General features: G+C 43.2%; 2 protein-coding genes across 2 annotated transcripts; one reads left to right on the top strand and one right to left on the bottom strand.

Moving 5' to 3' along the window:
• Nucleotides 1-9,000: 9,000 nt before the first annotated feature.
• LOC145414700 (thiamine transporter 1-like) lies at nucleotides 9,001-74,830 on the bottom strand. Its single transcript, XM_080284223.1, has 8 exons — nucleotides 74,655-74,830; nucleotides 52,238-52,367; nucleotides 47,516-47,842; nucleotides 46,774-46,989; nucleotides 41,565-41,766; nucleotides 34,079-34,271; nucleotides 31,986-32,121; nucleotides 9,001-10,230 (listed from the first exon to the last, which is right to left on the bottom strand). Exons 2-8 carry the CDS (start codon nucleotides 52,361-52,363, stop codon nucleotides 10,060-10,062), a joined length of 1,371 nt encoding a protein of 456 aa, XP_080140349.1. The 5' UTR covers nucleotides 52,364-52,367; nucleotides 74,655-74,830; the 3' UTR covers nucleotides 9,001-10,059.
• A 721-nt stretch (nucleotides 74,831-75,551) lies between these two features.
• On the top strand, nucleotides 75,552-107,092 carry mRpL4 (mitochondrial ribosomal protein L4). The gene is made up of 8 exons (XM_080284081.1): nucleotides 75,552-75,803; nucleotides 80,972-81,069; nucleotides 83,050-83,212; nucleotides 87,625-87,722; nucleotides 93,317-93,443; nucleotides 98,910-99,019; nucleotides 101,851-101,924; nucleotides 106,583-107,092. Exons 1-8 carry the CDS (start codon nucleotides 75,753-75,755, stop codon nucleotides 106,720-106,722), a joined length of 861 nt encoding a protein of 286 aa, XP_080140207.1. The 5' UTR covers nucleotides 75,552-75,752; the 3' UTR covers nucleotides 106,723-107,092.
• Nucleotides 107,093-128,505: the final 21,413 nt, after the last annotated feature.

The following is a 128,505-nucleotide window of genomic DNA, read 5'->3' as shown; positions in this document are numbered from 1 at the left end:
TGGTGAAATGCTGAAGCATGGGGGAGAAATAGTAGTAGAATGGATGTGGAAGATGTGCAGATTGGCCTGGGAGGAAGGTAGAGTCCCGAAGGATTGGAAGTCAGGTATAATTATTCCCTTGTACAAAGGAAAAGGGGAAAAAGAAGTGTGTGGTAATCATAGGGGCATTTGTCTTTTTAGTGTAACAGGAAAAGTGTATGGTAGGATACTTATTGACAGAGTTAGGGAAATAGCAGAGGAATTAGTTGGAGAAGAACAGGAAGGCTTTAGGAAGGGAAGAGGCTGTGTAGATCAGATATTCATTCTTGGATCTTTAGTGGACAAGTTTCTAGAGAAGGGAAAGAAGTTGTATGCGGCCTTCATGGATTTGGAGAAAGCATATGACAGGGTGAATAGATAAGGATTGTGGAAAGTATTAAGAATATATGGAGAAGATGGGAAGTTGTTGAATGCTGTGAAGAGTATGTATGATGGTGCTAAGGCTGCAGGGCGTGTGGATGGTGAACCGAGTGAATTTTTCTCTCTGAAGGTTGGGTTGAAACAGGGATGTGTAATGTCTCCATGGTTGTTCAATCTGTATATGGATGGGGTAATAAAAGAGATAAAAGGAAGGACAGCGGATGTTGGAGTGGCTGTAGTGAGAGAGGGCAGTGTTTGGAAACTCCCTGTACTGTTGTTTGCAGATGATACTGTGTTGTTAAGTGAAGACGAAGGGGAGCTGCAAGGCTTGGTGGATGAGTTAGGGAGAGTGTGTAAGGAATGGAATCTAAAGGTGAATGTAGGGAAGAGTAAAGTGATGGTCTTTGAGAAAGGTGAAGTCAGTGAAAGTACAGTGAGGTTGGATGGTGAGGAAACGGAAAATGTGAAAACATTTAAGTACTTGGGGAGTGTGATGAGTAAGAATGGAAGTTTGGAGGGTGAAGGGCATGAAAGGGTACAACAGGGAAGAAAGGTTGCTGGTTCTTTGAAAGCAGTGATAAGAAACAGGGAAGTGAGCATGGAAGTGAAAAAGTTACTACATGACAGTATTGTGATACCAACTCTAACGTATGGAAGTGAAGCTTGGACGTTGTTGGAAGGACACAAGTCAAGAGTGAGAACAGTGGAAATGAGTTATTTAAGAGGAGCCTGTGGAGTCACATGGAGAGACAGGCTGACGAATGAGGATATACAGGAGCGTTGTGGTGTGGATGTGGATGTGATAGGAAGCGTTATGAGGAACACATTGAGGTGGTTTGGCCATGTGGAGAGGATGGAGGGTGAAAGACTGACGAAGAGAGTGTATATGAGTGAGGTGGAGGGGGGAAGAGGGAGGGAGAGGCCGAGGATGAGATGGAGGGATGGGGTGGAAAGGTATATGAAAGAGGGGGGTGTGAGTTGGGAGCAGGGCAGTGAAATGGCGGGGGACAGGGTGACTTGGAGGCAATTTGTTTGTGGCCACCCCAAACGGGATTGAGGCGTCTTGCAATAGATAGATAGAGATAGATTTACCATTTTCTCACCATCCAACCACACTGTACATTCAGTGACTTCATTTCTCTTGAAGACCACAACTTTACACTTCCCTACATTCACCTTTAGATTCCGATTCTAACACACTCCTAAATTCATTCACCAAACCTTGCAGCTTCCCTTCTTGTTCACTTAACGATTCAGTATCATCTGCAAACAAAAATACAGGAAGTTTTGAAAAGCTGCCCTCCCTCATTGGGGTCGCTTCAACATCCACTGCTCTACCTTGTACCTCTTTTATAACTCCATCCATATACAGATTGAACAACTGTGGAGACATGACACATCCCTGTTTCAGTCCAATGTTCAGAGAGAAAAATTCACTCAGTTCATTATCCATACACACTGCAGCCTTAGCACCTTCATACATGCTCTTCATGGCATTCAACAACTTCCCATTTACTCCATATATTTGTAGTATTTTCTGCATTCCATGTCTGTCCACTCTCATATGCTTTCTCCAGATCCATGAAGGCCACATATAACTTCTTTCCTTTCTCTACTGTAGAATGTTTCCACTAGAGGCCTAAGGATGAATATCTGACCTACAAAACCTCTTCCCTTCCTAAAACCTCCCTGTTCTACTCCAACTACAGTAATTCCTCTGTTATTTCCCTACCTCTGTCAATACATATGCTACCATATACTGTACTTTGCCTATTACACTAAGAAGACAAATGCCCCTTTCATTAACACACACTTCTTTTTCCCCTTTTCCTTTGTACAGGGGAATAATTATACCTGACTTCCAATACTCCGGGGCTCTACCTTCCTCCCAGGCCAATCCGCACATCTTCTGTATCCATTCTACTACTACAGTATCTCTCCCCCACACTTTATCGTTTCACCACACACTCCATCAATTCCTGGGGCCTTCCTCATTTTGACTTTCTTCAGTGCTTCCACTACTTCTATCCTACTTATCACTTCCTCCCTTCTCATCACCCTCCTCCTCCCAGCCATTCCCCAGCCACTTATACTCGCATTATTTTCATTCTCTGTGTTTAACATTTCCTTAAAGTGTTCTCTCCATCAGCTCACTTTTTTTTCCCTTCACCACTATCAATCTACCATTTTTATCTTTCACTCCCCTACTAACCTCTTTATCACCCTGTCTAACTCGCTTTACCTCCTTCCAGAACATTTTCTTAAACTTCCTCCACTTTACACTCAGATTCCTTCCAAATTCCTCATCCACTCTCCTTTTACTCTAACTAATCTTTTCACCTCTCTCTTCTTGTCTATATATAACTCTCTCTTCCTTCTCTTAACTTCCTCCATGCCTCTGCTTCCCATCCACTCACTATATGCTTTCTTCTTTTGTGTCACAGCTTGCCTCAACTCTTCATTCCGCCATGCCGTTCTTTGCACCCCCTTTTGTGTTCTCTTCACCCAACACACTACCCTACATGCTGCAGAGATTTCTTCTGTGAAAATCTTGCACATACCTTCCACCTACCCCATCTGCTCCAAATCATATTTACCCAATTGCTCCTCCACTTCTTTCTTATATTCTGCCTTCTTTCTATCCTCTTGCAACCTTTCAATCCTCCTTGTATGGACTGCTTCCTCCTGTCCTTCCTTCCGTCTGTCCTCCATTGCACTTGAACCTTGACTTTCACCACCATCAAGTTGTGGTCAGAAAGTCCATTCCCCCAACCCCTGTATGCACTTGCATCCATAACATACCTTCTCATTCTGTCATCCACACACACATAATCAGTCATTGCCTTCTGTTCATTCAGTTCACCACCCACCTTTCTCATCACTCGCCACAAATACCTGTGGATCATTTTGTCCCTAAAGAGGGTATTGGCTAGCACCGACCCCCCTCCCTGCACAAATGTCCACTAGAGCACTGCCATTCTCATCCACTTCTGCAGGCACACCCAGCTTATCAACTACTCCATCCACCTTCACATTCCTTGAAGGTGGATGGAGTAGTCTTCCTCCCAGACTTTTCCATGCACACTTCCACAGTTGCTCAGAAGTCTTCTTTCACTCTGCTTGCACAATCTTGCATTGGCACATACACCCAATCGCCCATGTTTGTATTCCCACTTTTAATCATATCCGCACAATCCTTGAACCAATTGATCCATACTCACTTATATTCTCCTTCCATCTCTTGCACACAATGATACATACATCCTCTTTTGCTCTCTGATTCTCACCTACTTCCATGCATATACCCCATCCATACTCCCACTCTCTCACACTCTCGCCTCTTCATTTAGTCTCATTTAAACCATATATGTCCATTTTTGCACCCACAAGCATGTAAAGATAACTTAGTTTAAAAACCAGTGATTAACAATATTGAGGAAGTAATGGAAGTAGAGATGGAGGTGATAAAGTGAGGAGAGGGAGTAAGGAATGGGAAGAGAATTGTGGAGGGAGATTTGAATGATGGCAGTTAGTGAAAGAAAAATCTGGGGAAGTGTGAGGTGAGAGTGAAAGTATGAGGCATGGTAGAGTGGAAGGCAAGAGACATTGGAAAGGACTAAAGGAAGAGGATAGGATGAGAAAATGGATTAGGGTTAGGGATATGTATGATTGGGGGGACAGAACCATAGAGAAAACGTTATTTGGAAGTAGCCTGTATGAACTACGAATTCTGTCTTTCTACTCTGTCTGTCTGCATTGTCTTCACAAAGACTACTTAAGACACTGGTTGCAGAACATACAATGGTGTTACTTCTGTTACTGACAGTTGAATCTACAGTGGCTTTTAGCTCAGAATGCTGGATGAAATAAATGTTAAACAGTACAATAGTAATTATATTCATGCACATCATACACCCTGCATGATCTAGTGAATATGCTAGTTACTGCAATCCAAGCCTCTGTAGAACTGTAAATGCCAAATGGACAGTAATTTATTTGCATTTGGTATTAGTTAAATACAGTATATTTCACACAGACTCCTCATTTTTCTCTGCATCATAATCCTTATTACAGTATTTCAGCCTGAGGATTAAAGAACCTTCAAGCCTATTGTCCATGTCAGCCAAGACACATATGCAGCTAAGTCCTGCACTGTGCTCAAACTATCACCCAAGTCTATATCTGTGTTCATCTGTTCATTATTCTGACAATGCCATGTAACTGACTTTGACAGACACTTGCCTCGACGATGTAAGGCTGTGAGTGTACTACTGTAATGTGGAAAGATTTAAAGGTACAACTCCTTTGCCAACATGGGGACAACCCTGAAAAGGCAGAGGAGAAATACAGTGTCGGGCAATTATAAAATGAAATATTAAAACAATGAAAGGACACAACAAAGAGTCCTTACATGGTATGATCCCATCAAGAAATGGAAATGAATAGGTAGGTGAATGGGGTATGGTATATATGTGAGTCTGAGGATGGGAAAGGCATGAAAAACCAAGAAAATGGTTGCTCTGTGTGTGTGTGTGTGTGTGTGTGTGTGTGTGTGTGTGTGTGTGTGTGTGTGTGTGTGTGTGTGCACACACGCATGTAAGTGCACATGTGTGTAGACAAGTATTCTGTATTACTGTATATGAGTAACACATTACTTTCCAATTAAATTTGAAGGAAAATAATATACTCACCATCATCATCACTTCTGATGCCTTGCTTAGCCCTGAAATTCCCAACTAGAGGTTGTCATGACACTGTATATGAATCACGTCCAGGCTTTATTTATTTACTGTATTTATTTTTTTTAATCTCCATTGTCAAAAGTTTCTAGAGAAGGGAAAGAAGTTGTATGCGGCCTTCATGGATTTGGAGAAAGCATATGACAGGGTGGATGGACAAGGATTGTGGAAAGTATTAAGAATATATGGGGTAGATGGGAAGTTGTTGAAGGTCATGAAGAGTATGTATAAGGGTGCTAAGGCTGCAGTGCATTTGGATAGTGAACTGAGTGAATTTTTCTATTTGAAGGATGGATTGAAGCAAAGATGTGTCATGTGGTTTTTCAGTCTGTATATGGATGGGTTTATAAAAGAGATACAAGATAGAGCAGTGGATGTTGGAGTGGCCCTAGTGAGAGAGGGCAGTGTTTGGAACTACCTGTACTGTTGTTTGCAGATGATACTGTGTTGTTAAGTGAAGACAAAGGGGAGCTGGAAGGCTTGGCGGATGAGTTTGGGAGAGTGTATGGGAAATAGAATCTACAGGTGAATGTAGGGAAGAGTAAAGCTATGGTCTTTGAGAGAAATGAAGTCAGTGAATGTACAGTGAGGCTGGATGTGGAGGAAATGGAAAACATTTAAGTACTTGGGTAGTGTGATTCGTAAGGATGAAAGTTTAGAGGATGAAGTGCTTGAAAGGGTGCAACAGGGAGAAAGGTTGCTGGTTCCTTGATAGCAGTGATAAGAAACAGGGAAGCGAGCATGGAAGTGAAAAAGCTACTACATGACAGTATTGTGATACCAGCTGTAATGTATGGAAGTGAAGCTTGGAACTTGTTGGAGGGACAGAAGTCAAGAGTGAGAGCAGTGAAAATAAGTAATTTGAGAGGAGCATGTGGAGTCACATGGAGAGACAGACTGACAAATGAGGAAGTGAAGGAGCGTTGTGGTGTGGATGTGGATGAGATAGGAAGTGTTTGGAGAGACACACTGAGGTGGTTTGGATATGTGGAGAGGATGGAGAGTGAGAGACTGATGAGGAGAGTGTATGTGAGTGAGGTGGAGGGAGGGAGAGGGAGGGGGAGGCCAAGGATTAGATGGAAGGATGGAGTGGAGAGGTATATGAGAAAGAGGGGTGTGAGCTGGGAGCAGGGCAATGAAATGGCAAGGGACAGGGTGACATGGAGGCGATTTGTTTGTGGCCACCCCTTACGGGATTAAGGCATCTGGCAATAGATAGATAGATAGTCATTCACTCCTCTTCCCTTCCTTCTCATTCACCACAGTACTGCTTCATTCTTTTTTTCAACATCAGTCATAGTTTAAACTAAGCTGTGAAATAACACTAAGCATTAGAACTTCATGACAGTACAAGTACTTCCAAGAGATCCAAAGCATGGTACCACTGGACACATGACAACCTTCATCATACCCAAGAGAATGAAGTTTCACTTTTATTCTAAACTAATTGTATTCCTTCCTTATTATACACTTACCTTAAGGATAAACATGTATCCTTTGCTTAACTGTATAAAATTTATTGTGACTTTGCTCGATTGTTGTAAGTTTTTTTTACTCCTTTTTCCAGTCAGTTATTTTATTGATGGCCAGGAAAGGCAATGATGCAATACATTTTTTAAGTGGCAAGAAGAGAGAGTGAGTACATGCACACTAAATAGCAGTACAGCGTATTTTTGTAGCTGTCTATCTGTCTATATATAGCCATGTGCCATACTCAAAGAGGGGGTGGCCACAGACAAATTGTCTCCATGTCACCCTGTTCTCTGTAATCAGGCTGCCTGCCATCCACATCACGCTCAGTCATATACATCTCAGCCTCATCCTAGGCCTCCAGTATTAGAGTTGACCATCAACAATACTTGTATGGAGATTCCTTAAGAGGAAACATGGCATCATTTTTAGGTTAGATTAGAATAAATTAGTATAAAATGAATCCATTTGCCTTCTAAGCAATCCCTCTATTAAGGTTGACCACATGTGTACAAGGCATGGGGTCATCCCCCTCCCTCCCCCGGGCAAGGAAAATGTGTCTTTTTCAGGACAGAGGCTGATTTTTCAGGAAAGATCCTTTTGGTGGTGTACTGGTAACTTTAAAAGGAATTATGATTAAAGCTATTTGAATTCTCACATTATTAAGATGATATTCTCCTTAATGTATGAGGTTTAACATTTAATTCTCTTAGGTTTGTTTTGATACATGTTTATTACTCACTATCAGTTTTCTTGTGGATAACTACAAATCCCAAACGTGAGATATTAAACATTTAATTACTCAGTTTTTTTTTCATATACTTACTCATATATTTGTGAACTATTTACATTTAGAGGTACTGTTATTATTTGGAGATCAGGTCAACTTCAAGCATTTTCAAGGCAAACATTCCTTCCCTCCCCTCCCATGAAATATTTATGAAGTTGACCATGATACAGCTAATGTTTTCTGTATAAAGGAAGCTAAACCAAGTGCCAAATCCAGCTAATTCTCATCAGTCACTGGAAAATGTTGGGGAGCACTACATGCACCTCTCAAATTACTCTTGTGTCCCTCCAATAGTGACCAAGCTCCACTTCCACATGTTATAGTGGCACTGTTAGGAGAATAATAAATGAGTACAACTCAGCCTGGTAAGTCTATACAGGGCTCTTGCTGACTGCTGATGGTTGCGAGCCATTTGGCTCCTAAGGTTTCAGATTTATGAGCCAAATAAATTTTTAGTAGCCAAACTGACTATGAGGTAAAATATTTTTCGAGCAATAACTTTATTTATTCATTTACACATTGTGATGATTAGAATCATATAATGAGGTTTTAAACATTCACAATGGTGACAAGGAAAGAATAATCGATCACAACGTCCTTTTTTGTTCATTTAGCATAAGTGAGATTTACTTATTTTGTAGTTTACTGGATCCTGAAGTGGATGTATTTTCTCCTTGCCAATAGACAACTTGCATGTAAAATTTGTTCGTCAGAGGGAAAAAATACTCGCATTTGCAAGCTGTGGCTCACCAAACAAGAGCCCTGCTATACCAACACATTACCTGAAATGCTTGAAAGGATACAGTAGGGAAGGACAGTTGCTGGTTCATTGAAAGCAGTGATATGAAATAGGGAAGTAAGCATGAAAGTAAAAAGGCCACTGCATGACAGTTTTGTGACTGCCATTCTAACATATGGAAGCTAGCCTAGACCTTGTTGGAAGGACACAAGTCAAGAGTGAAAGCAGTGGAAATACAGTAAGTTGTTTGAGAGAAGCAAGTGCAGTTACATGGAGAGAGAATGACAACTGAGGAAGTGAAGAAGCATTGTGGTGTGGATATAAAAAGCATTAGGAGAAGATTGAGGTGGTTAAACCATGTGGAGAGGACAGACAGTGAGAGGCTAACTAGGAGAGCATGTGTGAGTAAGGTGAGAAGGAGGGATGGAGTAGAGAGGTATTTGAGAGAGGAGGGTGTAAGTTGGGAGGAGGGCAGCAAAATGGTAAGGGACAGGGCAACATGGAGGTGATATGCTTGTGGCCACCCTTTACAGGATTATGGTGTGCTATAGACAAGTAGATAGATGTTACTTTAAGTGCTTTACTGTTATTATTATTACAGGTATTATTACTATGGTGTACAGTTGTCAATCATCTACAACACAACTGTTTACAGTGACAGTGTGGTATTTTAGGTAGTCTGGAATTTTACATAATTGGCTTTTTTTGTGTGTGTTAGGTAAAAACAAACCCATGAAGACCAACCTTGGAACCTTCAGCACTTTCCCCATTAAACATTCCCATGTTATAACATTTTTGATTAATCACTTAATGTTGCGATTTTGAGCAATACAGCCCAATCGTTACAAGCAGGATACCTGTAATGCACCCCGTCCATAGGCATGCATGGGCCAGCAGTGGTAAAATATAGTTAGTTGAAGTCAAAATGGCAGTTACATTATGGAACACTTCAGGACTGAGGTAGCTACAGCATCCCTAATTCAAGTTAATATCACAGTATTATTCTTCATTATACTGACATTTATACTGAAAATTACCAACAAGAAAGGTCAGTTTTGAAGTATATATGAAAAATGGTTTAATTTTCTTGTAAAAAGCAGAGTTTGAATGGCACCAGCAAAGACTGCCTGTCCAACCTCTAAATTCCCCAAAACTGCAGAAGCAGTCCCTGCAGAGGTTGAAAAAAGATTTCTAGATTTTAAAATATATTTTTATAAGTAAAGGCTGCTTCAGTTGTCCCCACTACAACACTTACTTACTGTATGTTGTCCTGGACTGCTTCATGTCTCTTGTTTTCATGTTTATACTGTATATACAATGTGAAGTTTGGTCAGGGAATTTTATGCAGCTCCATAAGTATCCCCTGCACTGATGGTTATACTCTGTCTTCACTAACCTTTCATTTTGACAGCATCTTCATGTTTCTTTAACACTGTGCCACTATCAGGTTAACACATGCTAGGCAACCAAGTCTTTTTAATGCTTTCACTATGAGGGGTCTAAGCTGAATGAGAATATAATCATCAGGCAGTAGCATCAATAAGACAGACAAAGACATCATCACACTGTAAAGGTTATTGAATCTAGCCCTTCAGTATAAAAGGCCTTTCTTAAACAGAATAAGTTCACTAAGAGGTGGTCTGAATAAACAGAGAAAAGAAAATGCTGAAAGTTTTAAAGCACTGTATGAGAGCTGTAACTGAATTTAGTGTTACATTCATAATTTGAAAAAACTGACTACCAGTATATACATATCACCTACAGTATAATTCATATCCAGAAAAATAACCCAAAGTCTGAACAATGGTCCGAGTACTTTATAATTTGGGATACTCAGCTCTACTGTTAATGATGCAGAACTGATGACAGTATGAGTGTGATAGATGGCACAGCACAGGTACACAGTACTGTAGTTGTCTTTTTCACACAGCTTCAGTAGTCCCAACAGGAGGTTCTTGAATGGTCCTTTCTGGCTGGGCCTCCCACATCCCCATCTCCTTCATACCTTTACACCCCAGTCGCCCACAGGCATAGGCAGACAGCATGAAAAACCCGAGGGCCAGGAATAGGAAGTAGATTCCATAGATGACAAACTGTTGAAGAAAATTTCATGACATTACAGTACTGACATTTGAAATCCCTGTGCTAAGTCCCCTCACCCTCCCATAATAAGGGCCATTCCCTCCCCCCCAAATGACTGTATTCTTCATTTCCTTTGCACATATACCATACCACTCTTTCCTGTTATTGCATCAAAGAATTAACTCCTCCGCCAATTTATGTACCAGTATCTCAGTATTCACCAGAATATCACACTAAGAGTCATACTCTCTCTCAACAACCATTAATTTACTTTCCTACCATGCTACTCACAAACATTCCCAGAACTCTGAACCAAACTGCAAGGATCCTACTCACTACAAGCAAAGAGAACATCATCTGCATACATCAGATTTAAAATACTCTGCCATTCATCTTTCATTACCAGCCCCATCCCTTCTTTCCACAACTCTTAGTTTTTACCCTCACATAACTTCTAAATATATAACAGGATATTGTGCATATAAAGCAAACAAGGGAACATCACATGCCCTTGCCTCACTCATGCATAGATAATGACTCACTTAGGTATCAGTCTGTTTAAATACATGCCGTGCTTCAGTATCATGATAAAAACTTTACAGAATTCATAATTTTTCTGTCCACACCATACATACCGCAAATAAAACCACCATAATCCATCTTTGTTCACGTGGTCATATGCTTTCTCTAGATCATAAGTGCCATAAATACCATACAGTCCTTCTCACCTGCTTTCTTCACTATTTTAAAGAAGGTACGGTATGTTGCTGTTGTTGCTGCTGTTGTGCTACCCTAGTCTATCTGATTGAGTGGACCCATCAACCGCAGGCAAGCTACTGCCCCTGCAGGGTCATCCCGTGCAATGCATTGATATTCTTATGTGACTGACAGTGCATCGGTGCAGTGAGATACCAGGAGGAATGTGGAAGTTTGGCTCCTGGGTAGATGCCACGTTTGTGTCTCCACCCAGTTAATGGGCACTGTAGTAGGTTCCACCTCACCCTGTTATCTGGCTATATGGTTACCATCCAGCAATGTAAATTGTTTCCCGAGTTACAGAAACTATTTGGCTTGTCATTTGGTGTAGTGCCACCAGAAGTGGAAAGAAGAGCAATAAACAGTGTCAGGAAAGACAGGAGGAATAGGATGAGAGGAGGACAGAAAAATAATGATATACAAGAAGGAAGTAGGGCAGCAATACATAAGGTGATTGGATGATGGGCAATAATAAGTACAGTACAGGTACTGGACGATTGGCAAAAGTAAGTACAGTACAAGTATTGGACGATGGGCAAAAGTAAGTACAGTAAAACCTCGATATAACGGACTTCAATAGACCGGAATTCACTTTTATCGGACTCAAGGAGCTACCGGACTAAATTCCTATATGTCGGAAAAAGTCTGATAAAGCCGGAAGCAGTCCGGACTGCCTGACCACTTCAGCTATGTTCACCACAATAAGGTAAACAAAAGACATGTTTATCAGTGTACAGTACAGTATTATTATGTATATTATACCATTTGATTAAAGTAGTGAAGTTATAATACAGTACAGTACCACAGTGGTGGTCAAAACAGTTTAGAAACTGTTCATGCGATCCGGACTAATGTCTGATGTATCGGAAAAAGTCCGGGTTAGCAGGGGAAGTCCGGATGTCGCATTTATCAGAATTTTGCATTTTTCGGAATGGTTTGGGCCCCAATTAGTTCGTTATAGTGAGGTCTTACTTGGATGATGGGCAAAAGTAAGCACAATTCAAGGACAGTAATACCTCGATATACGATACCCCTAGATGCGATACCCCGGCTTAATGATGGGGGTAGAAATGCCACCATACCCCACCTAACAATGGCCAAAGCCCGGTTTAACAATGGGTTTTGATTTATTTTCACCAATTCTGATCATATTTTAGACTAAAATTGTGTGTTTAGGTTGATTTAAAACTGGGTTAGACTTAGATTAATGTGCTTTAGCCACAGGTGGGGTGAACATTGTCATTTTGGGGTACATTTACTATGCTTGATTTTTTCCAGACTTATATTTAACGATTTTCAGATTTTATCTGTTGGTTTTAGTGAGTTATTTACAGGTGTTAGGCATAGGTTAGCTACTTATACAGCTGTTAGGCCATTTATATTGTCTTTAAACTTGTTTTGGGGCTCATTTGGGTGGGTTTTGGACTTGTTTTGGGGGGAAACCCAAGGCTGGTAAATGTTTCCCATTACTTTACATGTTAAAAGTAGCTACCCCAATATACGATACCCCACCTAACAATGGGGTTTTACCTAACCAATTACATCGTTAAACCAGGGTATGCCTGTGTTGGATGATGGGCAAAATTAAGTACAGTACAAGTACTGTACAGTATGTAATTCATATAAACAGCAGTCCCCTGTTAACATGATGTGGCATTACTCCAATGCCCATCATAATCCAGCAAAGAAAAAATTTTTGGCTGAATTAATGCAATACTGTACTGTATCTGTTTTTAATTTAACTAAGCGACGATGCGCATGGAAACCACTCACTGCACCCCCCAACATCCCCACACGACTGACAGTGCCTGCCAAAACAAAGGCTGCTGTCTGCTCCACCTCAGTCACAGAGAGGATGCCAACTGGTGCAGGTGTGCATTAAGTTCATCATGGAGTTTATAGCTTTTGCTGCTTTACCAGAGCTTTTGCAGAAGCTTATGTTGCTTGCCTTTGTGCTGTGTGCATGCCTGTACTTTTCCTCATTGGAAAATAATAAAATGTTTACACATATTTATGCAGATGGTGCTAGGCTGTCTCCTTTGTTGCATATCTTAGGTAACTAGTTGCCTGTTTTTGGCTTTCCTCATATCCATCTATGCAGCTCTAATTTTGAATAAATAACAAAATACAGTTTTCTTAGTGCCTATAGCTTCTTCTGTTTAAAATAATAAAATGTCATTGTAAATATGTGCACAGACAGTGCTAGGCTGTCTCCTTTGGTATTTAATTTGTGTAGCTAGTCACTTCCATTTGGCTCTACTCATATGCATCTATATATCAGACTCTCATTTTTAACAGTTTTGTTTCATTTCGTTTTTGAAGGCTCCAACACGCTTGCATGCGTTGGCCTTGTTCATCTAAAGGCGGCTTTCCATGCTGCACGATCCATGGCAGCCTCCCTGTTCAGTCCCTTAACCCTGGGGTCACACTCATTGACCTCGTCCCATGTCTTTCTCGGTCTACCCCTTGCGACCCCACCCCCAGTACTAACACTTCTCACATTCTGCAACCATTTATCATCCTCCATCCTCTCCATATGCCCAAACCATCTCAACCTACCTCTCCTCATCACAGTACAGTACCAATACACTCCAGTTCCATCCTATCTCTCAACTCTTCCATCGTAAACCCAGCCCCCCCAGGCTTTGCATGCAGGGACACACTGCACATCCACCTAATCATTGTCATTTCTGTATGTTTGAGCCTGCTAATATCCTCTTCCTTTACTGCCCAGGTCTCACTACCATACAGCATCACACACCTAACACATGCTGCATACAAACACCCCTTAGTATGCAGGGAGAGTCCTCTCAATGTCTGGAGAGGCAACAGCTCCCTGAACTTCTTCCAACCACTTCTCACCCTAGACACAGAGCCAGCTCCAGCCCCAGCTCCAGCACATAACATGTCTCCCAAATAACAAAACTCTTCCACACACTCAAGAGACTCACCAGCAAGTTCAATCCTTTCATGCAGAACAATCTCCACCTGCTCTCCCCAACATGCCACACAAATAAAATCAGCATTATCTCGCAGTCTACCTCTAGTACCACTACATCTCTCGTGCACCCTTTTATCACAAACACTGCACAAGATGAAATTACTTCCCACACCCTTGTGGCAAATTGCACATGGCCACTCTCCCTCTTCTTTGACTGTACCGCCACCAACCCTAGATATCGTCACTTTTGTTTTATCTGCATTTACCCTTGAGCCCTTGTGCCCCATACCATCTCTCCACTTCCTAAATCTTTCCTCCGCCTCCCTTTCATTCTCTGCAACAACAGCTCCCATGGCAGTCCATTTCTGAAGTCACATGAGACGACTTCAAGTACCATGATAAGCAACATGGGACTCAAAATTGACCCCTGATGCACACCAACATTCATGGAAAACTCACCACTCAAATCTCCATTCACTCTTACCTGGATGCGAACACCCACATACGTGGCCCCATTACCACCCTAACCAACCACTCCTCCAAGCCAAGATTTCTCATTGCCCACTTCACCACCTCTCTAGGGACTCTGTCAAAGGCCTTTTCCAAATCAACAAAAACAAAATACAGATCCCCTTTCCAATATATTTTTCCTGAAGCTGTCGAACAATGAATATGGCATCAGTGGTCCCCCTGCCTGGCATAAATCCAAACTGCATCTCATCAATATTCACTCTTTCTCTAATCATACCTTCTAGAACTCTCTCCACTACCTTCATTATCAAATCTAAAAGCTTTTTACCACTATAATTTCCTCTTTCCAGGCCATCATTCTTCCCCTTGTACACAATTACAATTACACTCTTCAACCAATCATCTGGGACAACACACTCATATATAATCATATTTATCAGGTCAGTGACTAACCTCACCCCTGTATCTCCTGAGGTCTTCAACATTTTGGCAGTCAACCCATACACACCTGCTGCCTTCCCCACCTGCATCCTGCCTATTGCCTCACTCACAGTAACTGTGTCAATCAAAGGCCAAGGGTCAAACACTGGATCTGCTGGCTCCAAATGTTCCCTGTCCTAGTCAAACTCCTCTTTCAACAACCGGCTATAATGCTCTCTCCATGCATCTTTAATATCCCCACTGTTCACCACTACCCTTCCTTCATCATTCTTCATATACTGCTCCCCTATAATATCCTGATTATCCCTCTTCATCTGATTTGCCACCTTAAATATCATATTTTTCCTTTCCCCATGATTTAGGTTATCATGGGGAAAGGAAAAATATGCATAACAAAATATTCTCAATGCCTGTAGCTTTATGTGTGGAAATAATAAAATGTTTACGTAAATATGCATACAGACAGTGCCAGGCTGTCTCCTTTGTGTTACAATGAACTCTCTATAATCTGTCGTTGCAATATCCGCCCCAACATAATATCCGGCGCAGCTATCTTGGCTTTATTAAAGCAATATCTGGTGATCTTATGCAGCATCTGGCACTGAAATGGGACTTAACCAGTGGTCCAGTGCAATATCTGGCGTTGAAGGGTCTCAGCTGGATCGAAAGCAGTAGCCAACTGGTGCCAGGGGCAATGCGAAAGCTCTGGAGCCAATGAAAACACCTGCTATGTGCCAGTCAATCAGAATCTGTCATGGGCTTGGCTTATCTGGCGTGCCAAGAATACTGCTGCACTCTCATTCTCACTCGTGGATGTCGTAGAGTCAAGACGTGCCTGTGCGTTCCTGCTCTTCTGACCATGCGGTAGCTAAACCCTGGTGCTTGGCTAACACTGTGGCATCCTATACTCAAGCCCTTTTGTACTTGTACTGTATTGTATTGCAAAGCTAATGGCCTGCTAGTACTCATGTCCTAGTGATCTATTGTGATTGTTAAACTACCCCTTGTGCTGTATTGTGTGCTATGCTGTTTATAAGTGCAAAACCCCCAGTGCTGTTTCTCCCCATCGATGCCAACATTTGGTGATTATCGTTACATACCAGGTACAATAGTACACTACGTACAGCACTGTATTACTGTCCTGTATCATTACTGTATTGTTTTTATATGCTCAGTTTTCATCTCTTACTCATGGTAAAGTTTTCAGGATAAAGGGTCGAGACTGATAGAATCACAATCTCTGGCTCAAAGACGAATGTTGAGCCAGATATGCAATATCCAGCTTTTCACGTTATTCGGCATAAAGCTTGGCTGAATCACAACAAATAATTGAGAGTTTACTATACATAACTTATATAGCTAGGCTAGTTGCCTGTTTTCAGTTCTGCTCATATCCATCTACACATCTCACTCTTGCTCAGTAAATAACAATATATTCTTGGTGCTTGTAGCTCCTCATGTGGAAAGTAATGAAATGTCAAGTACCTATGCACATATTTGGTGCCAGCCTGTCTCCTTTGTGTTACTGAGCTTAAGTAGCTAGCCACCTGCTTTGGCTCTACTCATTTACATCTACACAGCTCACTCACTCTTTTGATAAGTAACAATATTCTTAGTGCCAGTAACTGAACGAGCATTCAATGGGGATGAGAAACTTTTGATGGAATATGTACAGCATGGAATAAAGGAAGCACATTTTTAATCATTAAAATCACATTACCATGACATTAACACAACAGTGGTTATATATGAATGCTATTGTATAATGAATATATAAAGTCAGGCACTGGAAAATTGGTATAGACAGGTTTTGCATATTTACAGATATGTGTAGGATTTTTATAGGTGTTATACCCTTGTAGAGGGGTTGGGGGGTAGATAGGCAATACTGTATTAAAAAAAAAAAAAAAAAAAAAAAAAAAAAAAATGCATTATCTGACAAAGCCTTGGCTGAATCATGACAGATAAACAGTGCATTACAGTACTGTATATCCCTACCACTCCTAACACTACCCAGATCATCACTCACCAAACATTCTGATAGTTGCTTTACTTCCTGTATCATTATTCTTGGATATATCTTTCATACGACACTAAGCAATCTCATATCATAATAATGACTGCATTAGCTTCAGTCATAGTTACTTTATGTGACACATGATGGGGTATTATCTTACTGGTGGGGAAATGTTGGCAACTTACCCGGTACTTTTTTATTCAGCTAAAACAAAGGAATGTTTTTTTTTTTTTTTTTTTTTTTTTCTCCCCTAATATTGAGTGTTCGTTATGGCAAAAGGCTTAGTCTGAAGCCAATTTTGAGTTCATTATATTGCAGACTATTCTACAATATTTATATATCTATCTACTGCCACCCCGTAAGGGGTGGCCACAAACAACTCGCCTCCATGTCGTCCTGTCCCCCATTTCGTTGCCCTGATTCCAGCTCACATCTCTTTCTCTCATATACCTCTCCATTCCATCTCATCCTTGGCCTCCACCTCCCCCTCCTCCCTTCCACCTCACATACACTCCCCTCATTAGTCTCTCACTCTCCATCCTCTACACTTCCCCCCTCTGACTTCCTCATGGCTGACATTAAAATTTCTTCAGCTGATGTAATTTTTGCCATCACTGGCCTTAATACTAACAAGGCATATGGGCCTGATGGAGTCCCTCCTGTTGTCCTCAAGAACTGTGCTTCTGTGCTTACACCCTGCCTAGGTAAACTCTTTCACCTTTGTCTGTCAACTTGTACCTTTCCTTCTTGGTGGAAGTTTGCTGTTATTCAGCCAGTCCCAAAGAAGGGTGACCATTCCCAATCCTCTAACTATCGTCCAACTGCTTTAACAAACTGTGTCTCAAAAGTTTTTGAGTCAATTCTTAAGAGAAAATTTTTAAAGCATCTTTCCTATCACAGCCATCTTTCCGATCGTCAGTATGGGTTCCATCAGGGACGCTCCAATGGAGATCTTCTCACCTACCTTTCAGACTCATAGTCATCCTCCTTTCGGGACTTTGGCAAAAGCTTTGCCATTGCACTTGACATTTCAAAGGCTTTCAATCAAGTCTGGCATAAATCTTTAATTTCCAAACTGCCTTCTTGCGGTTTCTGTCCTTCTATCTGTGCCTTCATCTATAGCTTCCTGGCTGCTGTTGTAGACAGCCATCGTTCTTCTCCTAGATCTATCAACAGTGGTGTTCCTTAGGGCTATGTCCTATCACCAACTCTCTTCCTTTTATTCATCAATGACCTTCTAGGCTGTACATCTAACCCTATCCACTCGTACGCTGATGATTCCACCCTTCACCTTTCCATTCGGTTCCTGCAACGTCCATCTCAGCAGTTACTTCAACAAACAAGGGATGAGGCTATGGCGCACCTAATGTCTGACTTGGCTCGTACCTCTGACTGGGGTAAAAATAATCTTGTTGTTTTTAACCCCTAAACTGCGGGGTTGTTTTGGCTCGGCTTGTGTGCCCCGCTAGGATATTTGCGCTCCAACAGACTTTCTAAAAATATTTGCCAAAAATCAGTTATTAGCCCTAGAATATTAAAATTATATATGCCTATGGCACATACCTTCAGCTTTCTCCTGGGATGTTTGTTGAGCCTTCATCGAGTACCGTAGGACTTTTGGAGACCTCTGAAGTCGGGTAACGAAGTCTTCACTTTACACTTCCCGACAACCCGTAATATGATTACCACAGCCTGATATTATTACTAGAAACACTATTCTATGATTTTCAAATAGTTTGGAATCCATACTCAAAAAAAAAAAAAAAAACACTGTGAAAGCAATGAAAATTATGAGTGCGTATGACCTTCCCACTTGCACTCATTCGCTGCTGGTATTCTGTCATTTATTATTCAAAAAAACACTCACACTTTATATTCCTATTACTATATAACACTTATATATATCTTCAATCTGTATCCATAAGTTTCCTTCAGTAATAGTAGTTTATTGTCACTGTAGGCAGGGGCGCATCCAAGAATTTTTTTAAGGGGAGGGGGGGGTGCCCGTAGTGAGGTGAGGTCAGGTAATCTGATAATTACTGGGAAGTCACATGCAGGTTTAGAGTCAGAGAGCTGCTGGCTCATGTGTTACTCTTTGTTTGTACTTGCCAGTTTTTCATGTTTTGCTGTTATCGAAATAAATATATATAAATTTTTAAAGGACCCAGAGAGCTAAGGGGGGGGCCCGGGCCCGGCCCCCCCCCTGGGTGCGTCCCTGACTGTAGGCATTCAATTTCTCTGTCAGTAAAATACGTAGAGAGTCACGGTTTCACTTTCACTGTCATAACTTCAAGTATTTGTATTCATATTCTTATACAGTCAACCCTTGGCTATCACGAGTAATTGGTACCGTAGGCGACCCGCCATAGCCAAAATCGCGATAGCCATACTTAAGAACTAATGGGAAAAATTCTAATTGGTTCCCCGACCTCCAACTTTACCCCAACCTTACCCTATTTTCACATCTCCTTCACTAAAATACCTGGGATTACAAACCAATGCTGCAAATTAACAACAGTACAGTACATAAAGGTTATAAATAAAACAGAATTAACTGTAATAAGCCATTTTACTTAACATTTTTGGAGAGGATGAGGGGCTTGGGTGGGTTGAAGGGGTTCCGAGGCTGGGGTGGAGTATTACTGGCCACCCCTCCGACGTTCTATCTCGTCTAGGACTTGATCAGCTTCATCAGGAGTCTGGAAGGGACCCTGAGCATAAGGCAGGTTCTTCCTCTTCCTCACTTGCCATCCTGGGTTAGCCGCGTTACGTGCACCAATGATAGGAGGGTTGGATGGGGTATTGGTGGCCATTGTGGTTGAACAATAGGTCTTCACAGCTATAGCTGCTGTCGACTGGTAATGCTGACTCTCTCTGAACCTTGGTGGGAAGGATGGGTAGCTGTAACCATGTCTTGGGCCAATCAGCGCTCAGGTAGCCTGTGACGTCGCGCCAATCACGGCGCGAGTATACGCATGGGCGGAGCCCGCGCGATTTGAATGTTTCTGGCCGACCATCGTCCGCGATAGCAGTATTTGAGGTCGCGATAAAGGTAATTGTGTTGCATTTCACCTGTCCGTGATAGCCATGAAACGCGATAGCAAAACCCGTGATAGCCAAGGGTTGACTGTATTACTAATTATTTAGATTTCTATTTACATTTTCTATTGTATTTTCAATATTTACACTTCTATTTTACTTACACTATGTAATGCACTGTCACTTGCAGTAACTTATAAAACTATATTACACTGTTCCATCATATTTACATCCATTGCTTTCACTTGCTATTTACACATTATTTACATTTTCCACTTGCACTTTCAGAACTGCTTCAGGCTGTGGTAACGCAGAGGGGAACCTGGCACTCAACGCACTGCCAAGAGGTGCGTTTGTGCTCAGGTGTGCGTCGGGTGGTATGTGCACACACCTGGCAACTGCGGATCGCAGCCTTCCTCTTGGTTTTGGCAGGAATTTGCACCAGTCTGTGCCGATCCATGTATGCCCTCTGCTCAAGTCTGTCGGGAAGTCTTACTGCATGGTGCCTTGGAGCGGCTGCTGTCACCTTACCATATCTCTTAAGCAGCTGCTGAACACAAGTCCTGGCGAACAACCTCAGGGAGAAGGACTTGGGTGGCTTTACCTTCATCTTGTACAGGATGAAGGCATTCAGCATCGTCATGTCTATGAGATGCAGAAAAATTCTCCTGTACCACCTAGTGTCCTTCCTGAGGCAGTCGATCTCTCCAGTCATCATGTCGGACTTGTCCACCAGCCACATGTTGATAATAAAGTCTATGACAGCATCAGGTTTCCTCACAGGTTCGCCTGTCCTACGGTCAACCTTCCCACTGTCTTTCATTTCCCCCTTGTGTACGGTGGTGAGCAAGTGCACGACCCTCTTGTCATGCCACTGTATTGCCAGCATCTTCTCAGACTTGCGTAGGTGCACATCTCCTCGCTGCGAGTTTCCTGCCTCTGGGAATTTGGGGAAGTGGGCACGATTGCTCTTCACAGTGCCACAGGAGCCGATGCCGTGCTCTGAACGATATTTAGCAAGTTTTGGTGCTGTATAATAGTTGTCAGTATACAGCACATGATTCCCACCAAAATACCTTTCAAGCAGCACTTTCACTACACAGCCTGAAAAGCCAAGGGGGTGTGTTTTGTCCAGATCGACAGTGCTGGCTGAATGGTTGACAAAGTCAAGGATGTACCACGTCTTACAGTCGCACAGTACAAAGAACTTGATTCCAAAGCGATGGCGTTTACTTGGAATGTACTGTACAAACCTAAGACGTCCTCTGAACAAAACCAAGGATTCGTCTATGACAACCTTCTGAAAGGGGTAGAAGAATGACAAACTTATCCTTCATTCTGCTCAGAATCTCTCGGATCTTCCAGAGTGGGTCGGTTTGGGAAGGTACATCGTTGTTGGCGAAGTGCAGGTTTCCCATGATGTTCCGGAAGTGATCTCTGGCCATGTACTTACTGAAGGAGGGTGAGGGTAGTAAGGGGTCCATGGACCAGTATTCTTCCAAATCAGGCTTCTTTGAGTGGGGCATGAGAAGCATGAGGGCGAAGAACACATACAGCTCCTGCACTCCCAGCACGATCCACTGTTGCATCTTCGCTGCACCTGCACCACTTGCAGCACGTTGTGATTCGTACCTGTTTGTCTCATCACATATGTGCTGCATGACTTCGTCATCGAGGAAGGCCAAAGGAAGTCCACACACTCAGCATCCTCGTCAAGAGTGAAGGCAGGCTGTATCCCTGAGGAACTCTCGTTAAAATGAAGATGTTCAGGGATGAAATCGGAACCTTCCATCCACACGAAGGCGTCCAGGACTCCCTGTCGTGGCGGTGTAGGGTGGGTGAGGGTGGAGGGTGGCAGTGAGGCAGACTGGGCTGTTTCAAGGTCACTCTCACTGACCCTAGGTTGCCGTGTAGCACTAGCAGCCCTTACTCTAGTTGCTACTCTACTTTTACGAGTCAGGGATTTACCTCGTCCCCCACGGCCTGCCTTCACTGTAGGTGCTGGTGGAGGCTCTGACGACGAAAACTCAGGAGAAAATTCCGCTGAAGATGAGGAAGAAATTAGTGAAGTGGGGCTGGGGGAGTGGGGAGGTGAATCACCTTGGGACTCATGGCGGCATGGGTCACGTGAGGCCATTGTTCCGGGGCTAACCCGCCTTTTCACTCCCTTCCCAAATTCCTTCCCTCTTGGCACTAATGGCTCCTTTCCCTTGGAACTAGGGATAACTTGGGACACTGAAGCATTTGTACTAGGAGTTTCTGTAACGATTTCCTCCCCAGGCTCTTCACACGATTCACCCGAAGGATCAAAGTCGCTATCCATCATTATCATAGTTAATTCTGCCAGTTCACGTTCCACTGCTGAGTCACTAAGTCCTTTACTGCTTCCCACACTAGTTTTTCTAGGGGTAGAGGTCACAGGGCCCTTTGCAATGGGCAAAGAAGCGGTGGAAATGGCGGGGAGCGAGTGCAACATGGTTTCACCTCAGAGGACGACAAGGAACTAATTCCTAAGGCGTATATGGGCAGACAAGGGTTGACAATGTCAATAGGGTGACAGCTGCTAATTTACATGCTATGAAATGATTGGTAGGAAAGCTCGACAATACATAAAAAAATAGGTAGTTCCAGGTGAATGTAAATATCAATTAGGCTTCTCCCTTCCTTTCATATATATATTTTTATTACGAGAATAGATTATACGGCATATTTCAAGGGGAAATTACAGGGGGAAATTAGCAAATGAGTGCACATGAGGTGTTGTCAGGTGATAATTAGCCAATTCCAGGTGTATGGCACTATCACTTACCTTATTTCTTTTTTGTATATATTGTATAAGAAAAGGGCATAGGGCTTATTTCAATGGATGAAATCAGTGGAAAATTCCGGGGAAGATTTGCTTAGCGCGGCCGGGCAGGCAAGAGGAGCGGGTAATGGAGGGGAGGTAGGGAGGGGAGTCCAGAACAGGGAAAAATAGCTAAATTGTCAAAAATGGATGGGAGTACAGATGAGATTACGGGTGCTGACTAGTGTTGGACATTGGCAGTACTGATAGATGATACAAGCCACCACTTGTAAGCCCGGGAGAATTCAAATAACACAATCACAAAAGTGACGCTCCGCAGTATGATCCATTGCGCCCGAGTGTCACGAAAGTGACGCCCCGCGGTTAAGGGGTTAACCCCTAAAGACCGCAGTTATTTCAGGCAGGGTACCTCCCACAACCGCAATTTGGGGGAGTTTTGGCAACTTTCGCCAAGGGCAAATTGATTGTGTTCTGGCTAAAGAAGAATTTACACACCTGACAACGCAATCCGCACCCTCATAGGCCAAATGGTTACTGCACAATCGTGCGTCAGAGTTTTAAAAAGTTTGTAATAGGTCTATCTATCTATCTATAGCCCGACGCCCTAATCCCGCAAAGGGTGGCCGCAGACAAAACGCCTCCAAGTCACTCTGTCACCCACCATTTGACTACCCTCCCCCCAACTCACCCCCCCCTCCCTCATATACCTCTCAACTCCATCCCTCCACCTCATCCTCAGTCTACCCCTCCCTCTCCCTCCCTCCACCTCACCTACATACACCCTCTTAGTCAGTCTTTCATTCTCCATTCTCTCCACATGTCCAAACCACCTCAGTGTATTTCTCCTAATCTTTTCAACCACATCCACATCTACCCCACAACGTTCCTTCACTTCTTCATTCGTCAACCTGTCCCTCCACGTCACTCCACATGCTCCTCTCAAGTAACTCATTTCCGCTGCTCTCACTCTTGACTTGTTCCCCTCTTGCAAGGTCCACGCCTCGCTTCCATACGTCAGGGTAGGGATCACAATACCATCATGCAGTGACTTCTTAACTTCCATACTCACCTCCCTATTTCTCATCACTGCTTTCAGTGTACCAACAACCTTTCTTCCCTGCTGTACCCTTTCACGTACTTCATCCCCTAAAGTTCCATCCTTACTCATCACACTACCCAAGTACTTGAATGCACTCACATTCTCCATATCCTCACCATCCAACCTCACTGCACACTCTGTGACTTCATTCCTCTCAAACACCATAACTTTACTTCTGTTTACATTAACTTTCAGATTCCTCCTCCTACACACTGTCCCAAATTCATTCACCAAACCTTGCAACTCCCATTCATCTTCATTCAGCAATACTGTATCATCAGCAAACAGCAACACCGGAAGCTTCCAAATCTCACCCTCATTCATTAGGGCCACCCCCACATCCACTGCCCTACCTTGCACCTCCTTTACAACCCCATCCATATATATATTAAACAGCCATGGAGACATCACACACCCCTGTTTCAGTCCCACACTGAGATCAAAGAACTCACTCAGCTCACCATCCACTCGCACTGTAGCTCCCTCGTACATACTCTTCACAGCACTCAACAATTTCCCCTCCACTCCATATATTCTTAATACCTTCCACATACCTTGCCTATCTATTCTGTCATAAGCTTTCTCCAAGTCCATGAAGGCAGCATACATTTTCCTTCCCTTCTCTAGATACTTCTCCACTAAACATCTTAGAACAAATATCTGATCTACACACCCTTTTCCCTTTATAATAGGTACCCCTTGAAAACACTCTAAAATGTGACAATTTTGATAACTACGTATTTTTCTTATTGAAACAGGTCATTTCAGAGTGTTTTGTCACCTTTGCGGAAGGCGGTGGTTGAATCAGTAGAGAGGCGGCCCGCAGTCCTAATGGACCCAGGATCGAATCCCGGCTGGGGCAGGGAACAGTTTAGGGATTTGAATTTCCTAAAACGCAGACTTTCCTGATCTACCAGATGACCGGCCAACATGTCATAAAAATACCACCGCTAATACCAATAAAACAGTCCTGTGTGAGACAGCCATAGCATGTATTCCATATAGATGGTGGGTGTTAGCACCAAAGTGGTGACATGTGGAGATGCAGGAGGACTACTGGGCCTTGGGACCTTTTAGGTCACTGCCCCCAAGAAATAGGCCCTGAAGCCTTTGCCCAGAGTCGGACAAAAAAAAAAAAAAAAAAAAAAGCCATGAAAACAGGTGTACAGTATGTAGATGTGGGGAGATTACTAGGCTGTGGGGAGATAAAGTAGGCTGTGGGGAGTAGGCCTATAGGTACGGGAGTTGGAAAAATAACCAACTTTTCGCATGAAAAGAAAGCATTTCAGTGTGTTCTGTAACATCTTGGCAGCCTGATAACTCTCAGGGGTCTGTAGGGGGTGGGAGGGTAGTGAGGGACAAGGAGGGAGGGATGGGGTGGGGTTCATGGGGGACACAAGGGTGGGAGGAGGAGTGAGAGTGGGTGGGAAGGGACACAGGTGGTGGTGGGAGGAGAGATGCAGGTGCGTGGAGAGGTGGAAGGATGATGGGGGGACAAGGAGGGAGTGGGGTAGAGGGTGGCATGGAGGCAGCCCAGAAGGGGGGTGCCCCCCCACCGCCCAGGTTGGTCCGATCCCCCCTCACGTGACTCAGGGGTGAGTTTTCATTGGTCTGAAGCCATGTACATCACAACTGGGGCAGAGGAAGCGCTCCGTAGTTTTTTATAGGCTCTGCTCAATTGATGCGATTAGGCATTTTGGCATAAAACTCAAATCACATCAATTGATGTGATTACAACTTTAGGGGTTAATACCTCAAAGCTCAGTTCTTACACCTATCAACCTGACACAATCTTCTACAGGAGTACCCACTAATGTTAAATGATACCCAGCTCAATCCTGCATCATCCTTGAACATGCTTGGGGTTTCATTCACCCGGAACTTCTCTTGGAAAGATCATATTGCATCTCTTGTAAAATCTGCTTCCAAGAGACTGGGTGTGCTAAGCCAACTCCGTACCTTCTTTACCCCTGCACAGTTGTTGACTCTACACACGGTTTTTTTTCGCTTCTGTGTAGAGTGCAACTCTCATGTGTGGGGAGGCTCCCCACATACAGCTCTTCTCAATAGGGTGGAGTCAAAGGCTTTACGTCTCATCAACTTTCCTCCTCTTACTGGCTCTCTTTAACCTCTGTCTCTTCGCCGCACTGGTGCATCTTTATCTCTTTTCTATCACTACTTCAATAGTCATTGCTCCTCTGAACTGTCTGCTTGCATCCCTCCACCTCTATGACAGGTGCATACCACCCGTCTAGCAACAAACTCTCATCCCTTTTCTGTCCAACTCTCTAATGCAAGAGTTAACCATTACTCCCAGTCCTTCATTTATGCAACAGGTCAACCCTGGAACTGTTTCCCTTTGTTTGCATTTCCTACTTCCTATGATCTCATCTTTCAAACGCAGTGTGTCCAGCTATCTCGGAATGAACGGATCTTGAATTTGGCTGTCTTTTGTTTTGTTTTTGTTTTTTTCCTGGAAGGAACGGTTTGTGGGCCCTTGGCCTTTGGTTCCTTCTTTCTTGCATAAAAAAAAAATAAATAAAAAACATGTCCAAACCCCCTCAGTGTATTTCTCCTAATGCTTTCTGTCACATCCACATCACAATGCTCCTTCACTTCCTCATTTCTCAGTCTGCCTCTCTATGTAACTCCACATGCTCCTCTCAAATAACTCGTTTCCCTTGCTTTCACTCTTGACTTGTGTCCGTCTGACAAGGTCCAAGCTTCACTTCCATATATTGTATTAAAGTTGGTATCACAATACTATCATGCAATGACTTTTTTACTTCCATGCTTACTTCCCTATTTCTTACTACTTTCAAAGAATCAGCAACCTCTCTTCCTTGTTGCACCCTTTGAAGCACTTCACCCTCCAAACTTCCATCCTTACCCATCACACTACCCAACTACTTGAATGCATTCACAGTCTCTCTTCCATGTTGTACCTTATCAAGCACTTAATCCTCCAAACTTCTGTCCTTACTCATCACACTACCCAAGTACTTAAATGCACTCACATTTTCCATTTCCTCATCATCCATCCTCACTGTACAATCAGTGGCTTCATTTCTCTTGAAGACCATAACTTTACTCTTCCCTACATTCACCTTTAAATTCTGTTTCTTACACACTCTCCTAAACTCACTGCGGACTGTTGACTGACAAAAAGAAATATGCGAGATGTTTCAAAGACTGAAAATCATAATGGGAAACAAGACTGTTTGACACCTGGACAGACCACTTGGGTAAAACCTGTATACCTCCTCCATACACGGATTCTAAGGGGAACCTTTTGTCCATAAACAGTTAGCTGTTATGTGGTAATGTACAGACCTGTTAGCCTTGTCCTAAGGTGGGGGAATAATGACATATCTGGTGGGATAATAATAGCATCAGTGTAAATAATGGATTTCTGCCAGTGGGAGCTAAATTAAGTGCTCAAGAGTCATTATTACTAATTTGTGTACTTGTTTACATAAGGAGAGGACAGAGTGATATTGACGATGATCCAGCACTAGCTGAATTAACAGAAGTCAGATGAGAAATCATTTGTATCTGCAGCATTTTCTGAGGTCCAAAGCCAAGAAGAATGGATATGAAACCAATAACAGAAGATAAAACATGAAAATCAAAAAGTGAAGACTACGAAGACCAAAGATTTGGAGTTAAAAGTGAGACTAGGATCATGTGCTGACAGTATTCAACTACAGCAAGCACCAGAGGCATATGCACTGCTGAGGAAAGATTCTGAACAAGACCTATGAGGAATATGACAAGTACATGGTGAAATATTATAGAATTACAAAGAAATATAGCAAAGAGGAAGGTCTCTGTACATTTAAAGAGCCAGAGTCAGAAGACCACAACCTCACTGACTAAAACTGTATTGTGAGAAAAGTGAGGGTGTATTCTTTTGTTAAGAGTGGGAAAGTGTTATCTATAAAGCAAGAATGATTTTGGGTCACTGAATATTTGGTGATAATTGGGGTAAAGAAAAAATGCAGTGCTAAGCAATTACAGTAAAAGTCCTCTCACTCGGCATCTGGTCTTACGGTATTTCTGGTCTTTCAGCGGTTTTCATAAATAGTCCCATTACGAAAGATCTCTGCTCTTCTGGCACATGCTGAACCAATCGGCCAATTTGGCGTTGTTGACACTAGATCTACTGCTTTTCATAATAATTTAGTGCCAATAATACTGTATTAGATTTTCTTCTGTATCTAGCGCATTTTGAAATCCAATTTAGTGCGAAAGATTGAACAGTTCACCTATATTAGCTTTGCGCATTTTAAAGTTGAGTTTAGCGCTTTTGAAGATTTCTGCTTGCTAACCCTGCATGCGTCATCGGCCATCATGATGCATGAGTGTCTGGCTTTGTAAGCGGGACTTTTCGAAAGTTTGGAAACTTTGTCATGCCATTTTACAGTCATCCTCTTAGTCTCATGTTGTGCTATGGCCTCAACTTGTGGAAAGCCTACTGGTGTTGTGAATAAATGCACTCATAAGGCACTGACTATCACCAAGATTGAATTATTGAAAAAATTGGAGGTGGGTGTTCCTAAGATGAAGATAATGGAAGATTTTGGTGTAAGCTCTTCCGGTATATATGACCTTAAGAAACAGAAAGCCGATTTAGTGCTTAGGGTTGACCAGTAATACTTAGTAGACACTGTTATTGCACTGGGGTGAGCGACCATGACTCCTAGAAATTTTTTGGCAGGTTTTCCCAGTCATCCAGCAGTTTGCAGTGCGCTTTTGGCACCTGCTTGGTCCTGTAGATCTCGAATGAGAGGACTTTTACTGTACCTGTACTGCCAATTCATGTGCTGATGATGGTTAAGGAAAGTGTTTAATTGTTAAGGAAAAGGATGATATAAAATACTGAAGCTGTGAAGTGTTTGACCAGTGTATTTCTTTCTGTATTTACAAATCAATGGAAAGTAATTTATGGTGCAGTACTACAAGACTTACCAATATAGTCTGTTTTCCCTGCTTAAAGACCAGTTGCACCCATTGTTTTTCCCTATTCATGCATAAATGAAAGGCCTCCTGAAGTTTGTTAAATGATCTGGGACAAGTTTCTTTTGCTTTTTTTTTTTTTTTTTTTTTTTTTTTTTTTCAAGTTTAGGGCATAATTTACTTCAAAGATAACATATATCAATTACATTTACATGTTTTGCTAGAATATCTATGAAGATTTTGCATAATAATCACATTATAATGCTGCTGTGCCCCATTTTATGAATTTAAAAAAACAGCATGCTGATATTTCATTCATGGGCCTAAGCCTGCCCCCAGATGTAAACCAAAGTGTTAGTCTGTCTATGAAAAACTGAAAATCCTTGAAAAGCTAGACACAGGGACATCTCAAGCCCAAATTGAATATGGGATTTTGAAATTGTCTCTGATATAAATTTCCAAATGCCTGAGTAGTACATGCAAGTTTAGTGGTAGAAGTAAACAATCAACAGTGAAGTGTTCTGGAAAACTGAATTATGAAAATCTGGATGAAGCTGTTTATAAATGGTACCTTCAGGAATGTTCAGTAGGTGTTGGAGTTTGAGGCACTGAAATTCAAGCAGCTGATGAATGTCTGGCACACATATGAAACTTATATCTCATGGCTAGTGCTGGGTGGCTGTTTAGATGCAGAACAAGACGTAACTCTATGAATTAAAATTTAGGATGAACAAAATGCTTTTTACCACAGTTCAAAATTCATTTGCTATAACTTGCACAACCTCATAACTTGGACAGCCTTCTCCCTCCCTGTAATCTGAGTTAAAGGGGTTCTGCTGTGCATTTTACTATCTCTACATATACTTCTTCAACACCTGATGCATGCCCACTCTTCGGCCTGTTCACAGCAGTTTATTTCTAACACAGTCATTTTTCTTTGTGCAACATCGAACCCAATCGTGTTTGCTGCTGCTCTGCTTTTGACATTCCAGTTCATCAGTTTTAATGTAGTCTTGGCATGTACTCCATATTTCTCTTTCATTTGCTGTATTTTTCCACTTATCCCTCACACTTCAACACTTTTCCTTTTGAAACTAATCCCAACATTTTGCATCTCTTTTGAAAACAGTGCCAAAGTAGTATACATTTATTTTTATTCCAAAATTATCATCTGCCTCTTATTCATTCTCTTTACCAATCTCTTCACACATTTCTTACTATCAATGTATTCTCTGCTTCTTTCATCTGAATATCTTACTTGTATCCATCCCAGCCATTTTTTGTTTTGCCACTGTTCCTTCAGCCTCCACATCCCACCCATAAAGAGAACTTTTGATTTTCAGATGATAATTATCAAGCGATCTACAGTGTATCCAAACATCATAATCCCAGATGGGATGTCAATAAATAAATTATCTCCATGTTCCCCCTGTCCTTTGCCATCAAGTGACCATCTCTCCATTCCAAACCACACTCACATATATACTGTACCGATCCTCTCTGCCCCTCCTCCTCATCTTCAGTCTCCTTCTCTCCCTTCAGCTCATTAACATAAACTCTCCTAGTCAGTCTCACTCTCCACTTTATTCACACTGCCAAACCATCTCAAGGTACTTCTAACCCTTTTCAGAACATCTACTTCAACACCAGTGTTTGTAAACTTCCTTTTTTGACTGTTCATTTCTCCACAAAACTCCAAATGCATCTCTGATACCTGATGTATAACTCATTTCCACTCCATGTCCACGCCAGTTTTTCTATACAGCGTGGTGTTCTTTCTGACTTTTTCCTGCCGGCTTCGGCTGGAGGGTTTGGAGGGCGGGGGAGAGCCTTCTTCTTTGCTATCCTTATCTCATTCTAGTATTTCAGTTACTCTTCTAGGAGCTGCCTAGCATGGGCCAACCGGCCTACTTCAGTTATCCTCTCTTCTTATGTTCTTATGTTCTCTTAATCTTCACTTGTGTTGGAGAAAGAAACTGATGTGGGACTTAGTGTGTATTAACGTTTCACCTCAAGGCTTCCTCAGAATACAGTTGCTGAACATATATCACATTTCTTGTATATACAGGGTACAGCAATAGGCAATGGGGGTGTAAGGGGGGGGGTGAGGTATTGGCTAGGGGTGGTAAGGGGAGCAGGTAGGCTAAGGAAGGTGAGGTCCAGGGGAAAGGGATTGCAGATCATGGCACAAGGACAGAGAGGAGGGACAGATGAAGTGGGAAGTCCTTAAGGAGAGGGAAGGAATGTTGGGTAAGGAAACAGAGGTCACAAGGGTAAAGGGATGGCCGATCCCAGCACACTGTGTGTGTGTGTGTGTGTGTGTGTGTGTGTGTGTGTGTGTGTGTGTGTGTGTGTGTGTGTGTGTGTGTGAGGGAGAGAGAGAGAGAGAGAGAGAGAGAGAGTGAGTGAGTGAGTGATCTGTAATCCATTTCCCCTGGACCTCACCTTCCTTACCTTACCTGCCCCTCTACCACCCCTAGTCAATACCTTACACCCCCCCACAGCCCCACTGCTTTCTGCTATATATACAGGAAATGTGGTGCATATTCAGCAATTGCATTCTGAGGAAGCCATAGAGGGAAACGTCAATACACACTAAGTCCCACGTCAGTGTTTCTTTCTCCAATTTGTCGACGAAAAGTGATTCACTTGCGTTCTTCCAGCAAAGTCTATGCTTCATTTCTGTAAGTAAGTGTGTAGTTTATTGTCATACAGTGATTTATTTCCTTCCATGCTCACCTTCCTGCTCCCTGTCACCACCTTCAATGTACCTGCAACCCTTCTTCTCTGCTGTACACTTCCTTGCACTTCATTCTCAAAAATTCCTATCCTTGCTTGTCACACTACAGTACCTAGATAAATGAAGGCACTCACATTCTTCATATCCTAGCCATTCAGTCTCACTGTGAACTCTGCAACTTTATTCTTCCAAAAAGAAAAAAAGTACTAGTAGCTACTCTTTGCTACATTCACTCTCAAACTGTGTTTCTTCCACAAATATCCAAGCTCATTCACCAGGCCTTGCACTTACCACTCATCTTCAATTAACAGAACACTAACATCAGCAAACAAAAATACAGGCAGTTTCCATACCTTGTATTCTCTTAGAAGGGGCACCATTTCACTAACCCAACTGATTCTGAAGACTATAAAGTTTAGAATTCATAAGGCTGTAAATTCATTTAGATGAACTTAAGATGAGAGCATCCCTGAAATATTTTTGTAAGGACAGCTTACCTGCATCTGTGGATCAATTTCCAGTATCTGCACCACCACCAGAGTGAGGAGTGACTGGAGGAGGAGTGACACAAACATATTGATGCCAAACACTAAACCATAGCTGTCAGCTTGAAGTTGCTTGGCCACCTGGTAGCTGAGAACATAATACTGATATTGTAAAAGTTATTTATCAGTAGCATTCCTGATCATCCATTAATAAAATGATACTTTAGAAAGTAAGGAACATTTTTGTGATTCATGATCTGTACCAAAGTGATACTGTATACAGTACTTATATAAATCAACTAGTAAACCTGCTGTATTTGGCTTGCTGCTTTTAGCTTTACCATAGGAATGAATGAACACAGACATTATCAGGATACTACGTTTCTCTTCCAAGCTCTGACCTGTAAATATTGCATGTACTATCTACCAACTGCCAAACAACCAGTTCCAGAAATAAAATCCTGGATGGCTGAGACTGACAGGCTTCATAGTCTCTCTCTGTAGTCTTGCAACTCATATCTACTCTATTGCCTCATTATAAGCCACCCTTCTTCAGGTGCTCCACAACTCCACCTTTCCATGTATTCTGAACCTTTCACTTACCATTCTCTCATCAGCTCCACACAGATATGCCTTATTTATCAATTTCTGTCAGTGTATTCATTATGTCTAAAATACCTTGATACCTCCTCTTACCCACACTTATCCACCTCCACTCCATTCTTTCTAAACACTTGATCATGTGGCCACTTATCTCTCTGGTTCCATATGCATTCCTGAGGCAACTCTTTTCTACCGCCTTTAATCTAACTTTTGTCCTTCAGTGTTTATGCCTCACTCTAATGAATCCATGCTATCATCAAAATATTATTAAGCATGAATTACTTCCATGCTCACATGCCTACTACCTTTTGCCCATGCCAAGAATCCCTGACACTTCCATATAGTGCTGGGCCCTCTACCCTTTTTTTTTTTTCAACCATCCTGCTCTCCTTATTAAATGCATCTCACAGATACTTAAATTCTCTAATACATCCCATCACTGCATAATTCAGTATCACAAATACACTGAAGTACATTTTCTACAAAAATTAAACTCAACATTATTTTTAGCATGATTCCGTCTTGAGTTTTGGCCAAAAACCTTGATAAGCAAGCCCACAAAGTCAGACTAAAGTAAAGTTAATGAAGTTAAAGCAATTTTTTTATTTAGAAGTTAACTTATCCCCAGAAGTGTTGTTTCATTTGACTCATGTTTCATTTGACTCATGTTTCATTTGACTCACCTGACTATTGATCTTTGCTTTCAATATGTAAACAAACCTCATGTCATTTTGTCTCTGTTTCACATTTTTTGACCTGTGTGACTTGCAGGCATCAAAGCAGTACACACTGGTTTTCATCATTTTAGCAAAACACACGAATGTTCAAGTGCAACCCTAGCCAAGTGAATGTTGAGGTGAATATGAGCAATAATTTTCATAAAAATACAACACTAGTATCAAAGTCCATCTGAAATGTACCTTATTCAGTCTCAGGTTATATCATGCATTCATTCCAGATTCAGTAAGCTACCTGAGTTTCATGTCCCCATGTAGAAGAGTATCATTCTTAATTAGGAGAATAGCTTGTTCCAACTCACTTCCCTCCAACTTTGTCAGCCTCCCCTTCCCTTCCCTCTCTCTGCCTGCTGCCTTCGTCTTCATCCCCCTAATTACTTTCAACATACAGTACTGTACATACTGAAAAGTAAAAGGAGAAATTACTCATCTCCATTCCATACCCATCCTCAGATCCAAACCCTCACTTGCAAAAGCTGGGAATAAAATACTGTATCCTTAAACCACCTTCTTAATAACAAGTAAATCATGCTGATAATCAAAATACAAACTAAAAAAAAAAAAAAAAAAAAAAATCCAACAAAAACTATTGTACTGTACCTTACTGTATACTGTATACTGTACCATACTGCAGTAGGATTCAGAAAGTAGAGCATTATCAGGTATGTATATACAGTATTTCACCAATCAACTATGCTGATCCTGCACACCCCAACATTGAAAGTAAGCATGAACATGAAGTATAAGATATATATCTGTACACACCTGGCTAAAGTGATAAGGATTTGGTACGAAACTCGGAACAGAACATAGTTAATGTATCCAACTGAAATGTACGAGGTGAGGCCCATGAAGAGCAGGAGCAGACCATCAGCCAGGGAGACGACAGCAAGAGTTCCTTCACCAAACAGTTCCCAGTTAAGGTGGAGGTATCCAACTGAAAATGCAGCTAGTGCACCTGAAAATGGGAAGGGAGAGAGAGTCAGACTCATTCATGAAGAGTAAGTTGTAAAATATTGTATGATCACAATGCTGCCAATATATACCGGTAGCATGACTGGCAAAAAATATCATTTACCTCTGCCAGGAGGTATGTGTTTTACCCTGCATTTGTTTGTTTGTTTGTTTGTTTGTCTATCTGTCTGTCTGTTTGTTTGCAGCATTACTCAAAAAGTTAAGAACAGATTTTCATGAAATTTTTTGGAGGGGTAGGGTATGGCCTAATGTGCAATTGAATAGACTTTGGTTGTGATCCAGAATTCTCTGTTTGTTGAGTAACACCATATCTCCAAAAAGTTCTCAATGAATTTCAATAAAATTTTGTGGAAGGGTGGGCCACAGGCCAAGAAAGAATCAACTAAACTTGGGGGCAGATCCGGGTCCGGCATTGGCAGAGGTATGCCCTCTCTGAGTGCTGCTCTATTTACTTATATACCAGTTTCTATGCAGCATAGATACACCATCACAAAAAAAGGACCTGGGCGCAATGAATGTGAAAATAAGCAAAATGAAGCGTGTCATCTTGGAATGGTTAGTACAGGTGATTTTGGAGTGATACGTTTTGATGCCTCTACACTTGTGTATGATTCAGTGGTGTATGGTATAGTAACCATTACTGAAAAAGGCACATGGGGAGAGCTATTTTCAGTCTTAAGTCTTATATTTCAAAATGCATGGTGCTTTCAGCATTCAGATACTTTGTGGTAAGTGTACTTAGAATTTGTAATCTACCTTGGACTATAATTCAGGGTGTTCGTATCTAACTATCTGTAAACAGGGTGTTCATATCTAATCATCTGTAATTTACCATGGATACTAATTCAAGGTGTTCATATCTAACCAGGGGTGTAGGAGAGGAGGGGGGAACTTGAGGCCCAAACCTCCCCACATTTTATCAAGGGGGGGCCCTAGGTATGTTGGGCTCCCTCCACTCTTTGATACTACAATGTATCGGGTCAGAGTGCATTTCTGGAGAAAACATGAAATTTCAATATTTCCATAATATCTAGAATGACACAGTACATATTTTTACAACAGTTATATAATGATAATACGAAATTTCTTTCGTGGTGGTGGTTGGTGCACCAGTATCATAACTGTACCATACTGTAATGCTGCAATGAATACTTGAACCAAAATATGTTTTGCAAATGGCATCGGTGCAGTACTACAATTAGCTACTGACTGCTGCAATTACCTACTCATTGTATGTACCCATTAAAATCATAATGCATATCCAATCAGTGTAGGTGGGGGCGCTCACCATCCACTCACTCGATGTAGTGCTGCTCTCGCGTGTCTGCCCTTTCCTCTCCATCCTTCTTTCCTTCCATTCTCTTCTGTCTTTCTTTCCTTCATTCTTTCCATGTCCTTCTGCCTACGGGTGACTTTATACTCCCTCTTCTGTCTTGCTTTCCTTCATTCTTTCCACTTCCTTCAGCCTGTGGGTGTCTCTACACTGAGTGACAAGCCAAATGGTTTCCTGTGCACCAGGAAACTATTTACTACACTGGGTGGTAACCATATAACCAAATTTTGGCACCTGGTGGTTTAGTGGGTAATTATTGTGCTCCAATCGGACTAAGCCGGTGAAGGTTTATATCTAAGGGGTGGTTGGGGTTGATTGCTCATGTAATGCCACTCAGGGATGAGCGAGGCTGGTCACTCTCATCTTAAATGTCGGGACCAACTGCCTAGCCCCGGGCTCCTACGCTCTTCACGGGGCAATGTAGGATTGGATGATGGATGGATGGATGGATCAGTAATACATAATTACAGAAGTATGTAATGCATGTAACTTTCCTATTCAGGTTACATGCAAAAAAGAAAACCGGAGGAGTGTGGCATCAAAACTGTTTAACTTTGGTATGACATGACAAAAGCAGGATGGATCCACCAGTGAAGGCATTTTTGTTTACCTTTTTTCTAACTTTTGATTGTTTTGAAATAGTCAAAAAAATAAAACCCCAAATCAGACACAAGGCTGGTAAACCATTAAATTTTCTAGATTACTTGCTTTTTTACTAGAAAATGTCTTTTGAGATGACTAATCTATCATGATAACCTTTGAAACCAATAAAATATAGTACAGTATGTAAAAATTTGTACCTGGTGATCGAAACTGATTCTGTCACTGCAGTGCAGATCAACTGAAGAGACTTGGAATAAGGGAAGATGCTGATTATTGAAAGTTTCTCTAATTGGAAAAAGGCATTGGGAAAATTTGAATCCCATGAGAAGACAAAATGTCACAGGGAGGCTATGGAAAAACACCTTGCAGGTAAGCAGTGCCCTGTTAATGCCCAACTGAATATTCAGTTACAACAGGACCAGAAGATCAGGTGAACTGGTTTGATTATGTTGCTATCATCCCAAAAGTATGTGTTGAGGCAGAGACTGGCCATCCATGGACACATTGAAAAGAAAGGAAGCCTGTATCAACTTATCATGGTGAGGAGTGAAGAGGTGGGCATTTAGCTTTAAAAAAAAACAGGTACACATCACCAGAAATCCAAAATGAACTCATATCACTTTCGTTGATAGAATACTGGAAAAGATTACTTCTAATATCAGAAATGCAAACTTTTATGCAGTCTTCGGTGATGAAACTTGTGATATCACAAACAAAGAGCAGTTCAATGTTACCATCCGCTGGGTGGACAACTATTTTTTTGGTCAGGAGGATGCTCTTGGCTTCATAAAGGTACCTGACATAAGAGGTGAAACTCTGTACCTTGCTCTTAAAGAGTTCCTTGGTCAATTGAATTTGCCCCTGAGTGATTGTTGATAGCAAGCATACAGTGGAGCACAGAACATGCAAGGACAGACAAAAGGTGTGGGGTCATGGATTTCTGTAGAATATCCTTTGGCAACTGTTGTGCATTGCTTGGTAAACTGCCCCAATTTATGTCTGCTAAAAATTGCCCACAACTCTACGCCAATACAAGATGCCATGGACTTGGTGTTTGAAATAATGCAACTAATCTGGGTGTTCTCCAAAGCGTCACCATTTGTTTCACACACTGAAGCAAGAAGAAACCCCTGATGCTCCAGGTCTTCATCTGCTGTGTCCAACTCGGTGGACTATGTGTACAAAATCAGTGGACAGTGTACTTCAAAATTAAATTACTTTGTTGCATGTGTCGGATGAAATTAGTGGCACAGCATATGATGAGTATGCACAAAGAGCAGCTGGGAAACATGCAATTATGGAGAAGTTCTCTACGTTCTTCAGTCTGAAACTATCCCACCTTGTTTTTGGAGCATCAGAGTAGCTGTCACATGTACTAGAGTCAAAACAAACCACTGCTCAGGATGCATATAAGGCAGCACAACTAACAAATGAATTTTATAAAAGACAGTGAACAGATGAGGCCTTTGAAGCATTTTATTCTCATGTTTTGAGTGAAGATGGGGGAAGGCATGATGAGATAGAAGAGCCTGTGCTTCCAGGAATGAAGGTCCCAAAACGACTGGATGATGGTGCTACTGCTCATGTGTTTCAATCTCCACAGGATTACTACAAAAGGTTCTACTTTGAGGGGCTTGACAATATTATGGCAGCTCTAGATCAATTATTCAACCAGCCATCATTTCATCTTGTCAAGAAGATTTAAGGTCTGCTTTTAGATGCAGCAAATAGAAAGGAAATCACCATCCCTGAAGAAATTATGCACATGTATGGAAGTGACACTGACATGGCTCGATTAGTGCTTCAACTCAAAATGATTCCTGACTTGTATCATGGCAAGAAGCAAGTCACTTCAATCAGTACAATATATGATGCACTGGCAGAAAGCCAGTCAATTGATGTTTTGAAATCATTGTTCAGTGAAGTCCACAAAATGCTACATATATAGCTCACAATTCCGGTCACATCCAGCACCTCTGAGCAGAGTTTTTCTGCACTCCATCTTCTGAAGAAATACCTACGGAATTCAATGACTGAGGAAAGATTGAATGGGGTAATGTTGTCCTGTGTGCATAAGGATCGACTGGATTAAGTTATTTTGAAGAATACTGCAAGTGAATTTGCTGAAAGGAATGAGTTAAGGAAAAACTACTTTGGATCTTTCTGATTAAAGTTTTGTACACATTCTGTGGTGAGAGATGTACAGTAACACGTAACTGATTTCTGTGTGATTCCTCACGATTCTAAATGATTATTTTTGAGTGTAGTGAAGTTTATTAGAAAAATAGATAACTGTGTTAAGAAAAGTTGATTTGAAAAAACACCACCTTTTTATACTTTAATCACTGGTAGGGATTTGTGCAATGTGTTAAGGCAATTTTTGTTTACATGATTTGCCCAGAAAAATGTTATTCCCTGCCATAAGTATGTGTATATTCAGTATATGCAGGCCTACTCATGGGATTGTTTTTATTAAAATGTTATATTTTTTATTTTTTGAAGAAGTTGTGGAAGCAATGAAGAAAGTCAAATTAGGGGAAGCCCCAGGAATTGATGAAGTGTGTGGTGAAATGCTGAAGCATGGGGGAGAGATAGTAGTAGAATGGATGTGGAAGATGTGCAGATTGGCCTGGGAGGAAGGTAAAGTCCCAGAGGATTGGAAGTCAGGTATAATTATTCCCTTGTACAAAGGCAAAGGGGAAAAAGAAGTGTGTGGTAATCATAGGGGCATTTGTCTTCTTTGTATAATAGGAAAAGTGTATGGTAGGATACTTGTTGAAAGAGTTAGAGAAAGAACAGAGAAATTAGTTGGAGAAAAACAGGGAGGCTTTAGGAAGGGAAGAGGTTGTGTAGATCAGATATTCATTCTTAGATCTTTAGTGGAAACGTTTCTAGAGAAGGGAAAGAAGTTGTATGCGGCTTTCATGGATTTGGAGAAAGCATATGACAGGGTGGATAGACAAGGATTGTAGAAAGTGTTAAAAATATATGGAGTAGATGGGAAGTTGCTGAATGCTGTGAAGAGTATGTACGATGGTGTGAAGGCTGCAGTGCGTGTGGATGGTGAACTAGGTGAATTTTTCTCTTTGAAAGTTGGGTTGAAACAGGGATGTGTCATGTCTCCATGGTTGTTCAATCTGTACATGGATGGGGTAATAAAAGAGGTACAAGGTAGGGTAGTGGATGTTGGAGTAGCCCTGGTGAGAGAGGATAGTGTTTGGAAACTCCCTGTACTGTTTGCAGATGATACTGTGTTGTTGAGTGAAGACGAAGGGGAGCTGCAAGGCTTGGTGGATGAGTTTGGGAGAGTGTGTAAGAAACGGAATCTAAAGGTGAATGTAGGAAAGAGTAAAGTGATGGTCTTTGAGAGAGGTGAAGTCAGTGAATGTACAGCGAGGTTGGATGGTGAGGAAATGGAAAATGTGAGTACTTTTAAGTACTTGGGTAGTGTGATGGGTAAGGATGGAGGTTTGTAGGGTGAAGTGCTTGAAAGGGTACAGCAGGGAAGAAAGGTTGCTGGTTCTTTGAAAGCAGTGATAAGAAACAGGGAAGTGAGCATGGAAGTGAAAAAGTTACTACATGACAGTATTGTGATGCCAACTCTAACGTATGGAAGTGAAGCTTGGACGTTGTTGGAAGGACACAAGTCAAGAGTGAGAGCAGTGGAAATGAGTTATTTAAGAGGAGCCTGTGGAGTCACATGGAGAGACAAGCTGACGAATATGGTGTGGATGTGGATGTGATAGGAAGCGTTATGAGGAACACACTGAGGTGGTTTGGCCATGTGGAGAGGATGGAGGGTGAAAGACTGACGAAGAGAGTGTATGTGAGTGAGGTGGAGGGGGGAAGAGGGAGGGGGAGGCCGAGGATGAGATGGAGGGATGGGGTGGAGAGGTATATGAGAGAGGGGGGTGTGAGTTGGGAGCAGGGCAGTGAAATGGCGGGGGACAGGGCAACTTGGAGGTGATTTGTTTGTGGCCACCCCAAACGGGATTGAGGCGTCTGGCAATAGATAGATAGAATAGACAAAACAAAATTATAAAAGTAATAAAAGATGTGTTTTATTACTGAATAAAATTAATCCCCTGTCTAGGAACCTATGACGAACCCTAAATATTTTTTTTAGCAACTGACTGGGCTCAGCCTAGCACGAGTCAGACATCTTTACATCTCAATGCTGCATTTCATTGTCTTCAAATTTAGATAAAATTTTCTATGATCCCTGTTTTTTACTCTGTCTTCACATTGCTGGGCCCCCCCTCACTTTTTTTTTTTTTTTCCCTGCTACGCCCCTGCTAACTATCTGTAATCTACCATGGACCCTAACTCAAGGCATTTATACGTATCTGTATTATAATACAGTACAGTACCCTCGCGTCCAGTACATGTTTGTCCAGTACTATTTTCGTCCAGTACAGTCGGCAAAAAAATAAAATAATTTATTACTGTAGCACGGATTTGTTGGGCTAGTACAGATCGGCCGTGCAAAGTGGGCCAAATCCGAGGAGTTCTTCTCTAGTACTGTCATGTTGTGTCCAGTACTATTACCCACCCGGGCGCAGGAAGATGGCCAACACCAAGGAACGTTCCCCTAGTACTGCCACACAGTCCAGTACGCCTTCCTCGTGACTCGTGACGTGTGCCAGTCAAATTGCAGTACAGGTATTGCACTTCTCCCTGGTGACGAAAACCATGATGTGTCAGTGTGCGACTATGAGGGATTTATGAGGGAGGTTGAGGCAGAGATGCCTCCTAAGGATCCTGAAGGCCCCTCCTCCAGGGGGTCAGTTGGACCTCCTGCAGCCTCGGAAACCCCTCCCCCTTCCCCCTCAAGCCCATCACCACTCACCTTAAAGGTTGGTAAAATCTCAGTTGTGTCAAAATGTAGTGAAGTTGAATTTGGGAGGGACTTTTTCAAGGCTTGTCTGACATTATTCATTTTTCCCATAAGGTCTATTGTTTGTCCAGTACGGATTTAGTCCAGTACGTCAGTACTATCTGACAAAAATACCATACTGGATGCAAGGGTACTGTACTTTGCTGGGCTATTACATATCTTCACCTAGCTACAGAGTTATGTAATACTTTTCTATTACGTGTCTTCACCTAGCTACCGTTTTAAATAATACACTTTGCTGTGGCTATTACATGTCTTCTCCTAGCTACTGTGCTATCTATCCTGATTTTTTCTGTTTCAAATTTATCTGTACTCTTATACCACCAAAACATTTCCGGAGATTCAGTACCATTCCTGCTATAAGCATTTAATCTTTTATAAAATTTTCTTTTACTGTCTATACTGCCTTTCCCTGCACTCCTATATGCCACTGCATGACTCACTTAGCAAGGTCTGAGCAGCCTCCACAGCCCCATTGTAAAGGTTTTCAGTATCATCCATTGGGGCGATGGTCTCCCACAGTGGCTGAATGTAGTTGCCCACTTGGAAGTTCCCGCATGTAGCAAATGCCCACCATGCTGACCATTTCACCAGGTACCAGTTGCTGTATGCTGCCTTGAAATCTCCCCAGATTAAGCCAGGTGCCTGAATAATGGCAATAGCCATATTAGTTGTAATGACACTGCATTTTTCATGCAGCATGAAAATACAGTAGGTAAACATTAATAGTAGATGTATTATACTGTACTGTATATGGCTATTAACATCATGCTAAATTAGCACTTTCTGTGGTGTATGTCTGTTACATAAAAGTGGGCTGTTATTGGACATGAAACCAGCTGACTGCAGAACCTGGCAACTTTATCTGGGCACTTTCAGAAATCTTTTACTGTATTGCAGTTACTTTGAAGGACTCTCCTTATGAAAGTGCGGTGCATGATACTATACTTGATTTGTTTCCGGCTGACGATCCACTTTCGTGAATGCGGCACCAGTGCACTCCTGCCGCGTGATTGGTTGGAGTGAATGTGTCCGAATTTGCCAGTTAACCATAATAAACATTTTAATAACGGCTTCAGTTTCATACCTGAAGTATCATATTTATGAAAAACAGTTGTACCATATATTCCAATTCTCTTAAATGCTGTTTTGCACTGTCATTGTACTATACAAACAGACGAGAAACAAGCATGTATTTGTGCTTCAACCAAACGGACAATGAATTTGAGGAAGTTGAATTTGAACTGAAATATTTACAGTACTGTTGTAGAAGGAAAAGAGTTGTCACATCTCCCTAAATTTTTTTTTTTTTAATAAATCCATTTGGCTGGGTAAGTGCAAATAAAAGGTATCTTAACAGGCACTAGTTGCATTATGCAACTCTGTACCTTTTACAACAATAAATATTTAAATTCAAATTCCACTTCCTCAAATTCATTGTCCGTTTGGGTGAAGCACAGATACATGCTCATTTCATGTCTGTATAGTACAATGCCAATGCAAAACAGCATTTATGAGAGTTGGAATATAAGGTACAACTGTTTTTTGTAAATACTGTATGATACTTCAGGTATGAAACTGAAGCCATTATTGAAATGTTTATTATGGTTAACCGGCAAATTCGGACACATTCACACCAACCAATCACGTGGCAGGAGTGCGCAGGTGCCACATTCACAAAAGTGGATCATCAGCTGGAAAAAAAATCGAGTACAGTAAATGTGTCCTCGTGTGGAAGGATGCATTACCATGAGGGCATAGTAGATGCAGAAGTTGGTCAGGAGTACTTTGGGTTGGTCGGGGATGTTTTTCCTTATACCCTAGATTGTCTAACCATGCAGACTCATTGCCCACAGGTAAGCAACTGTTGTGCGGCTGTCCTACAAGTTCAATACAATACTGTATATAATACCAAGTAATCATGTAAGGAACTGGTGCCTCCTTGTAGTAGGCAGTACCTCACCTGAGTTGGACCAGGGTCCTTCCCTACTGTGAGGTGCAGTGGAATACGAGAAGGTTTGACTTCTAAGTGCACACTGGTAGTAGGTGTATGTCATCATCATCATCATCATCATCATCAACCAGACCTCTTTTCCTACCCAAGGATGGGGTGAGGAGTACCAGCGTCCAGATAGCCAAAGTCTGCCCAATTCAATGGGCCACACATCCATTCACTGATCATTCAACCCCCTGGAATCCTGGCTCCATCTGATAAGCCAAAAAATTTCAGTGTTCTGTAGCTTCACATATACTTATCTGAAAGAGCCAATCTGAACGCTGTCACGTTAAAAAGGGGTACCAAATCCTTGGTCATGCGCTTCACTGCACAAAATTCATCCAGCCAGCTCGATCTCTTGTCAGTCCCTTAGCCTCACCAGCTTCCATACCTCTCTTCCCCACACACTCATCCACCTTATCCTTCCACCTTCCCCTTGGCCTACCTCGCCTCCTTCCACCATCAAATTCGCTCAGATATACACTTTTCACCACTCTCTTGTCATCCATTCTCTCCATGACCATACCATCTCAGTACACTCTCTTCGATTATGATGTCCACAGATTTCCTCGCTCCACATCATTCATGAATCACATTACTGTATTTTGTATTCTATCCACTCTCTGTACTCCAAATACATTCTTCAACAGTTCCATCTCCACTGCTTTTACTCTTGACTTTTCATTTTCATGCCACACCATAGTCTCACACCCATATGTTAAAGATGGCACCAACACTCCTTCATGTAAGCCTAGCGCAGCTGCAACACTCAAGCCTCTGTTTCTTATCAAGGTCTTCATAGCACCAGCTGCTTTTCTTCCTTGTGTCACTTTACTTTCCACTTCGTTTGCACATTTTCCTCTCTTTTCTATCACTGTACCCAGGTATTTGAACTCACCAGTTCTAGTCTCTGTTCACTATAACATCACACTGGGAGTCACTCTCTCTCTCAATAACCACCACTTTACTCTTTTCTACATTTACTCTCAAGAGATGATGCTCACAGACACCTACAAAACTCTGCAGTGGTTTACCAACCTGTCGTGTATTTGCAAGTAGCACTGCATCATCAATATACATCAAATTTGAGATATTCCATCCACTACCATTCATTGCCAACACCATCCCTCTCTCCATTATTTGTGTCTTTACTTCTCTCATCACCCCATCCATATATATATATATCGAACAACCATGGGGGCATCACACAACCTTGTTGCACAGCCACAATGATCGTGAACCATTCACTCAGATTCCCATTTACCCTTACACATGCCTCACTACCATCATAAAAACTCTTAGCAGCATCTAGCAGCTTACTATCTACACTGTACATGCACAATACTTTCCACCATCCTTCTCTATTTACGGTACTTTGTCATATGCTTTTTCCAGATCCATAAATGCCATAAACACCTTATAGTCATTCTCACAAGCCTTCTTCACTATCTGTCTCACTGCAAATATTTGATTCACACATCCTCTGCTACTCTTAGAGCCATCCTGTTTGTCACTCACTAGGACTTCTGACATCTCTCTTACTTTCTCTATAATAGTTCTTCCATACACCTTCCCTACAATATTGAACAGACATGCCACGATGATTCTTGCACTCATCTCGCTCACCTTTATTTTTGAACAGAGGTATAAGCACAGCCTTTTTCCACTCTGCTGGCACAGTTTCACTCATCCATGTCTTCTTACATATCTCCAACAAGCACTTCATTTTGCTCTGTCCACTACACTTCATCTCTGCATACACCTCATCATCATTTTTCAGCCACTTCACAGCATTCTTCACCTCTCTGAGTGTCACATTTCCTGGCACTGCATTCCTTCTCTATACACCCCAAAACCAATCATGTTTACAGTCTCTCTGCTCTCTCCTTTCCCATTCATCTGACTTTCAAAATATTCTTTCCATTTGGTCCTTACTTCATCCCAATGGGATAGTAATCTACCACTTACATCTTTCACACTTTAACATTGTTTTCCACCATCACTTCTACATTTCTGCATCTCTTTCCAAAATAACTTCCTGTATTCAGGGTAATCTGCATTCATTTTCCTTCCTAGATCATCATTTACCTCCTTTTTCCTCTTCCCAAGTTTCTTTACATGCTTCTTGCTCTCAATATATTCAGTTCTTATTTCAACTAAACCACTGCCCTGTAACCATTCTAACCACCTCTTCCTCTTTTCCTCCACTGCTATCTTAACCTCTTCATCCCACCATGCCGTACCTTTCTTTTTTGTTGTTACTCTTGCCACACCACACACTGCTTTAGTAGTCCTAACTAAGCAATCCCTATATGTACTCCACAAGTTGTCCAGATCCATTTAATTCCCATTCACTGATTTCACTTCCTCCTCTACTTTGGCCCTGTATTCATCTGCCATTTCTTTGATCCTCAACTTATCAACTTTCAGTACCTCTCCATGACTGCTTCTCTCTCTCCTGGTCCACCTCACTCCTCTCAGCTTGATCTTGCACACCACAATCATATGATCCGACAAACCTCTACATCATCCTCTCACTGCCCTCGTATCAGCAACACTTCCCAGCATTGATTTCTCTACAAGCATGTAATCAATCAGGCTCCTTTCAACATGATCTCTATTCCCTCTACACCATGTATATTTATGTGCATCTTTGTGTTTGAAACAAGAATTACAAATGCACAACCTCCTTTCCTGACACGTCCTTCAGTTGCTTCCCATTACCATTCTCTCAGGGTACTCCATTATAACCCATTACATCATTCAAGGGACCAGTGCCTACTCTTCCATTCATATTGCCCATTACAGTCACTTTATAACCCATGGACATTTCTCCAACTACTTCAACCAGCTCATCCCAAAACCTGTCTTTCTCTGTCTCGCACCTATCATTGCAAGGTGCATACGCTACAATCACTACCACTTTCATCCGCTCAAACTTGAACCTGACATACATATATGTCAAGCAGACACATTTGTAATCTCTCATTCCACTCTGCCACACTTCATTCATCAACAAAACAATTCCTTCCTTGCATCTTCCTTGCCCATTCATGATTGGCCTTACATACTTCACACCCTCCCACTCCTCCACTTGACACCTTTTCATCTTTGTTTCACGTAATGCCATCATGGCATATCTTGCACTCTTGAACACATCCACTACTTCCACCTTCTTGCTCTCCTCATTCACACCTCTCACATTCCACTTGGCCATGCAAATCTGCCCATTTGGTTGGGTCACTGGCAGATGTTGGGCACTCCGAGGCTCTCCGAAACATTTGCCATGATTTAGTGATTTTGATAGGGAAGTCTGGGGGACCCTTGCCGGCCAAAAGCCCCAGTTATATGGCTACTGCCCAGCGAAGTAAATGGTTCCCTGGGTACAGGATACCATTTGGCTTGTCACTCAGTGTAGAGACCATAAGGCATCCCTCCATTAAGTGAGTGGATGAGTGCCCCCATCTACTGCACAGTAGATGTATGTATTTCTATGAAAACACAGATTCCACATTACTGCATGAATTGTGGACCAAAATTCATGTGAATGTTGTGACTACATACTATAGTGATACAGTATTATAATATGCTATTACAGTAGTATCAGTACTAAACGTTTTTACCTAATAATCATGATAAAACCAGAAGATTAATACCTTTTTCATCTTAGATGACCAGCTCTCATTCATGGTGCCACTAGTGAGATGTGCAAAGCTATCACCTTCACTGCTGGGCAAGTACTGATTGCGGTGGAAATATATACTGGTTGGCACTGAGGGGAGTATACAGGCAATGATGAAAGCTATAGACACACTCGTTAGTGAAATGTAGTTGAGTGAGTGGTAGTCCATCAGGTTTGTTGAAACTAGGATCTGCAAGGCAAGTTAAGTGATAAGAAACAATGTGAAATGGGTTACGTATAGAAAAGAAATTGCTTAAGTAATCAACCTCTTCAGTCAAATGGCATATTCATTAGCTAATAATTTTTGCTACTTCAGACAATTTTATTAACTCTTGAAGGGCCTTCTTGAACTTGGGGATTAGATACAGAGTCACTGACTCATTCAATACAGAGCTCTCCCATAAGGTGAATGAAATAATTTGGAGGCTGCAAGAAAAACACTTTATTCCTGGGGTTCATGGGTTTTAACTACTGGATAATCAGCTCTCTTCCCTGATACAATATATGGTACATTTGAACTCATACCACATTATGTACTGTTCACTATTATAAACCTTGTCACATTCAATACAATTCAGCAGTCATTAGTTCACCGTCTCCGTGTAACCGTTTTCTGCCCCTCCTATTCAATCTTCCATCGTAAGAAAACAAAGTTAACTCTAATGATTCATCCAGTCAAAGTGAAAACTGATCATCACTACTGTATATATCCTTACCTGAGCCAGTAACCCTGACATGAACCTGCCCGTCAAGATAGCCGTTCGTGTGTAGCTTGTCACACGTTGGTAGAATTTGCCTGCTACTTTGGCATAGATGTATGTATAGTATGCTACTTCTGTTGATGTAGCTATACCATATGTAAACTCCATGAATTGCATTGCCGGCACACCCCTTGCCCACAAGAGGAGACTCCATGTCACAACATAGCCAATTCCTTCAAAGATTATCACAGGCTTGTAGCGAAGCATGTCCGTAAGAAGGAAAACCACTATCAGCAGGGACAAGTAGGAATAAGTCCATACTGGGTACACTTCATAGTACACCTGGTGGGAAAAAATAAATTAAGAATAGCCATGAAAAAGTGTGAAGGACTTAGAAAATTATCTTCTATTGTATCATTAATATAATCCAGTAGGGAGCCAGTCAAATGGTTAATGAAGATTTCTTAGAACAAAGGCACTTTTTTTTTTGGGGGGGGGGCACTTATAAGAGGAGTGGAGAGAGAGAGAGAGAGAGAAGGAGGGGGGGCAGCTTGGCAAGGAAAATGGAGTAGAGGAAGGGAGGGAGGAGGAAAGAAGTAAGGGAGGAAGAAGTCAAGAAGTAATGAGAAGTGTGTAGGACTTAAAAAATTATTTTGTATTGTATCATTAATTCAATACAGGAGGGGGTCAGTCAAAGGGTTAACAAGGTTTTCTTAGAACAAAGGCATTATTATTATTTGTTTTGTCACTAACAAGAGGATAAGGGTAGAGAAAAGGGAGGAAGGAAGAAAAGAAAAAAGACAGTTGATTAGGAGAAAAGAGAGAGAGGGAGGAAGGGAGGGATGGGAGAGCAATCTGAAAGTATGGGTTAGTGTGTAGGTGTAGGGACAGTGCGAAGGTGTGCTAGCAGTATGAAAGTGTGTGTGAGGAGGGAGGGGGAAGGATGGGGAGTGGAATAAGAGGGAAAGTCATGACCTATCCTAATACACCTAAGAGTGATGTGACCAAATGTGAGGGTGTGGGGTTATATGAGAAGCCACCTCTGTTGAGCTTCTGTGAAGGTGTGATGGGGTTAGGAGAGACAGTAGGGAAGAGTGTGAATAAGTATGACAGTAGTGTAGGGAAGGATGCTATGATATGCAGATAGATAATATGCTGAGGCAGGGTGACTGCAGATACAGTGAGTGGATGGCATAGTATGAGGGTGAATGGGGTAGTGTGAGGTTAAGTGGGACTGTGTGAGAGTGGGTCAAGTGTGAGGCAGTGTTAACTTACAAAGGGGTGACTAAGGTAGTATGAGGGTGTGTTCTCTTGGTAATAAGGTAGTGTGAGTGTGTGTTCTCTTGGCAGTAAGGCAGTGTGAGGGTGTGTTCTCTTGGCAGTGAGGTATGGTGATGTTGGCAGTGAGGCAGTGTGAGGGTGGGTTCTCTTGGCAGCAAGGTAGTGTGAGGGTGTTTTCTTGGCAGTGAGGTATTGTAAGGTTGTGTTCTCTTGGCAGTGAGGTAGTGTGAGGGTATGTTCCCTTGGCAGTATGGTGTGAGTGTGTGTGTGTGTGTGTGTGTGTGTGTGTGTGTGTGTGTGTGTGTGTGTGTGTGTGTGTGTGTGTGTGTGTGTGAGGTAGTGTACGGGTGTGTGATACTGAGTGTGTTACGGTAGTGTATGTACCCCCTCCACAATATGTCTACCCCCCTCCACAATATGTCTACCCCCGATGTATATATGTTCCCCCCCAATGCATACATGCCCCCACTAAATTTGCTAGGTCAGCATGCTCTCCCACGCCTGAAGACGGCGTTATTGCATCAGTTCTTAGCAGACAGCCGACACGGGTTGACTGTTTTACTGTGAGCTTGTAATAAACTCCTTATCTAGCTGTTTGTACACAGAGTTTCTATCACCAAAGTATTGCAAGTTACATTTGGTAGCAGCGGTGTTTCGAACCATCACATTCTGACCGCCTCCTTGGATTTTTAGTGATACAACAAGATACACGACGTCTCGCATCTGCCAGCCTCGCCCCTTCCTTCATGCCTCTATACCTTGGCTGTGCTTTTCGAGTGTACCATTTTTCTCGCCAGTGCTCACCTCTCAAACAACCGCACCCATACGCCTTGTTCCTGACCGCAAGTGTCACCGTCGCCGACCTACGCACCTGTTGCACCTGTTCCCAGCACCTGTTCCGGACTCATCATAGCTCCTGCCCCCACGGTGCCACTTATCACCGTCTGCCCGCTGTCTGCCCACCACCATTCTCTGCATTTGCAATTCACCAGCTCTCCGTTCTGTCCTGGAATGGGCTCACTCCACCTTCAGTCTCTCCCCAGTCCTCCCTTATTCCTCCCTTGAATATTATTATCCTGTTCTCGAAGCCACTCTTCTCACTAAATACGTCGTCGTCCATATTCCTCTCCATTCTGCCATAACCTTTAACCTTTTCCACATCATTCCCTTCCCTTTCCGCCTCAACAACTCCTTGTTACAGGTATCTGTTCCTTCAGAATATTTCCTCCTCTCCCATGATCATCTTTCCGTTGCCTTCCTTTCTTCCACAGACCTCCAGCAATGTTCCTCCCTTACTCCGACCTCTTGTCTCTGTGCTGCCCACCTTTTCGCTATCTTCCCTAGCAGTGCTACACCCTGTGAGTCTGCTTTAGTTCGCAACCATTCCATCTACTCGGCCTGTTCTTTTGTCCCAGCTCCTGACCTCCCGGTCCACCATGCTCACCTCAACCATGTCCAGTACTTCTTCTTTGCTGTTCCCATCTCTGTCACAATCATGTGTCCTGGTTCTTCCGTTCGCTCCGTCCCCGCTAGTGGTCTCTACAAAGCACCTGACTATTGTACCGTCAAATCAGAGTCCGTCATCACTTACGCCACTCGCTATCACCAAGCTGTTCGTAAACACTCCTATGACATCTTTTAACCAATCGACATGCCTTCAACCCTACCATCTGCCAACATTACCATCACCTCCCCTCACTTGCACGTGCTCACCTTCCTCAATGACAGTGATTTCATTATGGATCAATTTTCTCTGGCCTTCAGCCGTTCATGGGTTCATCCGACAGTTGTGTTTCCCCCTGTGGTTATCGCTTTCATAGGTTTTCTACTCATCATCTGTGCAGTGCATTGTTGTGTCAGCAAAATGGAATGTCGACTCCAGGAAATCAGAGTCGCTACAGGCATAGTACGCCCTACCCACGACGTAGAAACTCCCCGTACTTAGTGCCCTCGCATTCCGTGACTACCATTGCCATCTAACCATTAACCAAACTATGAACAGCACTCTGCCTACTGGAAAATGATGGTATTTCTTTCATGCATTACTCAGTGACAGTGTGTCCTACAGAAAATCCACAAAAAAAAAAAAAAAAAAAAAAAAAAATGAAGGAAGAACAACAATAGAACTCTCATATCTACTCCTTGTTTATCATGTATCAAACTATTATTGTGTAATTCCCATTATGTTCCTATATCCCTTCGACCCTTACTGGATTTGTACCTATTATTCCTTGTATATCTTATATGTATATATCCTTCTAATTCCCTCCCCTCAACAAGGCCATGTCTCCCCTACTGCCCCTGTATCATACTTATCCCTTGTCCAAACCTCCCCGGTCCTGCCTTACTCCTATATTCACCCACCATTTACCTCCTGGTGTCAGGAGACACCATCTCAGCTACCCGGGGGAGTAGTGTACACCCTCCACAATATATCTAACCCCCTCCACAATATGTCTACCCCCGATGTATATATGTTCCCCCTCAATGCATACATGCCCCCACTAAATTTGCTAGGTCAGCATGCTCTCCCACGCCTGAAGACGGCGTTATTGCATCAGTTCTTAGCAGACAGCTGACACGGGTAGACTGTTTTACTGTGAGCTTGTAATAAACTCCTTATCTAGCTGTTTGTACACGGAGTTTCTATTACCAAAGTATTGCAAGTTACATGTATGTAAGGATATATGATAGTGAAGTAGTGTGATCATAAGAGATAGGCGAGTGTGAGGCTGTATGTAAGGGTGTGTGAAGCACTGTGAGAGTGTGATAAAGGCAGTGGGGGTATGTAAAGTAGGTAATGTGAGGGTGTGTGAGTTAGTAAGTGTGTGAGAGATGGTGTGAGGGTGTGTGTAGTAGTGTGAGATTGTTTGACAATGAGACAGTGTGGTTAGGTGAAGTACTTGATGCAGTGCGATGCTATACCGTATGTTAGGGTGTATGATATGGTGTGCAGGTATAATGTGGGTAAGAGAATTAGTGTGAAGTGTTGTGGTAGTGAAACAGTGTGATCATATAACTGAAGTTATGTAAGACTGTTATGGTGAGGTAGTATGAGGTTGCATGAGGATATTTGTGAGGGTTTGTGGTAGTGTGATAGTTTGAGAATGAGAGGTAGGTCAGCGTGAGTGGCAATGAGGCTGTGTGAATACGTGAAGTAAATGAGGATGTGGGAGGGGTAATGTAAGGATAATGAGTGAACCAGTGTGAAGGTGTGGCAGTGAGGTAGGTGGATATAATGTAAGGTCTTTTGACGGTAGTATGTGGATGTGTGAAGACCGAGAGTGCTTAAGGGCAACAGGATTATGTGAGGGTGTGTAATACAGTGCGAAACTGCGTAAGGGTGACTGAGGTAATGTGAGGGTAAATAAAATTTATCTATTCTTACAAGCTGAACACAGATCCGTTGTCAGATCCACTGTTCTTCCACTCTCCAGCTTGCATTATGAGTCTCACCTGACTTTCTGTGAGGTTTTGCTGTGGTCCGAGTAAGTACTCTGTCAGGAAGGACTCAGACGGCCGGAGCTCCTTGAAGAACCCGTACAGACAGAGTAAGAGGCAGGTTTGTAGCCACTTATCCATCTTGCTGTTGATAACAAAAATTTAGATCATACGAATACTTGAAGATCACAGAATTAAACACACGAATGACAGACTGACAGAAATGTTCATTTTTTAAAATATAAAACGTATATATACGACAAAAGGTGGTAATGGGTCTTGCATATCTACCAATGTGGGGCTAAGTAGGCTAAACTGCATGCTGTAATTATTAACACCACCAGTCTCCATATTCGTTAACTGCAACATCCGCTCTATATTTTTATATATATATATATACATACATACAATTAACATAATCAGTACGATCATCTACACATCAAATATCGTACTCACGGGGAGGAGAGTTAAAGAATACAGAGATCTGACCTCACTCCCCACTCGCTTTACAACTCCATCATCAAATGTTTAGCCTACATATGCTATTACTGGCTGCGGTAACAGATATATTGGCGCAAATATTAGCAATAACCATTATGCCAATGGACTAAATCGACATTAGCCCCTCCATTTTTTATTTATGCAGATACTGCGATAACAATTAGGTTTTAAAACATCACTGCTTGATAGTCAACATCGGTCTTAACCACTGCATTATCTGCATATCTAGCACTCGGCATTTTCGATTACTCGAACTGGCGCCAATTTTTAGTTGCCCTTACACATATATTCACTGCGAGGGGTGTCTTTTCATCTTAATAAAATAAAGAAAAGACGTTGTTAGACTGAGTTAAACCAAATAATAATAATAATAATAACAATAATAATAATAATAATAATACGTAATATGCGCGCCTCCGCCGCCGGACCTCCCATCCCGCTACGATGCCGCAGCCCCACCCCTACCCCAGGAGGACACCAAGGCGGGCCAGGTGAGTGCGGGACTGGCCCAGAGCAGGAGGGGTGCCGGGGCGCCCCTACCTTGTGTCCCTCGTCTCCTCAACCGACCCAACTCCGTCGCAGGAATGCGACACTACTTCTCGGCCAGAGCAGCCCTCACCAGGATTGGGGTGGGACTGCTCCAGATACAGTCCCAGGCAACACCGCGGTAACAGCCACCGTACGTACCAGGGAGGGAACGGCCCCCATACGTCCCTCAGCTACAGCCACATCTGGAGACTGCCTCGGTGTGCTAGCTATTGAGCACACATCGACAGACAAAGGCAGGAGGAGTGGAACCGCGACGACGGCCACCATACGGGTCGGGGAGGGAACGGCCACCATACGTCCCTCATCCACCTCCTCCTCCTCCTACGGAAGTAGCCCCGCGGTAATGGCCACAGTATGTATCGGGGAGGGAATGGCCACTGTACATCCCTTAGCTACTTCCCGTTGGGCAGGCAGACCCACGGCAACGGCCACCGTACGTGCCGGGGAGGGAACGGCCACCTTACCGCCCTCATCTGTCTCTTCCTCCTTCAGGAGCAGCTCCGCGGTAACGGCCACTGTACGTCCAGGGGAAGGAACGGCCACCGTACGTCCTTCTGCTGCTGCCCTTCGAAACTGTGGAACCACAACAACGGCCACCGCACGTGTTGGGGAAGGGACAGCCACTGTACGCCCTTCATCTGCAGCCTCGAGGGTTCTCCCAGAGGGGAAGGCCCCTTGCACGGCTGGCTCACTACCTCTCGGCTGTGCGGGACGCCCTTCTCTCTCTCCCTCCAGGTGTGGTTCCCCGGAGGTGCTGCCATTCCAGGAGTGGTGGCGAGGTCCTGTCCTTGAAGGCTGGGTCCCTGCCCTAGAGCCAGTTCCTGGAAGACGCTGGCCCCTGACGGACGCCCTGCAGAAGAGGTGCCACAGGCAGCCCCTGACGGCACCACACCCTGTAAGTGACTGCGGCACCAAGCCTCCCAGGGCCAGCCTGCGGACCCCAAGGCGGGACCACTCAGGCCACACTCCCCATCGACCCTCAGCCCGGAGTAAGAAGCGGCAGGCCAGACTCCTGATGCTGTTCGGCCCTAGTCCCGAGGGCCACTTATCAGGTCGAGGCCCCCAGACGGAAGGGCCTCCCTGCACCCCAGCCCGGACACGCACCCGGGCGGTGACGCCCCTGAGAGCTGTGCTGTGCCTCCTACTGGAGAGCTTTCCCGAGGGGCCCCCCTCCCACTTCTGGGCGCCACCTCTACTACCCCCAGCCTAGTGACGACACCTTCCACCTCCCGAGTCGTGCCAAAGACTTACCGTAGTAAACATGACAGTTGGTGAATGTGAATGATAAGACAGAAACAATATACTAGAAGTGACGGTCAGTGAATATGAACAGTGAGACAGAAACTGTGCACCAGAAGGTAATAGTCAGTGAATGTGAACAGTGAGACAAAGTAAAATACTAAGCTTCCTACCCTAACTGACCCAAGGTACTGTATCTATACCTACGCCCTACGGAACCAGGGGAATGTATCAGTGGTGGCCCAAGAATAAATAAGAACAATCAATAAAGACAGAACCTGCAGACAGTGTTGCCGTGGCTAAGTGACATTCCCGCGCACCATGACTCGGGAACAAACATTGCGCCTATGTAAGATGTATGGTAGTATTGAATAACCTGGCCCTTCATTTCATCCACATGTGGCGTATCCTGACGGGTGTATTAAACAGTAATGGCGCATTAACTCTAACACCTATATTGTGCCCTAGTGACCTGTCATATCTATGTGTATTGTGTATTACAGAAGGTTGTATATTGACCCCGACATCAATACTGTGCTTATGGACACATTGTACCAATAATGATATCTCTGTCACTTTGTCCTTTTCCATATTTAGTGTATCTTTGTTTGTGTATTGTAAGGAGTTTGGACTAAGACAATAGATGTGTTAAGGTATACTGCCGAGTTTTTATGCCCTGTTCCTTTGTGAGTGTTCTACTTCCTGTCTTGAAAGAGAACCCCGCTCAGTCGCTGGTGTTTTTAGGACAAGAGGTCGGACTAAAAACACCCAGCATAACAAATAATAACAATATAGATTGAGGGGCTTAACAGTAATCATGATGATGATGATGATGATGATGATAATAATAATAATAATAATTACTGAAATACAGCATAGTGTCTCTTGGAACGCCCAACCACCTCCACCAGGAATTCAGCATAGTGCCCCTGTGAACTCCCAGACACCCCTACAAGGACCCCATGGAGTAGCAGCAGCGGCGCACCTAGACTCGGTGCGACAACGGCCCAAGTTAGCCCGGGCCATACGCCTCTATGACTCGGAGCCTGCCCACCGTCGCCATAGAAGGAATCCTGCACTACATTCTGGGCAAGTTTCCACCAACCAACCTTGGGGTGGAGCTGTCTGTCCAGCTCCTGCCAGCGCCCCTAAGAAGTCGGCCTGTAGCCACTCCCGCCCTCTTCAGGAGTCGGCCTGTAGCCACTTCCGCCCTCTTCAGGAGTCGGCCAGTAGCCTCTCTGAAGGTGTCTTCCCTCTTGGGACGGCCAGTAGTCGCCCGCCCCTCACTAAGGAATCAGCCATTAGCCGACCTGAGGGTAACAAGGAGACGGCCTGTAGTCGCTCCTGCCTTCGTCAGAAGGTGTCCTTCTGGAGACGGCCTGTAGTCACTCCTGCCTTCGTCAGAAGGTGTCCTTCTGGAGACGGCCTGTAGTCGCTCCACACCTCCTCCTGAAGGAGTCGGCCTGTAGCCGCTCCCATCTTTGTCAGACGGCCAGTAGCCACTCCGAAGGCGTTGCCCCTGAGTCGGCCTGTAGCCGTTCCACACCCCTCCTGCAGGAGTCAGCCTGTAACCACTCCCACCTTCGTCAGACGGCCGGTAGCCTCTCCGAAGGCGTTGTCCCTGAGTCGGCCTGTGGCCGCTTCTCGTTCCTGCTGAAGCAGTCGGCCTGCCGCCGCTCCCGCCTTCGTCAGACAGCTGGTAGCTGCTCTGAAGGTGTTGTCCTCGAGTCGGCCTGTAGCCGCTCTCCACCCCTCTTGCAGGAGTCGGCCGGTAGCCGCTCTTGCCTTCGTCAGACGGCCGGTAACCGCTCTGAAGGTGTCCCTGGGTTTGCTGGCAGTTACTCACCCTCTCAGGCCACGGCCAGTAGCCGGGGCTCGGTGCCTTGTGGTCGCGCCCCTGGGAGGGCCACAGCCAGTAGCTGTGCCCCACGGCCGGAAGCGGCAGAGAGCAGCCCCGCTGCCCCAGCATGAGACGAGTTCCCTGACCTCCGACACAGAGGACGTAGAGGAGTACTGGAGAGGCCCTATAGCCTCCCCCGGTCTCTTCTCCCTACGACTGGCCCCGGAGAAGACCCATCTGACGGACCCTGACGCAGACCGGTGCCGCAGCCCTCGGGAACCCCAGGCCCTCCTCAGAACGCCCGGGCGGGACCTCCCTACGCCTTGACAGCGGAGGACCTCTACCTCCGGCAGGAACCTGAACGAGAGGTTCAGGCAATTGTTCGGCCTCAGTCCTGAGGGCCACACTCCTGTCCCCAGCCCGGAAAGTACAGGCCCCTTCGCCACCTGCAGCCCTGGACAAGAGAAGACGCCCCTGCACGTGATCCCGTACACTCTTGGCACGGCCTCCCCTGGCGATGCCCCTCCTCCAGCAGAGCTGTAGCCAGCTTGTCTCCCCGCCGCCCACTGACCCATGAGACAGTGACTGCGCCCCTAGTGTAGTATAACAGTGGCGAGGGGATAAAGTGCATTCGTAGTACCAGACCAAGAGTTTTTAGTGAAATTGGAATAATAATGGTCTAACAGTGACAAGGCGGAACAGTGAATAGTCCATATAGGATCAAAGTGATAGTGAATAAGACCAATGCACAACACCTATCATATCACAGCAAGAGATACACCCAAGCCGTGGAGTTCGTATTAATAATTAACCAAAAGTCCCTTGTCCCCAGAAAATAGTAAAGTGAACACGCTACCAATAAACTCCGCCTCATACTGCCATAATCACAATTAGACCCTAGTGCCTTACACCCTCCCCTAGTGAGCCTCGTCTCTAACTCCTCCACGCGCTCAGAGACCTTAGGTTGCATACTCCGCCTCGAGTGTTATTTTAGTGTGTTCTCCCATAGTATCCTGTGAGATACTAATTATCTAGGTGTAAGTGTTTGTGATTAACCAAATATTATGTTTGTAACAGCTGCTGTTGCTCCTTGTTTGACTGAGTAAAACACATGTAAGGTTATTGCCTGGAGTTTTTGTGTCCTGCCTCTCTCTTATTTGTCCTAAGCCCCGGTCTCAAAAGAGAACACCGCTACGTGTTAGGTGTTTTAGGAACGGGAAGTCGAGTCTTAAACACCTAGCATTACAATAATAATAATTTACCACCTACCAGTAGGCTGATTTGCGAGTAATTATTGTTATGAATTATTTCAATTACTGATCAATAATCCTTGTGAACTGTGTCTATAAAAATCCACCACCTTCTTTTGTTGTATATGCACTCTATACCTTTACAACAATACATATTTCAATCAATCAATGCACCCCAACTTGCACTATAGGCTACAGACTATACTCGTCACTGAGCTCTGCTACTCGTGCTTGAAGTGGTTATCTTATGATACGGATATCAACCACTCAGGTCTGTCCTTCTTTCTGATTTAATTTGTAACACTTTTATCAAGTCGTGTGATTTCTTTTCTTTTTTTTTTAGATTAAAGTTTCTAATTACCGATTTTAAGCCATTTTGTGATCACTTAGCACTGTCTAATGTAGGTTTTTCATCCTGTTGACCTTTTTTTTTTTTTTATCTCTTACTTTCCACTTTTACAACTTTTACAGTAGCTTCTCTGTCACAACTTTTTCCTCCGGCGGTCAAAAAGAAAGTGCACAAATTCTTTCAGGCAGTTCAGAGAGCATGCTAAAGCCCGCCACGTTTGTGTTGCATCAGATAACTGGCAGTGTGAGGCCATCTTCACTGCTGATTAACGCATTTATAGGACATCCTTGTCTTCACTATGGGCGACGTTGTCATGTTCTCTTTTTTTAATTTTTCTGTTTCTTTCAGTATTTCGTACAGCTGCTTGTAACTATGTATTTTCTTTCTACCTTTACTAAAAATACGCGCCTCCGCCGCCGGACTCCCCACCCCGCTGCGGAGCCGCAGCCCTACCCCTAGCTCAGGAGGACACCGCGTCCGCGGCGGGCCAGGTCAGTGCGAGATTGTCCCAGAGCGAGAAGGGCGCCGGGGCGCCCCTACCTTGAGTCCCTCTTCCCCTCAACCTGCCCAACGGCGACAACGCAAGAATGAGAGACGTCCTCACGGACGGAGCAGTCCTCACCATGTTCGGGGTGGGACTGCTCCAGTCCCAAGCAACACCGCGGTAACGGCCACAGTACGTACCAGGGAGGGAGCGGCTACCGTACGCGCCTCAGTTGCTTCCCCCTGTAGCGCCGCTGTAATGGCCACCGTATGTACCGAGGAGGGAGTGGCCACCGTATGGCCCTCAGCAACAGCCACATCTGGAGACTGCCTCGGTGCGCTGGCTATTGAGCACACACCGAGTGGCAAAGGCAGGAGGAGTGGAACCGCGACAACGGCCACCGTACGTCCCTCATCCACCTCCTCCTCCTACGGGAGTAGCACCGCGGTAACAGCCACCATACGTACCGGGGAGGGAGCGGCCACCGTACGCCCCTCAGCTACTTCCCGTTGGGCAGGCAGAACCGCAACAATGGCCACCGTACGTGTCGGGGAGGGAATGGCCACCGTACGTCCCTCATCTGCCTCTTCCTCCTTCAGGAGCAGCGCCGCGGTAATGGCCACCTTACGTACCAGGGAAGGCATACCACCATACGTCCTTCTCCTGCTACCCTTAGAGACTGTGGAACTGCCACAATGGCCACCGTACGTGTAGGGGAAGGAACGGCCAACGTATGCCCTTTGTCTGCAGTCTCTAGGGTTCTCCGAGAGTGTAAGGTTCCTTGCGCGGCCGGCTCACTACCTCTCGGCTGCGTGGGACGCCCTTTACTCTCTCCCTCCAGGTGTGGTTCCCCGGAGGCACTGCCGTTCCAGGAGTGGTGGCTAGGTCCTGTTCCTGCCCTGCAGCCAGCCCCTGGACGACGCCGGCCCCTAACGAATGCCCGACAGAAGAGGTGCTGCAGTCTGTTCCCGATGGCGCCCCGCTCTGTAGGCAACCGCAGCACCCGGCCTCCCAGGGCCAGCCAGCGGACCCCAAAGCGGGACCGCTCTGGCCCCCAATCCCCGTCGCCCCTCCACCCGGAGTAACAGGCAGCAGGCCCGCCTCCTGAAGTTGTTTGGCCCCAGCCCCGAGGGCCACCTATCAGGTCGAGGCCCTCAGACGGAAGGGCCTCCCTGCACCCCAGCTGCGAAACAGGCCCGGGCAGTGATGCCCCCGAGAGCTGTGCATTGTCTCCTGCGGGAGAGCTATCCCGAGGGGGCCCCCCTCCCACGCCCGGGCGCCACCTCCACTAACCCCAGGAACAAGTGGCCTAGTGACAACATCCCTCACCTCTCAAGTCGTGTCAGAAACTAAGTGAATGCGACAGTAGTGAAAGTGACAGTAAAATGGGAACAATATAATATAAAGTGGCGATCAGTGCATATAAACACAAGGGCAAAAACCAAGGGTCAGTGAACACGAATAGCGAGGCAAGTGTGACACAACAAAGAACTGTGTCCATACCCCAGGCCCTACGGAACCAGGGAAACATATCAGTGGCGCCCCGAGATAAACTAAGACCAGCCAGTAAAGACAGAACCAGCAAATAGTGTCGCCGCGGCTAAGTGACATTCCCGTGTGCCGCGACTCGGGTACAGCCATCGCGCCCATTAATGTGTATAGTAACACCGACCAATCTGACCCTTCACTCCATTCACGTATACAGTAGTGTATCCTGTCGAGTATATTAAATGACAATTGTGCCTTAACTCCAACACCTACACTGTGCCCTAATGACTTGTAATACCTATGTGTGTTGATATAGTTGTACTTTGCCCCGGACATCATTACTGTGCTTGTGTACACTTTATGCCTGTAATAACAACTCTGTCACCCTGTCCATTCTATATCCAGTGTTCTTGTATTGTAAGGAGTTCGAATTAAGACAATAGATGTGTTAAGGTATACTGCCGAGTTTTTATGCCCTGTTCCTTTGCGAGTGCTTTACTTCCGGTCTAGAAAGAGGACCCCGCTCAGTCGCGGGCGTTTTTAGGACGAAAGATCGGACTAAAAATACCCAGCAAAACATCTACTGACTTCCTGACGTAAGCTATTCGTATTCATAATTATGCCTTTGCCATGTCATGTTCGCATTTTTTCAGTGACCCTTACGATTGTTTCGTGTAAGGAACGCCTACGTCTTTTTTTTTTTTTTTTTTCGGCTACGATGCACAGACGAATAAGGTTAGCTGAGCATTTCCATGGTAATTGCCATCTCAGGGTTCGATCCCCCTTTCTGTTCATGTGCCGGCGTCTTTCTCTCTCTGTCTCTCTAATGGACATCAATGACGAAATGTCTCTCCCTGCCCCTCACTCTTATCCTTCTCGCAATTTCAAGGTCTTGCGTATCAAAAAGGAAAAATATATAAATAAATAAAGCCAACAGAATTTAAAGTAAGAGAGAGAGAGAGAGAGAGAGAGAGAGAGAGAGAGAGAGAAAGAGAGAGACAGACAGACAGACAGACAGGCAGACAGACAGAGAATAATTAAAGAAAAATGTACCTGTATAGCATATAATGAAAGTAAAAATAAGAGCATTTTACATAAGAAGGCAAGGAAGAAAAAAGGCAGAAAAGGAATATAAAAATGGTAGAAAAAGAGGGAAATAATAACGAAAAAAATACTAACGAAAAAAAATGTCAAGATTATATTAAGATGTAACAAAAATGATGATGGAGAGGAAAGTATTAGGAAGGAAGATGATAAATTATTAAAGGTGTAACAACTTTGAACGAAAATAAAGAAAATAGAAAATTAAGAATACAAAACGGATGACAGGAAATAACAATACACAGGTGAGAAATAATACAGGGGAAAGGCAATACTTAAAAGGGGAGGACAGTTATACGGGAGAGGAAGGAAATTGTCTGAACTAACACGGCCTAGCCCCGGGTCCCTACGCTCCTGATGGAGCAAATATAGGATTTTAGCTGGACGGATGGATGATATAGAAGGAAAATAAGTAAGGAGGCCAGGAAATACCTCTGACGTCACATTTCTTCAAACTATGGAAAAAATACTAGTATTGTGTGTGTGTGTGTGTGTGTGTGTGTGTGTGTGTGTGTGTGTGTGTGTGTGTGTGTGTGTGTGTGTGTGTGTGTGTGTGTGTGTGCGCGTGTGTGTTTAACATTTGGGCTGACAGGGTTTATCTTAATCATCAGAAATGTCTACAGCTGGTCCTAACATAATTCCTAGGTGAACAAGTAGTAGCGAAAGGGTTCTGCGTTTTTTTTTTTTTTTTATTTTAATTAACCGACTGCAAGAAAGTTTATACAGTATACAGCATTCATTCTGTAAACCCGATTTGCATATTTCGTCCAGCTACTGGTTAAATTGGAACGAAATTTGACTAGTAGATACGGTTCCCTGGGCGTGTTTATGATCAAGAGGAAGAAAATAGTAGGCTGTATCCCACATACGTCCTCTAACTACTGAGTAGATCTTGACTAAATATGATACATATTTCTATACACTGCTGAATAAATATGAGCAAAATTCGACGCGTACAGATTTCTTTAAAACTACTGATTATATCTGAACTAAACTATATATATATATATATATATATATATATATATATATATATATATATATATATATATATATATATATTTTTTTCTGAGGAGGGGGGAGTTTTTAATCTAGCAAGAGTAGATCGTATTATAAGCTACATACAAGGCTTCATAGCACCTTCCTTAGTTATTTATTTTCATATTAAACCTCAACATTACTTTGTATTGCACCTTAACCTTTTTTGTCGTTTTAAGATCGGCATAATTTTCATTAGATAATAACACACGAGGATACTGAGGTGCTATATGCGGAATAATTCTCTCCCGTAAAGAAAATGTGTTAGGAAATCTCCAGTGTCACTAGAAATACAACGCTAGTAGCCTTGTGCTCTACGGAGACTTCATAATTCTAGCTGTTCTCAATGTATAGTTATGTAGGATAGTGGAAATCACGACGAATTAAGGACGCAACCGCAACTCACCCTGGCACACTTTGCACAATGAATACTGCCATTCCTCGCACTGCCACAAGTCACATTGCCACATCTCACACTACCACACCACACATTGCTACACCTCAGTCACATATATCACCACACCACAGTAACATTTCAGTCGTAGCTCACGCCACCATACTTCACATTTCACGATCACACCCCACACTGCTAGAGCTCACACTACCACATCACACAGTGCTACACCGAACGCCATCACATCACATACTACCACACCACACACTGCAACATCTCATTCCTCACACAGTTACACCTCATACTAACAGGTAGCACACTTCTAAGTCACACACTGCTACACTTCACTTTACTACACCTCACCTCACACTGCCACAACAATACCAAGTACTGACTAGAAAAGGGTGAGAGCGAGGTAGTTGACAGAAAAGGTGGAGAAAGAGCGAGAACAAGGATGTACATGGTCGTGAATTGATATAAGGATGGTGTCATGGGAGGAGGGGTTCTTGCTGAGTAGGGACGAAAAATGCCTGAGAGTTCTTTTGCCAAGGATATCCCCTCACAGGAAATGACGTCAGGAATGGATGGCAAGATGCACTACATACATTAACTTCATCCCGAGAACTTATTTTGTAATCTTGCTTGGGAGAGAGACTTAGGCCTGTATTCTTGTCGGTTATGGAAACTAACACATTTTCCTAAGTGATTTATTTTGCTTATTACGTCTTGCATTCCTATTCTACGTCATATATCCTTCATGCATTGACGTACTCTGCATAAATTACCTGCCATATCCAAAAATAAATCACTTCCATACCAGACATGAATGCCTGCCTTATAACTGGAGGGGTTTCATGCAGCCTTTACTAAACCCTTCAGGAGGAGTGCCCTTTTCCTAAGTTTAATTTAACTGTCTGGAGTTAGCTAGAATAGACAAGAATATGGCGTCATTGGCAAAAAAAAAAAAAAAATGTCAGTTTCTATTAAGAGAAGTTAGAAACAAGTCCATTTTAGTATTAAGAATCTCTGTACTGTTATAAGCTTGCTACATTCAGATGATTTTATTCCCTTTTCCGACGATTTTACTCGCTGTACCGAAGATCTTATTCCCTTTTCTGTCACGCGATTTTATTCTAAGTACCGCCAGACGACTTTCTTCCCTTTTCTGACGATGTTATTTCCCTTACTGACGATTTTGTTCACTTTTCAGTCGGGCGATTTTATTCTAAGTACTTTCCGACGATGTTATTCTTTTTTTCCCTCACACGATTCAATTTCCTTTTCCGTCAGGCGACTTTCTTCCCTTATCCGTCAAGCGATTTTATTCTCAGTTCCGCCAGACGATTTTATTCCCCAGACGATTCTCTTGTTTCCCTACAATCTACATAATTTTTGCTTCTACCACACTTTTTTTTTTTTTTACCACTGACTTTCTTTTCCGCTGCTATCAGACGATTTCACGCAGCGCAAGAGAGATCCGTGGCGGTGAAGGAGTAAGGGTCGTATTCTAAGTGGCTTTGATGACTTCGTAACACAGCTTACGTTGCGATTTATTCTGCCATTACACCTCGTTATTATCTTGCGTGTTACAGGTATAAATTATGTCGATATTTACGACTATATAAACCGGGACCGGAATAAGGTACAGGAGAATGTTAATGTGTAAATTCCTAACGCCTCTTCCTTAGCGACTTGCTCTGCACATTACTTCTCGTTATCCACACGTACCCAGTATGTTAATGATGCACACAACGATGGGAAATAACATACAGGAGAATGTTTAAATAATCTCCTAACGCCTTTTCTTTATCGACTTATTTTGCACATTACTTCTTGTTATCCCCATGCATGTTATGAGAGTCGTAGCGAAGGGGTTACTCGGGCAGTATTCCTAAACTTCTTGAACTTGCGTCTAACACTGCCTGATTGTGCTCCTTTTCCTCACTCACACCGCCGCTGCCAAAACCTTCACAAACAAAACATCGAGGAAAAAAAATAAAAAGTGAATATGGCAATGCACAAGTATTCATGCTATTAACTGCTGTGGAGACTTGTAAATAATAACGTGAATATTGCGACAGAACGAAATTATTCATGATATACGATTGTTATAGAAAGCTGTGATAATAACGTGAATATAAAAAAAATAATCATGGTAACATTTAACTGCTATGATGACTTGGAATAAAAACGTGAATAAAGTAACAAAATATTATTAATGGTAATATTTAACTGTTGTGAAGACTTATAATAATAAAGTGAAAACTAAGACCAAAAATTCATGATACTTTTGAACTTCTGTGGGACCTTGTAATAATAACGTGAATGACTAAAAATTATTCATGATAGTATTTAATTTCCATGGAGACCGGTTCATACGGCAGTAAAAATTGATTAAGAATATATATATATATATATTGACTGGTATGGAATGTATGGCAGACCTAAGAGATGTCATTCAAGGCTAATTTAATGGCCTCGCTAGCATATTTTTTCCCGTATTTTGTTCTTGCTACTTTTACACGATTTCCTTCAGCTTGGGAGAGACTTTTCAGACACAATTCCTTGAGCACGACAGCCCTTCTTTATGCTGGAAAAAAATCGTCTGGCAGTAGCAAGAGTATAATGTTAGACGTCATCGTACTGACAGGGTTAGCCTGGTATGGGTTGAACGTCTGGCAGCCCTAAGTGACGTCAGACCAAAGCCCGTGCCATACGTCCCATACTTTGTGTACACCCCTTACCTCACTGGTATACATGCCATACCTCATCCACATACACCCCGTACCTCACATACATCCATACCTCACTCACATACACCCCCATACCTCACTCACATACATCGCCATGCCCCACTCACATACACCCCCACACCTCACTCACATACACCCCATACCTCCCTCACATACACCCCCATACCTCGCTCACGTACACCCCATACCTTGCTCACATACACTCCATAGCTCTTACATACATCTCACATATACCCCATACCTCGCTCATATACACACCATAAGTCACTCACTCCCCATACCTCACTCATGTACTCTGCCACATCTTATATGCGTACAGGCAGGGGGTGGGGGGCGGATGGAGAGAGGAATTCAGACTATGCTCTCTCTACGTCAGTAGGTTGAGACAAAAAATAAATGAAATGTTAAACCAAACTTGGAACAAAAATCTAAAAAATAAACACGTACCGGAAAAAAAAATAAAAAAAAATGCAATTTTAGCTCAGTTTAGTCCTGCAAACATATTAGCTTCCATTTAGCTTGTGGATTAGAAACATACAGTACATCAAAGTTTCTACCGTTATGTGACAGCGTCGTGCATGCGACATATCTCACAATTTTCATTTTTATCACGGTCGCTCAAAACTATTTTATTCAGGCTAGGAAGGATCTAATGATAAATTTTCAACTAGGGCTATATTTAACCCCTCCGTAAAAAAAAAAAAAAAAAAAAGTCCGATGACGCCCTTTGAAATTAATTCTTGCTACGTTCAGGCATTTTTTTTTTTTTTCGGCTGAGGGAGAGAAATCAGTTTGTGAAGGGGTTACTGGAGAAGTGGAGATCGTTTTTCATTCCCTTACTAGAAATTTTCCCCCAAAATTAACAGTCGTCTGGAGGCAGCAAGAATCAGTTAGAAAATGCCATCGGTTTCAAGGAGTTAAGTGGCTTAAATTATCTAGACAACACAGGATTAGAATAAAGAAGACGTCATCCCAGTCAGTGGCTTAAATCTCCCCCCCTCCCTCCCATTTAGCTTCATAAAATACGGCGTTCACTTAAATACCTACAATAATATCGATATTTCAGAAATAGCCTATTCAGTAAACTATACATGACTAATATTCCTGCCCAACTACCTCCCCACCACCACCACCACGACCAATACTAACTGGACTAAAGTATCAGGTTCCGCATCACCCCCTTCGGAGCGTAGGGGACGAAGGTCACGTTACTGTAGTTCAGAATATTGTAAAGATAAGAGACCAACCTACGTCCCTGTGACATTACATGATCGAAAAACTTTCACTCACACCCCTGCGCGCGGTCAAGGTCACTGGTGCATTCTCAGTTTCCCACTGACACTATGCCCTATCCCCTTTGGCTTCCATCCACCCTCCTGACCTTAGCAAACATGGCTTTCACAAGTTTCGTATAATTAAATTTCATCTCGTGTGGGTATCTCTTGAGGACACTGAATATTACCGAGTTAAAGTGACAGCAAGTAAGTGGAGATCACGTGACGATAAATTCTCCGGTCGAGTGCACGAAGGGCCATTTAAGTACAAAATGACTATTTTGAATGTGATCAAAGAATATCCATCAAAGTGACGTATTCCTTTACATTTTATAGCATATATCTATCAGATGGAGGATTCTGGGGGCTTGAATGATGAGTGAATGGAAGCGTGGCCCATTGGAATAGGCAAACTTAGGCTGTCTAGACGTTGCTACTCCTTACCCTGCCGTAAGGCGGGAAAGGAGGTCCGGATGATGATGATGATAATATATCTGCTATTTGCTAACGGGCGTGTGGCTACTACACCCACGAATTTATAACCAGTGATTGGTGGTAGGTGGTGGCGACCATCATCCACTCACTTGATGTAGTGCTGCCTACTTCTTCCTTAGCCTTTATCATTCTTTTTCTGTGCCTGCCCTCCTCTCTTCCTGTTTCTCCCATCTTTCCTGTCACTTTTTATTGCTTTTCTTTACAGGTGAGTGACAAGCCAAATGGTTTCCTGCAAGCCAAGAAACCATTTACAACGCTGGGTGGTAACCATATAACCAAACCATACGTGTTCCCTACGCGTCAACAAGAGGGTTGGTGGAGGGCTCGTGCCCCTCCCTGTAAAATTAATAACTCAAAGATTGTATATAACTGTATTTGCTGAAAAAGGTATATGGCAAGACCCACCACCTTCTTTTGTTGTAAATGTATTCCCATTCTGTATACCTTAAGGCGCGATTCCACCGGGGCAACACAAGCAACATGCAGCATGCGACTTGCCTGGCTTTCAACATGCATGTTGAATGCGGCATTCAACCAGGAGACATGTTGACTGCGACAAGTCAACATCGTTGTTCACGTAGCATGCTACATGCCAATGTATATGTTGAATGCCACAAAACCTTTTCCACCGATTCAACAAAAACTGAGCCAGTTGTCAACACGATGAAACAGACAGACAGACAGATATGCAGATAGACAGAGCTTAACAAAAAACCATACAAGTAGATACCGTGTAAAAGACACACACACACACACACACACACACACACACACACACACACACTGCCGAATAACATATATAAAGATGTGAATGTATAGAAAGACGGGTGCTGCGTGCCCACCGTCAAGAGGAAGGCACGAATGCAAAAATTTTCTGAAGTATCGTATCTTAGCTTAACAAGAGACAGGATAGAGAGAATAATGTAACAAGAAAGACTTGCTAGTGCTGGCACAGTATTAGGACTGGCGGAGAGAGAGAGAGAGAGAGAATGTGTGTGTGTTCTTGGTAAATCCCCGCAGGGCATCTAGTTTAGCCTGGTTATTCTTGTATTGTTCCAAGCGTATATCCCATAGAACCACAAGTTTTCTATATTCTTCTATATATATATATATATATTTTTTTTCTGGAGACCATTTCATCTTGTTGCTTTCAACATCGAATCCTTCCCGCGACTGGTGGGAAGGCGGGCAACAATAGGCAACAAGCTAAATCTTGCCGCATGCGTCACGTTCTACGGGCAACTTGTTGCCACCTGTTGCATGCCACACAGTCGCATGCTACATGTTGCCTTGTGTTGAACTGCAAGGAACACACTTGGCCTATGCGACAGTGTAGCATGCCACATGTCGCCAAAATGTTGCCTCGGTGGAACTGCGCCTTTACAACAGCAAATATTTCAATATATCAATCAATCAGGGCTTGGGACGTTGGCGCTCTCTCTCTCTCTCTCTCTCTCTCTCTCTCTCAATACACACACGTCGAGCATCGCACAATACCCTCCATCGTTTCGAAAGCACGGGTGTTCATCGGAACCAAGAGTTAGGCTCCCCGCACACGGGTCACTTTTCAGTGGGCGGTGGCTGCCACTTATTCGTGGCGCCACTAAAAAGTGGAGAGAGATGCTATGATATCCCGCACACGGGCCACTTTTTCGTGGCAATCACAGGCAGTTCCATTATGGATGTCGAGGAGGTGGCATGTGTCATCGCTGTGCTCCTCAAAATAAGAAAAGAAAGAGTACAAGAAACTACTGGGTGCATCCAATAATCAGCCATAGGCTTATCAGGGGTCAATTTTATACCCTATTTGAAGACTTAAAAGCGTACCCAGAGAAGTTACAAACTATTTTAGAATGACCTGTGCTTCTTTTGTTGACCTGCTGACTACAATTGGGCTTTCAGTTTCACGTCTGAACACAAACATGAGGAAGTGTGTACCACCAGAATAGAGACTTGCAGTTATCTTAAGGTAAATATAGAAAAGCACATACAGCACACGTCAGAATCAAGGTCCAAGTATAACGGAGAAATAGAAGAACGGAAGTGCGGGAGGAAGGAGTATAGATGTAAGGAGAGTGGAAAGGTTACAAGAGGATGAGAAAAAGGCAAATATGAGAGAGAAGTGGAGGAACGATTGGGTAAATATGAACTGGAGCAGATATGGAACGTGGAAGGTGTGTGCAAGATATTCACAGAAGAAATATGTGCAGCCTGTGAGGTGGTGTATAGGGTGAAGAGAAGACGAAAGGGCGTGCAAGGAGCAGCATGGTGGAATGAAGAGGTGAGACAGGCTGTGGCACAAAAGATTAAAGCATATAATGAATGGATGAAAAATAGGGGCGTGGAAGAAGTTGAGAGACGGAAGAGAGTTATATGGCGAAAGGAAGAGAGGTGAAAAGATTAGTGAGAGAGAATAAGAAGAGAGTGGATGAGGAATTTGGAAGGAATTTGAGTGTCAAGTGGAGGGAACGTAAGAAAATGGTCTGGAAAGAGGTAAAGAGAGTCAGACAGGGTGGCAATGAAGTTAGTGGAGAAGTGAAAGGTAAAAACGAAACGAATTACAAGTTGAAAAAGGGAGAAAAAGTGAGCAGATGGAGAGAACACTTTAATGAACTGTTGAACATAAAGAATGAAAGTAAAGCTAGTATAAGTGGCTGGGTAATGGCTAGGAGAAGGAGGGAGATGAGAAGACATGAGGAAATCAGTAGGATGGAAGTTGTGGAAGCAATGAAGTCAAAATGGGGAAGGCCCCAGGAATTGATGGAGTGTGTGGTGAAATGCTGAAGCATGGGGAAAAGATAGTAGTAGAATGGATGTGGAAGATGTGTAGATTGGCCTGGGAGGAAGGTAGAGTCCCAGAGGATTGGAAGTCAGGTATAATTATTCCCTTGTACAAAGGAAAAATGGAAAGAAAAGTATGTGGTAATCATAGAGGCATTTGTCTTCTTAGTGTAATAAGAAAAGTATACGGTAGGATACTTATGGACAGAGTTAGGGAATTAACAGAGGAAATAGTTGGAGAACAGGGAGGCTTTAAGAAGAGAGGAGGTTGTGTAGATCAGATATTCATTCTTAGATCTTTAGTGGAAAGGTTTCTAGAGAAGAGAAAGAAGTTGTATGCGGCGTTCATGAATTTAGAGAAAGCTTATGACAGGGTGGACAGACAAGGATTGTGGAAAGTATTAAGAATATATGGAATAGATGGGAAGTTGTTGAATGCTGTGAAGAGTATGTATGATGATGCTAAGGCTGCAGTGCGTGTGGATAGTGAACTGAGTGAGTTTTTCTATTTGAAGGGTTGAAACAGGGATGTGTCATGTCTCCATGGCTGTTCAGTCTGTATATAGATGGGGTTATAAAAGAGGTACTATACTCAGTTCCACGGAGTCTGACGCACTGTTTTTCCCCGCCGATGACAGGTGGATCTGGTAACACTGTGCGACGTACTCGGGTGGTGATTGGTGGATTTCCGTTGTGTTTGAATGTGCACCAAATTGACTTTGTATTCCAACCAAGGCCCTCATTGATCTATAGAATACCAGAATATACAGATACAAATTAAAGCAATGATATCTTCAATGATAAATATGTGCCTTTTAAATTACTAGAGATAAACCTGAACGACAATGATAACAAAAAGTAAGTAAAGTCGCGACTGGACGCAAGCGGACAGGTCAGCGACTGATTTAAATTCATTTCATTATGTTTGATTTCGTTTATACTGCTCGCGGTTTTATTACAGCAGCATATTTCAACTATTATTTTCTTATGGAGTTTGCTTTTATCTTACTTTCCTTTCTTCCACCATTAACAAAAATTCGGTTCATTCTATAATGATGTAATCCATTACTTTCCCGGCTCTTTGTCGAGGGGGCAGAGATACATGCTTGAGGATGGACTGTGACCAGGGATAGGGTGTCTGTCTGTATGTCTGTCTCTTATGATACGACAATGTTAGGGAAAATCAAACACCAAACTTATTCATGTAAGAAATAATTCTACTGAATCTGACTATGAATACAAACATTTGCAGATTTTTAAAGCTACTGTTACCTATGAAGGTAATGAAAATGTGTATGTACAGTACACTATATATATTGAGAATAGAATAGCATGTATTGGCCTCAGTGAGGTGTGTGTGTGTGTGTGTGTGTGCTTACACAAATCATAATTATTAGAAACTAAGCTAAGCATATCTAGGGTAAGGTTGTATATTAGCAAATGAGGTAATGAAGGTCATGGTGAAGACTGTAGACTGTAACACTGTGTAGCAATGGTGGGAAAAACATTCGCGCCTTCACAGGACCTCGGAAACACCTTGCTATGAACGTCTGAATTCCCGCCACAGTCCCTGACTTGTCCGCATGCATCCAGTCGCGACTTTACTTACTGTTTGTTATCGTTGTCGTTCAGGTTTATCTCTAGTAATTTAAAAGGCATATATTTATCATTAAAGATATAATTGCTTTAATTTGTATCTGTATATTCTGGTATTCTATAAATCAATGAGGGCCTTGGTTGGAATACAAAGTCAATTTGGTGCACATTCAAACACAACGGAAATCCACCAATCACCGCCCGAGTACGTCAAACAGTGTTACCAGATCCACCTGTCATCGGCGGGGAAAAACAGTGCGTCAGACTCCGTGGAACCGAGTAGGGTAGTGGATGCTGGAGTGGCCCTAATGAGAGAGGGCAGTGTTTGGAAACTCCCTGTACTGCTGTTTGCAGATGATACTGTGTTGTTATGTGAAGACGAAGGGGAGCTGCAAGGCTTGGTGGATAAATTCGGGAGAGTATGTAAGAAACGGAATCTAAAAGTGAATGTAGGGAAGAGTAAAGTTATGGTCTTCGAGAGAGGTGTCAGTGAATGTACAGTGAGGTTGGATGATAAAGAAATGGAAAATGTGAGTACGTTTAAGTACTTGGGTAGTGTGATGAGTAAGGATGGAAGTTTGGAGGGTGAAGTGGTTGAAGGGGTACAACAAGGAAGAAAGGTTGCTGGTTCCTTGAAGGCAGTGATAAGACACAGGAAAGTGAGCATGGAAGTGAAAAAGTTACTACATGACAGTATTGTGATATCAGCTCTAACATATGGAAGTGAAGCTTGGACCTTGTTGGAGGGACACAAGTCAAGAGTGAGAGCAGTGGAAATGAGATAGATGAGAGGAGCCTGTGGAGTCACCTGGAGAGACAGTCTAACAAATGAGGAAGTGAAGGAGCGTTGTGGTGTGGATGTGATAGGAAGTGTTAGGAGAAACACACTGAGGTGGTCTGGCCATGTGGAGAGGATGGAGAGTGAGAGACTGACGAGAAGAGTGTATGTGAGTGAGGTGGAGGGGGAGAGAGGGAGGGGAAGGCCAAGGATGAGATGGAGGAATGGAGTGGAGAGGTATATGAGAGAGGGGTGTGTGAATTGGGAGCAGGGCAGTGAAATGGCGGGGGACGGTGACGTGGAGGCGATTTGTTTGTGGCCACCCCGTATGGGATTAAGGCATCTGGCAATAGACAGATAGATAGACATACATGTTGCGCAAAAATTTTATTGAGAAAACTTGAGTAAACCACATTTCATAACATAAATGAGACGTATTTTTGCAAGTGTAAAGATATTACACTGATATAAACTGATAACACAGAAATACGTTCCCCAGATGTTTAAGAAAATGGCATAATGTTTTGCTATTCTGAAAATGATGAAACCTAGTGGCAAACATATTGATATTAACAAAACATGCACCACTGATAGAACTGTGTCACTGCTATGAAAAATCCACCAACATGATACCAATAAACAAAATATTTAAATGAATCAGACTGTTCAGCTTCGCTTGGAATACCTGACATTGTGCCTGGCACTGGGGAGGGCACATTGCCAACGTTACCTGGTATAAACTTTAGACTTTCGCGAACTTCAAACTCTGAACGTCTTTGTAGAGTGGTGTAACTTTTTTGGGGGGAACGATCTTGTGTACGCATGTAACCCTGGGAAGGAAGATGACCTTGGGTAGGGAAAGCACCTGGCGTAGACACATTACCTTGGGTAGGGAATGGACAGTCAACAACGTCAGTCCGTCTGCCAGTGCCACCGCAAAGTGGCCCGTGTGCGGGCTGCCATTTGAATTAACTGCATCCATCATCGGTCACCAGTGGCGATCCACCGTGGCGTTGCGGGTAAAATGGTCCCGGTTACCGTTTTTTTGCGGCTGCCACTAAAAATTGGCTCATGTGCGGGCTTCCATAGAAACACGTGCGTTTTATTTCTCGCCACAAAAAAGTGGCAGCCACCGTCCACTGAAATGTGGCCCGTGTGCGGGGGGCCTTAACGTTGGTGTTTGCTCTTAATATCCTCTCTGTTGCTACATTCTTACAAATTTCTTTAAACTTAGGAATGTTCTGGCACACAATTTGTATGGTTCCACGGGTAATTTACTGTGTCTGTGTGTATTTTCTTATCACCCTTGTTTAAGCGAGATAGGAGATAACGTAATCACAAATTACTTATGACTACTGCCTTCTTAACTTTTTTTTTAGGAAGAAGAATGAAAGGCGTACAGAATCCTCCTTGGTTAAGTCAAAGCAAGGCAGAATATTTAGAAACTATCAAATATACAGGCAGGTCTAAAGCAAGTGGACAGTGATGGAGTAGAATATTACGAGTAAACCGTGGAGTACTTGGAAAGACTGACTGACTGAAGGTATACAGAGTTCTTATACAACAAAAGAAGGTGGTGGGTCTTGCCACACACCTTCTTCAGCAAATACAGTAATTTACCGTCAGTGGTTATACATTCGTGGGTCTAGCCACACGCCCTTTAACAAATATTACTTATAGTACATGTTATAAAATGTAGGGAATTTATAAGAAACATTACATACGGGAGAGAAAAGTAGCATCAGAGCAGTATAGGAGCACAGCATAGCAGCCTAAGATGATGGCATCGCATGCCTTGTCAGTAGGTTATGTGTGGTCGGTGTGCATGATGGCCAAAACACCCACGAATACCTCTCTCTCTCTCTCTCTCTCTCTCTCTCTCTCTCATCTTCACTACTTTTATTTATTTTATAATGCCCTTCATTGGTACCCACTAGCGTTTTCCTTAGTGGCTTTAGTACATCTGTTAGCGACTGTGGCTAGGTTGTGTGGGACGTAGGCTATGACGTATATTTACAAGCGAGAAGTGCACTGTAAAGAATAGTAACGTAATGGGTGTTGATAAATGTTGGATAGAGTGGAGAACAGCAAGTATTTATATGTGTAACTGTACATGTTATAAGTATACTGCTTTCTTGAACGTAGGCACAAATTCAGGATATTCACGGACAATGGGAAATAACAGTTTTTCATTGAAAAACATGAGATTTAGAAAGATATGAATAGAGTTATTAATGGAAGTTGCAGTCAGCTCGGGTGTAAGCCATTTACGTGAATGAGGCTGTATTACACTACTTATGCTGAATTCGAACCCACAGATTGAAAAAAATGAAATAAAGGTTGGTAGCTTGACATTTAAATCTGGCGGGCTCTGTAATCGTCCAAACGGAATATTCAGCACACCTGCACAGATATTGTGAAGGTAATATTTTAGGGCACTATTAAAAAAACTGACGAATAAAAACCAGTGGCTGTTAAAAAAAAAAAAAAAACGTACAAAAAGTACCAGCTAAACAACTTACATTGCCGGAGAAATGAAAACGATTGATCTTTCATCCTAAATGTAATGACGTTTCCTTAATTCACTCCAGCTGATGCTGTATCCCATCGTATTCTACTATTTTCTTTCATTGGGAGATCACAAAAAGGGAAAGGAACACCGAAACTAGAGAACGAACATGTGTGACCTTCCGATAGCGTGTCGTCTGCCGGAGGACATTCATTGTTGTAATTTTGTTGATATTGCGTTATAATTTAGTTTCGGATGATTCATTTCGCTAACATAGTTAAATTATTTTTAATACCCTTTATTTACTATTTTCCTACTATGTAAAAACGTCAATTAATGTACATTTTCGTCCATAAATCAGTATTGTATATCCCTCTAAGACTAGCGATATGCATTTTTTTTTTTTTTTTGCATTTTTTCAAGGTACCTCATTTCCCAAAAACTTAGCAAAAACATCATTCTGTTTTCCTTCTATAATGAAGTAGTAGACCACATATTGCCAGCGCAAGGTAAGCTTTGAGGTGGCACGACCCACCACCTTCTTTTGTTGTATTAGCACTCTGTACCTTTAACAACAATAAATATTTCAATTCATTTCAGATTACTGTACTGGTACATTAAGCTTTGGTGATAAATAAACATTTATTAAGATACACACTGAAGTATATCATTCAATATAACAACGCAGTGAAATCAAGCCAAAGATATTTGCAAGTTTCGTTATGGTAGTGAAGTAAGATGGCGGTAATCTGCCTTCATCAATAACCATAAACCTCGAATCGTAATAGAGATAAGTTGGTTGCCAAAAAGTTATCTTGCATACTGTCGAAATATATGATATGTCCAAAGGTTTTCGGTAAGGCAGATATTTAATGCCCACAATAATATGCTTAAGCAGTTGCATGGGTCAGTCAAGTACTTAAAGATATCATATTAAATAGAATCATTGGCATCGGAGAATTCCGAGGAGCCTACATGCCATGTACAGTTTGTAAACAAGCCTCTTAGCACAAGATATTAAATGAAAGAAGAAAAGTTATCGATGAAACCTCAGTACAGTGTGGGAGGCTAAAGTTTAGGTTAATCGTGTGGTCGTCATCATATATACGGTATGTCTCTGAAGTTAAGATCATTGTATCCGGCTCTTCAATATTTTGTTAGGGTGAGTAAATTTGTCAGCTTTTTTTTTTTTTTCCCCTGCATATATCTATCTTTAGTCTCAAGTTCTTGCTGCTGACTCTCACAGTTTTATTTATTTCTTTAATCTGGAATAACACTGCCCCTGTAAGTTAGGTAAAGTATCAACCAGTTTTGTGGAGAAATGTACCTAACCAATTTAATTTCTAGCAAGCCCAACCTACTTAACCCAGCCTGACTGTGCCAAATCTAACTCACAGGGTCAGTGTTGTTCAGGATAATTACCTAAACTTCCCCTTCTTAATCTGATTTAAAAAATACTCACAGGGTCAGTGTTGTTCAGGATAATTACCTAAACTTCCCCTTCTTAATCTGATTAAAAAAATAAGTACCCTTGTGGACAACCATTCATTTTCAAGAATCCCTACGTCAAGTGGGGTTGGTGGAGGATTAGTGCCCCTCCCTGTAAAACAATTAACTCTAAGCCCTTGGCCACCCTGTCTGGGATACATGGCGTCTGGCAATGAATGAATGAATGAATGATATATAGCCTAACTTAGGCTACTGTAATTCTAGTGATGTGTCTGTTTAGTGCACCCAAAACTGCAGTAAGGATCACCGTGAAACTTGGCAGGATGGTTGCAGTTGGGTCACAGTGGGTTTATCTCAATTTCATGTTGATTAAAATGTTTAAGATATGTGTTTTCACCCCTAATAATTGTCACTATTGCCCCTTCATTACACAGAATAGGTTGAGTGGGTTTGTTTGGCATTGAAGCAACTATTTGTCAGTTTTGAGGATTGGAAGGCCCTCAAATGAACACTTAAATATCACACAACATTGTGGTTTCCTCAGCAGAATGCACATTCAGCTGTCTATCTATCTATCTATTGCCAGACGCCATAGTCCCGTAAGGGGTAGCCATTTGACTCTGAGTTATTTGTTTTACAGGGAGGGGCACAAACCCTCCATCAACCCACTTGTTGACACGTAGGGAGCACTTATGGTTTGGTTATATGGTTACCACCCAGCGTTGTAAATGGTTTCTTGGCTTACAGGAAACCATTTGGATTGTCACTCAATGTAAAGCCACCTGTAATGGAAAGAAAAGCAATAAGAAGTGACATGAAAGATGGGAGAAATAGGAAGGGAGGAGCGCAGGCACAGAAAAAGAATGATAAAGGCTAAGGAAGAAGTAGGCAGCACTACATCAAGTGAGTGGATGATGGTCACCACCACCTACCACTACATTCAGCTGTGCAAACAAATTTCCCATTCATTCAGCATTTCTGTTGCAGTTGCAAGATGATTGAAACTGAATCTGTGCAGTGGAAATGTCATCCCAATCTGTCTTTTCTGTTCGGTTGATGCCATGCTGTAAATTATTTTGATTTAAGGGTGGTACCTGTGAGCCCTCCGTAGGAGTAGGTGTAGAGCTGCGAAACACTTGTTTTATATAAAAAAGCAGATGACTCTCCTTTTCAGTATTGACTGTCATCGGTAGAAATATCCAAGTCCACTCTCCCCGTTTTGTAACAAAACCTAGGTTTCTCCCATGGTTTTTGTATGTCTTCCAGGTGATTTTGACCTTCATTTTCATTGAGTAGTGTGATTAGTGAGGATGAAAGTTTTGAGGATGAAGTGCTTGAAAGGATACAGCAGGGAAGAAGAGTTGCTGGGTCCTTGAAAACTGTGATAAAAAATAGGGAAACAACCATGGAAGTAAAGTCACTCCATAACAGTATTGTGATCCTCATGCTAATATATGGAAGCAAAGCTTGGACATGTTGGAAGAACACAAGTCAAGAGTGAGAGCAGTGGAAATAAGTTATTTGAGAGGAACATGTCAAGTTACATGAAGAGACAGACTGAGAAAATGAAGGAGCATTGTGGTGTGGATATGGATGTGATTAAGAACACATTGAAGTGGTTTAGCCATGTGGAGAGGATGGAGAGTGAGAGGCTGACTAGTAGAGTGTATGTAAAGAAGGTGGGGGGGGAGGGGGAAACCGCGATGAGATGGAGGGATGGAGTGGAGAGGTATATGTGAGAGGGGGATGTAAGTTGGGTTGAGGGCAGTGAAATGGCAGGGGATAGAGCAACATGGAGATGATTTGTTTGTGGCCACCCCTAACAGGATTAAGGCATCTGGCTATAGATAGATAGATAGATTTCCATTGGAAAGTTACCAGTTTTTGAGGGACTTCCTTCCTATTTCCCTGGTAAAATGGGGGATCTATAGGGAATCAGGGGTTTTAAGATGAGGAGGAAGCTGTGAAAAACTGGCAGTTTCCTTCTAAAATGAAGCCAGAATCACTTGAATCATATCAGAAACCATGGGAATACCTAGGTTTCAATATAGGCATTACCTTGCCCAGAGTATGTGTTACCTGACCTCGACCCTTTCATGTCTAACCCACATCAAGAAAAAGAAAAGAAAAAAGTATTACAAGCCATTTTGGGCACTAATTTACCCAGACCCCGTGTTACCATACCGGTACCTAAACTTATCCCTATACGATTACATCTACTGATTAAAGTGTAAAAGTCCTCGGTTAATATGCGGAAGAATAGTAGGGTACCTGCTACGCTAACCTGCCATGGCTGCTGTGATTTAAAAATTCATGCAGGAAGAAGAAAGGGAACCTGTATTTCTTATGACAAAAATTCATGACTGATTTGCCCAGTTAATGCCATTAGAGGCATCTCAGTTACTGGTGAGAATTCATGGCAAGATCCATGACTGATTTGCCCAACTATCACGATTGGAGGGACATACCTTAGTTGCTGTAGTTCCCCATTGGAACATTGCAGGAAATGCTGGCTGCTGGCTGGCAGAGGGAAGGCATGCACATATGCATAGCTTCTCTCCTCTTTATTTGCAAAGTTAAATTCATTGGAGAAAAGTGAATCAGATGACTAAATGCCATCTATAGCAACAGTAATATTTAGATAGTTTTGAGGGTGGACTTGTAAACTTAAGCTGGCATTAGTGTGTGTGTGTGTTGCCTTTGATTTTGTTCCTTTTTTTTTTTTTTTTTTTTTTTTTTTTAATTGTGGGTTATAAGTAGAACATGGACTAGCCCCTGTTTTAGGCAGTTGAATATTATGGCCTGATTTTTTTTTTTTTTTTTTTTTTTTTTTTTTAAGAAGTTGGATTATTTAGCATTGTTTGTTAAGAATATCAGCAGTAGCTATCTACATATCAGATTTTATTCTGGACATTCGAGATGACATTTCCACTGGGAAGATATTTGACATGTTAGGTGCTTTAGGGGAGCCTACATGTGGTGGCATGATTACCTTGGGTTGAGAGAAGCAGATGCAACTTTTGCCAGGGAGCCAGACCGCTTCATCCTACCCTATTTCATCGGAGGAGGACCCCAGTCCTGCGTGGTGGGTTGCTGTCTCTCACCAGGGGGCAGCTGCTCCTTGTGCCATATTTTCACATGGGAAATGACTCTCCAGCTGCCATTTCTCTTCTCCTTAACACTTGCAAGAGACATTGAGAGCAGTTCAGGACCCCAAAGATGATACATCTGGCTAGTGTACTCCCTAACCATCACAAACACTAGATGAACACATGGATCTATTTAATGTAATTCTTGTAGAGAATGGATCCACACCACATGTAGTACACTTCCAGACATCAGACAGCACCACAGCACATGAGTATGACAGGTGCAACACATCCACAAATACTTCTCCTGTCACACCAAACACAAATCTCTCTACCCCCTCCAACAACACCACCAGGGTGGCTGAGTGATCAGCATTACTGACTGTGGAGCTGGTCCGTTAGCAGCAAGGTTTGAATCCTGGTGCAAGGAGCTGTTGTTATTCTATTCAGGTGTTCATCCACCCTAAATGAGTACTGTACCTAGGTTAACACGTAGAGAAGGAACTCTGGTAACCTGGGTAATGTGTTGGCCTTGTATTGCAGGATATTGGGTGGAAAATCACCACAGGCTCATGGCCTAAGATGCAAAGATGAACACAGTGGCTAAGTGCCTCATGGCATCTTCCTCCATCATTACCTTTACTTCGCTTTCTCCAACAACCACCCAACTCACACTGCAGTTACCATAACTCAGCCCCTACACACAAATACTACACCTACAATAGGAACCCACACTAGACACATGCTATATCTTGAACATGCAGCATAAACATATTACAAAATGTCAGTGGCGGCCCATATCATCAGAATACCGGTACCACAAATTGAAGTTTTTCTTCTCAAGCAGAACATATGCAGTGCATGCTACATATTTAGCTATGAATTTTTTTTATAAGTTTGTGGATTGGGTCACATAGCAATTACACCTCGGGTTTTTCAGTAGTTTTTAGTGTGATTTGTTGAAATTTGATGTCCGTCCAGATGCTGTTGGCATCCCTACATGTCAAGTGGGGTTGGTGGAGGATTAGTGCCCCTCCCTGTAAAACATTAACTCTAAGCCATTGGCCACCCCGTCTGGGATACATGGCGTCTGGCAATGAATGAATGAATGAATGATGTCCGTTTCTATTGCAGATCATATACAGTACTGTATTTATATTTTTTCTTAATGCAGTCCTCAAGCTTCCATAAACAGTGTGGGTTTTTCAATAGGAATCTGTCTGTCTATCTATTTATTGCCAGACGCCTCAATCCCATTTGGGGTGGCCACAAACAAATCGCCTCCAAGTCTCCCTGTCCCCCACCATTTCACTGCCCTGCTCCCAACTCACACCCCCCTCTCTCATATACCTCTCCACCCCATCCCTCCATCTCATCCTCGGCCTCCCCCTCCCTCTTCCCCCCTCCACCTCACTCATACATTCTCTTCGTCAGTCTTTCACCCTCCATCCTCTCCACATGGCCAAACCACCTCAGTGTGTTCCTCCTAACGCTTCCTATCACATCCACATCCACACCACAACGCTCCTTTATATCCTCATTCATCAGCCTGTCTCTCCATGTGGAATGGATGACAGTATTCAAATAATCACATCAGCAACCATACAACCATCAGAAAAACAAGGGTTTCAGTATTAACCAACATAGCCTAGGTCAACTAAGCTAACATTTATGGCTCTTTATTATTCACTGCTGTGAACTGTACAGTGCGAGCATTGTGGCTGTCAAGTACTGTAATGTGTAAATGTTAAACAGTACAGGTACTAATAAACTTCTGTATTAATCATTTCAGGCAATATCCACAACTTCACGAAGGGTGTGTGAGGCTGCAGTTGTTCCTAAGAGTACCACTTCGCCATTAGTTTTAGATGACAGTTATAATTGTGATAGGTAAGTTCATTTCCACTTCAAATTTCCCTATTTTTGTTATTTTCCTTCATTTGTTAAACCTTATTTTTTTTTTTCTTTATGGAAGAAAGAAGGAACCAAAGGCCAGGAGCCATCTTCTTGTTCCCTCCAAGAAATAACAAAATAAAAAGAACAGAGAGCCAAATTCAAGATCAGTATTATGTGTGGTTTTGTTAACTATGTTAATGTACCATACTTTTTTTTTTTTTATTATTCTAAAATCTATTAAATCCATAGGCAGTACAGTTATGCAGCACAGCTTCAGTGGTTGCTGTAGCCAAGTATTAATGCTGTCATATTACATAAGACTGAAGATGTGTTTACTGATTTAGTAGTTAAAGAACCAGCAAGATTGACAGCCTTGCCATGCATTTGAAACGCAACCATGGGCATAGGTCATCATCTATTCTTTAATATTCTGTATCACAATAGCCTTGTTGCTTGTAAACGAATCTGTTATTGTGATTTTAAACTGCATCAGAATTACTTGAAAATCCCTTTGTACTTATATCAGTTGTCTAGTGGGTTAAAGTTCACACTCATTTTCATTAATTCACCAAAGAGTAATTGGTTAATTTCAGGAAGGGCATCCTGTTGTAGAGCACCCTCCACAGAGTGCTCAGAATGAGCAATAGCCATAACATAAAACAGCATCATTGCCATTGTCAGTTGTCATGATGATGATGAAGAATGTCCTGTAGCTGTTGTGTAAGCTCAGGGATGGAGCAGGGTATGTTAACTCTGTACACCAGGTGAAAAAACGTAACCAGGAATGCCATGTGGGGTCTTGAAAGACCCCAACTTCATTTTTGGATTTCTGCCATTGGCACAAAGTTACAAATGTTAAATTTTGTACGACATGTTCACCAGGACACAGGACATGTAGCCAATCCACCATGTGTCCATTTTATGTTTTATTTATTTATTTATTTTTTTTAAGTAAAATTTTTATAATTTTCTTCAAAATTTTTGAAAGGTTGCACATGTATTGAATAGTGTGGCATATATTTTTAGGTGACATCATGTGGTTGAGAAGATTAGGAGAAATACACTGAGGTGGTTTGGACATGTGGAGAGAATAGAGAATGAAAGACTGACTAAGAGGGTGTATGTAGGTGAGGTGGAGGGAGGGAGAGGGAGGGGTAGACCGAGGATGAGGTGGAGGGATGGAGTTGAGAGGTATATGAGGGAGGAGGGGGGTGAGTTGGGTGGAGGGTAGTCAAATGGTGGGTGACAGAGTGACTTGGAGGCATTTCGTCTACGGCCACCCTTTGCGGGATTAGGGCGTCGGGCTATAGATAGATAGATAGACATCATTCTTATTCATTCAGCATGCTCATATCATAGTAAATAAATGTATCATCAGTTATGCTACCTAGGGGAAAATAAAATGATGCAAAAAATATAGTTGAATCTTTGTTAGAACATGAACAAGGTTGACATTTATATTCAGAGGGTCCATGAATGATTTGCAAATCAAGTAAACATAAACATAAACAAGTTTGACATACTGTATTTATAATCAGAAAAGCCCTGAATGATTTTAACATCAGATAAATCACTGCAGGTTCATTATCTTCTTCGATTTTCCCTCACAGACTGTAGAACATCTCAACTTTCAGTGACATGATCAGTAATGTTTAGAATTTAAAAAAGAAAAAAAAACAAAACAAAGGTGCATGGAATGCCAGGTGGGGTGCCAAACGACCCTCAGTGAGGTTTGTGCCATCCTAACTCCTGAACTATAAGAGTCTTTCCACTCAAATGTTGCGTGCTTATACACTGGCCAAAGACAATCAAAGTCATGGTTTGCCAGATTTCTAAAACAGTAAGTGGCTGAATGGCATCATTTTAAAAAATGTGCTGGGGTCAATCTGACCCCACATGATGTACAAAAGGTTAAAGATTTTAATGTAGAGGAAATAAGTGTTTGCCCTTTCTCACTGGATACACTGACTCCAGGCGAGTGCTGGAGTACCGAGAGGCATGGGTGGAAACTCTGGACAGCAGTGCAGCAGATCCTCACACTAGACTGATAGATCTTCACCCGCAGATATTTGCTGCCTTCCCCCGACTCGACATAATTCACGAGAATGTGGTGTGGCAGCAAAAGTACCGCATGGTGGTGAGTTTAATTTTGCAGTGAAAATACTGTTTCATCATTATTAAATATATACAGTAGACCCACCTTATAACAGACTTGTTTGGGGGAAGCCTGACCCGATAAAGTCGATAATTCATTATATCCATAGGTCCCCTCCCCCACTCAACCAGAGGTGGAATTTCAAGCAGGTGTTTAAAGATAAGAGTACAGTAGCATTTTCGAGTACAGAAAATTAAAACTATACCCATTTTACACTAATGTGGCCCATAATTTCACCCTTTTACAGTTTATTTCACATCCTTGTCATTACACTTCTTCATGACTAGTACAGTATTAGTAAAGTTTGTAATCTCAGCGGTCATGATGGGGAGAGGGCAATTTCAGGCCAAGTTGGAGTTAAAGGGGTAGCAGACGCATGTACTGAGCCCCATTTAACAAATTTTGCTCGTAATAGCTGACGGAAGTCCATTGGTGTCATAATGTCTGTTGAATCTGATATCCAGTTTATCGAGGTACATTAAATCGAGGGTCTGTTGTACTAATATTGATTCATAGTATTGAGCATTTCCTGTACAGCATGTATTTACACACTGCAGTTGTTTTTCATTATTCAGTAACAGTCTGCAAATACTGTTGGCTACCTTATAAGTAAAGTAGGGGCTCTTTTTGCATTTACGTTTAAAAATTTTTAACCATGTTGGCATATGTAGGTTTTTCCAACCATTGGCAGCTCCTCATGTGCCACATTCCTGAACCATATTCCTGCTCATTCCTCTAGCTCTTATGTTGATGCACAGAACCTCATCTTAAGTCTTTCTCATTAAAACAGATAAACAAATAATAATAAAAAAAAGAAAAAATTGGTTCTTTCCTCCATATTCACACTTGTGACCCTCCTCAGCCATTCCTCCTCCTTTTCCTGGTCAGTATATCCAGACCATGTCAACCTACCAGTTTGCATGACTTTATGCCGGGTCTCACTACGCACAGAACATCATTTTCAGTTTTGTTAGTGGTGAGACCCCCTATCAATATACTCATTTTTGTATACTGTAATCTGCATACACCCTCTTCTCTTACTGTCCAAGTCTCACTTCCACACAGCATAGCACTTCTCACACATGTTTTGAAGTGAATATCCTCACATTGAAAGAAGAGCCCCTTCCACACGTTTTGTAGTGAATACCCTCGTCATTAAAGAAGATCCCCTTCACTGTCAAGAGAGGCAGTATTTTCCAGTATTTCTTCCACCCACTTCTCTTTCTAGCAAAGGAGCTGGCCTCTGTTGTACCCTGCCTGTCCTCCAGATACAAGAATTCATTCTCACATTCCAAGTGGCTGTCTCCCTATTCTGTAAATACAGTATCCATTTTATTGTCCACAGCCCAAATACCCCAAGAGGTCCCAAACTGGAAATTTCTCACATGCTGCAGTCAACCTCCAACACGACAGCATCGTTTACCTATCTTTCTGTTACAACTTGTACATTCATACTATTAAGTGATTTCATAAAATGTTTTGAAAATGAGTGGATTTTGCAACCTCATTTCCCAGCATGATGAATTTCCCCCAGCTACCATTTTACACACAGCACAGGGCCATACACCTTGCTTCACAAAATTATATCCCTCATACCTAACTTTTTAAATAGCGCACTAACAAGATGGTGTAGATTGCTCACTACAGAAGCACTGTGTAGCGGCCTAACTGGCTGCATCATGCCATTTCACTTAGTCATCGAGGTACACGTGCTTGAGTAAATGTGTGTTTAGTGCACTCGGCGATTTGTTGCAAGTTGAACAATGAAGGATCTTGAAGAGCAACGTGTTTGCATGAAATTGTTTCAGATTGGGTCAAACTTTTATGGAGAATTTTCAAATGTTGCAACATCTGTATGGGGAGGATTGTTTGAAACCATACACAGTGTCACAATTGGTATTAGTGGTTCAAATCGGGATGAACATCCACCGAAGCAATCCCAAATCTGGACGCCCTTCCATGCCAACAAACGATGATCACGTCGAGAAAGTGTGTGCTGTGATCCTTGAAAATCGTTGCTTGACTGTCCATGATATTTCCGAAAAAGTAGGTGCCTGTAAAACTTTGTGCCACATGATTTTAACTGGAAAACTTAAGATGCATCATGTTGCTGCATAATTTGTGCCACATCTGCTAACAGATAAGCAAAAAGAGAACCGTGTCACAGTCAGGAGCTGTTTGATTGTACGTATGCTGATGAAATCTTTCTGAAAAATGTTATAACAGGTGATGAAGCATGGGTGTACAGCTATGTTGAAACAGAAAGACAGTCATTGCAGTGGGTTGGAACATTGTCACATGACTAAAAAAAAGCACTTCAGAGTTGCTCAAATGTGATGGTGGTGTTGATTGTCTCTTTTGTTTGGAAGGTTGTCATTCATCTTGAGTTTGTTCCACGTGGTCAGACGGTCAATAAAGAGTTTTACTTGATGTCCTAAAGCATTTGATGGAAGCAGTGCGAAGGAAGAGGCCTCAGGCTTGGATAAACAAAACCTTGATGCTGCACCCTGACAGTGCACCTGCTCATGCATTGCTCATTATTCGTGACTTACTGGCAGAGCACTAGATGGCTGTCATCCCCCAGCAGTTCTGCTATCCAGATTTGGCCCCTGCAGTCTCCCTCCCTACTCCCCCAGCCCCCAAAGACACTCTATCTCTCTCAGAATTTCTTGAGATTTAGAGTACAGGTATTTTTTTAATGAAAAATTCTGAAAATCTGTCATTAGGCAGAAAATATTGAGAAATCCAGACTTTTCTGTGGCAACACTGCTTGATGCAGTAACCAGCCCTAGCTAGCTTGGCACAACTGCTTGGTAGGCAGCACTAGCCTAGAACTCTCATTCAGCTCATGCATTTAAACCTTTACTTGAAATTCTGTAAGCTTGGGTAATAAAGTTACGTTATTACTATTTGCAAAATATTTACATGACAACATGTGAATGCAAATGCAAATATTGAAAAAATGTGCGAATATTTGTGAATGCGAAGGCTCTCTCTCTCTCTCTCTCTCTTGATAGATAGATAGATAGATAGATAGGTAATATATGTACGTAAATATATACATATTTACATAAAGCCCCAGCACATCTACATTCAGCACAGTATGCTATAATATCACTGCAAATGCACATCCAAGCCCATGACTTAGCTGTGTACAGTAGTGTGAAATTTTGGGCCCCCCCCCCTTTTTTTTTTTTTTTTTTTTTTTTTTTTTTTTTTTTTTTTAAATGCGAGGAAGAAGGAACCAAAGGCCATGAGCCCGCAGTAACAGTTCCCTCCAAGAGAAAAACAAAATACAATAGAGAGCCAAATTCAAGATCCGATCATTTTGAGATGCCTGGACACACTACGTTTGAAAGACTGGAGATCATAGGCAGCAGGAAATACAGACAGAGGGAAACAGTTCCAGAGCTGACCTGTTGCATAAATGAAAGACAGGGAGTAACAGTTAACTCTTGCATTAGAGAGTTGGACAGAAAAGGGATGAGAGTTTGCTGCCAGACGGGTGCTACGCGCCCGTCGTAGAGGTGGAGGAATGCAAGCAGACAGTTCAGAGGAGCAGTGACCATTAAAGTAGCGATAGAAAAGAGATAAAGATGCAACAGTGCGGCGAAGAGACAGAGGTTGAAGGGAGTCAGTAAGAGGAGGAGAGTTAATGAGACTTAATGGCTGACTTAAAGCTCTTTCCTGGCTGGGAGGAGATAAAGATGATTGGTTGTGAATGAAGATTCCAAGATGATGGCAGAAACAGCAATGGATACCATAAAAATTGTGAGCAGCCATCTCCTGTAACAAGGAAAAAATTGAGATGTGAATGCACACCAAGTCGTCTCTCAAGGTGTGATGGTGAATGACTGTAGTAGCATCCCTGCTGCTAGAGTCCAGGAAATAATTGTGTGTCATGAGAAGCCACCATTGAGGAAAGGTGAAATGATAAGGAGTCACACAAAACCTGTCTATTTCTGTGAAAATCTTCTCACAGAATGGGTAAACAAATGCACACAATGAGCACAAGAGCTTTTCCTTTTGGGCTCTGAAGCCAGTCTCCCTTCCCACCAAGCCCTTCCTTCAGTAGTCAGTGTAATAAGCCAAACATCATTTTAAAATACTTTAAAATCTTTTGTGGTTATGCAACAGAGAAAAGGAGCAAGTGTGTGTTGGCATAACTGTGGGAAAGTGGTGGTGTATTTGTAGTGGGGATATTTGGGGAAAATAGAGAGCTTTGGGTTGGGTTCTGATCAGAATATCCTCTTGATGTATACTTAACATTAACATCCAAGGTAATGCTTTTCTTTGGTCTACAAGTCATGGTTAATGTAACCAAGCTGTTTATTCTTCTGTATCCTGCAGTGAAGAGTTAGCTGTAACATATTATCAATCACTTACTTAAACAGAACAGAGCCCATACTAAACATCGATCTGAGGTTCGAGGAGGTGGGAAGAAACCATGGCCTCAGAAAGGCACTGGAAGAGCAAGGCATGGCTCTATAAGGTAAGACAGCAAAACATTGGATGAAGTAAAGACTGTTTGTAAAAGCACGAGTGGAGAGAATGGATAACAATAGAGTGGTGAAAAAAATATCTCTGAGCAAATTTGAATGAGGGAGGAGGCGAGGTAGGCCAAGAAGAAGGTGGAGGGATATGGTGAATGAGTGTGTGAGGAGGAGAGGTGTGGAAGTCGGTGAGGCTAGGGGACTGACAAGAAATCGAGCTGGCTGGATGAACTTTTTGCAGAAAAGTGCTTGATCAGGGATTTGGCACCTCTTTTTAATGTGACAGCGTTTGGATTGACTCTATCAGATACATTTATGTGAAGCTACAGAATATGGTAAAAGTTTTTGGTGTACCAGATAGAGCCAGGATTCCGGGGGCTTGAATGATGAGTGAATGGAAGCGTGGCCCATTGGAGTGGGCATACTTTGGCTGTCTGGACGTTTCTACTCCTCCCCCTGTCCTAGAGTTGGAAAGGAGGTTCGGATGCTGCTGCTGATGCTGCTGCTGATGATGATGATAAAAGAAACCCCATGGTAGAGATTAAAGACCTTTTCAAAACATACTTCCACTTTATTGCAGGAATTAAAGACCTATATAGTTGTAGGTGGGGGTGCTCACCATCCACTCGCTCAGTGTAGTGCTGCCCTCAGTGACTGCCCTTTCCTCTCTTCCTTCCTTCTTTCCTTCATTCCTCTTCTGTCTTTCTTTTCATCCTTCTTTTCCTCTTCCTTCTGTCTATGGGTGCCTCTACACTGAGTGACAAGCCAAACGGTTTCATGTATACCAGGAAACCATTTACTTCGCTGGATGGTAACCATATAACCAAATTATGGCACCTGGTGGTTTTGAGGGTAAAGTAATTAAGGCGCTCCAGTGGGATTGAGTCTGTGCAGGTTTATATCCAAGGGACAGTTGGAGTTTATTGCTCATGTAATGTCACTCAGGGATGAGTGAGGCTGGTCACTCTCATCTTAAATGTCAGGACCAACTTGCCTGGCCTCAGGCTTCTATGTTTCTCATGGGACAACATTGGATTAGATGATGATGATGATGATTAAAAATATATCAGTACCTCCACTTTTTTGTTGGATTTAAAGACCTTTTCAAAACATGTGTGTGTATTGTTGTGAGTAAAAGATGGAAGAACATAAGAGAGTATGGATCAGTTGGCTCAAGGATTGTGTGGGTAAGATTGAAAGTTGGAATACAAATGTGGGCGATTGTGTGCGTGTATGCGTCAATACAAGATCGTGCAAACAGAGTGAGAGGAGAGTTCTGGACACATATGGAAGTGTGCATGGAAAAGTTTGGAAGGAATGAGAGAGTGTTTTTGATTGGTGATATGAATGGTAAAGTAGGGAATGTGAAGGTGGATGGAATAGTTGGTGAGTGGGGTGTGCCTGCTGAGGTAGATGAGAGTGGCAGTGTGTTAGTAGCAGCCGTGGCTCAGTTAGTTAAAGCGCTCCACTCTGACCGAAGGGTCGGAGGATCGAATCCACCCAAGAGTCATTGGTAGACATCAGGAAGGGCATCCGGTCATAAAATGCTACACGCTCCAAACCAAATTCCTCTACCCAGGGGCAACGCCTTAGCCCTTATCCAAAAAAGGGGGACGGCGTAAAACTCATATATTAGTGGACATGTGTGCCGGGAGGGGGTTGGTGATAGCCAATACCCTCTTCAGGCACAAAATGATCCACAGGTATACATGGCGAGTAATGAGAAGGGTGGGTGGTGAACTGAATGAAAGGAAGACAATGATTGATTATGTGTGTGTGGATGAAAGGATGCGAAGATGTGTAATGGATGCAAGAGCTTATAGAGGCTGGGGGAGTGGACTTTCTGATCACTACTTGGTGGTGGCCAGAATCTAGATCCAAGTAAGATGAAGAAATAGAAGAAGGAAAGGACAGGAGGAAGGAGTAGTTGCAAGGAGAGTGGAAAGGTTACAAGAGGATGAGAAAAAGGCAGAATATAAGAGAGAAGTAGAGGAACGATTGGGTAAATATTAATTGGAGCAGATGGGGGACATGGAAGGTGTGTGCAGGATATTCACAGACGAAATATGTGCAGCATGTGATGAGGTGTGTGGGGTGAAGAGAAGATGGAAGGGGGTGCAAGGAACAGCATGGTGGAATGAAGAGGTGAGACAGGCTGTGGCACAAAAGAAGAAAGCATACAATGAATGGATGAGAAATAGGGGCATGGAAGAAGTTGAGAGGTGGAAGAGAGAGTTGTATGTAGAAAGAAAGAGAGAGGTGAAAAGATTAGTAAGAAGAGAGTGGATGAGGAGTTTGGAAGGAATTTGAATGTAAAGTGGAGGGAATGTAAGAAAATGTTCTGGAAAGAGGTGAAAAGAGTAAGACTGGGTGGCAGTGAAGTTAGTAGGGGAGTGAAAGATAAAAATGGTAGATTATTAGTGGAGAAGGGAGAATAAGTGAGCAGATGGAGAGAACACTTTAACTAATTGTTGAGCATAGAGAATGGAAGTAATGCGAGTATAAGTGGCTGGGCAATGGCTGGGAGAAGGAGAGAGGTGAGAAGAGAGGAAGAAATCAGTAAGATAGAAGTTGTGGAAGCAATGAAGAAAGTCAAATTGGGGGAAGCCCCAGGAATTGATGGAGTGTGTGGTGCAATGCTGAAGCATGGGGGAGAGATAGTAGTAGAATGGATGTGGAAGATGTTCAGATTGGCCTGGGAGGAAAGTAGTGTCCCGGAGGATTGGGAGTCAGGTATAATTATTCCCTTGTACAATGGAAAAGGGGAAAAAGAAGTGTGTGGTAATCACAGGGGCATTTGTCTTCTTAGTGTAATAGGAAAAGTGTATGGTAGGATATTTATTGACAGAGTTAAGGAAACAACAGAGGAATTAGTTGGAGAAGAACAGGGAGGCTTTAGTAAGGGAAGAGGCTGTGTAGATCAGATATTCATTCTTAGATCTTTAGTGGAAAAGTTTCTAGAGAAGAGAAAGAAGGTTGTATGCAGCCTTCATGGATTTGGAGAAAGCATATGACAGGGTGGATAGACAAGGATTGTGGAAAGTATTAAGAATATATGGAGTAGATGTGAAGTTGTTGAATGCTGTGAAGAGTATGTATGATGGTGCTAAGGCTGCAGTGCGTGTGGATGGTGAACTGAATGAATTTTTCTCTTTGAAGGTTGGGTTGAAACAGGGATGTCACATCTCCATGGTTGTTCAGTCTGTATGTGGATGGGGTAATAAAAGAGATACAAGGTAGGGCAGAAGATGTTGGAGTGGCCCTAGTGAGAGAGGGAAGTGTTTGGAAACTCCCTGTACTGTTGTTTGCAGATGATACTGTGTTGTTAAGTGAAGACGAAGGGGAGCTGCAAGGCTTGGTGGATAAGTTAGGGAGAGTGTGTAAGGAATGGAATCTAAAGGTGAATGGAGGGAAGAGTAAAGTGATGGTCTTTGAGAGAGGTGAAGTCAGTGAAAGTACAGTGAGATTGGATGGTGAGGAAATGGAAAATGTGAGTACATTTAAGTACTTGGGGAGTGTGATGAGTAAGGATGGAAGTTTGAAGAGTGAAGTGCTTGAAAGGGTACAACAAGGAAAAAAGGTAGCTGGTTTCTTGAAAGCAGTGATATGAAACAGGGAATTGAGCATGGAAGTGAAAGGTTACTACATGACAGTATTGTGATACCAACTCTAACGTATGGAAGTGAAGCTTGGACGTTGTTGGAAGGACACAAGTCAAGAGTGAGAGCAGTGGAAATGAGTTATTTAAGAGGAGCCTGTGGAGTCACATGGAGAGACAGGCTAACAAATGAGGATATAAAGGAGCGTTGTGGTGTGGATGTGGATGTGATAGGAAGTGTTAGGAGGAACACACTGAGGTGGTTTGGCCATGTGGAGAGGATGGAGGGTGAGAGACTGATGAGGAGAGTGTATGTGAGTGAGGGGGAGGGAGGAGAGGGAGAGGGAGGCCGAGGATGAGATGGAGGGATGATGTGGAGAGGTACAGTGCTCGTCAGAAGTATTCAGCGTTGTCCGCCGGGCGCGCAATACTTATGGCCCAAAAAGAATCACCCATTTTGGGGGGTAAGAATTGAGCCACAAGTTTGAGCTCCGAGCACGACGTCACGGTAGCCTGAGGCCTTCTGACGCGCTGGTTGGTTCCCGCCTAAGTCGCCCACGGGCTGCCTGAGAGAGGAACTCCGCCGAGTGTCCCTCTCAAATTGCGCCATTTTTTACCGAGTGTCCCGCAGTGTTTTGGCCTTCAAAACTTTGTTATGGCACCTACCCGTGAACTATCAAGTGAAATCATATCCCAGATCATTGCTCTAAAGGAGGCAGGCCACCAGACAAAGGAAATTAGTGAATTGGTTGGTGTGGCACGATCGACAGTGCGTCGTTGGTGTGCGCGGTTTCGGGAGGAAAACAGTGGTGAAGTTCCCACAAAGAAACTGAGGTCTGGTAGGCCTAGGAAAATTCCCCAAGGTCTGTTAATGTTTTAAAACGTGCAGTGGAGTTTAATCCTTGTGTGAGTGCAAGGAAAATTAAGGAGAGCAACCCGGAAGTGTTTGGTGAGGTGTCAGTGAGAACAGTGTCTCGTAGGGTGCATGAGCTTGGTTACACAAGTCAAAGGCCTGTGAAAAGGCCTCTTCTCTCTAGCAGCCAGAGAATTCGTAGGCTTGCCTTTGCTAATAAATATCTAAATTGGGGTGAGGAGCAATGGTTGTCAGTGTTGTGGTCTGATGAGGCAACGTTTAGTGTTACCTGTAACAGAGAAGCATGCAAAGGTAGTGACCCACTTGACCCACGGTATGTAGAAAGCACAGTTAAACATCCTGATTCACTCATGGTATGGGGTTGTTTTTCAGGGAAGGGTTTGGGGAAGCTTGTTGTACTTCCCAAGAACCTCAGAGTGAATCAGGATGTTTACCTGGAGCTTCTGTGTGATCATTTACCAGACTCCTTCGAGCTAACAGGTGCACAAGTGTTTCAGCAGGACAGTGCACCTGCTCACAAGGCCAAATCGGTCACCAATTGGCTTCGTGACTGCGAGGTATCGTTCATGACAGACTGGCCAGGAAATAGCCCAGACCTCAACCCGATTGAAAACCTCTGGTACCTCGTAAAGAAGAGTCTCCAAGGGAAGGACGTGAGCTCTCTGCCTAAGCTGGAAGCCGCCATTCGTGACTCCTGGGACAAAATACCCCTCCAGCACCTCAGGAGCCTCGCCCTTTCACTTCCAAGACGTCTCAGGTCTGTGAAGAAACGTAAAGGCTACCCTACGAAGCACTAAAGGTAAATAAAATGCATTATTTATATGTTTTTTCAATGTTGAAAGGTTTGTTTCTCAGGAGGGACGCAGGGCGCCCCATACTTCTGACGAGCACTGTATATGAGAGAGGGGGGTGTGAGTTGGGAGCAGGGCAGTGAAATTGCGGGGGACAGGGCGACGTGGAGACGATTTGTTTGTGGCCATCCTGTACAGGATTAAGGAATCTGGCAATAGATAGATAGATAGATATATTCAAAACATATATACCACCTTTTTCATGTTGATTACTCATTTTTCTTTTTCCCCTCCCAATCACAGTAAGCCATGTTTCCACTTTGTCTACAGGTCTCCACTGTGGAAGGGGGGTGGAGTAACCCATGGTCCCAGAGCCTTCACCACTCAGTTCTACATGCTACCCTTCTCAAAACGGGTTTTGGGCCTCACCTCAGCTCTCTCTGCCAAGTTTGCCCAAGTGAGTATATGATGCTGCCCTGAAAGGGCCATTCCCAATGCATTATACAGTGATAGTGACTCATAGTGTGATATAAAAGTGCTAGTGAATGGAGAAAACTTAGATTGGAAGCACCCTAATGCAGTTTTAGAGAAGAAAATATATAAAAGAAGGGAGAAGTTGAATGGTTGAGAGAAGAGTGGCTAGCCCTATGGAGGCCTGAGAAGGACTCCATGAAGTTGTTTTTATGCTCATAATAATGGATAATTTTGAGAGAGACTAGATTCAACTGGAGTTTGAGTTGTTGAGAATGAGAGCGGTGGAAATGGGACTGTTTAGGAACAGTGCCTGCCCTGTGGGTTGGATAGGATTGGTAGGTTAATGAATATAGAGTTTTGCCGAAGATGTGAAGGAAACAAATCACTTGATGAAAAGGTAGGGAGGAAACATGAAACACAAGAAAGAGGTGTCATGATGTGGTATGTGAATTTGTGAAAAAGCATGTTACAGAAATTGAAGATGTAAAAGAACCAGTGCTTGATACAAATAAATGTACTTGTGTTGAAATTGTCCAAACATCTTGGTGTAGTTCTCTTTCAGGAATGCAACTCATCCTTCCTATAGACCTTTCTTCCAATCCAGAGTTCTCAGAAATTCCTCTGTTATTTTGCTTAACCCATCATTATGCGTATGGTATGTCTGCAACTATTTTGAGGAAACTTACTGGAGATTAGAAAGTTCTTCAGCATTTACAATCCTGGTTTCACTCTTGTATGAGTGTTTGAAGCAGGACATAATGTAGGCATGCAAAGGTCTTGCCAGCTGCAGACTTACCATTCATTTCGTCAAAATACCAAGTTGACAAGTTACACTTCTACCCTGAAATGGTTGCTGTTTCATTTCGCACTCCATTTTACAGTGCTTGTACAGTACAGTTTCCAGATATCTGTTGCTAACTGTTGAGCATCTCTTCACCCATCTGCACTCTTGAGTTCATCCTGCTTACTCTCTGTCCTGTTATAGTTTTGTTTTTGTAGAATTTAGCTATGCATGGATTTGTAACCCTTTTGTAACATAATGATGGCAGTTAGCAGTGATATAGTATATATGTTGTACTTACTGCCATGTAGGTTGAGCACTGTTAGTGTGCTCTTAATGAGTAGCTTGGTGAGTAGTTTCAGTGTTCTGTTATCAGGATGCTTGCACAGTAAACCCTATGCATAGTAATAATCTAATTGAGGGAAACATTGGGTTGTTACATCTGGAAGTTTGATTTGTGTTAACATTCATCTTAACCTACAGACTAAGGTTTGTTATATACCTACTCTAGAGTCCTTGAGATTGGTACATTGTGGTACCTGAAATGTTTACTTATACAGTAATCACTCGATTATCTGGACGCTCCATATCCGGACATGCTCTGTATTCGAACACTAGGCCTTGGCTCTGTTATTTCCGTATCCAGATTTCCATGTCCGTATCCAAACATAATATTTCCGACATCACTGGTTGGGTGGCCTACAAATTAAAAAAATCGGTTGGGTGGCCAGCCAGCCTCTCTTGCCACGTGCTGGTAATAGACCGCAACCCTCCAGCTGGGCAAAAATGGCTGTTTGCCTCCTCACCAAACAGTCAAAGTACCCTGGCTGCCCGGATCACTCGAATGCTGCTGGCCATGCATGAGTAATACAGACCCTAACCCACCAGTTGAGCAAAAATGGCCTTCTGCCTCCTCACTGAACAGTCAAAGTCCCCTGGCCGTCCAGATCACTTGGACCCTACCAGATGTGCATGATAATCCACCAGCTGAGCAAAAATGGCTGTCTGCCTCTTCACTGAATGGTCAAAGTCCCCCGGCTGCCCGGATCACTCAAATGCTGCCAGCCGTGTGTGAGTAATACAGACCCTAACTCGCCAGCGGAGCAGAAATGGCTGTCTGCCTCTTCACCGAACTGACGAAGTGCCCCAGCTGCCTGGATCACTCGGACACTCCCAGGCACACACGGCCATCTGCCTCCCTACCAAATGGTCAAAGTTGCCTGGCCGGCCAGATTGCTCGGACGCTCCCTGAGGCCATGAGGTACAGGGATCCAATGTTGCTGCCATGTGGCAGCATTTGCCTGGCCGAGCAAAGATGACCCTTGCACTCATAGGTCAATTTGGCGCTTTTTACTTGGGTACTCATAGCCAAGCATGGGTAGAGACATGGCAGCACTGTGTTCAGTTGGCAGTACTGCACCTCAGTTCCCACCTTTGTCTCTCTCAAGTGTGGACATGCTTGGCTGAGTTGTAACCTTTGCAGCTTCCAGTGTTGCATTTGTGGTGGTCCCTACCTTTTTCAGGCCTTGATTATCCTCTGCAGCATTCATCTGTATGTGATGATGGCCCCACCATCGCACGAGAAATAAATGAGGATGATTTTGACTCTGGAGAAGTGTGAGATATTGAGAAGGTTGGCATGGTCTGGACCACTTCACGCATTCTGCGGCAATATGATCTGGCCCGTTCAACCTCGTGTGATATCAATAAATCGCGGGCCAAGCTGACCCAGGAGGTCTTTGACATTTGTTAAGTGATGTTGTTAGTCACTAGACCACATGGGATTAGTGTACACCAGCTGGAAACTAACAGGTTATGATGCCTGTCTGCTGTTCACTGGGAGGTATGCATTGTGGGTTTTTGTGGATTTTTATCACTTATGCATTGTTCTCTTAGTGTCTAGCAATATATTGGATATTCCCATGTGTGTTTTGATGTGTAAATAGCTGAAAGACTGAAGAACACTGCCACAGTTAGGAGGGGTACTGTACATATAGGTAGGGTATTTGTAGGTAGGATATTGCTCCGTATCCGGATTTCGTCTGTATCCTAACGTACCGATGGCTCTATTACATCAGATAATCAAGGGATTACTGTAAAGCCTTTATTTTTCTTTGGATTCAATATGGGAATGTGTGATTTGGTATTAGATTAATAGAAATATCTATCTGTCTATCTATCTGTAGCCCAACTCGCTAATCCCACAAAGGGTGGCTGCAGACAAAACACCCCCAAGTCACTCTTTCACCCACCATTTGACTGCCCTCTCCCCCACCTCACTCCCTTCTCCATCATATACCTCTTAACTCCATCCCTCCACCTCATCTTGGTCTTCCCCTCCCTCTCCCTCCCTCCACTTCACCTACATACCGGTACATCCTCTTAGTCAGTCTCTCATTCTCCATTCTCTCCACATATCCAAACCACCTCAGTGTATTTCTTCTAATTTTCTCAACCACATCCACATCCACCCCACAATGTTCCTTCACTTGTTCATTCATCAACCTGTCCCTTCATGTCACTCCACATGCTCCTCTCAAGTAACTCATTTCCACTGCTCTCATTCTTAACTTGTTCCCCTCTAGCAAGGTCCATGCCTTGCTTTCATACATCAGGGTAGGGATCACAATACTATCATGCAGTGACTTCTTAACATCCATACTCACCTCCCTATTTCTCATCACCGCTTTCAGTGAACCAACAACCTTCCATCCCTGCTGTACCCTTTCAAGGACTTCATCCCCAAAACTTCCATCCTTACTCATCACACTACCCAAGTACTTGAATGCACTCACATTCTCCATATCCTGACCATCCAACCTCACTGTGCATTCTGTTAGTTCATTCCTCTCAAACACCATAACATGACTTTTGTTTACTTTAACTTTCAGATTCCTCTTCTTACACACTGTCCCAGATTCATTCACCAAACCTTGCAACTCCCAGTCATCTTCACTGTACAATACTGTATCATCAGCAAACAGCTACACCGGAATCTTCCACATCTCACCCTCATTCATTAGGGCCACCCCCACATCCACTGCCCCACCTTGCACCTCCTTTACAACCCATCCATGTATATATTAAACAGCCATGGAGACATCACACATCCCTGTTTCAGTCCCACATTTAGATCAAAGAACTCACTCAGCTGACCATCCACACACCATAGCCCGAGCTCCTTCGTACATACTCTTCACAGCACTCAGCAATTTCCCCTCCACTCCGTATATTCTTAATACTTTCAACATACCTTGCCTATCTACTCTGTCATATGCTTTCTCCAAGTCCATGAAGGCAACATACACTTTCTTTCCCTTCTCTAGATACTTCTCCACTAAACATCTTAGAACAAATAGGTGATCTACACACCCTTTTCCCTTCCTAAATCCCCCTTGCTCTTCTCCAGCTAGCTCCTCTGTTATATGCCTAACCCTGTCAATGGGTCCTAACCCTATCAATGAGTATTCTGCCATATATTTTTCCAGTCACACTAAGAAGGCAAATACCTCTATGGTTACCACATACTTCTCTCTCCCCTTTTCCTTTGTATAAAGGAACAGTTTTACCGGATTTCCAGTGCTCTGGAACCCTTCCCTCTTCCCAAGCCAATCTGTCAATAAAAATTTTAAAAATTTTAGATAATAAATGAATTGCATTACAGTATGACAGTACTGAAAGATCAACCACTGTAGGTAAGTGGCAGAGCAGTGATAGAAGTGCTTACACAATGCCTGGCAGAAATATATTGACAATGTCAGTCAGTCAGTTGGTTGCATTGGCATGTACAGTACCTCCACCACTTATCGTTTTGTTTTGTTTCATTCCTGAAGGCTCCAACCATGCTTGCATGCATCAGCCTTGGTCACCTTATGGCATCTCTCCATGCTGCTCCATTTCTGAGGTGTTTGACATTTGTTAAGTGATGTTGTTAGTCACCAGACCACATGCATTTACTTTCAGAGATGCAGACATTTTTGAGAAACATTTATTGAGTTACTATTTCAATGATATCTGCATAATATTGTGTATAGTACACATGACCTTTTAATAACAGAAGTACTGTACTAATGATCATATTGCTTGAATCAGTTGATACAACTCTGGTATTTCAGTTTCCACTTGTTTTTATAATTTCCTTTAATGACTTGGATGTGCTGGTATTTGGCCTCAGGTATTAGGGAATTTCAACTTAAGTAATGAACGTGTTGAGTTACAAACCAGCATTCAGTCCCAGTTAAGTTTGTAAGTAGGGGAGAATCTGTATATCAGACCCTTTCAGGTGAATGAAAAAATTGTTTGATAGGCACAGATTTTGTTAAAAGTCACAATTCAGTAAATGGAAAGTTGTTTTGAAATGGGTTTACCATACGGTATTACTCTGGATTAGTCACAATACATTACCTTAGCACCTATCACTTCTTCTTCATGCTGAACTCATTCCTTTGCATTTTGCTTTTTTCTTTTTTCTATACTTTTTTTTGTAAGTCACCTCACATCAAGGCAGAAATTGAACAACAGTTATTTGCAATTGTGCCAATCAGCTTTGAACATTGATCACAGTAATCTAGTTAATCGCTACTGAAATTGGCAATTTTGAATTTGGTAGGCAATAACCTATTGCATCATTGTTGTTGAACTACCCCTTCATCCACCATCTGATTTCAGGATGACCTCAAGATAGTGGAGAGTTTGGATATGCCTTCTGATGAGGGTGGTTACATCGAGAAATTGTGTGAAGATCGCTATTGGGGACCTTCAGTACTTTTCGTGGATGAGTAAGTTTTGGACAGTTGATTTATTTATTTATTTAGACTGATAGATGGATGGCTAGATAGATAGATAAAAGTGATACGAGTTTACAGAGGTATTTAACAGATTGTGGCTGTATGGTTGCATACACAGGTGTACACTAACTTGCTTAATATATATACAAGTTAAAGAAGGATTGCGGGTAATCATTGGTGATTAAAGCAACCTAGCATTGGACCCCTACACTTCAAAGGAGGTACTGTGGGTTTGGGTGTTACTATTGTCTGTTGTTACACATAATTACTGTATGCAAGGTTATGTTCTTTCTTAGAAGTTCTTATACCTCTAGTCATAATTCCTTTTGTCTGGATGTTTTATTATTATTATTATCATTCTTCTTCTTCTTCTTCTTCTTCTTCTTATTATTATTATTATTATTACTGTGGTTGGTGGGGGCACTCACCATCCACTCTCTCGATGTAGTGCAGCTTTGGGTGTCTGCCCTTTCCTGTCTTCCTTCCTTCCTCTTCATTCTTTCTTTCTTTCCTTCAGCCTTTCTTTTTCCTTCTGCCTGTGGGTAACTTTACACTCCCTCTCCTGTCTGTCTTTCCTTCATTCTTCCCCTTCCTTCTGCCTGTGGGTGACTCTACACTGAATGACAAGTGTACAGGAAACCATTTAATGCATTGGGTGGTAACCATATAACCAAATTATGGCACCTGTTGGTTTAGTGAGTAATTAAGGCACTCCAGTCAGATTGAGCTGGTGCAGATTTATATCCAAGGGGTGGTTGGGGTTTATTGCTTGCATAATGCCACTTGGGTAAGTGAGGCCGGTCACTCATCTTAAATGTCAGGACCAACTTGCCTAGCCCTGGGCTCCTATGCTTCTCATGGGGCAACATAGAATTGGATGATGGATGGATGGATTATTATTATTATTTTCATTATTTGTGGTAGGTGGAGGCACTCACCATCCACTCACTCAATGTAGTGCTGCTCTGGGTGTCTGCCCTTTCCTGTCTCCTTCATTCCTCTTCTGTCTTTCTTTCTTTCATTTTTTCCTCTTTCTCCTTCTGCCTGTAGGTAACTTTACACTCCCTCTTCCATCTATCTTTCCTTCATTCTTTCCTTTTCCGTCTGCCTATGGGTGACTGTACACTGAGTGACAAGTCAAATGGTTTCCTGTACACCAGGAAACCATTTACTGCGTTGGGTGGTAACCACATAGCCAAATTATGGCGCCTGGTGGTTTAGTGAGTAATTACGGCACTCGAATCAGATAGAGCCAGTGCAGGTTTATATCCAAGGGATGGTTGGGGTTTATTGCTCACGTAATGCCACTCAGGGATGAGTGAGACTGGTCACTCATCTTAAATGTCAAGACCAACTTGCCTAGCCCTGGGCGCTTACACTCTTCATGGGGCAACATGGGATTGGATGGTGGATGGATGGATTATTATTATTATCCATCCATCATCCAATCCTACATTGCCCCATGAGGAGCATAGGAGCCCGGGGCTAGGCAGTTGGTCCCGACATTTAAGATGAGAGTGACCAGCCTCACTCATCCCTGAATGGCATTACATGAGCAATCAACCCCAACCACCCTTTGGATATAAACCTTCATTATTATTATTATTATTATTATTATTGTTATTGTTATATCACTATCATCTTAAATGTCAGGACCAACTGCCTAGCCCCGGGCTCCTACGCTTCTCATGGGGCAATGTAGGATTGGATGATGGATGGATGGATGGATGGTTATTATTATTATTGTTATTATTATGATTATTACTTACAGGCTGTTTCATTCCACTCTAGAGAGAGAGAACTTGTGTGTATGAAGGCATAACTGAAGGCTATAGCTAAAACCCCAGTTCAGAAGACCTCTCCAAAGCTGAATAATATTGTCTGCAGACAGCAGGAATTAAATGGAAAAACACAATTCGATTAAAGGGGTTAATATAATAGCACTCCTCATATTATGGTATGTTTCCATTTTGCTCAGAAAGGCACTTAACATCTGATGGTATAATTGCAAATTATACCAGTAGAAGTGACAGCCTTGCTATGGTTACACACAGACGTGAAGTGTGAAAGTAGCTGGTGATTTTTTCCGTTGCTGTAATTTCACCAAGGACATAGATCGGTCTTGTACCATTAATTATGCCCAGCCTTGAACCTTTACACTTCAAAGGGAGTAATGTTGGACTGGCAGTTACCACTTGGCTATTGACCTAGCTGTTTATATTTGTCTCAGCACCAAATCCAAATGGTAGGCTTTGAAACAAGTCATCAGTCCATTCAATTCTAGTTATTATTTTTGGTTGTGGCACCTGGAGAGACTGTTTAATGCAGAACTAGGGAGACCTCTCACATGGTGTGGGCTAAAGTATGTGTTAAAAGTTTCATAAGCATCAAGTGCATACTGGTGTAACAATAAGTATCATTTAAATGTTAGCCAAAGTAATGAAAGTTCTGTACTGCATTTGATTCCACTTATATACATCACTGAGCTTTAGATGTTAATTCCTGGTCCTGGACAAATCTTTCTCTTAAGATATCCAAGGACTAAGTAAGTTCTTGGAGAATATTTTTTCTGGACTGAATTAACTAATGTGTGGTAGCCAGTATAAAGTAAAAAATAACACTCTTGAACTGAAGGAGTTAACATAACAGGAGACACTGATGCCTGTCATTGTTAGGTATTTCAGCAGTTGGGATGTGTTCCTGTTGCATTTTGCACATGCGAGTTGGATAAATTTGGTGCTAGTCAGACCTGTCATGCATGTTGCTGCATGCAGTTAATAACAGTACATCAGAACTAGCAATGTTTATTAATTTTACCACAGCTCTGATCTGATGCCTCGGAACATCACCCTTGCCACGGACTCCATTCAACACATAAACCTCGTTCCAGTTTATGGTGAGTTACCATATTTAACACATTTGGTGATATGTGGGTTAATGGTTAGAAAGCTGTAGTTGGAGTGATGGCCTGACACATGCTTAGATTTAATCCCTAGGAGGTTATTAGAGGCCTTTTGATCATCTAATGCTCAAAAGGGAAGTAGGATGATCATCTACCCATAAAGGTACAGTTGGCTTAAAAAAAAAAAAAAAAAAAAAAAAAAAAATGCACAGGAGGGCTCTGATGATATACAGTACAAAATAACCAACATTGCTTGCAAGGTTTGTTTTGTCTCGTTTTGTTTCTAAAGCCTCCAGCATGCTTGCCTTGGTCACCTAATGGCTCTCCCCGCTGCTAGATCTCTCCCCAGGTATTAATCTTCTATCATCTCATGCACTACATTACATGCGCTGTACATATCACACAGTGTACCCCACTATGTCACAGCAAGGACATAGACCAGAAAGCATTGCCCCCGCTACCTTGTGGTGGACCTATTGAGAGGCGTGGTGAGGGCTCTGCCAGCATCAGTTTTGGAGCCGGAATAGGATGGGGGTCAAACCTGTGTTAGAAGGTACAGGGCATTGCGGGTCTCAGGCTGCCTCTTCCGGCCAATAGAGAGGGGCCCGAACCTAGATGTGGTGCCCTAGGAGGCTGCCCTATCAATGGGTGTTTAATGGCGGGGCAGTTACAGTACCAAGGCGTGCTTGGAGGGTGTCCCTGTATCTGTCTGGGTTGGGTGCCTCAAGGCCACTGCCACAGTCACTGGTCACAGCTGGTGGGCAGTGGGTCCCAATTCCCATGCCTGGACCTGGGACTGTGCAAGTGGGTGGGGCCTGTGGTGTCTTTCCCCATTACAGTATTTACAGATTATGACAAACAAGAAAGAAATTCAAAGCAAGCCTGGGGAAACTAAATCACCCAAGGGGATCAGAGTGGCATCATGGAATGTTGGAAGTTTGAGTGTTAGAGTGGGGGAAGTAGTTGAGGCATTGAGTAGGAGGTGGGTGGATGTGGGATGTGTACAGTAAGTCAGGTATACGGGAGGATTGGCCAGAATGATTGCTAGGAGGGATTGTCGTTACAAGTTGTTTTGGCAAGGTACGGCAGATGGATATGGTGGTGTGAGTGTGTTGGTTAAGGAGAAATGGGTGGAATATAGCTAACATGAATGTAATCAGAGTCACTGAATGGATAAGAGTGGTGAAAATTTTGTTTGGTGGGATAATGTTTGCATTTATATTGGCGTATGCTCCATGGACAGGCTTGGATGATGTAGAAAAGGATAGATTCTGGGTTAACTTAATACTTGTAGTAAGTGGTATGGATGATGATGAGATTGTAGTTTTGTGAGGGGACTTAAATGATCATGAAGGTGAAGCTGCTCAAGGATATGAAGGAATACATGGGGGGGATGTGCATATGATACAAGGAATGAGGAAGGGGAAAGGGCACTCGAGTTTGGGGAAGTAATGAACATGATTGTGTGTAACACACACTTTAGGAAAGGAGAGAGGAGGCTGATTACCCATGAACCTGGGTGAAGTAGTAACCAGATAGACTATTTCCTGGTCAGGAGAGCTGATAGGAGGTTAGTGAGGCATGTTAAAGTTATAGGAAGCGAGAAGTGTGTGCATCAGCACAAGTTATTGATATGTGACATGGTGCTTAAGGAGTGGGTGATGAAATAGAGGACCTGTGCACCTAGGAGGAAAATCTAGAAGTTGAAAAACCAAGCAGTAAGGGATGCCTTCTGTTGCGAGATGAGTAGAGTGGTGGCTGAACGGGGAGACATTGTCAGAAGCATTAATGAATAGTACAAAGTCCTCAAGAGCAACCTCTTGTGAGTTACTGATTCAGTGTGTGGATGGAGAAGGGCCCCTGAGACATAAAGTAACTTGGTGGTGGGATGAGGATATAAAAGCCGCAGTTAAAGAAAAAAAAAGAAGGCTTTTCCGGGAATGGAAAAAGGGTGGTAACAAAGAGGAATATTTGGCTCCCAAGCATAGGGCTAGAAAAGAGGTTTGCAGGACAAAGTCTGAGTCTCAGAGACTTTTACTTGATAACCTAAATAGTGTGGAAAGGAAGAATATGATATTTAAGTTGGCAAATCAGATGAAGAGGGAGAACAGGGATACCATAGTTGAGCGGTGTGTGAATAATGATGAAGGAAAGGTAGTGGTGAACAGTGGGGATATTAAAGATGCCTGGAGAGAGCATTACAACTGGTTGTTGAATGAGGAGTTGGACTGGAACAGGGAAGGTTTGGAGCCAGTAGATCCAGTGTCTGGCCCTTGACCTTTAATTGACGCTGCAACTATGAGCAGCGCAATAGGCAGGATGTAAATGGGGAAGGCAGCAGGTGTGTCTGGGTTGACTGCTGAAATATTGATAGCCTCAAGAGATATTAAAGTGGGGTTAGTCACTGACTTGGCAATTGACAGGATGTAAATGGGGAAGGCAGCAGGTGTGTCTGGGCTGACTGCTGAAATGTTGATAGCCTCAGGAGATACAGAAGTGGGGTTCATCACTGACTTGATAAATATGATTATATATGAGTGTGGTGTCTAAGATGATTGGCTGGAGAGTGTAATTGCAAATGTGTACAAGGGGAAGGGTGATGCCCTGGAAAGAGGAAATTATAGAGGCATAAAGCTTTTGGATCAGATAATAAAGGTAATGGAGAGAGTGCTAGAAGGTATGATTAGAGAAAGAGGGGATATTAATGAGATGCAGGTTGGGTTTTTGCCAGGCAAAGGGACCACTGATTCCATATTCATTGTTCAGCAGCTTCAGGAAAAATATATAGGAAAGGAAAGGGAACTGTATTTGTTTTTGTTGATTTGGAGAAGGCCTTTGACAGAGTCCCTAGAGAGGTGGTGAAGTGGGCAATGAGAAAGCTTGGGATTGAGGAGTGGCTGGTTAGAGTGGTTATGACCATTTATGTGGGTGCTCGCGCCCAGGTAAGGGTGAATGGAGATTTGAATGATGAAGTTTCCATTGGTGTGCATCAGGGGTCAGTCTTGAGTCCCTTGTTGTTTATCATGGTACTTGAAGTCCTCTCACGTGACTTCAGAAGTGGACTTCCGTGGGAGATGCTGTATGCTGATGATTGGTGTTGATTGCAGAGAATGAAAGGGAGGCGGAAGAAAGATTTAGGAAGTAGAGAGATGGTATGGGGCACAAAGGCTCAAGAGTAAATGCAGATAAAACAAAAGTGATGGTATCTATGGTTGGTGGCAGTACTGTCAAAGAAGAGGGAGAGTGGTCATGTGCACTTTGCCACAAGAACGTGGGAAGTACAGTAATTCCATGTTGTGCAGTGTTTGTGATAAGTGAGTGCATAAAAGATGTAATGGTATTAGAGGTTGACTGTGAGATAATGCTGATTTCATGTGTGCAGTGTGCCAGGGAGAGCATAAGGAGATTGTCAGGCGTCAAAGGATTGAACTTGCTGGTGAGTCTCTTAAGTGTGTGGAAGAGTTTTGTTGTCTGGGAGACGTGTTATGTGCTGGAGGTGGAGTTGGAGCTTGCTCTGTGGCTAGAATGAGGAGTGGTTGGAAGAAGTTCAGAGAGCTGTTACCTCTCCTGACATTGAGAGGGCTCTCCCTCTGTGCTAAGGGATCTTTGTATGTGTCATGTATTAGGAGTGTATTGCTGTATGGTAGTGAGACCTGGACAGTAAAGATAGAGGATATTCGCAGGCTCAAATGTACAGAAATGACAATGATAAGGTGGCTGTGCAGTGCATCCCAGAGTTTGAGGCCTGGTGGGGCTAGGTTAGGAAGAGTTGAGAGGTAGGATGGGACGCGAGTGTATTGGTGTTGTGATGAGGAGATGTAGATTTAGATGGTTTGGGCATATGGGAAGGATGGGAGATGATAAATGGGCACAGAAAGCGAGAAGTGTTAGCGTTAGGGGTAGGATTGCGAGAGGTAGGCCAAAAAAGACCTGGGACAAGGTCAGTGAGTGTGACCTCAGGGATAAGGGTCTGAATAGGGAACCTGCCAGGGATTGAGCAGCATGGAGAGCCACCATTAGATGATCAAGGTCGACGTATGCAAGTATGTTGGAGTCTTCAAAAACGAAACGAAACGATGCATACGATAACTTTATACCTTCTAGGTAATGTCACACTGGAGCCCTGTATGGCATCTTTGACAGGTTTATCAGTTTTTTTTTTTTTTTTTTTTTTTAGTATGGTGATAATAGTAGTAGTAGTAATCTTTGGTGTCAGATCGTGTTGTGTTGAATGTGCATGTCAAATGTGCATTGATAGCATTCTAATCAAGTGCATCATCTTCAAAATATATAATACTATGAAGCACTTGAGTGTGGATGTTTGTGCCTGCAAGATGGAGTCAGGATTCCTGGGGCTTGGATGGTAAGAGAATGATAGTGTGTCCCGTTCAGTTGTGCAGACTTTCGATTAGTTTCCCCATCTGTCAGGCAATTCTTTCTCTCTGGACCCTGCTTCACCCTGTCCTTAGGTGGGAAACAATGACTAGATGATAATGATGGTTAAAGCATATAATTCTTAATGCTGTGTCAGTACCCAGGATTATTAGGCTTTCCAGTGCTATGTTGAATGTTCTAAGTAGTGATATGTTTACTAATTGCTCTGATTATTATCTTTCAGGCAAGATTTTACTTTTCTGCTATTTTTTCTGCAGGTTTGAATGTTTACTCCATGCTGAAGCACGAGACTCTGGTGTTGACAGTTGCTGCAGCAAGACGTATTGAAGAGAGACTCCTCTATCACTTAAACCGAACTGATTCTAGAGCTGCCAATGCTAAATTCAGACACCACTAAACAGTCAACTCCCAGACTGTAGCTGCTATTTTTACTCTTTTGACTCTACTTATGATTGTTAATGTGCATACTGTTATAGGTACAGTAATTATCATTTTTTATTTAGTTACCTCAGAGCAAAAAACCAGACTCATTATGACTTCATCTGATGTGTTATACTTCATGGGTGAGTAATTTGAGGAACTGAAACATTACCCTAAGGTTATTGAATTTACTCGTACATAACACTGAAGTCCATTGACATGCACTTCGTTAGAAATGTAAGATACAGAGCTGTACTACAGCTAATGAAATATTTGTGATGAATTAATTGTGTAGCATATTTGTATATAAAGAAGTTTGAAGAGTAAATTGAAGTTAAATATTCATTAGGTATACCTGCCTTTTTCACTCATCAGTTAATAATGAAGCACCAACTGGTGTAGGTATTTTTTAATAAAAGGAAGAAATACTAATATGTATGTTCTACTTTGGCTCTGCAGGAATGTTCTGACAATGCTCTGTTTCAGTTGTCTTTTGCAGCAGCTAACATTCCTGTATTATTCCAGACTGATTACTTCCTGATTTTCCTGTATCATATTTATTCTTTCCTCTCGTGAATATCTCAGCTGTCCCGTCAGGACCAGTGATCTTGTTTGTTAGACTATTTCATTCTGTGCCCTTAGGTTTGCTGTCTGTACCTCGGCCCTAGCCCAGCATTTCACCAAGTACAGCTCCTTATCACCTCACCTTTCTTCCATTTTATAAACCACTCCCTTATTCCTCTAATTGTTGCTTCCACAAAATCTTTCTAACACACCTTATATTTATGGGGTCCGATTGTCCAGCCACAAGTACATTTGTGGCCTTCAGTCAGCAGACTTTGCTGTAGAGAGTCCCACCATCCATCAACACTTCCATATTCATTACTTGCATCAGTCACTTTCAGCAGCTCAGCTTGTGAAGGTCATCCTACTTTGTCTTTTAAGTTCACACTTTCCTCTGTCATTTGAAAAGCTTTCCTTTTAAATAAACTTCCTCAGCATGACATCACAGACTATCAGTTTACACTGTGACACTCATTCCTCACCTGTTATAACTTTCATACTCATAACAAACTTCTTGTTTCTCCTCCCAACAAACATTATCATTATATTGTCAGTCATTCATCTCATGCCCTGCTCCCTCCTGGGAACCCCTAAACAGGAGATGACTAGCAGAAATGCCTCCAGGCCACTTTACCCTCACATACCTCACTCACTCTTACAAACACTTCTCCCTCACCAATATACTGCCCAACTGTCTTATTCCATACCGTATAAGGTGTGCTTCTGCCAGCACTACCTTTTATCTCACCATGGCAAAAACCTTTTTGGCACCTTGTCTGTTTCCATTCTTTGTAGATGTCCATACCATCTCAGTGTGTTCTTTTGTATCTGCATGGTATTTCCACATGTATTTCACTCCTGTAGCCCTTCCTTTCATTCTTAATACCCATAAATGGAAGAAGGGCTGCTGACACAAAACTTTCCCAGGGCACTACACCTTGGATTAGACCACTATACAGTACTGCATGATCAGGCAGGAATGCCAGCCTTTAAACTGCATGCTTTGTACTCTGGTACTGAGGGGAGACAAACAGCCTAGTTGGCTACCAAAACCGCTTTAGTGATAAAGACAACAGCAAGAAGGTAGTTGCTGGACCATATGTCATTACTGTTGTCCTTTGCTATAAGGTCAACCATCCTGATTTGTTGATTGAAAGAGCAATCATAACCACCACTCTTTCAAGCAAAGATGCAAACTTCATGGTAATCACCACTCTTTCAAGCAAAGATGCAAACTTCATGGTAATCACCACTCTTTCAAGCAAAGATGCAAACTTCATGGTAATCACCACTCTTTCAAGCAAAGATGCAAACTTTGGGGGCAGAAATGTGGATGTTGAGAGTCCTCTCATAAACTGTTGCCATGTCTTCCCCACTTTACCTCCAGTTGTCCAAGCCAAGGAAAGGAACCATCCCAAGTTATTTACTTCCACTTGGTAGAACAGTGCAGGCATCAGGTGGGAAGACTGGGCAGAAATAATTTTGGGTAAAACACATTGATCATCTGATGGTCAGTGCTTATTGCTATCACTGATTCTGTACTGGTATATTGTATCAGGGTAGCTGCTTACTTATCATTGAGAAAACCTCTTTGAAACCAGAATAATTGCTCTATCTGCAAAGTAGATCTTGGGCATGGATACTTGTGGTCATAAATACAGTACTAGCTCTTGACACATTCTAAGTACTGTGTGGGTATTCTTTTTTGGCAGATATTCAGTTTTTTTTTTTTTTTAAATAAATACATCATGTGACCTTACACTCCCTCTTGTCTTTCTTTCCTTCATTCTTTCCTCTTCCGTCTGCCTATGGGCAACTTTACACTGAGTGACAAGCCAAATGTTTCCTGTACACCAGGAAACCATTTACTATGCTGGGTGTAACCACATAACCAAATTATGGCGCCTTGTGATTTAGTGGGTAATTAAGGCACTCCACTCAGATTAAGCCTGTGTAGGTTTATATCCAAGGGATGGTTGGGGTTTATTGCTCACATAATGCCACATAGGGATGAGTGAGGCTGATCACTGTCAGCTTAAACGTCAGGACCAACTTGCCTAGCACCAGGCTCCTTCGCTTCTCATGGGGCAACGTAGGATTGGATGATGGTATGGATGGTTTAATAAGTCAAAGAACACCAAGCTGAACACAACCAGAACCTCTCCAACATCGGCAGTTCTGGGAGGTGTACGGACTCAGAGTAAAAGTAAGTAGGCAGCATAAAGTCCAGCCCTCATTAACCCCTTTCATAGAAGAGGCTGTTGCTATGTGAAGTTGAAGAAAATCATGTGGAAACAGTAAGAATAAGCAAATATACAGTCAGGCCTTGTTATGCGATTGTTTGGTATGTAATTAACCACTAGAATAATGATCTAAAAGTTATACCCAGCTTCGCAATAACAATATTGAAATTTGCTAAAATTATAATTGATGGTCGCTTTCGACAATCCCATGCACATAAGGTGACACATGGAAGCTGACAGTCAGACATTTGACCCAAGATGGCCACCCAGTGTTTACATGCACAGAACCCTCATCTCAGGCCTCTGTGCAGGTGGCCTTCTTCATGTCACCTCTTTGAAGACCCAATCTCAGTTGTCCACTCATTCATGTCCCACACCTGTGACCTTTTTTCATGTGTAAGGCCATTGAAACATCATTGCTATCACCAATAACAGTGCAAGTATGCAACGAATAATGTTTGAGATAATAAGTCAAACGAAAACTTTCTATGTGTGAAAAAAGCGAAATTTGTAACTTAGAAATCATGTCTGGTGCAACTCCCAGTGGAAAACTGGTGCTACTTATGCTGCCAAGGGCAAGGCTAAAGGGGTAAGACATAGCCCTTCCTGTGACGTGAAATTTGACATTGTTAAGTGCCAATTGTAGGGGCATGGAGTAAGTATGATTGCCAAGGCCCTAAAGCTGTCCCAGTCCACTGTCGCTGTGATAATAAAGAAATCTGATGCTGTCCTAGTGGGATTGCAGAATGTGCCTACTCTGACTGTTAAGTGACTAATCAGAACTAAGGAACGCATAATGGAGGAAAGGGGTCGTCTCTCAGTGCTGTGGGTTAATGAACTTAACCAAGCAAAGCAACCCATGTCGTACAGTAGTTTTATTTGTTCTAAGGCTCTCAATCTGTGGAAGGATCTCAGGGATAAGCAAGGAATGGAGGCAAGGAAGAGTTCAAGGACAGTATAGATTGGTCTGAGCAGTTTAAGGCCTATGCTGGGCACAGAATGTGACCATGCATGGGGAAGCTGCTAATGCTGGTCACATGGCAGCTGAAGCCTCCGCTCAGAAGCCGAAGGCAATCATGGAGGAAGGGGGATACTCTCCAAAACGGGTCCTGAACTTTGATGAGACGGGTCTGTTTTGGAAATACGTTTCTTAGAAGACGTAAGCAAGGAAGAACAACATGTGCCAGGGTACAAGGCAGCCAAGGACTACCTCGCCCTCCTCTTTGGTGTGAATTCTGAAGGGGACCTTCAGCTCAGACTCCTCCTTGTTTATCATTTGGAGAACCCCCAAGCATTGGCAGGGTATGTGAAGGAGAACCGTGGGGTTATTTCAGAGTAACTCCAGGGCTCGGCTAACCTCCACATTCTGCCACTCTTATGTAGCAGGATACCTGTCCCCCCACCTGCATGACTATGCCAGCTGGATCAGTCTGGCAAACCATTTCCTTCTCATGGTGGACAAGACCCTGAGCCACCCTGACAGCATGGAGGACTGAGTGGATATCAACACAACATCATTGCTCCAACCAAAGGACCCAGATGTAATCGCCACTTTCAAAGCCCATTATCTTTGCCGCACTATGGAGCAAATGGTGAGGGCAAGTGACTTGGGAGACTAATGCAGTGCAGCATTTCTAGAAGAAATATAATATCAAGAACACCACTGACAGCTTCACAGCAGTGTGGAAGAAGGTGCAGCCAAGCACACTGAATTCTATTGGGCGAAAAGTATGACCAGAGTGTGTGCACTCCTCACGGGGTTCCTGGCGGTGGAGAACGTCTAGCATGAAATCCTCAACCTCTCATACGAGGTGAGGTTTGAGGAGGTCAACAAAGATGTTTAAGAGGTCCTGGATAGCCACACTGACCACCTCGTGATAGAAAAGCTCGCTGAACCAAGGAAACTGGTAGCAGAGGCACAGAAAGTTGGAGAGGACGGCAGGGAGGATGAGCCCCTTCGTGTTCTCGATATAAAGACCTTGAAGGAGTTCCCTAGCAAAGATGGATAAGGCAATTTCACACATCCAGGACAAGGACCTGAACCCAGTGAGGAGTGACGCAGTGACATGCATCATAGAGCAACACTTAAGGCCGTACAGGGAGCTCTTGGCAGCTAAGAAAAAGGCAGCCCAGCAGACCACCACTTCCTCCTTTCCCCTTGCCACCAGCACTGAGGAAGAGCTAAGGCCATCAGTGAGTGAGGTGCAAATGCTACATCCTGCCTTACCTGCCACCACTATGTCTGTCTCATCTTTATTGCCACCTGACTCACTCCTGTACTACCCCGTCACCACACCGCCATGCTGCCCTGCTGCCACACCATCACACTCTTCCATGGCCTCACTGCTGTGCTCTCCATTGGCCTCACTGTATTGCTCTCTCATGGCTTCAATGCATTGCTCTCCCTCAGCCTCACCGCTTTGCTCTCTCTCGGCCTCACTGCATTGCTTTCCCTTGACCTCACAGCCTCACTCTCCATGTCTCCTTTCACCTCCTCTTGAGGACCTCAAGTGAATGTCCAGGCCCTTCAGCTGTACCCCAGCCTCAGGGGCTACCCTTGGTGACAGTTCGAATTGGCCTAGGACATACGTCAGGTGGGTGAGAGAGGTTTTTTTTTTTTTTTTTTTTTTTTTTTTAGGTCTTGTGGTCATAGGCCCCCCTCCCTGTCCCCATTGAGCCAGTGTTATATCAACCTCGTTATATAATACATCTCAATGCGACGGATTTTCGCTTGATGCATTATCATTCTGTATCGAGGCATGACTGGATTCAGGAGATTACGAAATCTTGCTAAACTAAGCTGTAGCCTAATAACTGGGCAAGCAGGAATTTCACATCCAGAGTTAGTAAACCCGTAAGTGTAACTGAATCTATGGAAGCTTATCACTGCCACCTCTGCACAAAATTCAGGTATGAGGCAATAAGCCATATGGCATTAAATTTAGGTCTCGTTAGGTTAGACCATTGTTTAATCACTTCACTGAGTACACAGCTCAGGAGACTTTTTTGAAGTGGAGAGTTGAATATAGCATTCAATAATGTCTTCACTATAACGCTTTCATTATAAATATACTCCAACAGAATACTGTAAAATACAAATACATCCTCAGACTAGAGAAAGCTCATGGCAATTTGACAGCATTCATTCTCATAATTCAGTTTGCCTTTCCTTCTTGTCGATTTTTATTCCTGAAAGTGAAGCCTTGATGCGGCCAACCCAGAAAAAGTTTTCAGACCCATCTGTCTGTTATGTACAGACTGCAATTGTAAATCAATAGTTGAGGTGTGAAATAAATCCTCTTCAGCTGATGCTGAGCCCTAGTCTTAATGGTCAGCATGCTCAGGCCAACCCTAAGATCATAGCGACCATAAAAAGATCTAGATCAGTAAGGAGGAAATACCCAAATGATGTCATAGGTATGTCACAGTTAGCCAGCCAACCACCAGTTTCAACCCCTCTCCCCGTCTCAGTCTCCACCCACCTACATACAGTATTTGATTTTTTTTCTGAGAGGCAAATAATTTTCTCTTTATATACTAAAGGATTAACATACATATTAATACCTCCCCGTGAAAGATTCACAGTATAATAGTAGCTGCCAAACCTAATATCAATGGAAAACTTAGAATCCCGTGCACACAGCAATGATCATATGAGACTTGGTTGTTATAGGACCCCAGCTTGGCAACACAGCTAGTGTTGCTACATTTTATTCATTTCCTTACATGATGTTTTCCATTAATATCCACCAGTACAATGTGTTCTTTGTAGTTTATTCTTGCCGCTACCAGACGATTTTAACAATCTAGAGAGCTTCCAGGTAATATTTAATTTCTTCTGTTCTGTTTCATGTACCGTAATGTGATATAACAGCGGTAAGAATTTCGTGTGTTAATATTATGACAACCTAAACGTTATCCCTTCCATAGAAACATGAATAATAAGCCAAAATAAAATTTATTACACTTAACGATGAGTATGATTACAGAGTAGACGTATTCATCTTACTGAAATGTCTTGGCGGTATGTGGTGGCGACCATCATTTACTTGCTGTAGTGCTGTAAAATGCGCGCTCCCGCTGCCGGACCCCCCGCCCCGCTACGGAGCTGCAGCCCCATCCCCGCCCCAGGAGGACACCACAGAGGGCCAGGTAAACGAGACGCAGGCCCAGAGCGAGACGGGCTCAGGTGTGCCCCGACCTTGTGTCCCTCTTCCCCTCAACCGGACCAACCACGACGTCGCAGGAATGCGAGACTTCTTCTCGGCCGGACGAACCATGACGTCGCAGGAATGCAAGACTGCTTCTCGGCGGGACCAGCTCTCGTCAGGATCGGGGTGGGACTGCTCCAGATACAGTCCCAGGCAGCACCGCGGTAACGGCCGCTGTACGTACCGGGGAAGGGACTACCACTGTACGCCCTTCTGCTGCAGCCACATCTGGAGCCCTCCTCGGTGTGACGGCCACTGTACGCACACCGACAGGTAAAGGCAGGAGTGGAACCGCGACGATGGCCACTGTACGCGTCGGGGAGGGAACAGCCACTATACGTCCCTCATCCACCTCCTCCTCCTCCTACGGGAGTAGCACAGCGGTAACGGCCACAGGACGTACCGGGGAGGGAACGGCCACTGTACGTCCTTCATCTGCCTCTTCCTCCTTCGGGAGTAGCCCTGCGGCCATGGCCACTGTACGCGCCGGGGAAGGAACGGCCACTGCACATCCTTCTGCTGCTAGCCCAAGGGACTGTGGAACCACGACGACAGCCACTGTACACGTTGGGGAAGGGACAGCCACTGTATGCCCTTCGCCCACAGTTACGAGGGTTCTCCCGGAGAAGAAGGTCCCTTGCACGGCCCACTCTCCACCCTGCGGCTGCGTGGGACGCCCTTCTGTCCCTCCCTCCAGGTGTGGTTCCCCGGAGGTGCTGCCATTCCAGGAGTGGTAGCAAGGTCCTGTCGCTAAAGGCAGGGTTCACACCCTCCAGCTTGCCCCTGGACGACGCCGGGTCCAGACGGATGCCCCGCAAGCGAGGTGCTGCGGTCAACCCCTGACGGCGACCCAACCTAGAGGCGACCGCAGTCCCAGGCCTCCCAGGGCCAGCCCTCGGACCCCAGGGCGGGACTACTCACCGTCGGCCCTCCACCCGGAGCGAGAAACGGCAGGCCTGACTCCTGACACTGTTTGGCCCCAGCCCCGAGGGTCCCTCACCAGGTCGAGGCCCTGACAGGAAAGGGCCTCCATGCACCCCAGACCAGAAACGCGCCCGGACCGTGACGTCTCCGAGAGCTGTCCCATGCCTTCTGCAGGAGGGGTCACCAGTAGGGCTCCCTCCAATTCCCAGGCACCACCTCAAATGAGCCCAGACTCCGACAGTCCAGTGACGACACAACAAGACCTCAGTGTCGTGTTAGAGACTCAGTAGTGACAGTGACTGTGTGTGTTATTTAAACAGTGAGACAGGAACACCACCCGTAAAGTGTCTCTACCTCAGTCCACTCAGAGTGCTGTGTTAGTACCTAAGCACCCCAGAACCAAAGTAATATACTAGTGTGTGGCGATACTCAAGTGCAAAGAGACCAGTGTACCAAGCAAAGTCCACGTGACCAAGCATATGAACAGTGTCACCATACCTATGTGATATTCTCTTGTGTAATAACTCAGGTGTAAGCACAGTGCATATACCAATATTAACTAACCTGTCACTATACCCGATCCACATTCAGTGTACCATTGAATGTATATTGTAAGGAAGTTGGATTAAGGCAATATATGTGTTAAGGTGTCCTGCCGAGTTTTTATGCTCTGTTCCTTTGTAAGTGTTCTATTTCCGGTCTAGAAAGAGGACCCCGCTCAGTCGCTGGTGTCTTTAGAACAAGAAGTCGGTCAAAAAACATCCAGCATAACATGCTGCCTATTACTTCAGTAGGTGACTCTACACTGAGTAAGCTTAATTGTTTCATGTAACCCAAGAATTAAAGAAACCATTTACAACGCTGGATATTAACTATATAATGACCAGATAATGGGGTGATGCGCCTACGATTACTGTGGTGCCCCTAGCTGGTAAGTTAACTAGTTGGAGACGCAAATACGGCTTGCGTCCAGAGACCCAAATCTCCACACTACTCCCTGCACCTCACTATGGTGAGACGTTGTCCACCGCATAAGGGAACATGGGTTCGCTGCACGGGACAAACTTGCAGGGGCCATGGCTTGCCTGCAGTCGATGTGTCTGCTCGGCCACACACATTGGAGTTGTTCTACTACTTCTGCTGCTGCTACTACTACTGGGATGCCTAGCAGATGGTATTTATTATGACTCGTCGTTGGAATTTCAATCTGGATTGTTAGTGACCTATGCTTAAAATGTTAAATCGCAAAGAGGAACGCAAACCCACATTTTTCTCTTGTAATTTTCGGTGCACTTGTAGCTATTAGTTTTGGTCGCCCTGCACCCCACATTACTAGTGCAGTCAGCGACGATACTGGAGGGACAAACTTTATTTCATATTACCCTCGTGCTTCAGGAATCGGTGTTAAAAATAGGGAGCTTGCATTGCACTTAGCGGTTTACTGTTTAAGCATACAACCATTAGTTTCTAAGGTTAAGAATAATTTGTTGTTACTGCCATATGGCTTCCGTAAAAATGGACTACACGGAGATCCATCCATCCATCATCCAATCCTACGTTGCCCCATGAGGAGCGTAGGAGCCCGGGGCTAGACAGTTGGTCCTGACATTTAAGACGAGAGTGACCAGCTTCACTCATCTCAGGGTGGCAGTACGTGAGCAATAAACCCCAGCCACCCCTTGGATATAAACCTACACCGGCTCAATCCGATTGGAGAACAATAGTTACCCACTCAACCACCAGGTGCCAAAATTTGGTTATATGGTTACCACCCAGCGTAGTAAATGGTTTCCTGGTGTACAGGAAACCATTTGGCTCGTCACTCAGTGTAGGGTCACCCACAGGCAGAAGGAGGAAAGATTGAAGGAAAGAAAGACAGAAGAGGGAGTGTAAAGTCACCTGTAGGCAGAAGGACGAGGAAAGACTGAAGGAAAGAAAGACAGAAGAGGATGGACGGAAAGGATGGAGGAAAGGAAAGGGCAGACACCTGATAGCAGCACTACATCGAGTGAGTGGATGGTGAGTGCCCCCACCTACCATTACTACACGGAGATATAAAATAAAAAAGCCAGCTATTCGTTTTGGCGCGTCGAGGATTCGTTCCCTCCTCTCGGATCCTGCCAGCGAGTGCGACGGACCTGCATGCAAAATTGGCTTATGGGGCGATGCGACTGTATGGAAGAAGGTGCATAGAAGCCAGCCTCTTCCCTACTCAGAAGTGGGATGCACAAAACACTAACATCACCGTTCAGAGCAAGTTTAAAAAGTTATTGTTATAAATAAGATATACGCAGCATTCATTGGTCCCTGACACTGCTGTCGTATGACACCCCGCAAAGAAACACTGCGTAGGCTAATTGGTGGCATGCTAGTTGTACCAAGCGTCTCCTATGATGCCTCATAATTGCGATAACCAGATATGCCTGGAACATATTGTACGAGGCTGTACCTGGCCACTATCCGAAATGATTTCAGTGCAAATGCTTGACTCTGGTAGAACTTTCTATGAATTTGTCCCCCATGGCTTTTGGTACTAAGGACAACAAAGGCTGGCTGGTTGTGAGAAGTTTGAGAAAGTTAAAAAATACTGTGTTCAGAATTCAGCAAGAAGGGTATTGCGGGTGTTAGTATTCCAGTGCTGGTGGCAAGGCTATGAATAATGACCACCGTCTTGTGGGCCAGCACTAGGAACTCATTTTCTTTTCTTCCACACAGAGTTTGGTCCCATGAAAAACATCCAGAATTTTGGTACAAACGCTGTCAAAAAAAAATAATAATAATAAAATAAATAAATAAATCACATGTAAGCTACAGAGAGAAGGACTTGAATAATGCATTGGCAGACTCATCGACGTTAACCCATTCAGTAAAAAAAAAAAAAAAAAAAAAAAAAAAAAAAAAAATCTTTTAGGTTTGATTTTTGCTACGGTTAAACTAATTTTTAAAATAAATATTATGAGAGCCTTCCTGTCGTGAGGGTATTACAAGCTACAGTAATATCTTGATCAGGACGCTTCGTAGCTTTTATTCTTTTTTTTCGCCAGACTATTTTAGGGCAGAAGATCCCTTATAGTGAATGGCTCATTTTTAATGCTATGAAGAGCGAAGGTGTTGGCAAGTCCCTAAATTTTTAGTCATTTTTTTATTTAAAAAAATGAAATTCTCTCTCTCTCTCTCTCTCTCTCTCTCTCTCTCTCTCTCTCTCTCTCTCTCTCTCTCTCTCTCACACACACACACACACACACACACACACACACATATAGCCTACTGATTCCCTTTCTCTGCTGAGTTTATGTGGCTATTTGGCACGCATTCTGATCGTACCCAGTGCCCGCAAGTGTTCCAAGAATCTGCTGTGGTAGTTATTGTACTCTTCTGGCTCTGCCCATAACGTTCTGTGTAATAATAATATAATGATAATAATAATAACAGTAGTAATACCAAATTGAAGCTTGCATGCACTTTTACCCTTCCGTTGAAATAATTACCGCTGTATGCGCTTCCCTTGCTCAAAAAGCATGTAGAGCTACGGCACTGTAATATTTGAACTCTCAGTAGACCCTGGTAGCCATCATCATCATCATCATCTTTCTAACTGTATTCCCACTATCATGAACCCCCTCAGTCAGAGTGCGTCATTTTAATTCAATTCTTACATTTACCAGAATACTTTTTAAAACCTAGAACACCCTATAGTAATGAAGGTACTTGATGCACGTTAAGTACTGCTTAACCCGTGTCCTGTGTGCAGGAAGATTGTCTGATGGAAGCAAGAATATAACAGCGCAGGCTAAGGGGGCTAATTGTGTGGTTAATCGAATACCATATCATCATCATCACCACCACCACCACCACCACCACCACCACCACCACCACCACCACCACCACCACCACCACTACCACCACCACCATCGTCCTACATCATCATCATCTTACAGTCATCTTCATCATCATCCTACAATCACCTTCACCACCGCCATCATCACCACCACCATCACCAACATCGTATTCCCACAAATATGAATGTATTGGGTGGATTCCCAAAATAGGAAAAAGTAAAAAAAAAAAAATACAAGTAGAGAAGTGTATCATTAGAGTGACAATCTAGACCATACTTCCGATCACCTAAAACTTCTCTTGTCGGTGTATCTGTTGAATTTGCATTTTCTTATATTTTTGGAGGATAGATATTATAATTAGAGGGTGGAAGGTCCGAGAGGTATAAGGATAGATGGATGAAAAGATGGCTGTATGGATGAATGAACAGAAAGGTGGATGGATGGAAGGAGAGATGGACGAACAGACAGACAGATCGATCGAAGGATGGATGCACAGATGGAAGGAGGGAGGGACAGCTAGGACTGTTGGGTGGATGGTCAAAATTGATGAATCGATGAACAGTTAATGGATGGACAGAGAGACTGGTGGATAGTCAGATAGGTAGATGGATGGATGAATGAACAGATATAAGCAGAATGGTACTGATAGCTACAGTTAATGAACAGACATAGATAGGTGATAGATGCTGTTAGAGAGATAAATATGAATCCAATTAGTGCAGCTTACGTGAGGCAGCCATTCGCTAGATCATTACGAAGGTATTTGGATCCATTAAATAAATTACGTTGAAGCTGCAGGTGTGTGTGGGTGCTATTAAGGTTCACACGCGTGCTGCAGTTACGGCTGTACTCATATATTTCCAATAACACCCACATTCAGTCAGTCGTCTCACTCATGGGCGCAAGCGGTGCTGAATGATTTTATATATATATATATATATATATATATATATATATATATATATATATATATATATATATATATATATATATATATATATGAGGGGGGGGATACTTATAAGGAGAAAATGGATATAAATCGGGTGGCGACAAGGATACCTGTGTGTTTAACTTTTGAAAGACTTTTCGAACTGGAGGGGTTAGATGTAACCTTTATCAGATCACTACTAGGGGCTCTCGTAAACTGAAAAAAAAAAAAAAATGTTTACCAGTAACAAAGGTAACTGAATAAAAAATGCCACCATACTAAAGACATTAAGGTCCAAACGTGTGCTGCAGTTATGGCTGTGATCATAATTTCAACGACACCCGCTTTCACACAGTCGCCTCACTCATGGGTACAAGCGCAGCCATTAATTTAGTGCCAGGATGAGGGGACAGGGAGCATCCTCAGCCCACCAGAATACGGGAGTTATAGTCGGTTTGCTTGCACCTGACGGAACTGGGCCCCTCCCACAATTTGAATACTAATTCGCGATTTCTTACAATTTAGTGAGTCGTAGTTATGAGACAGAGATTAGTCTCCTTGGCTATTTGTCAAGTCGACCTTCCAGTCTGATTGCATCTGATCATCAACTGACCTCAAAAGAGTTAAGAATCTTTGTCAGGGTAGAACAAACAAGCTGTACTTAGGCGTTCAATTATGTGTAGCTACAAAAGAAAAGTCCACCCCAGCAACACTGAAAACTACCACATTGACACCCTCTTGTATTGTGTTCATGTTGGCTCTAGGCTACTTATATTAGCCTCGGAGAGACTTAGAACTAGAGGTGTTATATTGAGCCTAATTGAATAAAACTGTCTTGGAGTATAGTGCGTTTGTTTAAGCTGCAAAAGCTTTTATATTCGTTTCAGCTCAACTGATGGAAGATCTATTTGACCTAGAACTAGTGACTCTTCCTGCCTCATAACTAAGGCTCATCCAGTTTTGTATGCTGGATGTTTTTAGGGCGACTTCTTGTCCTAAAGACACCAGCGACTGAGCGGGGTCCTCTTTCGAGACCGGAACTAGAACACTTACAAAGGAACAGAGCATAAAAACTCGGCAGGATACCTTAACACATATATTGCATTAATCCAGTTTCCCTTACAATATACATACAATGGTATACAAGATGTGGAACGGGTATAGTGACAGGCCAGTTAACAATGGCACATCACGTCACACATACACTGATAACACCCGAGTTATTGTTCATTGCCAGACGCCATAATCCCACATGGGGTGGCCAAGGACTTAGAATTATTTGTTTTACAGGGAGGGGCACTAATCCTTCACCAACCCACTTGACACGTAGGGAGTCGAGTTATTGTACAGGAGAATAATACAGAGGGATGGTGACACAGTTCATACAGTCCTATTTCCTCAGTCCTTATATAGTATACTGGTCTGTTGAACTTAGGTATCGCCACAGCACTTGTATATTACTCTAGTCCTGGGAACTTAGGCAACGACACAGTATACTGGGTACGTTAGGTTAGAGACACTTCCAATGTTGGTATTCATTCCCTCACTGTTTTTACAATATACAGGCACTGTCACTTCATGTCCTTGGTACAACACTGAGATCTCACTGTGTCGTCACTGGGCTGCCGATGTCTGGGCTTAGTCAAGGTGGCGCCCGGGAGTCAGAGGGAGCCCTACAGGTGAGTTCTTCCGCAGTAGGCACGGGACTGCTACTAGGGGCGTCACAGCCCGGGCACGTTTCTGGTCGGAGGTACAGGGAGGCCCTCTCTTGTCGGGGCCTCGACCTGGGGAGTGGCCCTCGTGGCTGGGGCCAAACAGAGTCAGGAGCCTGGCCTGCCGCTTCTTACTCCAGGCGGAGGGCCGACGGTGAGTGGGGCCAGGTCGGCCCTACCCTGACGGCCGAGGGGTGTCCCTGGGAGGCCGGGGATTGCGGTCGCCTCTAGGCTGGGGTGCCGTCAGGAGCTGGCTGCGGCACCTCGTCCTTGGGTCGTCCTGGGGCAGGCTGGAGGGCGTGGATCCCGCCTTCAGCTATCGGACCTCGCCACCACTCCTGGAACGGCAGCACTTCTGGGAAACCACACCTGGAGGGAGAGACAGAGGGGCGTCCCGCACGGCCGCCGGGCGGAGGGTGGGCCACGCCAGGAACCTTCTCCTCCAGGAGAACCCTCGGGACTGTGGACGAAAGGCGTACAGTGGCCGTCCCTTCCCCGGCACGTACAGTGGCCGTTGCCATGGTTCCACAGTCCCTTGGGCTAACAGCAGAAGGACTTACAGTGGCCGTTCCTTCCCCGGTACGTACAGTGTCCGTTATCGCGGTGCTGCTCCCAAAGGAGGAAGAGGCAGATGAGGGACGTACAGTGGCCGTTCCCTCCCCGGCGCATACAGTGGCCATTACCGTGGTGCTACTCCCGTAGGAGGAGGAAGAGAAGGTGGATGAGGGACGTACAGTGGCCGTTCCCTCCCCAACGCGTGCAGTGGCCGTCGTCGCGGTTCCACCTCTCCTGCCTTTGCTTGTCGGTGCGCATACAGTGGCCGTCACACCGAGGCGGGCTCCAGATGTGACTGCAGCAGAAGGGCGTACAGTGGCCGTCCCTTCCCCTATATGTACAGTGGCCGTTACCGCGGTGCTGCAGGGGGAAACAGCTGAAGGGCGTACAGTGGCCGTCCCTTCCCCGGTACATACAGTGGACATTACCGCGGTGCTGCCTGGCGCTGTATCTGGAGCAGTCCCACCCCGATCCTGGCGAAGGCTGGTCCGGTCGAGATGTAGTCGCCCATCACTGCGACGTCGTGGTTGGGCAGATTGAGGGGGAGAGGGACACAAGTTCGGGGCGCACCTGAGCCCTTCTCGCTCTGGGCCGGCGTAGTGTCCACCTGGCCCACTGTGGTGTTTTCCTGGAGTGGGAGTGGGGTTGCGGCTCCGTAGTGGGGTGGGGGGTTTGGCGGCGGGAGCGCGCATTTCAAGTTTCGTTCACCCACGACTGAGTATTCAAATCGTGGAAGTGACCCAGTTCTGTCGGATAAAATTTTACGATTTATATAACAAGATCGAAACATAGGTGTCACCGTACCGAAGAGATTATGATCCAAACGTATGATGCAGTTGGTTAAACTCATTTTTAACGACACTTGTTAATAAAGGAATCTGGACAGTCAGTAGTTAAGCGATAAGTATACAGCACATATATATTTCGTCACAGGTTAACCTGATAGCCGTAGCCATTGCGAAGGGAAGTCAGAAGATTCAAATTCAGGAACCCGAGCGAGTAAGGTTGTTAGGCACGTGGACGCAACAATCAACTTTGGCTTGGGAATTAGTATAGGCAGAGGGAGGATGCGGAGATGGGCTTGCTGTCAGAAGCTCAAACAGCCAAGCCATTCAGAAATTGGTGAAGCTTTGAGCAGGAGACATAGTTCATGCTACAGCCAGACGAGTTTATTCAGTTTAGGGCAAATCTCTCTTAGAAAAGAAATTCGAACGTGTCTCCATTCACCTTTTATTTTTTATTTTTATACCGCTACAGCCAAACGATTTTATTGCTCCAAGCGGAATCCCTGTCGTAATAAATGGATTAAATTGCCCTATATGTACTGCACAGCTCTAACGAATACGAATTTAAACGGAATACGAACGCGATCATTAGTGGCACAGGATGGTTCGGCAACAGAGGCAGTTCGGAGCCAGTGAGCGAGTGGGGCCGAAACACACGCTCTGGCGAATCCATCCAAGCTACAGCTGGGATCAAGGGAGGCAGGATTCGTCACTCAAAGATTCGGCTCGGTCTGGGATTGGAAAGGTTAGTGACAGTTAGTATTGTGATTTTCTGTAATTGTTTGGGATGATGATGATGGTGATTATTTTTTAGTGTTTTAATTAGTTTTTGTTAGCAGTTAGTAGTAACTTTTATTTAGTTACTATTTTATTTTATAGTCGTTTATCGGTAATTTATTCAACTTTCTCTTATAACCAACATATTTAACTAATTTATAAGATTACCGTAATATTTATAAAGAACTATCTATCTATCTATCTATCCATCTATCTATCTGTCTGTTACATGACGCCTCGTCCTGTGAGGGGTGGACTCGACAAAAGAAGCCCCAAGCATATGCGCGTTTACTCCAACCAGAATATCCACAACTTCTTTCAGCACAGTTGGTACCCAGATGTAGTAAGGCTGGAGGGCTGTTTTGACTTGTAACCAAGGAGACTCAGCCGAGCCTCATAGCTAAAGATCATCGAATTTCCTGCATCCACGAGTTAGTACCCAAGTTGTGGAGTGACCCAGTTCCTCTAGGTGAAAACACAATGAACATAGTACGAGTAAACAGAGGGAAATACCTGGGTCCGTATTCACTGGATGCTCCCTAACCCCTTTTCCATAGGGATTTATTTTGCTTATTTTACTTTACTGCTCTGTTTTGAATCATACATGCCCTTCTAATATTGCCATACTCTGCATAAATAAAGCGCAAAGGGATAGTGACCACCCATATCCAAAAATAAATCGCTAAAGAAGAGGTACTACGGAGCCTCCTTACCCTACGAGAATACCGGCCCTGGAGGTCCTTTGGCAGCGTCAGACAGTAGACAGATTTTATAATACTCAGTCCCTTCACTACGAGGACATATTTTTATTTATTTGAGCGCTCTCCAGACGATATAGTTAGGTTTAGAGAGTCTTTGGCGCGCATTCTCTTCCTTAACGATTTATTTTCCAAACTACTCATAATCCCCTGGGTTGCTTCTTATGTCTTTTCAGTATCGACATAGATTGCGTGAATAACACACAAGTATAGGGTAACGGAGCAGAATCGGAAATAAGTCGGTATGGAGGAGGCGTTACTAAGCTTCCGAACCTTACCAGAATACCGCCTTTTGTAACTAGAAGGGTTAGGTACAGCCTTAATGAACAACAGAGGATTTCCTAAGTCATATCTAGTGTCGTTTATATTTCATTTAATTAGACCGAGAGTTTCGTCCTTTGGCAGCTTATTTCCCGTAGCTCAGTGGGAGAAAAAGACAGTACTACGGCTCTACATCCTTTCCATAGCACTTCTTCGCGACTCGCACCTTATTCTAGTGTTCGTCTCTTGGTTATAGTTCAGCACCCAAAATGGAGGGAAGGGAAGTTTACGCCTAGTTAAAGTGAAAGGAGTATAGTTTATATTGAGAGATATAATCGGGTTGCAGGGGTTAAAGTATGCGCGTAGCAAAGTCGCCATGGTAAGTTTTTTTTCTTTTTTACTCTGTGGTTCTAGTGTTTATTTAATTCTCTCTCTCTCTCTCTCTCTCTCTCTCTCTCTCTCTCTCTCTCTCTCTCTCTCATTCACTTTCACACACTAAATACGCCCCAATCTCCTCGTGACCAACCTCATCTTTAAACGATAAGGAATTTTGTCTTGCTTTGTCTTATCGCGGCTCGGGATGTGATTATGCAAATGAGAGAGAGAGAGAGAGAGAGAGAGAGAGAGAGATTAACCTAAGCTAAGGAGATGGTAACCTGTGAATGTGTTTGTGTGTTCTTACCTAATTGTTCTTACCTAATTGTATCTTTACAGGAATGAGTCAAGCTCGTACTGTCCCGTGTCTTAAACCATATTTATCGTACATATCCTTAAATTTGTGAATTGTTTTGGCACACACTATTTCATTCGGTGGTGCATTCCATTGATCAATTGCTCTGTTTGGGAAACTGAATTTCCTTACGTCTTTATCACCTCTCTTCTTATGCAGTTTTTTGCAGTGTCCTCTTGCTGATGCTTCTCCATATGTTAAGTAATCATTTATGTCTATTTTCTCCTTTCCTGATATGCACTTATATAGCATTATCATGTCACCTCTTTTCCTTCTCTCCTGTAGTGTTGGTAGATTCAGTTTATTTAGTCTTTCTTCGTAGCTTAGGTCCCTTAAGCTTGGTATCCATCTTGTAGCGGCCCTTTGAACTTTTTCAGTCTTGTCTATATGCGTTTTGAGATGAGGACTCCAGACTACTGATGCATAAGCCAGAGTTGGTCTAATGAATGATGTTATTATCCTTCTTAGCATGTCTTCATTTATGTATGTGAATGCTATTCTCATATTTGCAAGCAGTGTATACATGTTCCGCACCTTCTCGCTGATGTGGTCAGCTGGAGATAGTCTGTTATTGATAATCACACCTAGATCTTTCTGTCTTTCTGATGTGTATAGGGTTTTATTTCCTAACTTATAATCCCAATCAGGTCTTTTTCCACTTTTACCAAACTTGATTACATGACACTTGTCCACATTGAATTCCATTTGCCATGTACTACTCTATTCATGAAGTTTATTTAATTCTTCTTGTAGCTCCCTACAAGAGTCTGTGCTAGTAATTCTCCTTTGTATTTTTGCATCATCTGCAAACATATTCAGATAGCTCTCATTTCCAGTGTTACTGTTTATATCATTTATATACACTTAAAACATGATTGGTGCCAGCACCGAACCCTGTGGTACTCCACTAGTCACTTCTTTCCATGATGAGTAGTTTCCTCTTAGTACTGTCCTCATTTCTCTTTTTATGAGAAAATCTTGCATCCAACAAAACAGTTTGCCTCGAATTCCTCCTTGATGGTACAGTTTCCATAAAAGTCTTTGGTGTGGTACTGTGTCAAAAGCTTTCTTGAAATCTAAATAGATACTGTCCACCCATCCTTCCCTTTCCTGTATTGTGTTTGTTACTCTGTCATAGTAGCTCAACAGATTAGTAACACATGATTTTCCTTTTCTGAAACCAAACTGTCTTTCTGTTATCATACTGTGTTCTTCTAGATGATTTATCCAAGCTTTTCTTATAAGTTTTTCTAATACCTTGCTTACAACACTGGTCAGTGATACTGGTCGGTAGTTGAGAGGATTTTGTCTATTTCCTTTCTTGAATAAGGGGACTATATTTGCTTTTTTCCAAATATCAGGTAGTTTCCCTTGACTCAAGGATTTCTTGAAAATTAAAAATAATGGTTTACTTAACTCCTTTGCACATTCTCGTAATACCCAACATGAAATTTCATCAGGACCACTTGCTTTTCCTCTGTCTAATCTACTTAGCTCCTCCTGTATTACTTTTTCTGCTATTTGTATATCTGGTAGTATGTGTGGACATGCGTGTTCCACATAGTCCCTCTCAAAATTTTTTTCTACTGTAAAAACTAATTGGAAATTCTTATTTAGTGTTTCACAAATATCTTTCTCTTGTGTATAAGTGATTCCCTCGTCCGTAATGGATTGTATTATATCTTTTACTTTGGTTTTGCTTCTGATATAGCTGTAAAACAGCTTTGGTTGATCACTACTTTTATTTATTATATCCTCCTCAAACTGTTTTTGGGCTTCCCTCCTTATTCTTGTATAGTCGTTTCTTGCCTGTTTGTAATTATTATACGCCCATTCACTATTGTGTCTTCTGTATCTATTCCACAACAAATCTCTTCTTTCTTTTGATTTTTTACATTCTGTATTGAACCATTTCTGTATTTTCTTATCTGCTTCTTTGTGCTGTGGGATGTACTTCTGGACTCCTATTTCATAAAACTCACAAAATTTTTTTATATACAGCATTTAAATCTTGTCCTCTAAGCTCATTTTCCCAATCAACTTCTAAGAAATACTTCTTTAGGTCTTGATAATTTCCCTTTTTATAGTTTAGGCTCTTTTTGTAACTGTCATTGCTGTTTACTATGTCATATGCTATCCTGAAGTTATAATTTAGTACTGCCTGATCGCTTTTGCTGAGTGGAGGGTGATATATTAAACTGTCAATGTCATTTTCTTGCCTAGTAAATATTAGATCTAGCACTGAAGGTACATCAAGTCCTCTTTTTCTGGTGGTTCCCTCACATGTTGCGTTAAGAAAAACTCTTGTACGAGATCCAGGAGCTTTTGGTCCCAACAGCTTTCTTGGCTATTTATATCTAGAGTATTCCAATTTATATTTGTATTGAAGTCCCCAGTTAGTATAATTCTTTCCGATTTCTCTTCCATTTTATGTAGCAATGATCTTATACTGTGTGTGTGTGTGTGTGTGTGTGTGTGTGTATTGTGAGCCTGACTTTACATGCCTACTTGTTTGAGTGTGCGTTTGTGTGTGTGTGTGTGTGTGTGTGTGTGTGTGTGTGTGGGCAAGTGACTTGACTTCGCGTGTGCTTGCTCGGGTGAGTGCGTGGGCATGCTTGAGTAAGCTTGCGTGTATGTATTCATGAGTGAGTTTGCGTGTGGGTGTTGAGTAAATTTGCGTATGCGTGCTTGAGTAGTTTTGTGTGAGGATTCTTGAGTTTGCGTGTGGTTGTGTGTGCGTGTTGAGTAAATTTGCGTGTGCGTGCTTGAGTGAGTGTGCTTGTGACTGTACGTGCGTGTGAATGAACCACTCCTCCTTAATAATAACCCCGCTAATTACCAAGGGATCAGCCTACCATTTAGAGCCAGGGGAGGGGGAGAGGAGGAGAAGAGAGGGGAGGGGAGAGGAGGAGGGAGAGAGAGGAGAGGCGAGAGGAGGAGGGGGAGAGAGGGAAGGGGAGAGAGACGGAAGGGGATGGGAAGGAAGGGACGGGAATGGAGAAGGGAGGGGGCCAGAGCTGCGGTAGGGGGCAAGGTGGGGATAGACAAGAGGCATGGAAAAGGAAAGAGGATGAGAAGAGAATGGGAAGGGAGGGAGAGGAGAGGGGAAGGAAGAGGAGGGAAAGGGGATGAGGCAAAGTGGGGGAGGGGGATAGGTGAGGAAGGGGAGGGAGCAAGAACTAGGGGTTGATGAGGAGGGGGGAAGAAAGAAGAGGTAGAAGAAAGATGGGGAGGGGGGAGGTTCATTTTAAAAAATCAGAGAATGGATTACACGCCATGCCAATTATCTGTTTGCATTTATTCAAACTAACACTATGGGTCGATTTATATTCATCTGACGGAACTGGAGTAGTCTCACATCCTGAATACTAGGCTGGGGTTGCTTGAAATTCAGTAAGACTTATTTAGTTATTAGGCAGGAATGAGTCTCCTTAGTTACTAGTCAAATCAGCCCTCTTGTTTAATTACACTAA

Source organism: Coenobita brevimanus, chromosome 100 (assembly GCF_032717465.1).
Source record: "Coenobita brevimanus isolate Jiangsu-jjx chromosome 100, ASM3271746v2, whole genome shotgun sequence".
Taxonomy (NCBI): Eukaryota; Metazoa; Arthropoda; class Malacostraca; order Decapoda; family Coenobitidae; genus Coenobita; species Coenobita brevimanus.
This window is presented reverse-complemented; position numbering and strand designations above follow the sequence as displayed.

What these genes read in the sequence shown, in the direction of transcription:
- LOC145414700 (XM_080284223.1), bottom strand. Translation starts at nt 52,363, where the DNA reads ATGGATAAGTGGCTACAAACCTGCCTCTTACTCTGTCTGTACGGGTTC. An exon ending in AAAACCTCACAGAAAGTCAG is followed by an intron (nt 47,843 to 52,237) that starts GTGAGACTCATA and finishes TTTTCCCACCAG; the next exon opens with GTGTACTATGAAGTGTACCC. An exon ending in GGCTGCTCAGACCTTGCTAA is followed by an intron (nt 34,272 to 41,564) that starts GTGAGTCATGCA and finishes TCCCATTTTCAG; the next exon opens with GTGCACTAGCTGCATTTTCA.
- mRpL4 (XM_080284081.1), top strand. Translation starts at nt 75,753, where the DNA reads ATGTCTCTGAAGTTAAGATCATTGTATCCGGCTCTTCAATATTTTGTT. An exon ending in GCAAGGCATGGCTCTATAAG is followed by an intron (nt 87,723 to 93,316) that starts GTAAGACAGCAA and finishes CTTTGTCTACAG; the next exon opens with GTCTCCACTGTGGAAGGGGG. An exon ending in AAACCTCGTTCCAGTTTATG is followed by an intron (nt 101,925 to 106,582) that starts GTGAGTTACCAT and finishes TTTTTTCTGCAG; the next exon opens with GTTTGAATGTTTACTCCATG.